General features: G+C 40.9%; 2 protein-coding genes across 4 annotated transcripts; both read left to right on the top strand.

The window, feature by feature from the left end:
- The first annotated feature begins 40,937 nt into the window (after positions 1–40,937).
- On the top strand, positions 40,938–106,026 carry LOC148022862 (polyamine oxidase 7-like). Of its 2 annotated transcripts, none has more exons than XM_087695783.1 (11): positions 40,938–41,720; positions 41,834–42,083; positions 42,489–42,635; positions 57,385–57,446; positions 57,529–57,710; positions 57,847–57,990; positions 58,084–58,233; positions 71,167–71,421; positions 71,753–71,834; positions 81,045–81,208; positions 97,074–97,305. In XM_087695783.1, the coding sequence occupies exons 1-11, from the start codon at positions 41,585–41,587 to the stop codon at positions 97,074–97,076; spliced, it is 1,575 nt and encodes a 524-aa protein (XP_087551909.1). In that variant the 5' UTR covers positions 40,938–41,584; the 3' UTR covers positions 97,077–97,305. The 2 variants fall into 2 exon arrangements, with proteins under 2 accessions (XP_087551909.1, XP_087551908.1); XM_087695782.1 differs by lacking the exon at positions 97,074–97,305 and adding an exon at positions 105,756–106,026 and having other exon boundaries at positions 40,943–41,720.
- On the top strand, positions 50,121–54,132 carry LOC148022863 (uncharacterized). 2 transcript variants are annotated; one of them, XM_087695784.1, is made up of 2 exons: positions 50,121–52,359; positions 53,389–54,127. In XM_087695784.1, exons 1-2 carry the CDS (start codon positions 52,210–52,212, stop codon positions 53,692–53,694), a joined length of 456 nt encoding a protein of 151 aa, XP_087551910.1. In that variant the 5' UTR covers positions 50,121–52,209; the 3' UTR covers positions 53,695–54,127. The 2 variants fall into 2 exon arrangements, 1 of the variants encoding a protein (XP_087551910.1); XR_015693553.1 differs by lacking the exon at positions 50,121–52,359 and adding an exon at positions 52,369–53,242 and having other exon boundaries at positions 53,389–54,132.
- Positions 106,027–140,780: the final 34,754 nt, after the last annotated feature.

Raw genomic sequence — 140,780 nt, 5'->3', positions numbered from 1 at the left:
TGTCACCTAGGGTCAAATTTCAATTCTATGCCCATCTTTGTAATCTACCAAGCCATACATATATGGGTGCACTTCACTATGGTCGGAATGTATGTCTCAATGCTTCTTGTGAGAACTCTTGCTGATGGCACTTATTTATGTTGCATGATTTTCCCTCCTCTTGTTTACTTCACGTATTATTCAACATACATTCACCACCTTCTATTTAGAGTTTCGATAGTCAGAATTACTCCAATGCTAGACATGTGTTGTGAAGAGATAGTATTCTTATTTGAGAACTAGATGAGCTATAACTCTATGTTTTTTGCAATTGGGTCAACATAAAGTATAATGGGAATGTCTTTCTACCTACCAATGGCCTTCGCTTCAAGTCCTCCCCAAGGTGTGAGGCCTCCAAACTCTACAATGCCACATCCTCCCATGCAAGTGGATCATTCCTCCCAACTTCTTGAAAGTGACTCCTTATATGTTGTCCCTCTATCTCAGGATCCTAATGAAGCATTTAGAGATTTTCAAAGGTCCATTCGTAACTTCCCAGCATATAGGTCTCCTATCCCATACTTCCACCCACCTCACCTCCACAACAAAGCAATGGTTTTGACCCCCCAATCACGCCACAAAGGCTTCCAAACTCGCATTCCACTAGTGCATTTGCTAATGTATCTCTATCTTCTGCTCCTTTTTTACGTCCCATATAGCCTTTGTTGATTCTATCCAATTTCCATCTTCGTCATTCCAACCACACCTCCAATCAGCATGTCACCCCTCATATCTATAGTCGATATGTCCCTTGGCACTTCCACTAACACCTTCATAGTGCCAAATATACCCATTGCCCTTTCATGAGGACCATCTCCATTGTCAACCACTCTTGAGTCCAGCACCACAAGTGCCATAGTACCATCTTTGGTCCTAGTTTTGAGGGCGCATGTGAGTAATACACCCGCTTTAGCATTACAAAAATCAAACAATGATAAGGACACACAATTAGGGGACATCAACTAGGATTTTAGATCCACTTGTTGCTTAATTTAATGCAAACATGCTTTTGACAATGCACGTGCACAAGGTGGTTTGAGACAAAAAGTCAAAACTCGAAATGAGCAGTGGGAGGAGGTGACACACATGTGCATGGAGAGAGGTCTCATGGTCAGCTGAACAAGCCTTGTTGAAATGGACCAAAGACATTGGCAAGCCTACCAACAAATTTCAGATTGGGAGTCTCACATACCCAATAAGAAAAATAACTACCAAATGATGACATCAGAGGAGTAGAAGAAGGAAAACTTCCACTATCTTAGTTTTGAGCATGAGCTATACATGATCATGGATCAAGAGTATGGATGGGAGAGGGTGGTTAATCCTTTAGTAGACATTATTGACTCCTATGATCCTCCAAGTTGACAAATGTTTTATAATGTACTTAACCTTTGCTACTTCCAATTCACAAACAATGTGCAGCCTCCTACAAGCCACTGAGGGACATTCACCCCAATGTGACAAGACCAGCTCCAAACACATCAACAAGCTAGGGTCCCAAACTACAGACACAAGAGGCTCCAAGAATTTGATGTGGGACTCAAATCCACGACTTCTCACATCATGTGTGGGATGGAGATGGTGAAGCAAGGATAGGATAGGTGAGTGGAGGTGTTGGAGTTGGGATCCACCAAGCGTCAAAAGGAGACTTTGAAGACCACATTGGAAGCTACCAATGCCATTGTTGGCTCTATTGTAAAGGTCGCCCAATCCGATATTGAAATTGACTCTATCATGTGAATGTTTCTTATTGTCATGAGAGATTGTCACCCAGCTTGTGATACCATGAGCTCTTTGGCCACCATTGGCTTGTATTTGTACATTACTCTTACATGGAAATTTATGTATTCTTTCATTTGGCAACACAAAATTTGAGCAATGTATACTAAACCAAATTTACACTGTTACAAGCATTTGTCATGTCAGGTTGTATTATTAAAAAAGTGAAGTTTGTTTCAAGATTCACAACATATATGTTTAACATTGGAATAAATTTTCTCATCTTCTAGTACTAAAAGATAAGGAACCATTTGTTTGCCATGGTAGGAACCATGGCATCGTCAAGTAGAAGCATCGACATCACATGCGAGGAATAATGTTTTTTTGATATGGTGAAGGAGAGAGCCCTTGATTTTGGGAAAAAGGCATTGAGGGCCAAACAAAACCGAAAGGAGGCTTTGGACCAAGCAAGGCGCAAGATGGATGCAGTTGTGGGTTTGTTGTCTCGAGTATTAGAGCATGGAGCTAAGTCAGATTTGGTGGACATGGAATTGAGATTGCCTATCACCATTCAATACATGCATGCGTATGAATACATATGCAACATTGATGAAAAAATGTTTCGTGATGCCATGTTGTTATGTGTTTTTTTGTGTAGGAGTAGCCATGTTGTTATGTGTTTGCCTTGCTTGCTTTTATGGGCATATTTGTACTACTTTGTATGCCACATGTGATGTTGGTTCTTTCCCATGATTATAGTACATAGATTTGTAGTAATAACAAGTTTGCAACATATCATGTTTTACATTTATCTATGAAAACCGAGTTTAAATGCAATGTCTTTGCAATTTATCATGCTATTCAAGATAGAAGTTCCTATAAATGAAGTAATGCATTTGTACACAATGCAATAACGCAAAATATGTCGAATGGTGTTTTAGATAATGGGTCATTAATAAATGCAAAAAATATATCTAGAAGTATTTGACCAAATCAAATAACTAAGCAATCTAAACATGAGAGAGAGACAAAGACAGAGACAGAGAAAGAGATAGAGAATGTGCACATGTGTGTGTGTGTGTGTGTGTGTGTGTGCGCGTGTGTGCGCGCATGTGTGTGTGCGCATATGTGTGTGTGTGTTAGTCCATGTGCTAATTGCCATGAATACCAAAGATTGGAAAAATGATGTGGCTTGCCACCGAACTAGTTCTTGTAATCGTAGGTGAGTATAATAAGGCTGACCATTACTCCGACAAAGCTTGTCACTTTTGTAATTTTCAAAGCACTTACAAATGGTAGTAAAATGGGGAGAAGGACAAAGTTGGATGCAATACTTTTGCTTGCCTTATTATAGAGATGGCCATTCAATTTTTGAACTTATGCCTTATTTTAAGTATTTTCAAAGTGTCATGCATAGCTTCCATTGTAAGGTTTGCATCATATCATTGGATAGAAATTGGTGTTATCTATAGAAAGAAACACCGTCAATGAATAGTTGTAGGAAATGAAAAATGTATGTTTTAGTCCAATCTCATTTTTCCATTTGGGATAAAACAAATCAAACTTATAAGTTTGTGAGTAGGTTTTGAAAGAAGCTAATAGGTGCATATGGATTGCATAAAAAATGTACTATAAACCAATGTAAACATGCTTCTTACCTTCATGACAATTATGAAACAAACAAAAAACTAAAGGAAGTGAGTCTTGAAGTGAAAGCATGGAGCGGAAGCAAGAGCTATGGTGGAAGGAGCAAGAGCAAGAGAGAGAAAGACACAAGATGTGGGAACTCTAACAATCAAAATGTGTGAGCAACCTTCATTTTATTCAAATGTCACTAAAAGAATAAAGAATGAAGTGAGAGTAATCGGTGCTCGATACCTGTAGTGTACAGGTATGCAGGCACCTAATACATGGTGCATATACTATTAGTGTAACTAATACATAGATGGCTAGACATATGCGCCTTTACCCCAAACAACCTCCCACTTAAAGGCGAATGTGCTCCTAGTGAGGACAGAACAAGAAGAAATCGATAAAGTACAAACATATGTAAGAACAACTGAATGAGGAAAGACATCTTCTCATCCAATGCCCATCAACTTCTTAAGGACGACAAAACGCTCTGCTAAGTGACTTTTGGTGAGTAGATCTGTAGGATTTTAGTAAGTTGAGATCTTGACAACTCAATGGACTTGTCCTCAACTACCTCTCTAATAAAGTGGTAACACATCTCAATGTGCTTCATCTTCGCATGTGTTAACCTCAGCATAAGAAAAAGCAAAAAAAGTGAAAAAGTGCAAGTCGTGAGGTGAAAGAGGCAGCCTAGAAGGAAATTAGACACAACAAAACAAGCAGGAAGGGAAATGGCCAAAAGCGCAAGGGCAACCTCAAAAGCTATGTCAAAGGCAAAAGCGCATTTTTAAATGCAAGGTGCCCTTGAAACTTTTGTAAAAGAGCGCTAGCCTCCCTCTTATGCAAATTGTAAGGGTAGATGGGCAATAGAAAGGAAGCTAAGAATATAGGAAGACAATAGGAAAGAGAGCCTATAGGCCATGACCGGCCATGTAAAAAATGAAATGATCGCCCAAAAGGGATTAGGGTTTTGTATATAAACTCAAAAAGTGAATGAGAAGCTCATTCTTTGGTGTGTGGCAAACGTGATCTCTTCTTCTTCTCTCCTTCCTTGCTTGTGTGTGCTTGAGAGAGGGAGTGTGAGAGTGTGAGGGAGTGAGTGTGTGAGGATGAGGGATTGAGGAGAAGAAGCTCTCAGTTGTCTCCTCTCTTTTTCTTCTCCCTTCTCTTCCCTTATCTCATGCACGGCTATGGATGATGGAGCTTGAAGGCGGAGGCTTGAGGTTGCTTGAGCTCGCATTTAGAATTGTGGAGCTACCGGGTTGATTGAGGGAGGAGGCTACTCGTTTGGGCATCAAGGTAGCTCACTACACCCCCGTAGGATCGAAGGCGTGTCGGCTAGGTGAGAGATAGCCATTTGTACTTGCTTGAAATGGTTGAAAGAATAAGCGGTCCGTGGATCTTGGTGGTTGAGCGTGAGCTTACCTTGATGCCCAAAGCTTTCCCAGGAGTTTTTCACTTGGATCAAGTATGTAGAAACCTTCCTATGTATCTACCCTTGGATTTTGGAGATCCTTGCCTATGGGGATGGTCGGAGGGGTTTTAGTCGAAAGGTCATATCCATCGGGCATCAGAGAGAGAAGGAAATAGAGAATAGGAGATGGAAGGGAAGAAAAAGAATAGACAAGAGGTACACATGATAAAGATAAAGTACAATGAATCAAATCATTATATATTGATAAAACCTAGGAAGATGAACAAAATCCTTGTCTAGGACTACTCAGAAGCAATCTCCAAGCATTAGATCTCCTAGAGTTCCCTTATAGACCAAAAATGTTCATCAAACACTAGCTTCTTCTTTGACCACAAATTTGATGGCTCTATTGGCTCTGAAAGGAGGGTGAAACCCAAGATGCAACACCTGGTCAGAATTCTTCCAAATCACTCCTCCTTCTTTTTCCAGTTTAGAGTGTTGTTTGCTACCTGTAAATTGCAATCGTGACCCATGATTTCGTTAGTCCTTTTTTTATGAAATCTCTCCAAATTGACTAAAAAAACATTTTTCTTTTTGCATGTCATCCTATTCTAGAAGTTTCCATAGCTTTTCAGGATATTTATAAGAAATAATATCAAAAATATTAAAAATGGATTAAACTTGTCCAAAAATCTAGTACTTTTGAGCCATATATATTGTGGACACTGACACTAATGACTAATATGGCATTCACTCTCTAGATCAATAAGAAAGTTGTATGATGATGCACTCTAGATTTTTTCACACTGTGTTCATGTAGTGGCACGACAGCGTGGCCAAAATCCTTGCCATGAATCGATTTTTTATTTTTGCAGTTTGTGTGCTGGTGGAATGGGACATGGTCCATAGGGGTCTGATTCCCAGAATCCAACATTTGGATGTCTGATTCCCAGAATTTGAACACTTCCAAATTTGAATGGCCACTTTGGGCCGAGCCCCAGAATCCGCCCTCGGTCATTTGGCCTAGTTACATTTGGACGCTTCACTTAGACATTCGGCCCAATTACATTTGGACGCTTCACTCAGACATTTGGCCCTGCCGATTCGATCCAACTATCATTCAGCCCACTCATCCCTAACCACTCAAACCACCATATTCAACCCGCTTGAATCGGACGATCGACCATTCGCCCCATCTTGCCACGTGGCATTCGGACGGTTCGGCCCTTGAACTCTTGACCCTCTAGTTCGACCCTAAGTCTTAGGCCACTCCTAGGACAAATCTAACACTCGGACCTTGCAATTCATACCAGCTAGGCTGAATCTAGAATTTGTCAGATTTGACGTCTGTAGACTCTGATTGACATGGATCATAGCCGTACAAACCCCCAAGAGCGATATAGACAAATAGAACACCTTTCTAGTGCAAGAAATAAGAGAACCAATGAATTGCAGATGTAGCAACAATGCTAGACAACTTGCTAGCTCTCCACCCCGCTCAGAGCTCTAAACTGAGCCATAGACCCTCAATTAGACCTAGATTGAGCGAAAAGATGCAGCACAAACCCTAGAGACCAGCTAGAGCGGCCAGCAATCGAGCTTAAAGCCCTATCAAACCGAGAACGTAGACGTGGGAGTGCTGAAGCGACATTTACAATCTACATTGCATCCCACATTGTTTTTCGATACTTGAAGTGCACCTAAAGAACAACTGAAAGCATGATTTTGCACAGTGCACGGAAAGAGTGCGCACACACACACACACACAGAGTGATGATTAATTGAGGACTATTTGTAAATAATAAGAAACTCACTCAGACCTAAGAAACTGAATGAACCCACCACTAGGAGAAAACTCTAAAACTTAGATGGGTAATTGAGGACCCTAAGTGAGAGTGCCCAAGAGGGATCCTATAGTGCCACTCTGCATGATGGCTGAAGGTTTTTATAGCCGACTGAAACCTATCACGTTCCTTGTCCCTAGCAATAGGCTAGAACTCCAAGAGGTCTTAAAATACATGACAGGCAAGTTAGCTGGCAACCTTTCCGCTAACCTGAAACCACTCAAGGATCTCGTGAATGAACCTAAGTGGGAGTGGCATAAGGTGCACAACCTAAACTTGATGTATAATTGGGCCCTAATCTCACTCACGATGAGAGCCTAAGAGATGATGAGTAGTCAGAGGGAAATAGTTCGGATGATGAGTACGAAGATTGTTGTTCTACCAGTGAAAAAAACCAAAAAGGAATTTGACACGATAAAATATGACACTGAGGGATATGTAATTGAGCAAATACTGTGGGTAGACTCCAAACCTCAAAAGAAGAATACTTTTAGAATCAAGAGAGGAGTCATGTGTAGGGATTGCCATTGCACATGGTTGGAGCACATATTTTAGAATCAAGAGAGGAGTCATGTGTAGGGATTGCCATTGCACATGGTTGGAGCACATAAGTGCAATTGACTATGAGTAAGTGGGCCTAATCCACTTGTCTCATTATTTAGAACAGAGGCACCATTTGAGCTCCAACCACCAAGAAAGACTCCCTCTTTTAGCAAAGATAGAGAGCTCAATTGCGAGTCGGAAGTAAACTCAGATAGTGATCTTGAGATACCTCAACCACCGAAGACCTGACGCACTAAGGGGGACCTACCAATCCACCTAATGTGCCGAAGGTTGAAGGAGGAACGAAGGGGACTGTTGAAGGAACCATAAGCTGAGGAGCAAAGAAGGCCGCAAGACCTGCCAAAATGATTCACGAAGTTTAAGAAAGGCGGTAGGGTAGTGATTTTGCTAGGAGCCAAATGACAAGGGTAGACAAGTGAACCAGTTGAAGGATCAGTCAAAGTCAAGGAGATTAATCTAGCTAAGGAAGGGGAGATGCGTTGACTTGCCTTTATAGCCAATGACTTGACCGAAGAGGAGGAAGCCATGTCTCATTACTCTCTTATGGGAGTACATAGACATCTTTGCTTGGTCCCTCGATGAGCTAAAAGGGGTAGATTCGAGTGTAGTGATTCACAATATACCCATGATTCGTGATGGAATGCCAATCAAGCAGCAATGACTGTATCTTATGAATCCCAAACATGCTCATGTTATCAAAGAAGAAATCAATAAATTGTTGAGAGCAAGATTCATTTATGAGATTGAGCACACGGATTGGGTCTCACCCATAGTGATTGTTCTGAAGAAAAATAGAAAGATTAGGGTGTGCGTCAACTACAAGAAAGTCAACGTGACTACCAAGAGAGATAATTACCCATTGCCATACACTTAGCATATGCTCTGAGCAAGTAGCTGGTAAAGAGGCCTATAGTTTTCTAGATGGCTTCTCAGGGTACAATCAAGTGCAAGTATATCTTGACAATAGGGACAATACTGCATTTACCATTGAGTTGGGGGTCTTTACCTACATAGTCATACCCTTTGGGTTGACAAATACACTAGCCACATTCCAAAGACTCATGTGTGCCATATTCAAAGACATGCTTAGCAAAGAGTTAGAAGTATTCATTGATGATATGTGTGTTCACTCTAATTGAAAGGAACACTTAGATAAACTCCGAGCGGTCTTTGAACGATGTCAATTATATCATCTCTCATTGAACCCCTTGAAGTGCTAGTTCTAGGGCAAAACATGGATGCACCATAGGGCATGTGGTGTCAAAGAACGGAATTGCCAAGGAAATTTTGAAAGTCAAGGTTATTTTGTCGATCTACCACCACCATTTGATTACGAGGGAGTTTATTGCTTCATGAGCCATACAGGGTATTATGGGAGATCTGTACTGAACTATGAATTGATTGCTAGACCTTTGTACAAGTTGCTGATAATATTCAATGGACCAAGGAATGCCAACGTTCATACAAGGAATTGAACAAGGCTTTAACTAGAGTACCAATCCTACGAGCCCCTAACTGGACCATAACCTTCCACATTCACATTGACACTTCAAAGTTTGTTGTGGGAGTTGTGTTGCGCCAACCTGGTGAACACAATCTAGACTATCCAGTGATCTTTACTCACAGGCAACTCACGTACATGGAAATGAACTACTCGATGAGAGAGAGAGAGAGAGAGAGAGAGAGAGAGAGAGAGAGAGAGAGAGAGAGAGAGAGAGAGAGAGAGAGAGAGAGAGAGAGAGAGAGAGAGAGAGAGAGGGGGGGGGGTTTGCCATGGTATTTGCTATAAAGAAATTTCGGCAATATCTATTGGCTGCTATGTATTTTTTCTTCTTTGTTGACCATCAAAGATTGCTTTATCTCGTGAATAAACTGTGCGCTACACAACGCATTGCTTGATGGTTACTAATGCTCTTAGAATTCGACTTCTCCGTGGTTGTACACAAGGGAAAGTAGCATTACATGACTGATCGTATGTCTCGCATACACATTGGAGAAGTTGCTTGATGGGGCATTACAAACAAGTTGCTAGTCGCACATCTGTTTAACTTGTCTAGCCAACGAGATTTGTTTAGAGCTGACTTGATGCCATATTGGGCAGATGACATAGTCCAAGTGCTTGAACACAGACTGCTGCCTGAAAGACCCATCGAAAAGGTCCGACTTTGGTGACTCATTTTTAAATTCCAACCCTATCTATTGATAGCAGGTCAACTCTATCGGCTAGGGCAAGACGGGTTGCTATGAAGATGCATCATGAAATGCATGATGTACTTGCAGAGGCACACGAGGGAATTCTAGGATTCATAAAGCACTGTAGTAAGTGCCAACAGACCAAGGTCCCTATTTGCAAGGACAAAATGGAGTTAAGCCCAATTATTGCAACACATCCATTCAAGAAGCGGGGGTTGACTTCATTGGGCCTATTAGTCCCATAGCACAATACTCGAAGGCTAAGTACATCATTTGTTGCCATTGACTATCTCATGAAATGGGCAGAAGCACGAGTTTTGAGAAAAAAGGACACTCGGACCATAGCTAAGTTCCTATGGGAGCAAGTCATCTCACGACTTGGCTATCCCTGTGGAACTGGTTAGTGATCAGGGCACACACTTCATCAATGAAGTGATTACTTACCTCTTGTCCAGCTTTCTGATCATCCACCGAAAATCCTCACCATACTACCCTCAAGCGAATGGCCAGGCTAAGTCCACAAACAAGATTCTAGTAATGCTTCGTGTAGTGATGACTGGGATAACAAACTAATGGGGTAGCCTTGTAGGCCTATCGGACAACCTATAAAATGCTTGTAAGACAGAGTCCCTTCAGGTTGACCTATGGAACAAAAGCAATTCTACCCGTAGAGTTCTTTATTCTGAGATTGAGAATAGCTCTTTAGGAGAGATGGGATGGAGGGGAGGCATGGACAGAGTGCCTAATCAAGCTAGAATGCTTATCGAAGTCTTGACTTCTAGCCACCCATACGTTGATATGTGAGAATACATGATGCAAGAGTTGGTTTGACAAGCACGTCAAAAACGGGATTTCGAAAAGGGAGACTTAGTACTATTGAACTCAATCAAAGGTCATAAACAGAAGATGAAGTTTAGAGGACTAGGACCTTTTAGAGTTTGCACAATCAACCGAACTGGTAATGTAGAACTCAAAACCCTAGAGGATGAGGGCATAGGCTTCTTCAATGACACCTGCATAAAGAAGTACTATCCTCCCACAATACACCCACTTCATGAGCCTCCATTCCTAGAATCCCCTATCAAGGTACGAGTGGCCACTATCACGGAAATTGAAGATGAAAATGAGGAAGCTGTAGCTCTATCGGCCTACCTACAAGTGATAGTCACTGCCCAACAAACACGTAGATTTGATACATTGATCGATGAGGGTGCTAATTTTAACATCTTAACTCACGATCATTGGATTTAAATTGATAGACCATAATTGCAGTCACTAACGCCAAACTCAGCCCATATGGGGGTTGATGATACACACTTTTGAAAAGTGCAAGATTGCTATCTCTATCGAGTTTGAAAGCCTGTCCATGATCTTTTATGTGTTGCCAAACACGAAAGATGCGGGTACAGAATCTCTATTAGAATGTAAATTTAAAAAATAGACACTATGCAATGTCAACTACCAGTCACAACGCATTCACCTAGCCATCGGCAACATGCAAATAATCATAGGTTTCAACAAGGGCGGTGTGGCTTCATTAAAGTTTGTAAAGCCACCAGTAGAGAAACCCACCACTGAGTCTAAGCAGGGGGGTTGTGTTGTGTCACAACCCGCCAAACCTCAATGCCAACAAACCACATAAACCATAGCTAAGACCCACGACCACAACTCAAATGGGTACCTAAACATCAAGGCCCACCTACTAAAAGCATGCACACAACATAACCTCGCAATGCTAAAAACTCACACCCAAGAGCTAGGAGGCTGCCAGAATAGGTGATGCAAGCGAAGACGAAAGGTCAAGCCATGATGGATTCCCAACACCTTGTTGCAAGTGTAGGGCTAGAAGGCTGATTTGGAGAGGGTTGATCCTCATCAATCTTTGACAAGAGAAGGGCAAACATACATGCCTTTGCATTGATCTCTCTCTTTATCTTCTTGGGGATGATCGCCTCTAGCTTCTTCTTCTCAATCCCTTGAAGAGTAACTTGCTGTCCATGCCATTGAAATTCCATTTGCAGCCTATTCAAATCCATGGTAAACTTGCCAATACTTTTCAGCTAATTGCAACCAAGTATAATATCAATGGGGCCCATCTCCAAGGCAATAAGACTCATCAAAGTGGTACAAGATGATGATAAAGTGATGGGAGCATTAGAACAAATTTGATTACTGCTCTCATAAGCTCCATTTGTCACTTGGATTCTTAGTGATGAAGGCATTTCTTGAGCGTACAACTTCAGCCCATCAAGAGACCGTGTGTTAATGAAGCTATGTGTACTCCCAGTGTCGATAAGAATATGAGAAATTCTTCCATTAATGTAGCCTTTAAGGCGTAATGTAGTGTCCCCTTTGGAACCATTCCATGCATCGCAAGAGATAGAATAAAGCTTCAATGAAGCCAAATTTATCGAAGGATCATCCATGTAGTAACCACCTAGGTCGAATGGAAAACCATACATAGGCTCATAAAATTCTTCATGGTAATCATCATCATGGTCATGCGTCTCCTCAAGAGTAGGTAAGCACTCAAGCTGAGGTAGATTGCTTTCATTTGCCTCAACATCCAATTCCTCTTTAAAGATCATGCTCACTTTGATATTCTTGGCTATGCATTTTGTCTTGTGGTCGGGAGGCCATTTCTCCCCACATTTGAAGCATAGACCTTTCGTGTACAAGTCCTTTAGCTTATCATTAGACACATGCTTTCCTTGCACCATAGGAGTTGAGTTTTTGCCACCTATTTCAGTCCTCTTACCATCTGATCTATTTTCACCAGTAAATCTGAAATTACTCCCGTGTTTTGATCCATAAACAAAAGGAATTTAGGAATCTTAATGTAGGTATTTGTTGGCTTTTCTCCTTGCTGAAATTCAATCTTTGTTTGCCCATAATTTGCAGCTGTTCTAGTAGACTGGTTTGGTTGAAAATGTTGCCATGTTCTTTGCTGAAAACTCTTTTATTTTTTACCATACCTTTCAGCCAATTGTATGGCAGCTTGTAAAGAGGACGGTTTCATGGCTCCCACTTCCAAAGATAGAGAATATTCAAGCCCAAATATATACTTATTCAGCTTGGCATTGTAGGATACTAAAAAACTCTAAACGGTAGGGAGAGAGGGAAATTTAAGCATTGAAATATAATATAAAATTTGATGTATTTTCTGCATTATTCATAGAGGATGACGTTAAGTTAAATAAAGGAAAGTACAGCACGAGTGTAAGGCTCGGTGCCTTCTCTCATCTTGCAGCAATTATGAGTTAGTGTATGGAAACATGAAAAGAATGGATTTGCACAATGCACAAGGCTGTTTTCCAATTGTTTGAGCACCTAATCATATACACATTTGCATCAAGCATCGTTAAATGGTATCAATTACAAGCTTCTGGATGCATAGCACTTGGTTTCTTTAGGACTTGACCCACATAGAGAGAGTGAGCAACCCGGCTATAGGTTTAGACGGTGGGTCAAAAGGGGATGGATAAGTGAGGATAAGTGCATTCCTGGAACGTTAAATATATTGGCACTAAGAGGGGAGCTTGTTTCAAATGTGTCTATGTGTGGAAGTAGCGCATCGAGGGGCCAATCCCCAAGATGTAGGAGAGCTGCAGTAGGGCCACGATTATCAGTCGGTGGGGTGTCCTTGTGTGTGAAATATGTGGCATTCATTGCCGATATATGTATAATCTCCCTCTGAGGAGACGGGAAAGGGAACATTCGTTGGACTACAGACTATAAACGTGTAGTGATTAGTGTTTAGGATAGTGTATCCCTCGATAGACGCTCCTGGCTCGCGAGGTCGTGTGGTGGGGTTGTGTGTTGAGAGCATGAGGTCCGGCTAGTGCCTTAGCCACTGCAAGCCCATTTTAGGTCCCATCAGTCGCTCTTCAAGAAAGATGAGCTCGAACACCTCTATCAGAAACTTGACTTCTAGCCGCCCACACATTGATATGTAAGAAGGCAAGACGCAAAAGCTTGTTTGACAAGCATGTCAAACAACGGGATTTTGAATATGGAGACTTAGTACTCTTATACTCAGTCAAGGGACATAAACAAAAGATGAAGTTTAGAGGGCTAGGCCTTTCAGAGTCTGCACCATTAGTAGAACCGGTCATGTGGAACTCGAAACCCTAGAGGGAGAGGGCACATGCTTCTTCAACGACAGTCACATCAAGAAGTACTACCCCCCCATGCACCCATTACATGAACCTCCAATGTTACAGTCTCCTATCAACATACGAGTGGTTACGATTACATATATTGAAGATAAGGATGAGGAAACAATAAAACCAGCTTACCTAAGCATAACTATCACTGTCGAGCACACAAGCATCCTCAATGCACTAATCAATGAGGGAGTTGACTTTAATGTCCTAACTCATGAGCATTGGACCCAAATTGGCAAACCGTAGTTACAACAGCCCACTAATGCCAAACTTAGCCCATTCGAGGGGCATTCATATGCACTCTTGTTGGGAAAGTGCAAAGTAGCAATCTCTATCGAGTTTGTGAGCATACCAATGATCTTTTTATGTCCTGCCAAACACTAACGATGTAGGTACAATATCGCTGTTAAGACACACATTTAAGAAGCAAACTCATTGCAATGTCGATTAAAGTCCCAACACATTCACCTCACCATAGGCAATACACATATAGTCACCTCTTTTAGCAAGGACTACGTGACTCCTTCAAAGTCTGCAAAGCCACTGGTAGAGAAACCCATCATCAAGTCTAAGAAGGGGGGTCAAAGCTCAAACCTTAAGACACGTAAATCACGGGCATGAAAGTTAAGGCCTACGAACCAAAGCTTCAATGGATCCCTAAACACCAAGGCCTGCCACCCAGGAGCAAGCTCCCACGACCCCGCAAGGCTGGGAACTCACACTTGAAACCTAAAAGACCAAGACAACACTACCAATCTCACAAAATGGTCAAGTCGTGATGGGTCTCCAAAACCTTATTGCAAGCTCAAGGCTATTACGAGGGTAATGCATGGATATAGGTACCTAAGGCCAATATGGCCAAGGAAACTACTCGAACATCGCTCTCTGACTTGACCACCCAAAGCACCAAGGCAAATGAGGCACACATGTCACATGAGACTCTGGCTGCGAAACCCATAGCACCTCAAAAGCCTAGGTAGCAGAGCCTAAGCCAAGCTATCGACAAAAACTACATCCTACTGCTCACAAGCCGCCTTAACCTAATCCCAATTGTACCCTTAAGGCCTCAGACGCAGCTAGTAGTGCAACACCTGCGGCTCCAACCAATCCTATTGAACAAGAGACCAAGCCACAATCTCAGGAGTAACCCAAGCTGCAACAATCACCTACTGAACTATCTAGTTCGGTCAACAAACCCCAACCACCAATTGGCCTTAGACGCTCTTATGAGTGGAGATCCATTTTTACCTTTGCCGTCGACTTGGCGGAGAATAGGAGGGATGACTTGGTTGCTTGCCTTAGATGCCTAGATGCTACCTTTATGACACTTGCTAAAAGCTACGACAAATTGGATTTAGGTCTTTTGGATGAGCCTATAGTGACAAAAGTGCATGCACTCCCTTATTCTTGGGAAGAATTAGAATTTGTATTCATTAAGACTTTTAAAGCAACAAAGGAGCTAATTGCCACTGATATCTCCAGAGAACACGCACAAAACCAACACCTCATCACAACGTCTTATCACAAGAGCACTGTCCTTGCCATGGATAGATAAATAGAGGAGTTAAAACAACTCGCTAGTACTAACTCCTCTTTCTTGAGAAAATGGTATGCTCTCCAACTTCAATGGCAACTAGAGGGCTACCAAATCATGACTAATGCTGAGAAATGATGTGCCATCAAAACCTCGGAGTATGACCCCACTTACGTAGCTCCAACCTCCTATAGGGTGTTGACCACCATCCGTAACCAACCCCTAGAAGAGCACCTCCTAACCCACCCGTATCTAGATCAAATTTTGACCGAGGAGTTACACATCACTAATGTCAAGTAAACTCTGGTTACTTCCTTATGGATGTTCTCACCTACATCACTCAAGTTGGTATCCGTTCTTTCAACATGGACCACTATGCTCAATTAGAATATAATCTGACTTTCTATACTTGGCTCATGCGGAAGTAAAACCCCAAACACAAGCACTAAAGGCCCTTGACCTCTCGACCTCTAAATCCTTGGAAGGATTCTTCTCCTTCCCAAGGGGGGAGGGGAAAAGGTGAAGTAAGGCGAAGTTGACACATGGAATGAAGAGGTGAAGTCAATCATGTAACATGGAATGAAACACGTAAGGAAAAAATAAAGTTTCAATCAATGCCCGAAATAGATGAAAATCAACTCATGATTAAGGACGAGTGTCGTAAAATTTTGGAAAATAAATAGAACTAGTTAAAGAAAAATGCTCTTTTTATGCTTAAGTACATCTTCTTTTCATAAAAGCAGGATCAACTCTTGTTTATCTTCTAGCAAGAAAGTGTCTTAAAAACGCTAATGGTGAACCATGGTTTTATGAAAGGAGCTGAAGATGGCAACACAATAGGATCATGCACATCGTCTTTCATTCATGAACAAGGAAAAAGCAAAGTATGACCTCTTTCTCAAAAACCGTGCTTACAACCAGCTAAAGTTCCGAAGCATCCATAACATCATAGGTGGTGGCTAAGGAGGAGGCTACAAAAAGGGTTATGGAGCAATGCAACGTAGCCAAGTACATCGAGAAGTTTGAACAGGAGGCAAACCACGCCAAGTGTGTGGACTTCTTGAGGACCTATAACCCTGACAAGGAATGTGGAATAGTGACTATGGGGAGGGGAGAAGGAGTGAAGCAAATTCAAATTCAACTCAGTAAGGCCTTGGTGGAGAAGGCATTGGGTCTAGAACCCTGTTAGAATGTAGGCATGGGAATCCACCCTAAGCAGGGGTCTATAAGGGTAGATGTATGTGAATGACCTTAAGGGGCAGGGGAAACCCTAACCCTAGCTTGGCAGAGGCTACATAAACAGCCTATGGGTCACTATCAATTGAGAGAGAGTGTACCCAAGTTGTACTCTAAGCAACTTAGCAAGCAAGATTTTGTTCTTGTACTTTGAGCTCTCTTCTCCCTCTTGTGCACATTCGTCTTGGTGCAAACTCTAATTTCCCACAAGTATCAGAGCCTTCTCTGATGCTTTTAGCTTCCTCTATCCTTAGCTTCACTAAGTGCACATGAGTATTCATCACCTTCATCTTTTTCTTCTTACCTCCATAGCCAAACCTTGATCCCCTGACCTTGGAGGGTTTGGAAAGAACAAAGGAGGAGGTTTCATCTCAAGAGTTCTTCTAAGGAACTCTTTCTCAGCTCAAGGTGACCTAGTGTGGCACATTAGAGGGCAATGTAAGGCATCATGGAGGGCAGCATTACACAAATCACGAAAACGGCATACATATGCAGGTGACATCTCCCAGAATTCGGCACAACCTATAGACGGAGCAATCCTCCTAGCCGCCATAGGGCTTTCAAAGCCCCCCCATTGGGCTATCTTCCTCTAAGAGGGTTTGAAAAAATTCTCCTTATATTGTCTGCTATGAACCAAACCCTAATTGTGGGTTTCTGGTAGCCATAGCCAGAAAGCTTTAAGCTTTTCCATTTTACAAATTTTCAATTGAAGGGGATGCAATGGCAGTGGAAAAGGAGAAGAGGAAGATGCAGGAGAGAAGAGCACACACAATGTAGGTGCTGTCCAACTGAACTAACAGCCTTATTGCACTATCATATTATATATGAATAAATAATGGATGGTCATAGTGTACACGGGCAGGCCCAAAGGCCTTTTACCCCAATAACCTCCCACTAAAAGGCCAATGTGGCTGGCGAGTGAAAACAAAGAAAAGGAAAAAAAAAGACAGGGTGAGGAATCACGACATCTCACCCAACACCCAATAAAAAAGCGAGCTGTGCAAGAAGTGTCGGGAACCTATGGAGAAGAAGAGTCAAGCATCCCTGAGTCCATGACATTCAGGAGATAAGCGATCTCGCAGCTCCATACAGTGGAGCAATCCAAGAATGCGTCTCATGAAGCAAGCACAACTCATTAGTGCGCGGCTGTAAAGCATCAAAATCGTGCATAGCATCACCATGGCGCATACAAGACAGTAGAGAGCAGCCAAACTCTCTAGAGTCAATGACTGAAAGAGAGCCAACATTCCAAAACGGGGTCTTAAGACTACATGTGGCCTCAGTGAAGCGGAAGACTGACATATGGCTGGTTGTCTAGTCTGCAAAACTACAAGAAAACGGCTCTCATGAGCCTGCAAGGGGTCTAGCAACTGACCACCAACATCTTGACCCTGACTGCTATGCCTAACTATGTCATTTGGGCCAATAAGTGCCTCATTTTCAACATAAACAGCTTGATGTAATGGCACTATAGCTACTATAAAATTAGCCATAAAGTGTACTCAATGCTCATCAAGAGGCCTAAGAGGTGTCTGCATCTCATAGAAGATAGCATGATGGTTATGTATGACCTGTTGGGCATCCAAATCCCATAACCTGTAGGCCTTAAAGTCACCATCTCCATAACTAAGGAGGATACATTTACGTGATATAGGCTCAGATGCCTGGCAGCCAAACATCCTCAAGTAATCATAGGAGGGTTGCATTTCACTCCATGCCTCATGGGGTGTAATACGATCCAAGGTCAAGTACGGTGTCCTGTTAACCAAATAGGCTGCCGTCATAAGGGCCTCAGTCCAAAAACCATAAGACAACCCAACTGTGGTAAGCATAGGAGCAACCTTTGCCAGTAAGGTCAAGCACATGCCATGAGCGATCCCATAATACAGTGGGCACAATAAATCAATGTCATACTACTGACAAGAGGTCTGAAAGATGGGAGAGAGAGCATGACTCTCATAATCCATCTGCAAGCACCTAGGCCTGCTACCAGCAGAATCCATAAACCTGTTAAGCATAACTGCAACATCCTCAATCTGCACCAAGGGAAAAGCCCAAACACAAAGTACGACACTCCACCAAGTGACTGGGAAGGCATAGGTCCATATACTGCACAATGGACAAGATCTAGAGGAGCATGCCTCGTACGATCACCATAAGCCAAGGGGGCTCTGCAAGGACCAAGAGTACAATCAAGGCAAGCATCAAGATCTGTAAGTGACATAGGAGGCAACGATGAGTCTGAACAAGACAAGATCTCCATCTCTTTGTGGTGCATATGGCCTAGGCGTTAATGCCATAACAATGCATGTGGTATTTGGATAACTGCAACCATAGAATCTCCTACATGAGAGACATGCACTGGGTAATGAGAACCAACTCGAGAACCTCTGGCCAAAACCAAGTAACCAATGACAGATCTTCCACGACCTATCCTGAAGAGAAACAGAGTAACCTGTATCATGCAATTGACTGTCAGAAATCAAGCTCTTACTGAGCATGGGAACATGTAAAACATCCCTAAGCATAAGAGAAGTCCTATTAGGCAAAGCTATGTATATGTCCCCTATACCAAGAATAGGATAAGTCTGCTCAAGGCTCAAATAAATGCATCCATCAAACTCCTTATAAGTAGAGAACCATGCTCTATGTGGAGTAACATGACAAGATGCCATTGAATCCAATAGCCAATCTGAGGCGTAGGCCATATCATTGAGCAAGAAAGTTGTAGGAAAACTAGATGACAGGAGTACATGCTCAACTGCATCATCATGGGTAACAACATGTACCTCACCACTAGTAACAGTGGTAATTCCCATTGCATCTCCTGTATCTCTGAATCTCTACTCATGTCAAGTCTGTCTATGTCTCTGCTGCTCTCTAATCCATTTGAAACATTTTCTTTTAACATGCCCAAGCTTTCCACAATGGAAGCATACATCTGTAGAAGAAGAACCTGTAGAAGACGACAAGGAATCCAAGTCATCATGAATAGGGCTATCCATAGCATCCATGGAGCTCAAGGAGTTGAGGGCTGTCCCAACATAGGGAACCTGCTCATCAAGGCAACTATCAATGTAGAAGCACAAGTGGTAGAAGCATGCTACTGCAAGTACTCTTCCATCCTCACTGGAGAGGGAAGCACAAAAGCATCAAGTAGGGATGCAGAAGCTCCCATATGAAAAAGACTCGTAGCTAAGTGCATGACATAACCGACCACAATAGTGTAAAGGCCAAGACATCTGTTAAAAGAGCATACGGTATTCAACCATGAAATCAGCCCATAACCATAATGGCAAACATGACTCTGTAGTACATCAGACCACATTGTAGTATCCAAGTCAATGCAAGATCGGTAAGTGGTATAAGATCCTGCAATGGTCAAGCTCCAGGAGAAGTCCAAGTATCTATACAACAACATTCAAATAAGTGGCTCTGTAAAGTACATGATAGTAGACAAAGTGCATAGCTGGGTAAGCATCAAGAGCAATTGCTCTTTGACTTGTATGGGCAAAAGCAACCCAACTAGCATAGAAACTAGGCAACACAAAAGCAACGAAGTCATAACTACTAAAACCAAGCACTATCAAGAAGTCCATTGATCAAGGAGTAACCCACAAAGAACCAAGCATCAATGAGCAATGAAAGCTCAATAACCAACTGCCAAGACAATGGAGCAAGCACTGCTCAAACATGTATTTGCATCCAAGTAAATCCAAGATCCATAATTGGGGCCTCTTGGTTATGCTAAGGATAAGGGGGCAAATGGGGGAATATAAGATGCCCAATGAAGCCAAGTAACACCTGCAAAGAGCCTATGAGGGCCGGGGAGAGGCGGAGATGAAATCTTACCTCGAGGGGAAGAAGCCATGGCTGACATTGAAGCTCCAAGCTCTAGGTCTTCAATCCGGGCTGAAGTAATGCTGGGCCAAGCTCCACGATCAAGCTCTGATCCAAAGCTCTAATACCAATTGAAGGGGATGCAATGGTTGTGGAGAAGGAGAAGAGGAAGATGCAGGAGAGAAGAGCACACACAATGTAGGTGCTGTCCAACTGAACTGATAGCCTTATTGCACTATCATATTATATATGAATAAAGAATGGGGGATCACAGTATACACGGGCAGGCCCAAAGGCCTTTTACCCCAACATCAATTTCTAAGCATTAATAGTGATTCTAATAACTGAAACATATGCTCTAAAGTGTATTCTTGGTCTGTAAGTAGCTCCAACACTCGGGGGACATCATAAGTTCACCGAGAAGCGCGACTTCAATACCAAAAATAACTCAAGTGTATCACCAAGCTTGACAAGGTAATACCTAACTGAAAAGGCATTTAATGACATAAGTACTATTGCCCTATGAATACTGATGTGATTGAAATCTCCTCAAACTCTTCATCAAGTATCGAGGTCATTAATCGACCTTACTCAACCAAATGCTCGTATTCTAAATTGCAAGGAGGGGAAGAGCCTGAAGTCAGTCAAAGCTCATCTCATTGAAACCTAGGAAAATAGTAAAGCTTAAATCAAGAGTTGTTTGAAGAACATGACCTCCTAAATCCTATCTTGAGATATTGCATATGTATGATTTCCAACTGTTTTCAACTCTACAACTTTAAAGTTGGCTATTAGTTCTACTATTCGGTTGTACTTGGCCACCTGTAAAGGACTAAACACTGCCATTGCCCAAGGCAATAGGTAAGACCTTCCTAAAATGGCCATGGTGGATGAAGAGAAGAGAAACCATACTGAAGGAACTTTAGCATTCACTTCTCGTGAGCAAGTGTTAGTTCATACTACTTCTATTAAGTGCTCCTTCTATCACAAAAAAGGGCATATTGTAAGCAATTGCTGGAAGAAATTCCCTAGCAAAATGAAGTGCAATAAATGCAAAAAGATCGAGCATATCACGAGTAAGTGTCCCAGTGTTCCTGAAGTAACTAAGGAATCAGAGGCCAACTTTGCCTCCCAATCCACAGATGATCCTGACTCTTTTGAGTCTTGTAACATCCTCTATCTATGAATATCCTTGTAGCTTGATTTATAAAGGCATCCCATTTAATTGGGGGGGAACTTTAACATGTCTTGTGATGCAATGCCACCTTCGCATTGAGGGGGGGAGGGGTGTTAGAATGTAGGCATGGGAATCCACCCTAAGCAAGGGCCTATAAGGGTAGATGCATGTGAATGGCCTTAAGGGGCAGGGAAAACCCTAACCCTAGCTTGGCAGAGGCTATATAAATAGCCTACGGGCCACTATCAATTGAGAGAGAGTGTACCCAAGATGTACTCTAAGCAACTTGGTAAGCAAGATTTTATTCTTGTACTTTGAGCTCTCTTCTCTCTCTTGTGCACATTCTTCTTGTTGCAAACTCTGATTTCCCACAAACCCAAGGTGGAAAGGAGACAGAAGCGGGATGTATACGCCATGCTGAACATGAGGAAGGAGTAAGTCCTGACAAATGACAACATAAGCATTTAGGACATCCCCGACCTAGAAATCAGAATGCAGGCAAAAGTCATCCATTCCCTCTCCTCCAGTCAACGGTACAACTCCCTCATGCACAAAATCAGTGTGCCCATGCTAGAGAGCTTGGCAGATCACGCATTAGATGAAATAGACTGGGATGGCTATGTGCAAAAAACCGTTGATCAATTTGCTAAGGCACTAGCCCTAGGAAGAAAGCTAGTTGGTGGGGAATCCCTGGCATCAAAGGGAGCTGAGAGGAAGAAACCATCACCCAAGCCTCGTTCATCAGATATGGGGGAATCTTGACTGCCCTCATCTAGGAAGCAGTAAAGGAGACACAGAATGCAGAGGAAGGAGCTGATAAAATACTTGGAAGGTCACCTCCCCATCAAGAATGAGAACAGTCAAGTGAAAGAACAGTTAGTGACGAGGAGGGAGCACTAGAAGGCCAGTCTAGCAAAAGAAAACAAAGAATGCCTAAGAAAAAGACAACACAAGACAAACATGAAGAGAGAACAAAAAAAAAGGATGAAGCAAGAGTTAATAAAAGCGCTAAGAAAGTCCAAGAAAGTCAAAGAAGAGAGAAGAAAAAAAGAGGAGGTTGAATTGCATAAAATAATAGAAGAATTGAAAAGGGCAGAGGAGGAAAGGCAAAGAAAGGTGAAAGAAGAAGACGAAGAGTTGAGAAAAAAAGAAAAAGAGGACTTTGCACAAGTGGTGCACATGTCCATTGAGCAGCAATGCAGGTATGAGGAGTTGGCACGATGAGCTCACCAAAGGCAGGACACAAGTCGGGTACTAATGACCAAGTACCAAAAGACCTGCCTTTCTAGAGGGAAAAGGCAAGGCCGTGCTCCACTCGATCCCACCCACCATCTTGCCGACCACCGCAACTATGGTTGACGCCAGCAACCTCATGGAGTGGATGCAATTCTTGGTCAATAAAGCACATGTCCCAATGCCCGACTCTAGTGTAGGGACTCCAATGATAGGAATGAAAAGACCGGTAGTTGCGGATGCCGAATCCTAATAGGGGCCCAAGCGACAAAGGGTTGAGGCCACTACGACCACAAGTTCGTAGCCCACTGATCAAGACAAGCATGTCAAGGAGCTTTATGCTCAATTGAAAAGAGCCAAGGAGGAGAAGAGAGCCACAGTGGCAAAGCTAGAAGCTGAAAGAGAAATGTCGGTTGCCTTCCAACTAGAAAAAATACGCCAAGTGACCATGCAACAAAAAGAAATCAAGGAGCTAAAAGCGGAACTAAGGGCCAAGGAAGATGAGGAGGAACAATTGGTGAAAAAGACTAGAAGAAGAGAACTAGAAGCTAGTTTGAATGCAAGGGGAGTACAAGCTCCTGGTTCTACAATAGGCGGAGCTCGAAACATAGATGAGAAAGTTCCAGGAGGACATGGAAGAGCTTGTCGCACTAAAGATAGAGAGAGCGCAAGAATAAGAAGAACGACAAAGAGAGAGGGAAGAAGCGGAGTATAGGGTGCAAAGGGAAAGAGAGGAACAAGGGAGACTGGAAAGAGAAATCGAGCGACTAACAAAGGAGAAAGAAGAAATTGCATAGAAATGGAAGGGACAGGAGCCAATGATAGTGGCCTTGTCACAAAGGAAAAGTGAGGGCTTGAAAGAGATGAAAAAGAAGGCAAAAGAATGGGAGGCTAAAAGCGAGAAGAAAGTGAAGGACCTAGCGAGTCATTTGGCCCCTGCGGAAGAAAGCTTAATACTAGCAGAAAGTAGGGTAGGCGCCGCTCAGGCCATTCCAGAGGCCCAATAACATGCCTTTCTCAGCACAATCTTGGACATCACACTTTTTGAAGAGGAGGAGACAGTTGATGCGCTTAAAGGAAAACTGGAAATAGCTCACAAGGGAATAAAACAAGGGTTGTGCTCCCAAATCCAAGACACAAGCCTCAATCTGACTTGGCAAGAGCAGCAAGAAACTCTGTTCAGAGTGGGCTTGATGCTGTAGGAGGTTGACGCGTTGGGAGGGCCAAGAAGAACAACAATAGGAAGTAGTAGCAGGATTAGGCCATGATGGGACACAATGAGATGATGAGTGGGTTCCACCACCTCCCTCACCACAACTAGGATCCTCTCAGAGCAAGACACCACAATAGAAAGGAAAGTAGAGGCTAAAAAGAAAAGGACTAGAATGCTTGACCAAGCACGCAAAATGGCAAAATCACAACCACCTACAGTCCTAGAGCCCCCCATCCCACCAAAGAAAGACTGCTCACCCATGAATTGGAACACAAAGTTATTAGTATGGGAGTAGTGGAAAAATCATCGCCAGCCCTTTGATTTCACCTTTCGATACCCAGCAGCCCTAAGCAAAGTGCTATCCACCGAAGCGGTAAAGGAAGTAATTGCCATGGAAAAAAGGCTTGGTGACCGATGGCTTGTTGAAAGAGAGAAGAATCCAACAGTTTGGGGGATGAAATCTCCAGATTATTGGGAAAACAAGATTGAGGAGGTACCCCACACGGTGAAAGGCTATGAATCCCAACCTAAATGGAGGAGAAGAGTTTGGAATGACAATGTGGATGCATGGATGTTGTTTTGTGGCTCCCTGCCCTTCAAGTGAAATGATCTAACCTATCTACCATATCCTTGAAGGGTAGGAGTAGATTTTGACCCTGATATCCATGGTCGATACGACTTCCCGAAGATCTACAACATCAATGCCACAAAGCCTGAGAAAGCACTCAGTTTCTCAGAACAAGATCTATAGGATCCATGGCTCACTTCTTGATGAAATTCTCCTCCTGCCAAGACTCCACCTTTGTAACAACATGTAACTATATTAGATTACTTAGGACACTCCTCAGGCAACCCCCCCGCACTAGCAGAGTACCATCTTTCGCCACTCTTTTTTGACATTAATACGAAAATAGATAGTTGCGCCATGACTCGACTGATGTTACATGGTGTTCTATTTCTGTCATTTTGCATGGCCCTCCTCGAGGACATGACTGACATCCACTTTACCAGCTGTACCCATCCATTTTTGTCCACCACTTCTCTCCATGTTAGGATAGGCCAAAAAGGGTACATGCTAAGTAAGAACTTCCTCAGTAAATCATTGAAGCCCCCTACCTCCCCGTCTCGCACTCAAGAGCTAGAGGAATATATCCTCTATTTTGTACTACCTCTTGTTGTGATCATGTAATTCAAAATAAAAAGCATCTCATAAGCATGTAGTTGGGCCACCCCACTTCACGAGCCACAAGCACTACATTAGGGGTTCTCAAGTTAGGCACATTCGATGGCTTCAGTCAGTCGGCTTCGTCCCCAACCCCCTAGCCCCTTTTGATTTCCTACACACTCGCTTAGGGCACATCAAGGGTAGGACACACCTAGGGAGATCACACTCACCTACAATTAGACTTATCTCCCTAAGCCGCACCCATGGCACCTCCCCCTATACAAACTGGGTCCTCAAGTGTGGGACAACACCGTGGGACAACACCCAAGCTTGTCAACCCAACTCCCAATTCCACTAGTACGAGTACAATGCACCACATAATAAGGTAGACATACCCCTAAGTAGTGCATCTTTTTTTCTCTTTAGACACAAACAAAAGCTGCAACCCATCAACTTCGAAGGCCCCATTATCTATGCAATACATTATTGGCCCCCACCATCTCAACCTGTTAATCAACCTCTCCCCAAAATAAGGTACTCTCAAGGATTCAGGAAAGCACTGGATATTCTAGTAAGGCTCTCTCAAGGATGAGGGAGAACTTCCAAAGGCTCTCACAAGGAAAGCGTGAGAAGCAATGTAATTCATTTTATGAGGAATACAAGTTTTCTCCTGTGCAAGTGGTAAACTCTAAACGGACATAGGTGATAAGGAAACTTGAAGGGAATAGGAAAAAACCATGTTCCGCTCGTGCTGTTGCAACCTCGTAGGGCAAGAGGAGGATTTGTTTAACATGATATTCAATTTCAAGGGACAGATCCACTCAAGGTCAGCATTAGGGAGGGACCTGCCCCAACTACATCTTCGATTTCAAGGGCCGGTCCATCCAACACCATCCCCAAGGACTTGTATACAAACTCAAAAAAAGCCATCTAGCTACACCCATCCCACCTTCCAACTACTCCCCATCAGTGCCATGGAATTGGCACTAAACTAGGAGGGGGGTAATGTTGACCTCAACATAAGAAGAAAGCAGAAAAAGTGAAAAAGCGCAAGTCAGAACCTAAAAGAGGTGGCCTAGGAGGAAATCAAACACAATGGAAAAAGCAAGAAGGGAAACATATGAAAGTACAAGGGCGGCCTCAAAAGCTAAGTCAAAGGCATAAGCACATTCTTAACTGCAAGGCGCCCCTAAAACTTTTTGTAAAAGAGTGCCAGGCTCCCTCCTGTGCAAATTGTAAAGGTAGATGGGCGGTAGAAAGGAAGCTAGGAAGATAGGAGAACAATGGGAAAGAGGGCCTAACCATGTAAAAAGGGGGTAAAGAGATGACCGCCCAAAAGGGATTTAGGGTTTTGTATATAAAGTTGAAAAAAATGAAGAGCTCATTCTTTGGTGTGTGAAAAAAGTGGACTCATCTTCTTCTCTTCTTCTCTTCTCTTTGCTTGCTCATATGTGCTTGAGGGAGAGAGTGTGAGGGAGTGAGTGTGTGAGAGTCAAGGATCTTGGAGGTGAAGCTCTCCATCATCTCCTCTCTTTTTCTTCTCTTCTCTTCTCTTCTCTCGTCTCATGCGTGGCTATGGAGGATGGAGCTTGGAGGTGGACACTTGAGCTTGCATCACGAATCGTGGAGCTACTGGAATGCTTAAGAGAAAAGGCAACTCATTTGGGCATCAAGGTAAGCTCACTACACCCCGGTAGAATCAAAGGCGTGTTGGCTAGGTGAGAGATAGCCATAGGAGCTCACTTGAAACGATTGAAGGAATAAGCGGTTCGTGGGTCTCGGCGATGAAAGCTACAAATTTAGGCACTCATCCATTCGATTCTCTATAGTCTTCTATTCTTTGTTCCACATAGAATACAACTGTTCTAGTTTGGATAGTAAACAATAAATTCTATCATGTATGTTTGATGCTTCAAGGATAATAATTCTATCATGTATGTTTGATACTTCAAGGATAATATTTTGGTATCTGGATGGTATGGTTATGCTTTTGGGATTTATTTGAGCTTGAAATAGCTCACATTTTACTATCATTTCTGTGCTATAATAATAGGGCAACAAACAGTCAGTAGTAAAAAGCTTATGTCTAATGCTCATTGATGCTTTATAGGATACTCAGTGGATATACTGCTAATTCTATTGTTATGTATACTTCTTAATATGCTATGGTATGCTTTTGAGTTGAGGTTTGAGCTCTATTACATTAATCTTGGCTATGGTTACATGCCTTGCTTAGTTCAGTGGCTTAGGAGTTACGAACTTGAAGAATCTATTGGATTTTATGCTCCATGTTTATGCTTTGCGTATCTTGGATACTTGGATGTCATATATATGATGTTTTAAGCTTGCATTGCCCAATTGGCATTCAATTTTATTCCAGTGGAAGTTACTTGCGCTACTTTGGATATTCTATAGAGATTTGGATCTATGTAGTTAAGCTTGAGCTTACTTTCACTAAGATCACAGGATACTTACTTCATATACATACTCTCTTTATATGTATTGGATGTAGTTACCCTACAATGGGCTAATTTGATCACTTACTTTGGTCTTGGCACTTATGTCTGTCAGTGTGTTGTTAGTTATATTTATATGCTTTTGGATTACATATTGAGCTTTTCTTAGTGGATTATGCATTTGGCAGTTCTCTTCTCTTTATCCTGAGGTCTCCTATGTGTATGATGTCTATGCCTACTACATGTTTAATTACTGATACACTGCAATTGTGACAGCTTTTAGTGGCAGTTTATGTTCTTTCTTTCTTGGTTTCTCAAAGTTGGTTGTTGGCATACTACTGAAGTTTATTATAGTAGCTTGTCATTTTAGTTTTTATGCATTCTATCTTAGGGCGATTGCTTGGATTTGACAGTTCCTTGATTATAGTTTGTAAATAGCTCACTATTTTGGTAGTTTCTCTTGCTTAGCCATTGATTTGACTATGATTTTTGGGCTATTTCGCTATCATTTATAGCAACCTATTTATCTTAGATTGTGCTTTCATCTCTTGCATTATAGCTGGTGGATCAAATGATAGTGCTATCTTTAACATTGAAAGGTTGGATGGCATAAATTATAGCTATTAGAAGGCACAAATCTAGGAGGTTCTAGTATAGAAATTACATATCGAGTCATTGAGACATAAATGTGTAAAGCCCAACCACTTTGATATAGAGGATTTTGGATGAGTTATGTAAATCTACAATTATTTTATTACTCTCTAAGAAGGTCTATTATAATGTTGTCTTTGATGGGTAGATTGATTGGCAATTATGGGATAAGATTCGTAATACCTATGATAAACAAAGCCCTACCTCTCAAATGTATTGGTTGAAGCAACTCATAAACCTTCGTATGAAGGATCAAACCTCCATGTTTGCCCCCTTAAATGTGTTTTATTCTATTTTTAGCCACTTATCTTCATAGGGGATTGAATTTAAGGAAAATCTTCCTCCCTTGTTCTTATTGGTTACATTGCTAGAGTCATGGAACGCATTCCATACTACTAACAAATATACTTGCCGATGGGCTGAAATTATAGGGTGTAGAGGGTGTACTCTTGAAAGAAGAGATTAAGGAAAATAATGTAGATGCTTCTCGCACCTCTCATGCTTTGACAGTTAGAGGTAATAATGGTAGGAGCAGTAATGACTTCCATGGAAGAGACTCTTAAAATTCTTGTTCTCAATCACATGGATAGTCTCGCAGTGAGTCTCATGGCCGTAAGTCTCTATTGACTTGTTACTATTATGGAAAGCAAGGTAATATTCGGTCACATTACCATAAAATGCATAATGACAAGCACGAAGAAAAGGAAAAGGATAAAGTGCAGGAAAAGAATAATGATTGCAACATTGTTCCTAGCAAGTCCAGTGTCAAGATTGACAAGATTAATGTTACGAAAATTGATTATAATGATGACTACATACTTGTAGCTTTTTCTCTTGATTTTTCACATTTGATTGATGCCTCATCTACCTATGCTTAGTGTTGGCTGCTTAATTCAGAGGCTTCATTTCATGTCACTCCTCATCAAGAGTGGTTCTACTCCTATTGCAACATGACACGATCTATTAGATTAGGCAATGACTTGGCATTGGATATCATTGGTATTGGAGATATCAAGTTGCTGTATTTTCCTTCAAGTGGTATATTTACTTTGTATGTATACCATGTTTTGGCTCTGACTAAAAGCTTACTTTCAATTGAAAAATTGGATGATACATGTTATGTTATCTCTTCTAGTAATTCCTCATGGAAGCTTACATGTGGAAATCTTGTCTTGGCACGAGGTACTAACATCTAGCACTCTTTATCTCTTACTTGCATCTGGATCTATCAACCATGTTTTGGCAGTGGTTGCAGTATCACATGTATTGTTATAGCATCACCACCTTGGGCAATATCATTAAAGGGAACAAAAATACTTACTCATTTATAGTATCTTTCACCCCTTGATTATAAGTGTCTTGATTCTTGTGATCATTGTCTTTATGGTGGGTAGACTCGTAATTCCTATAAGTCTAATACTATGCACATGGGTGAGCCTATGGCTCTTGTTTATTCTGATGTTTGTGGACCTATGCCTTGCAAGTGTTTAGGTAGCGTGAAATATTTCGTTACTTTCATTGATGATTACTTGAATAAGATCTGGGCGTACCCCATAAAGCACAAATTGAAAGTCTTAGCTACATTTCAACGTTGGCTTGCTTTTATTGAGAATTAGTTTAGATAGAGACTGAAATGCTTACCATTTGACAATGGGGGTGAGTATGTATCTAAGGCTCTGAGCAATTTTGTGACTAGAGGGATATTAAGTGTCATTTGATTGCCCCATACATCCCACCCCAAAATGGTATTGTTGAGCGCATGAATAGGATGATCCAGGAGCAAGTGTATAGTATTCTTAGCTAGTCAAGCTTATCACAACACTTTTGGACTGAGTTAGTTACTACTTGTGTACATTTGATTAATTGATCTCCATGCACTGCTTTTGGATATCATGGTGAAGAGAAGGTATGGTCTGGAAAACCTCCATCATATGCTCATTTGCATGTGAGGCTTTTTGCCATGTTTCCAAGGACAAGTGCAATAAGCTAGACCCTAAGTCAACAAAATGCTTCTTGGTTATGAGAATGTAGATGAAATGTATTATCACCTATGGGATCCATAGACTCGAAAGATCATCCATAGCTATGATATTTTCCATGAGAAGAAAATGCATAAGCAACTCAAGAGATACGCAAGGATATATTTCAGGAGGAGTCTCCTATTACTGTACAACCAGCTAGCCAACCTATAGCAATTAATGCTCTAATGGCCCTAGACTATGATGTTAGATATGATGATGTACAGGCCCCACAATATGTTTTGTGGCAGTCTACTAGAGATAGATGTGAGTTTAATCGGTTCGTGCTCTTTATGGATTATATTATGGTGATAGATACTGGTGAGTCTCTTACATATGATGAAGCCATGCACAAAGATGATAGCCACTCTTGGGAGAGGGCCATGCAGTGAGAGTATGCCTCACTATAGAAAAATCATATGTGGGATTTGATTCCTTTGCCTAGTGGAAAACATGCTTTGCCATGCAAGTGGATGTACAAGTTGAAGAGTACCATTGGATGCCCAAGCTAACCTATAAGGTCAAATTGGTTGCGAAGGGTTTTAAACAGGAGCATAGTGTTGACTTCAATGAAGTCTTTTCTTGTCATCCAAATGATTACCCTACGCTTGGTTTTGGCTTTGGTTGCACAACTTGATCTAGATCTCTATCATATGGATGTCAAGATAACTTGCTTACATAGGGACTAGCATGATGAAATTTATATGTAACAACCTAAGGGCTTTGAAGAAAAGGCAAGGAACACCTAGTATGCAAGTTGAGAAAGAGTCTTTATGACCTTAAGCAAGCACCTAAGAAATGGTACCATGAGTTTGACACTTTCATGCATTCACAGAGATATACCCATAGTGATATGGATCCGTGTTTATAAAAAAGAAGGCTTGTGATGGCAACCATATGATTTTGCTACTCTATGCAAATGATATGCTATTTTTTGGGAGTCCTCAAGATGAGCTAGATGCCTTGAAAGGTCAGCTCAAAAAGAGCTTTGAGATGAAAGATATGGAACATGCTTGGCTTATTCTTGGGATGTACATCATGCACGATCGGTGTGAGGGGCACCTTTACTTGTTGTAAGAGTACATCCAGAAGGTCCTCGAGATGTTTTATATTCAGAATGTTAAGCCTATTGGATACCCTTTACCTTCTCATGTGAAGGTTAAACATGCCGATTGCCCACAATCCGATGAGCAAAAGGCCAAGATGACCAAGCTTCCTTATGTATCCACAAGGCAGTTTGATATATGTCATGATAGCCAATCATATTAACACATCATTTGTAGTGGGAGTTGTGGTATGCTATATGGCTACACTTGGCATGCGGCATTGGGATGTTGTGAAGGATATCGTGAGATACCTTAAGGGCACTGGAGATATGTGCATATGCTATGGTAGCTAGGATACAAGAGTCATGGAATACACTGACTCTAATTATGCAGGACATGTAGACAATATGAAGTCCACCTCTAGCTATGTCTTCATCTTTACCGGGGGTGCTATTTCTTGGATGTCCAGGGTGCAAAAATACACGGCCTATCTATTACAAAGGTAAAGTGTATTGCAGCCACTAAGGCTTGTAAGGAGGCTCTTTGGTTAGACTGCAAGTCACAAACCTTGGTATTACTGATGTGGTCCCTACACTGCATTTGAATTCTATGAGTGCCATTTAGTTGGCCAAGAATCTAATCTTCTATATGAAGACAAAGCACATTGAGGTCTGCTATCACTTCACCAAGGAGATAATAGAGGATAAGTTTGTTGAGCTTGTCAAGATCTTGACTGAGAAGAATCCAATAGATTTGCTCACTAAAAATCTCTCAATGGAACATTTTGTTTTCCTTAAGAAAATTATGGCCATAGAATGAGGTGATATCAATATCTAATCCTATTGTACTTTATGTAAATTTATACTGTCACTTTTTTTCTTCTTCTCTCCTCATTAGGGGCGCATTCGCCTTTAAGTGGGAGGTTATTGGAAGTAAAGACACTTGTGCCTAACTGCCCATGTATTCATTACACTGACAATATTTACACACTTGTACACTATAGGTGGTGGGTGTCCATCACTGTCACTTTATTCAATATTCTTTTAGTGATATTTGAATAAGGGAAGGCCCGCACACATTGTGACTGTTGGAATTTCCATATATGGTGTGTCTCTCTCTTGCTCCATCCGCCATTGCTCTTGCTTTCGCTCATGTGCTTCCACTCGGACTCTACCTTTCACTAACTTGGAGCAACTAATCAATGGCTCCATTGTTCAGATCTAGGGCAACACATACAAGCTCTCCACAAAGAGAATACAAAGGATGCTTTGCTTGGCTACCCATGGTGAACAAGACCTACCATCCCTCCCCACTACCACCATGGAAGCCATCTTTGGCCCCATCATCAACAAGATGTACTAGCTGACTAACCTGGTTTTTTACAACCACAAGATCAAGCTTGATGCCCTCATATTCTTACTCAAGGCCCTCTACTTTAGACCAAGGTGTTCAGTGTCTCATTAAAGATAGTTGCTCTTTCCTTCTCCCCTCTTGATACTCCTATTGCTTGGGCACATGTACATTTGGATCACCTCTCCATTGGGGCAAAATGCCCCTCTCATAAGCACTCCACCATCAAAACCATCAAGGTGATGTGTGCCAACACTTCACCCTTCTCTTTACCCCACCCACCCTTGTTGACCCGACCTGCCAGCTTTTCTTAGCAACAAACAAACACCTCCCAATCTCATATTGAGATAGGAGCTGCGTGGTGTTGCAGCACCTCCAATCTTGCCGCGACACCACAGAGAGCACCAAGGTGCTTAAAAAGGAGGAGCAACCTACCCTGCAGAGTGGCAAAAACCAAGTCCTTACCTAGTCTCACTGCCAAGCAACCTGTTGATCAAGGTCTCACACCATAGGAGTCCCACTAGCCCTGGTCCCCTACAAAATCTAGCTCTACCACTAGCCTCTCCACCAATTCGCTCTCCTTAAATCGAAGAGGCAGAAATGCCTAAGGAAGAAGACCATAGATGATACGAAGTCCCCCACTACTACTTCTACCCTAACTAGTGGAGATGGCACCTCCCCTATGTCCACACCCCTCCCGACCAACTTGTCCCAATAGGTCATCATCATCCCACCCAATTTCAGTTGTGGGGAAGATGGTTGAACTTTATCAATGGGTTCTTGACCAAGCAGTAACATTAGCAACAGGACTTGGTGGTGCAAGTGGATCACTTCAAGCAGGCCAACATCACCCTCTTTGAGCAACTCTAACAAAAGGACGCCGCTCTTTGGGAGTGTCACCAAAGGCTAGAGACATGCCAACACCTATAGTTGGTTTTTGTTGACGATGTCAAGAATAGAGCACAACAATTGGATTAGAAGAATGTCTTCCTCCAGTCCCAAGTGTGGCAAGAGCACCTGGATAGCATTACCTTACTCGCCCTAGAGATCATTGAGGAACTCCAACATGACTATGAAGTAGAGTGGTTAGAGCGATGGGAAAAGATCCAATGCAAACTCCAAGCCATCATGATTGAACCCTAGTTTCAACTTCCATGAAAAACTAGATGAGTTGGACTTCGATGCCTAAATTGCTCCCCCTGCTCATCCACCAACCTCGACCCCTTCTCCCCATCCATCATAGAACGTTGACAGTACCCCTGTTGGCTCTACTCCTTCTCACTTCCACTCTATATCAGGCTCGGAGATCAAGTTTAAACTTGTTGCCCACCGGATTTTCCACACTTTGGATCCTTTTCGATCAGTTGCCCAGTGCAACCAAGAAAACAAGGCCAAACACCCCCTACCCATTGGCAAAAATAAATAGGTTGACATTAGAGAAGTTTGTCGGGCCCTTGAGCGAGGATGGCAGATTGCTACTAACCTCAGCTCTGGACTTCTTTGACTTCTCTATGGGCACCAATTCCATTGACCCCAAGTAGTAGCTCATAGTGGAACACTGAAAGACACTAGAGCAACATAATGTAGAGGTGGAGTAGTAGATCCATGTGCTTCAATAGGTGGTGCTAGATTTGAATCAAGACTAGAAGGCGAAATTTGACCTTCTTTGGAAATACATCTTAGAGGAAGAGTGGGCTAGAGTGCTAGGCCATGAAGAAGGCTGGTGTTTCTTGTTAATGATCAAGATTCAAGAACCTATGCCTTGTTCCGAAGCACCAACAAAGGGAGTACCTCTGGCCCAAGGTTGAAGCCAAATAAGAACCGTGCTAGAACCTAGAGGTCAAATCTCCCAACCTAGGTGACTCAGGGAGGTAATGATCCCAATCTTGATGATCCACTCTCTGAAAATACATTTACATATTCCTCTAACATCATAAAGTTGGATATTATCATCCAGCTCCAGTGTCTGACTCAGTCTGAGACCCTCTTTCTTGAGCATTTACACTGAATCCATGCCCTCTTAAGCACCGAGTCGTCTCAATATAAATTCGAACTAGAAGGAGTCTAGGCCCACCTCATCCAAATCACCTTCAAATGGGACCAACTACACTAGCAAATCCGGGCCGATGCTATTTACTTGGAGAAGCTCATGGCAAAGCTCATCTACCACAATATTCCACAGCCTTCTCTTTGGACTTGCGTAGACTTGTGGCTACACTAACATCGCCTCTAGTACAATTCCCTCTTGCCAATTTGCCATCCACCTTTTGTCGACTTTAGCCCTGCGACCCAATCCCAATTCATCTCACCATCTACTACCTCCTCTTCCATCATCAGCCCCTCACCCTACCTTTACCATCAGACAAATTCAAACAAGTTGATGATGTACTTGACACAAAGATCAATGAGTAACATTGTGGGTCCAAGTTCACCATACCGCATGCCAATATTAAAGACGATGGCAATGGGTTTTCAACAAAAGGAAGCCAATGTTGAGAGGTAGCCCAAGACTTTTGATTTTTGCTTTACAAGGTATGCCTAAACCTTATACAAGCAATTATCAATGAAAGTAATATAATACTTCGCACCACCTAACAATTTACAGGGCATAGGTCCATAAACATCAAAATAAACAAGAGCTAGAGGTCCACCTATGCACATAATGCCAGTCTTCATATATGAGTTATGAGTCTACTTGCTCTGAAGATAATGATAACAAGAAACAAAATACTTATAGTTAAGGGACGGAAGATATTAAAAATAGATGAGAATTTTTATTTCCTTTAATGATATGTACCCAAGGCAAGGATACCATAATGATCCATGTGGTATAACAACCACTACTAAAATATGATTGATAGACCTATATAGAAGGAATAAAGAGTGCTAGACTTAGCACCTCATGCAAATGCAAGATTCCCACAGGTAAGCTTCCTTGAGGAATCACTAAAATATGCAACATAATCTACATCATCCAACTAACCAAGGAAATTAAGGTTTTGGTCAAAATCGAAACATTGCATACATCATGCAAAGTAAACATACTACCTAAAGAAAACTGCGGCTAAACATCGCAAATACCAAAAATATCCGAGGTCAGATCGTTATCCAATTTAACAAATATTATTATGTTGTCATAAGAGTGAAACTACTTACAATGAGTGGTAATATGAAATGAAGTCTCTAAATCAAGTAGCCAACATTAAGCATAGGTAAATGAGACATCAATAAACTACAAAGCATCAAGAGAAAAAACTACAAATATATAATCATCATCATAATCAATATGCACAATATTAATCTCTTCAATCTTGACACTAGACTTGCTAGGGATAATGATGCGATCATCATTCTTTTCATGCACTATCATTTTTTTCACTTGTTATCACACATTTTATGACACTATGACCAAATAATAATTCTAATTTTCACAATAGTGACAAGTCAATGTAAATCTATAGCTATGAAACTTACTATGAGACTGTCCACATGACTGAGAACAAGACTTCTGAGTCTCTTCCAACCATAATGATCATTATTGCTTCTATATTATTACCTCTAATTATCAAAGCATGAGAGGTGTGATAAACATCAATATTCTTTCTGTTAACCTCTTTATTCAAGAGCGTACTTTTTATATCTTACAATTTCAACCCATGAATAAACATATTTATACACATAGTAGTATAAAATATGTTTCATGACTCAAGCAGTGTAATCAATAAAAACAAAAGAGAAAGATTATTCTTAAATTCAATTCTTTACAAAAGACAAGTGGTTGAAAATAAAACGAAACTCATTTAAGTGGACTGACATGAAAGCTATTTCCTTCATACAAAGGTTTATAAGTTACTTTAGCTAATATAATAGAGCCAAGGCTTTGCTTACTATAGACATCATGAATCTTATCTGCCCCTAACTACCACATGGTCTGCTCGTCAAGAGACAACATTATAGTAGACCTACTTAGAGAGTAACAAAATGATTATAGATTTACATAACTCATCTAGTTCAACCCAATCCTCTACATCAAAGCATTTGGGCTTTACAACCTCATGTCTCAATGGCTTAATCAATAAGTTTTACACTAGAACTTGTTAGATTTTTACATTTTAATAACTGTAATTTGTGTCATTCAACTTCTTAATGTTAAGGATAGCATTATCATTAGACACACCAGTAATAATATAAGAGATGAAAGCGCAATCCAAGATAAATAGATTGCTATAAATTACAGTAAAACAATCCCAAAATCACAGCAAAATCAAAGATTAAGCAAGAGAAACTGTCAAAAGAATGAGTTGTCAACTAATTATAATCAAATAAGTGTCAAAACCAAGTCACTATCCTCATATAAAATGTATAAAAACTAAAATAACAAGTTGTTATAATAAACTATAATAGTATGACAATAACCAACTGTGAACAACCAAGAAAGAAAGAACAAGAACAATCAATACTGAAAGTAGCCACAGCTATAATATGTCAGTAATTAGACATGTAATAGATATAGACATAATGTATATAAAAGATCTCGGAGTAAAGAGAAAAAAACTACCAAATGTATCACCCACTAAGTAAATCTCAATATACAACCCTGAAACATATAAATCACTGACAACACATTGACTGACATAAGTGTCAGGTCCAAAGTAAGTGATCAAATCAACCCATTAAAAGATAATGCATCCAATACATATAAAGAGAGCATGTATATACAGTAAGCATCATGCGATCTCTATAAAAGTAAACTCAAGTTTAACTACATAAATCCAAAGCTCTATGGAACATCCATAGTAGCGCAAGTAGCTTCCACTTGAATAAAATTAAATACCAAATAAGCAATACAAGCTCAAAACATTAAATACATAACATTTGAGTATCCAAGATACATGAAGCATAAGCAAGGAACATAAAATCTAATAAATTCTTCAAGCTTGTAACTCTATAAGCCACTAAAGTAACCAAGGCATATAACCATATCTAATATCAATGCAACAAAGCTTAAATCACAATCTAAAAGCATCCCACAATATATTGAATATTATATATAACAATTGAAATAGTAATACATTCACTGAGTATCTCGTAAAGCATTAATAAGCATTAGACATAAGCTTTACACTAATAAATACTTATTGTCTTATTATAAAATGATAGTGAAATTCGATTATTTTCAAATCAATCCAAAAGTATAATCATATCATCGAGAGACCAAAATAACATCTCCAAAGCATATTAATTGTTATTTAAACGAAAATATTTTATTTAATGTAAAATAAAAAATAAAAAACTACACAATATCAACTCTATGAGCATCTATATTTGTAGCTCTCAATACTCTTCATTTCTAGTTATAGAACACCTAAATCTAATATGACATGCAAAAGTTATAACCAAAATATGACAATGTTACTAAGCTACTATAGTTGTCCACGACTTCTACATTATACTTTATATCCACTCAAAATGAATAAAATGGCTACTCAACTCAATAAGTACTCAACAAGGCTCAGCTAAGCCTTGGAAACTACTCAACAAAGCATAAAGTAAATTAAACCAAGCAAAAAGCAAGAAAGATTCAATGTATATCTAAAGAGAAAGAAACAATAACTGCCATGAAACCTTGAGTTGAAGCTTTGAATCTTGGATGAAGTAAATGATGATAAAGCTTCTCAAATAGTTAGCTCTAATATCATTTGAAAGGTAAAGCTTAAGTGAAAGCACAAAAATAGAAGCAAGAGCAAATCAAAAGCTGTGGTGGATGGAGCAAGAGAGAGACACTATACGTAAAAACTCCAATAGTCACAATATGTGATTGACCTTCCCTTATTCAAATATCATTGAAATAATGAAAAATAAAGTGACAATGATGAACATCCACTACTTGCAATTTATAGATGTGTGAATATTATCAGTGTAATGAATACGTGGATGATTAAGCATACATATCTTTACTCTTAAGACTTTTTTTATATAGTTGAATTTATCTCTTTATAAGTTAGAATAGAGTTAAATTGTAATCAAAGAATATATCAAGCTATAAGCAATACGAAAACATGTGAGAGGAGTAGAAAAAACACCCATTAAGCACAAGAGAAACATCCAACTATTGACTCTTAACTTTGACAATGATTTAAAAAACTAATAATGACTAGCAATGAAACCTAACTACATATATAAATGTCTCTAAGGTTTTTGCCAAGAAAGATGAGGGAGACATAAAGAGACACTTTGTATGGATTTGAGACCATTACCATTTTTTTTTTTGTTAGAGAGAGAGAGAGAGAGAGAGAGAGAGAGAGAGAGAACTACCATGGTATATTTAGCAACATTAATATTATCCACAATAACCACTACACAATCCAACCACAACACGAACTCATCATCCTTATCAATATCTCCATATTTATTTAACAATCCTTGGCTCTCATTTACCAAACCACTCAACTAATCATATCAAGGTGTCTCCTTAGATCCAAACACATGCCAAATATATATATATTAGTAATTTAATATAATTCATTTATCCATTAATTTAATTAATATCATAAATATAGTTAATTAAATAACATATATACAATGTGCTTATTATTAAAATTAAAAATTATATTTAATAGTATTTAATAGATATTATAGTTACATCGTAATGACTAGTGTTGTAGTGGGAGTTCATAGTACACTATATAGCTACACCTAACATGCAACATTGAAATGTTGTGAAAGATATCATGAGATACCTTAAGGACACTACAAATATGTACATATGTTATGGTAACCAAGATACATATAATTATAAAGCTTCACTTTAGTAAAGACAATTGTAATCTTCGCATATACAATCTTTCACAAGAATAAAAGCTATATTTTATCACTTGCCATGATATACAATAAATGAAAGTAAAAAAAGCAAAAAGATGTGTATATCTTCAAGAAAGATGAGATGAGAGGATGACACATTTTCCTATAATCATAAAACAGTGAAGATACCTATGCTATCTGTTTGACACGCTACTAATTTGTGTGTGTGCGCGCGCGCATGTGTGGGTGTGTGTGTAGTTGCAACTATGCTTTTATGAAGTTATAGGTTTATTCTTAGCCAAAAAAAAAAAGTGAAATGTGAAAGCCAACATATCTCACACTTTAACAAAATAACTTTTTGCTTTTTGCTTTTGTGTTTTGCAATGTACTTTTTATCAACATGGCATCTTAAGTTGAACAATAAGTTTCTGGTGAGATTTGATAAGCTTCAAAAACTTGTGAATATTATTTACATAATACTACCCTCAAATACTAATTATCCTCAAATACTAAGTCGTTAGTTTATCTTTCTAATCTCCTTCAAATTATGCTTCCTCATAATACTACCCTCTACTTTCCAGTATACCCAATCTTGTAGTCCTCCTTGTACTTAATTTTTGGTGTTGCTTATTGTGTGTTACTTCTAGAAATAGATATGGAATTATTATTTATCTAATGTATAGTTTAAAAGCGATGTCTCATTTTGCGTTGATGTGGTTAAAAACACATTCACTTCAATAAGATTCATATCATACATTCAATACTCATACATAATACTACCCTCAAATACTAATTAAGCACATTGCGAACATGGCATTTTATGGCATGAGAGGATGCAAAGACTCGTTAAATCATATTATAATAGATATGGATAATGGATTCTTCATGAAGTAATTTTTTGATATTTTTGGTTTTACTATGGATCATATTTCTATGATTATGGGGAAAATGCAAAGTCTCTTAATGAATTTCAACCTATTTAATACGACGTTCCGAGAAAAAGATGTTGAAAGGATGACTGATTGAGCGGTTTTTGGGAGTTGGCAGATTCGTCAAAGATTTGTTACCTCGGTTCGCTGAGCGCTCCCCATTGAAATCTGAGAAACACGATGTGCCAGGGCCCGCGCGCACAGGAAAAAAGGAGAAAAAGAAAAAAAGAAAATTAAAAAGGGAAAAGGGAAACATGTGACGATTTCGCGAATATATTTATTATAATTAAGACACGCATTGTGCTTCTTTTTACCGAGATCCGAAACGGGAGCCAGCCAATTGCAAGGGGAAAAATATCCGATTGGTCACCAGAAATACTAATCAGATAAGCCCGCTGCCCCATCAGTCAAAATCCGACCTCTCTCTCTCTCTCTCTCTCTGTACTTACTACTCAACCTATGCATTCATGAATCATTCATTACCTAGAGAGATTCGTCGCCTAGACAGAGAAACTATGCAACCCATTATTCGTTACCTTGAAAGATTCGTCACCCATATTTCATATAAATGTATATATATATATATATATCACCGAGAGAGAGAGAGAGAGAGAGAGAGAGAGAATCTTTTACCACTGAGACACATTTTACTTTCCCCCTTCCGGAGTGACTTTGCCCTTCTCAACAGAGAATATGAGAGAGAGAGAATCTTTTACCACAGACCCACATTTTTACTTCCCCCTTCCGGAGTGACTTTGCCCTTCTCAACAGAGAATATGAGAGAGAGAGAATCTTTTACCACAGACCCACATTTTTACTTCCCCCTTCCGGAGTGACTTTGCCCTTCTCAAGCGTCTTTACCCCTTCACAAGAAGCGTTACCTTCAATAGAATCCCACAGCTTATAAAATATCATCACCCAGTAAAGCACTCCTTTGATTTCCAACTCTTACCTCTCGCCTTTTCATAGATTAAGGCATGGATTGCAATGAGTCGAGTCTCAGATAGGCGCGTTTCAGCTCTATTTAGACATTTTTCTATGCTTCTTGGCTCTCCCATCTCTCTTGCCTACCATCCTCAAGCTTGAAACAAAAACTTCTACTAGTAATATAGCTTCAATTCTGTGAGTCAATCTGAATGGATTCTGTCCTATGGCTATTTTGTAAGCCGTTTTGTATACCCATAAAGTTGCCATGAGCTTGTCGCAATCGCTACGTGACACAGATGCTACTTTTGTTAGAATCAATGGAAACATTTTACATCAGTTGCTACAGAAGCACTTCAACCCTTCCAATTGCCATGCAGCCCAAAATCCCCTGATTCATTTTTGAGTTGCAAGTCCGGCTAATCTGTTAGCAGGTGACAATGGCAAGGACTAACAATGCACCATACTTTCTTTTGTACCACTCGGCCTGGGTTATGATTCTATCTATGCCAGCAATTTATGCAACCTCTAAACATGATAATCCAACTGTCATTGTTATTGGGGCTGGGATATCAGGTAACACTTCCTTGAATGATATCTTACCCATTTATTCTTCAATGTACTGACAAAGGTTCTAGATTGACTGCAAGAGGTGATGAACACACACTAACTACAATGTCCTTCAATAGGAATCATGGCAGCAAAGACACTCTCTTTGCATGGAGTTGAAGACTTCGTGATCTTGGAAGCAACTGATAGAATCGGGGGCAGAATGCACCAAGAGAAATTTGCAGGCTATACTATAGAATTAGGTGCTAATTGGGTGGAAGGTGTGGGAGGAGAGGAGAAGAACCCTGCTTGGACATTGGCCCAACAATATGGATTACGCACATTTCTCTCAGACTTCAGCAACGTGAGCTACAACATATACAGTCAGGAGTATGTGCCGTGCCATCCAATTTGAAGTATCTTTCTCAATACTTAAAATTCCAGCTGCCTGATGTGTTATATACAACACCATGCCGACATACATATTGTAAACCATTTCATGGGTTACACCATGCAAACTGATTTGGAAATTTTGCAAGAGATATTAAATGTGAGGCAATCAAATTGTCCTCCTCTTCTTTTTTATATGCACCAACCAAGCAAGACTAATTTATCACCTGTTCTACCTGTGCGTTGATTCTGTCACTGGTTACATCCTTCATGCCAATCTAACTTTTTTTTCAGTAGTATTACACTTCAGAGAAGCTACCAGCAGTCAAATTGTCCTCTTTTTTTCCCCCCTTGTTAGTTATTCACTAAGCAATGATGGCTAACTTGTCAGTTACTGAATTGCAGAGGCGAATTACTTCCTCAGTCAGTTGTGGCACCTCGATTTGACCTGGCAACAGCTTCGACTAATTTCAGCAATGCTTTGAGCATTTCACTGACTGCACTAGGGGAAGAGGATATCTCTATATTAACTTCACAACGTTTATTTGGATTGTGAGTCTCTCTCTCTCTCTCTCTCTCTCTCTCTCTCTCTCTCTTTTTCGTGAAGATAATTGAATAAAGTAGTAAATATTTACATGAGACCATCACGTCAACATTCTCGCTGTATCTCTTACATGCTATTACATCAGACCATCAGATCTGCATACTCAATCTCTTTCACACTGTCACTGTAGAAATTTACAAGATGTGAGCAGGCTTCTCAGAACAACCTATTACATGACCCATTCAAATAAATCAAACAGAAAGAACAACTGGAGTAGAGCGAACAATCACCAGCCAAGGAGCAGCAATGTCCGGAAGGACGTCTGCTGACATCATAGAAGTGATTTGCCATAAGACCAATCCACGCACACAGGCCACATGCCCATGGATGCTCAATGCCGAATCAAAAATAAAGGCATTGCAAGTAGCCCATATGTGCCACAGGGCTGTCCATCTAAGAAAATGGAATAGGCAGGAACAATCTGAAGACAAGGAGGGCATAGAGGACATATTTCCCATAATCCACGAACAAACTAGTATGCGGTGTTGGGACACCGAGAACCACGCACGGGAAATGAAATTCCAGACCTGTTTCGCAACAGGGCAAGAGACAAAGAGGTGAAGCAATGTCTCATCGCATGTAGTACAGAAAACACAGCGGCCTGCAGAGATCTTTCGGGCACGGAGCACTTCTCCCGTTGGAAGACCCCCAATGAGCAGCCTCCACATGAACACTTTACCCTGAAACGGAACCTTAGACTCCAAAGCTGGATAAATCTGTCCCGTCACTTCTTTTTGCTATCCCTGAGATGCCAGAACTTATTAACCCTCCCCGTGACCCATCTTTTAGCTTCCACCATCTGATGATATATCTAATTCGCTGACCTTTTCTGAAAGTCATCAAGAAGCACAAACTTCCAATCCCGCCATGGATGCAATGGCTGTAACGCAGGCAAATGAGAGAACCTCTGAAGACAGTCTTGTATTGACAACCAAATGTCCCTATATCCACGAGGCACCCTAAAGTATTGACGGATACGCCTAAAAGAATAAAGGCGGGGCTGCCCTGGAATAACCCCATCATAGACTGTCTTCAACCCTAACCTAGCCATCCGATTAAACTTATCTTGCTGCAAATCTTTGTGTGGCCAATCCAACAACCTTGAGGAAGCCAGTATTTCTCCTTGCAGCGAAATTTTCCCCTTACGAATATCCGGAGAACGCCAAACGACAAAACGAAGCATCTCCTGCCATGAAGCAATTACATGAGAAAGGAGAAAAGACTGGGAGACCTTTCTGGGCCTCGTAAAATTAAGTGCATGCCACCAGGAAGCATGAATAACCGTGCTTCCATGAGAGATGATAGTCTTTTCTATGAAGAATTTGGCAATATCTGACCAAGGATGACACTGAATACATAGACTCTGCAAAAGGGACAGCCTCAAAGCCGCCATATGCAAATTCACATCCAACAAAGTTGCACCCCACATCCTTTTCGGAGTGGTCACATGCTGCCAGGAGATCCATACCTGCCCCAAACGATTGCCTTTCTTTTTCCACAACATGAATCTGATAGGCTAGACCAATTCCAAAAGGGACTTCTTAGTCCAAGGCAACAATGGCAGAAAGAACGAAATCATACTGATCATGATGCATTGGGCCACTTTTAGCCTAACATGAAGAGGCCAACTCTGAGATTTCCAGTACATGAACCTGTCATGGATTCGGGATGCCATCCAATCCAACAAAGCACGGGGAGCAACCTCCACACCAATAGGATATCCCAAGTGTCTAGTTATATTACCCCTTGGGATCACAATTCCATTCTATCCCAAGGCCTGCAGATCATTCTCCGTACAGGAGAGTAGAGTGGATTTCTGAGTATTAATGTGAAGACCCGATGCCAAAGCAAAAAGGTTCCAGGCCACCTTTGCCCGATTGACATTAATAGGATCCGCCTTGAGGAACATAAAAGAATCATCTGCCAAAGATTGGCCTACCAATTAATCACTGCCAAGAAGAGATAAGCCAACTATCTCACCTTGAGCTCCCAACTTATCCAATAATGAGAGCATCGGGTGGGTTACCAACGCGAACAGCAAGGGGCTAAGTGGACAGCCTTGCCGAAGAGACCGAGATAAGGCGATTTCCTCCGTAATCCCTCCATTAAGAGCAATATGGGCCACAACACCCTGACTGATGGTATCAACTAGAGAAATCATACAAGGGCCAAAACCCATTGTAGACATTAATTGCCGCAAAAATGACCAACTAACATGATCAAATGCCTTCTCAATATCCAGCTAGAGCATAACAACCTGCTGGCTAGACGCTTTGGCATAATCGATTCCCAGCTGGACATTCAAAATGTTGTGCATTATATTCCGACCTTTAATGAAGCCGTATTGACGTGGATGAATGAGGTGCGGAAATACTTTCTACAATCTGTTGGCAATGATCTTGGAGAAGATTTTATATAACGATTCCATAACTGAAATGGGTCTCCATTGTTTCAAAGAGGACGGAGAGGGAACTTTGTGCAGCAACCTGATGACTGCAATCTTCCAATCTGAAGGCATCATACCCGAGTTCCATACCTGCTGACACAATCGAGTTAATGGGTCTTTAAGCATTTGCACATTGGCTGAAAATAGCTCATTAGGAAGCCCATCCCAACCTGGACTTTTCCTTCGAGGCAAGTGAGATAGCATTTCTTCCACTTCCTCTTTAGAAATATCGGCCTCCATTAGCTTCACCCATTCTGGTGCGACCTAATTACTAACCAGGCCACAAATGTATGTTCGAGCAGAGAGAACAACATCTATAAGGATCTCTTGCGTACCCAACAGGGCCCTATAAAGGTCAACTGTCATCCGAATAATGGAGGTAGGATTAGTCACCATATCACCTTGCTCGTCCTCCATGCGCACAATATTTTCCGGGGCATATTTCTGATGGAGACGAGCAAAAAATTGATGAGTTTGATTGTTGTTATCATGTAAAGCTTCGGCTCTGGCTAACAATTTGTATTTTGCATACTCCTCTTCCTGAAGAGATTGGACCCTGCCTTTCAGCCATTCAATGCAAGCGAGCAGGTCATCATCGGAAACCCCAGTCTGACACAAAGCCAAGGAATGGACTAATAAAGCTTGAGCATGTTGCAATTCAGCTCGAAACAAGGAAGCATGCTGAATACCATAGTGTCGAGATAATGCTCATGCATTATCCCTTAAAACACCCCATGCTTCCATTCTTGTAGATAGAACCTTCAAGCTAAAAGAAGCTATCAGGTGCTGAACATCCACCAAAAACTGATTTTGCTGCAAAAAAGATTGATTAAACTGAAGAGGCAAATGGACAAGGAGAGCCTTGAATGCATGAACAGGTCTGTGGCTCATTTCCAGGACCAAAGGGTAATGATCTGAGAGAACATGCTGTCTTTCCACCCACATATCAATGACTACAGGAAGAAAGAAGTCACTTTGGCAAATGTAAATTCTATCTAGTCTGGCCCAAGTATTTGGATGCTGAAAAGAGTGATAAGTATATCCTGTTTGTGATGAATACAACCAGGACCACATGCCTTGTTTCAAAGATGCCGCTGCAAAAGCATCCCAAGCCTACCGCTCAGGACCATCCATAACCGAATGCGGAGAGGTCGTCTGATCTGCAGAAACATAGGCATTAAAGTCACCCATAACAAAGCCTTGACGAGCCAAGGCAATGCAGTGCAGGTCATCCCAAAGCTGACGACGATCCCTTGCATTAGAAGGAGCATACACGCCTACAATCCACAGAACCTCCCCCTCATAACATATTTCCTGGATCAGAAATCGGCCGCGGGTATCTTGAGAAACCAATGCTGGGTGCAGGGAGGATTTGACAACCAACATAACTCCCGATTTGTATGGAGCGCGACCACTATAAAAGACCACATAATCCTTATACACATAAGAAGATCCAGCCAAAGAATGCTGTTTGTGCTCCACAGCACAAAAAACATCCCAATTTCCAGCAAGCACAACTTTCCACAACCGATACTGCTTGCTACCCGAAGAAATACCTTTTACATTCCACAAAGCAAGTTTCATGATCAATTAGAAAATAAGAAAAACTACTGAACCATCGCTTTCCCTTTCCCTTTTACATCTATAACCTTGGCAGCCTAGAATCTCTCCATTTCAGTATGTATAACATCTACAAGATTTGTTCTACGGGCATCGAATCGCAAGGCTGAATCAGAAGTCCTTCTATCTTCCACTGCTGGGGTATGCAGAGATTTATGTTTCATATAAAAACCCCTACCTTTGCGTTGGAAGGTCTGAGTGATTGGGGGCGGCGAAGAGGATTCAATTGAGAATCTTGCCTAGCATTACGACGGACCACAATGACCTAAGAATCCTCCCGAGGAGACAAATTCCGCCCTACCACAGTCGAAGAACGCTCCCCACCCTCATGATGATCATTCTTCTTGCCTTCCTCACGACCTTGTTGGGGAAGGTGCTCTGGATCAAGTACTGTTTACTGAAACATGTGCTGAGGGTGGTGGTCATGCATTTCCATATCTTGATCCATAGGGCCTTGCACTATCTCTGTATTTTTTTCACATTCCGAAACAAAATGGCCCAATTGACCGCATGTGAAATAGTGTCATGCAAAAGTACCCCATTTCAACTCATATACCAGCGTTTGTAAGCCTGGAACTTCAAAACGAATTTTTGTTGGGTGAGGTTTGCCTATGTCCCACAGCATAGATGCCCGGTTTTTATTACGGGAAGCCAGCCAAGGTTCCACCAAAACCTCACCAAGGGTTCTCAGTACCATAGGAAGAAGTCTCCAAAGATGCGCAGGAAAATCCACCACCTCTACCCAAATTGGGTAGGGCCTGTCTCAGCATGTCCGGAAATTCAGCCATGGGCCTCCAAGGGACCACATGAACTAGCTGCCCATCCATAAACAAAGGAATGCGTTACATAACAAGAGCCCGTACTTCTGCAAAACGAAACAGAACCTCAAAGAACCCTTTCGGGCCATCATAAATCTCTTCAACAAGGGGAACCTGCATACGCCCTGAAGCATCATCTGGACACTGTTCAGAACTGACAAGCATAGCCTACAGCCAAGCACGAATTCTGGTGATCAAAGGAGTCCTTCCAGTAAAATAAAATATGGCTGCCCTCTCATGGAAAGCAGCTATCTGTTGTAGGACCAGGTCGGTTCCCATGGCTGCTACTACTTGATCCCCTTCCGGTAATGTGTTAGCTTTATCCTCATTACTGTGAACATAATCTGACATGAGATGATTGGCAATGGCCAACATGAACTATAAAGACCCATTAGATTGGGACACGAAACATGAACCTCAGGCTGAGGCAAATTCGGGCCGAAGACCGGTTCTTCCACCGACATCCTACGACGTTTGCCCATCTCTTCACTATCCAGCAACGGCCCGGGCTCATCTACCAACGAATCACTATCCGAGTCAGCTAAGTCTTTGTCATTCCCTTGCCTGATCTGCTGATCGAGAAAGGCCATATCGATACCATTAGATTCCTATAGGTTTGCCATAGCAGAAGCAAATTCCGATCCCAAAATTCTTCCTCTGTCTCTCTCTCACTCTATGCAACACCCTCAGAATGTGCTGCAGGCTCTCTTTTCTAAGATAAAATGACCAGAGCCAGGAGAACTGATGCAGAAAGGAATGTAAATGACAGGATTCTCAGGTTGGCAGGGCGTTGGCTTAATGTTGACGTCGGAGCAGAATAACCGCACGCAGGTAAGCAGATGTGCAAAAACAGGGATCCACAGTACCCTGTTTCGACTGCACAAGAAGAGTAGGCCGAGATGCAATGGCAGAAGCAAGAGGCGAGACGAAGAGCAGGTCGTTGTCGAGCGTGGGTTGCAGTGAACCAGAGATGGAACGGCTAGGCACACATCATGTAAGGCGCAAACGACGCACAGAGATTGGGCTTTAGCGTGGAACCCCAAGGCGAACTGCATGAACAGGCGACGAGAACAGAAGACAGGTCCACGCACAGGCGACAGACAGAAACCCTAAGTGGGATCCCGTTGCCTCCACACCATCACGCTCGCTCTTGCCATCGTTCTCTCTCTCTCTCTCTCTCTCTCTCTCTCTCTCTCTCTCTCTCTGTATTCAAGAAAATATATATAAAGGGCCATCTGGCCAACCAACTATAGCTAAAGATAGGCTAGAAAACGACCAAAAGAGACATACAACTGTTACTTGAACAAAGGCAAATCATGAAGGAGACAATTAGAGTGGAACAGGTAAATCTCCATCCACTAAGCAACTACATCTCTGAGAATGACACCAGCAAAAAACATAGAACACACTTGCCCCACATAGCAACAGGCCATGAACCCGATGAATACCATGATGGATACCTGTGGCCAAAAACCAGAAACAAAGGCATTTCCTGTCCTCCAAATATGCTAGAGACTGGTCCAACACAAAAAGTTAAAAAGATGCAAATGCTTTACCTGTAAGTTGGCTGTTGAAGGTGTCTTTTGCAAGACCCACTAGCGCTCTACCATGTAGCAAAAGTCCACACTCGGGAGGATAAACCCTTCAAGATTAATTGTTCAACAGGATCATTGGGTTCTATGATCAAGAACCAATTCAGGTGCATGTGTTATGTAACAAGCAATATCTTCCAATCGTTGACTTCCTCAATAGGGACAATCAGTTTCCCTTGCCCTAGTCATTCTTTCAAACAGCTCATTCAAACATTAAGTTAACTCGGATGTCCAAAGGCAAACCCAATTGGTAAGACAGGCTACTAATCTTGGTAATCTAGAAGGGAACACAATATCTCAAATATAACTTTAGCACTTAATAGCAGTTATGGAATCAGAGTCCTTTGCGACTTACATGTAAATCCAGATTCCACATGCCTCCTAGAGATCTCAAGGAGTATGGTTCTGATTAGCGCAAAATGTAGCACGATTCTCAATTGTTTTAATACTTTGTTTGCAAATCATTAACATTTATTGCATATTGTGCAAGGAGTTGACTATGGGCTGCATCTTCACTCCCTTGAGCTCAACAACGGTCAGTGGCTTCAGCTCATAACCACACAGTAGTATTAGTGAGCTATATCTAGTAGCCCATGCTTAGCAATATTTTAAGCAAACTCAATTTGTGGAAGATAACGCTCCCAATCAGATTGTCTAATCAAGAACTAATTCGAGTTAGGTGGAGTGTAATAAGCAACATCTTTCAACTATCAGACATTCCTCTTTTGGACAATCAATTCACCTTGCATTAGTGGTTCTTTCAAATGACTCTTGTGAAACATCAGGTTAACTCGAATGTTTGTAGGTAAATCCAATTGGTAAGACACACTATTAATCTTCTTGGTAATCTACAAGAGTCCACAATACCTCGAAGATAACTTACAGCACTTACTAGCAATCAATGAATCGGAGTCCTTTGGAATTCCAAGGTAAACCCACATGTCCTCTTGGAGCTCTCGAGGAGTACAATTCTGGCTAGCATAAAATGTAACACAATCTTGGGTTCTTTTCATGCTTTCCTTTGCAATCATTAATAATTTCCTACATATTGTGTGAGAAGTCAACTAAACTATATCTTGACTCCCATGAACTCAATGGTAATCAATGGTTTTGGCTCATAAAAATATATTAGCATAAACATGCTACGTGCTTAGCACTATTTTAAGCATAGTTGCCTTCGTACATCGTACGGACAAGTTTGTACCGCATTTTTTGCACCCCCTGTGGTTGAAATTTTAGTAGTAGAACTTGTGCAAGTGAAGAGAGAGACCTCCAATGTATAGATGTGAGACTTGGGTGTTCTAAAGTCAAACGAGGAGGCTACAAAAGACACATATTTACTGAAAATGCTAGTGTTAAGCAAAATGACAAGTGTAGAGATGCTTGTCACTTACAAATAACACGTCCTATTCTAAATTTCACATGTTAATTTAATAGAGAAAGACAAGTATTTGTTGAAAATGATAGTATTAAGCAAAATGACAAGTGTAGATATACTTGTCTAGCTGGCAGCCGTCTCTTTGACCATTGACCCCTCTTTGACTATTTGAACTTTGACCCTTCTCTCATTTTCAAAAGGTGCTCCTCTTCTCCATGCTTCCACACCAATTCAACAAGCCCTTGTGACTTACCATTCTCATCTTTCTCTCTTGGATCTTGATTCTTGAATGGACTTGTGATTTGTCATTCTCGAATCTCACTTCCCATCCCCTCTTTCCTACACCCTATCAAAGCATTTGCCATTCTCAAATCTAATCTCCCATTCCCTCTATCCCGCACCCTATCAAAGCATTTGCCATTCTCATCTCCCATCCCCTCTCTCTCATTCTTGCTCTTTCAACTTTATCCCAACCCTTGGGCCTCTCAAGTCCCCCTCTCAACTTTCAAGAGTCGAGACTCAAGCATCTCTCTCTCTCTCTCTCTCTCTCTCTCTCTCTCTCTCTCTCTCTCTCTTTGTGGCCTCTTTATCCATCATCAGCACCATGACTCATGAGAAGCACTAGGCCTTCAATTTGCATGCGATCCATGTGGAGAGGAACACAAAGAAATCCAACTCCCACCATCGGACATGCAAGTATTGTGGGAAGCACTATACAAGTGGTGCAACTCGTCTTCTCCAACATCTTTCCAAGACGGGGGTGCAAGTTGCTCCATGCAAGGAGATCCCTCAAAAGATTGCGGAGGAGATTCTCGCCAAGATGAGAGGGGGATCCACAAGAGGAGGAGGAAGTGGCTTATCGGCACCAACTCCTATGCCTACTAACGAGGAAGCATCCAATGTGGGCGTATCTTCAACCGATGCGAGAGAGGCCTCTACCATTGGCAATGGGGGCTCCACATCCACATCCGCATCCGGCTCCGGTAAAAGACAAAAGTGCAGGCTCATGCGGTGTCGGAGAGACAATCGTCCCTCTCTCAAGCTCCCGGTCATGTGCGTGGATCAGTTGCCTTTCTTAGAGAAAGGCAACGACTTGCGGACATTGAAATTGCACGCACGGTGATTGAGTGCAATCTTGCATTCAATGTCCTAAAGCAAGAGCTATGGAAGAAGATGGTAAAAGCCATCGCCAATGTGGGTCCATGTGAAGGATGGACCGGTGTCACATACAACAACATGAAGACGAGAAAGATCGATGAAGAGAAGGAGAGAATTGATAGAGCCCTTGATCCTATTCGGGCCGCATGGATAAAATATGGTTGCTCCATGTTCACCGACGGATAGAGTGATCGTAAGAAACAGGGCATCATTAACATACTCGTCTCATGTCCACTCGGCACTTACTTTTTGTGGGCCATAGATACTGGCAAGAGGGGGGAAAAAACGACGGGCGCATTCATCTACCGCCACATTTGAGAAGCCATCATTGAGATATACATTGAAATTTGCGTTTTAAATTTGTTTCACTTTCTTTCATTATGATAATATCATGATTCATAATTCAAATTTGATTTATACATAACTTGTAATTTATAAATTGTGGTTGTAGGTGGGCCCCTCAAATGTGGTGCAAGTTGTTATCGACAATGCATCGAATTGTGTCAGCACATGGGCCGTTTGCTTGAGGTCGAGTTCCTTACGATTGTGCGGACTCCATGTGCAAGTCATTGTTTGGACTTGCTCATGGAGGACATTGGGAAGCTCAAGTGGGTGAAGAGGGTGGTCCGCAAAGCTACATCAATTGTCACATTCTTCACGGTAAGGTAAAGGTGCTTGCGATGTATCGTGAGTATAGCACACTGGAGTTGAAGAAGCCTTCTTCAACTCGCTTTGCGTACATGTGGTTATTGCTGGAGCACCTTCATGAGGTGCGGTCCGCCTTGCGCCAGACATTGGTGTCCACTCTATGGAATTAGTGGGATGAGCATGAGACAGAGGAGGCCAAAGCCATGCAGCACTTGTGCCTTAATGAGCAGTTTTGGCAAAAAGTCCATGCCGTTGTCATTGTTGTGACTCCCTTTTATAGGGTGTTACATATGAGTGATTGCTAGGGGTCCACCACGGGCCTTCTTGTTCACTTCTTTAGAGCGGCATTGGCGGAGACACGTGATTGTACAGTGATCACAAAGACACAGCGTGCACATGTTTTAGAGATAGCAGAGAGGAGATGGGCGTGGATGCATTAGCCCATCCATGGTTTTGCTACATTGGTACATCCGGCCTACAAGTCACCAACAGTCATGGATGATAGAGAGTTCCGTTCAGACCAGCTTGCTTATTTGACTCGTGTGGTCCCTGTGGATGATAACAATGCAGTGCTAGAGGAGCTAGGATGCTATGCAAATCAGAGAGGGCATGTGGTTTTTCTTCTCCCACTTGTTGGAGAAGAGATACACTTGTGAAGCCTTTATTTTGGTGGCAAAACTTTGGATACGCACTGGAGACCCTTCAGCCCTTAGCCATGAGGGTCCTTGCCCAGGATTGCTCTTCGGGTGCATGTGATAGAAACTAGATTGGCTATTCTCTCATTCACACAAAGATTCGTAATCGACTTAGCACACAACAGTTAGAGCGGCTAGTCTATTGCCGCACTAACTTACGCATGATGAGGGCTATGATGAGCATGGGTAGTCCGAAGTAGGTAAAGTTTAAACACTTAACCATAACATTTAAAATTTGTTGTTTTAACTTTAAAACTTTGAACTTTGAAGTTTAAACTTTATACTTTACAATTTAGACTTTAGCATTTACAATGATCAATCTTACGTGTATCACTGCATTGTGTAGGTGAATGTTGATACATTCAAGTTGATGGGCGATACTCTTCCGAGTATACATAAGGAGGTGGGCGAGGAGGAGGAGATGATTTTTGCAGAGCTCTATAGAGAGCTTATAGCAATAGATACTCATGACACTTGCAGTCAGCATGCTCGTGGGCGAGGAGTTCGAGTAGGTGGTAGCAGTGGCATGGTCATTCGACGCCCTCCATTATCGAGGAGGGGTGGTTCGAGTGGCTTGCAGATATATGTAAGGCGGGGCTCTAGTAGCTCACATCCTGTGCCTCATGATGACATCCCCTCCTTACCTACATAGCCGCCACCTAGGGAGCCATCATTTGCTAATGATGGTAACCTCATCAGTGAGGATGAGTATGAGTGCGTCTCATCATCGAATGCCGAGGAGTCATCTTCAAACTCTCTTGATGAGCACTCAGATGGTTCTAATGATGATGATGATGATGATAGTGATGCCTCATCATAGATTCATATGTATAGGTCTCTCTTTTTTTTTTGTATCAGATATACTAGACTGTAGTTGTATCGCATGTTTTGCGTAGCCCATGTGACCATGATGATCACCCTCATGTATTCATCTTATTCTGTAATGAAATGGTTATTTCCACTTTAAACATGTATTCTATGATCTATCATTTAATGATTTATGATTTTTGTTATTTTAAAAATCATCTTAATTTGTTTCGCACTAATATCGTATCGTACCTTATAAAATCATAAGGTACCAATTAGTACCGTATTTTATCGTACCGTACTGTATCGTATCTTCCGTACCTGACAACTATGATTTTAAGCTAACTTAATCTGTGAAAAATAACGCTCCCAATCAGATTGTCTAATCAAGAATTAATTCGGATCCAAGCGGAATGTAACAAGCCAATTCTTCTAGTCATGAGACAACGTTGGGGTTAACTCGAATCTCCGAAGATAAATGCAACTAGTAAGGCACACCACTTATCCTCTTAATAATTTGGAAGGATCCATTATACCTTGAAGATAACTTATAGCATTTGCTAGTAGTTATAGAATTGGGTAAACCCACACAACTTCTTGGAGCTCTCAAGGAGTAGGATTCTAGTTAACAAAACATGTAGCAGGGCCTTGGGCTGTTTTAATGTTTCCCACTACAATCATTAATATTTCCTACATATCGTGCAAGAATTCAATGATGGATCTTCACTCCCTTGAGCTCAACCGCAATCAATGGTTTTGGCTCATAATTATACATCAACATAAAATGGGCTATATCCAATGGTCAAAATGTATCATACATTTCATGCTTCATCTTATGGATCCCATTGCCCATTTATTCTAAGGTATTGTATCTATCTCCTTGTCAATGTTTATACTTTGTTCTGTCCACGCTTCTGTTCATTTTTAACATTCTCACACATAGAAGAACTCGTGTTTGAAGAGGAAAAGCAAGTACATCTAAAGGGGCTTGAGCAATTTAAAACCATGAAGATGAGACAATGTCCAAAGCTGCCTCCTAGGTATTGTGATCCATCCATTATATTTAAGATGATGGAAATGACTTATAGACCCCAACTTCTTGTCACAAGTTTGTTCCATCCAATTATTCGTGAAAGTGAGATGAGAAAAAAGTTGGTGAAACTAATAATCTCCTCTCCAAAGATGAGATAATAGAACTCTTTTATAGCAATCTCTTCACGTGTGCCAAAAAGAATTTTAGAAGAAAAATAATAATGATTCTAAATAATAAAATAAAACTAAATATATATATATAACTATAACTAATTATTATTAATCTAAATAACTATCTGTAAAGTTAATAATCTGAATAACAACATAATAATAACAATAAACTAATCATATAACTTATTATTATATCATAATATTAATCAATATTATATATTTATCATTTTTTATTACTATAGTATATAATATAATAATATCTATCATGTTAATTATAATAATATAATATAAATTATTAATAGATTACTAATATATATATCATATTTAATTACTAATAATAATAAACTAGAAACTATCTATATCTATATTCTATATCTATATCTATAAAAACTAATTTGAATAATTTCAATAATATAATAAAATAATAATAATAGTAATTCTAACTAAACTAAGCTGAAGAAACATGAACAATAATAATAATAAAATTAAACTAACTAACTAACTAACTATATACATATATATATATATATATATATATATAAAACTAATTATTATTAATCTAAACAACAAAATAATAATTATTAACGTTAATAATCTAAATAACAAAATAATGATAACAATAAACTAATATCTATATCTAAATAAACTAATTTGAATATAATATAATAATAATAATAATAATAATAACAATAAAGTAATAATACTTACAAACATACAACTAATAATACAATATAACTTTAACAAATAACATAATAACTATAACTAATTATTATTAATCTAAATAGAAAATAATTATTATTATTAAAGATTAAAGATAAAGAAGTAGTATAGATAACAAAATAATAATAACAATTAATAAACTAACAATACATACAACTAATAATATCTAAATAAAATAAAATAATAATAAAGTATAACTAATAATAATAAACTAATAACACAACTCATAATACTAATAAACAACAACAACAATAATAATACAACTAATTAAAATCAATTAATTAATCTATCTTCTATCTATATTATATAATAATAGATGAACTTGGGATGCCATCTACCAAGACTGTTTGGTAAAGTAGAGGGATTGCTAAGAAGAGATTCAAAAGGTCTCCCACTTTGTAGTTGGACCTTCCTTGCTCTATTTTCAAGGGCAAAATAATTCTTAAGGGGGAGGTGGTGTCACATGAATTTAAGTGTTAATTAATCATGTGATATTTATATGTAAACACTTTAAGGAGTTGTGACCGTGTGTATGTTATAGAATATATACATATTGGGTTGAACGTGGCATGACTAACAACACACTTAAGTGATACATATGACCAAGGGCTTAGGCCATTTAAAACATAAGCTTGAACCGATATTAATGCCTATGCATAGGGGCTCGGGTTGAGTAAATGGGTTATGTGGTAAGCATGTACCACACTTTTCTATGGATCAATATCCGAGCTGCTATAATCTAGGTCTAGAGATCGATATCTATTGGGCTTCACCAATTTCTCTAGCCACCATTGAAGAGAAGTTAAGGAAACCTCTTCTCTTCAACCAAGATTGGGGGAGGTTCTCTTTGTAGATAGCTTTTGTAGTGGGGGAGTGGTTTATCTTTCTTGACCTACTAGCTTAGTTATAGAGATAGAGGCTTCGAGGCATTAGAGAAGCAAGAGACATGATGGAGAGTATTATGAAGGAGATATCCATAGTCGGGGACTTATACTAATACCTCTTAGACATGGATTGAGCTCTTTACTAAAGGATACTTCTTGCAACTATAATGACTACTCGCGCACGCGCGCGCGCGAGAGAGAGAGAGAGAGTTTACAGGCAAGATGATGATAGACTTAGAAGAAAGGATTTGGATCAGTCAAAGTTCATAGGATGCTCTTAGTAGAGGACATTCTAAATCTAAGTAGTGAAGGATCATGATAACCCTCCTAACAAACATCAACTACCCTCACCTAATAGTACATCCAAGAATGAATGGCCTCAAAGCATTCATGTTCAGCCTATGCGAACAAGAGTTATATCTTAGTCCTTTTGAACTCTTATTGGATATGGATACATGTTCGAGTAAACAGTACTCTTCTATCGATCATAAAAGTATAAACAAACAAGACTCATATATTTCTTCCACACTTTTACCAGATATAGATGCATGATCACCAAGTACTGCTCTTTTACTAGATATAGTACATGTTCAAAAAACAAAACAAGAAACTTCATCATGAATATTTTAACTACTTTAGTTGCACTTGTCTAGTACTGGATTGTTTTTAGTATAAGCTTTTGTCTTGGCTTAAGATGTTTAGCTAACATGGAATTTTGGAGTTGACAGAGTGCCGACAAGTCCTCTAGACATGGCAATAGACTACTTCAACTATGACTTTGAGATTGCAGGTCCACATCAAATCATCAAAATCTTGGATGGTATTTACCTCTGATGAAATCATTTTTTGAAATAAGAAAATGAAAATTGCAGAGCCTCCTCGTGTCACGAGCTTGAAGAATGTGCAGCCAAACCCAACCTTTGTCTACTATGGAGATGATGAATACTTTGTGGCTGATGATAGGGGTTATGCATACATCGTGGATGAATTGGCTAAAGGATTTTTAAAGAATGAAAATGGGATTATCACAGATCCACGACTGAAGCTGCAAAAGGTAAGAGGAAGGGCATAAGGAACAACATGACCTTCACTGTGCTGGGTTGGCCAGTCATATCATTTTTCTTGCACCTGAGATGAAGTTCTGTACTTTTCTCACTTACTTTTCATTTTTTGTTTCACTCTTTTCTTAGGTAGTGACTAATATTGAATACTCTAAGCATGGAGTAAAAATTACAACAGAAGACAAGGCAGTGTATAATGCAAAATACGCTATTCTGTCAGTAAGCTTAGGGGTTCTAAAGAGCCAGCTTATTACCTACAAGCCAGATTTGCCAGTAAGTATGACATTTGAGTATCACAAACACTACTTTTTTTTTCATACTTTATCAGTCCACTTTCATTTACACATCTTTCTTGAAACCTTGCAGTACTGGAAAATTAAAACTTTTTATCAATTTGACATGTCCATCTATACAAAAATATTTCTGAAGTTTCCTTACTCATTCTGGCCAACTGGACCCGGCACACAGTTCTTCATGTATGCAGATGGTAAAAGAGGGTATTATCCTTTTTGGCAGGTATGCTTAATATGCTCTACTCTGTCACACATTGCATTTAGTCTTTGGTTTGCACATGAACCCACCAAAGTGGGTGCATAAGTGTGTTTCTAATGTCTTCTTTTGATTTGGCTCACATTTAAAAAGTTTAAACACTGTAATCTAAACTCCACACTCTCTCTCTCTCTCTCTCTCTCTCTCTCTCTCTCTCTCTTCACAATGCATAATTGTATTAATTACTATGAACATAAAATACAAAAGTCACAAGAGGACTGCAGCATGGCAAGAAACCAAGTCATCCCTAGAAATGAGGCTTGCATATTGTATGGTGTTAAACTACCACTATTGGAGACCTCTCAGCAGCCAATATGATTGTGCACTTTGGAATAAAAAATGAATCCATTCTGGATAATCCAATTATGCCAGCAGCCGCAAAAAGTGGAAAACAATCATCACATGTGGCTGCACCAAGTCTATCAATTTGGGTACCAAAAACCCAATCTCATGGATGCATGGATGCCCTAACAACATAATGCTAAGCCTTAGACAAAAGATACCATGGTGACAAATCTCTTCATTTGTAGAACAAAAGAGACAAGAACCATTGAAACTGTTGTGTCATGAAAGAGCAATAGCAAGGAGGAGTTCACCCATCAAGATTCTCTAAACAAAAACTTTGCATTTGAAAGGGATTTCATTAAGCAAGCCCATTAAAACCGTAGATTTCCACCAAGCTCTCTAAAGAAATGCTAGTCTACAAGATACAACCACAATCATGCGACAAACACACAGACTGATAAAGAAACACAAAGACAATGAACATGCATGATAATGAAACTGAACAATAAATGAGTAAGTACAATGCCCAATGCAATAGACAAACTATGCAATGTGAAATTTGACACCTGAACTCTCATGCCTTGAGGACCTAGGCAGATAGTAAGAGTAGAAGAGTGTCACATACTCTAACAGATCCCAAAACGCAGCAAGCAGCCTTTGAATGTGCCTGGGAGTAGCAAACACAACCTATGATGGTCGGATCAGGTGACAAAACAGGGGCAGTCGGAGCAGATGGACAGCAAACACAGGATGTAGATGATGATGTGGCAGGTTGGGGGCTCCTAGGACAGCAAAACACAAATCAGGCTGGTCATACAATGCAGCAAACACAGCAAAACTGTCCATGTGGCAGTAGATGGCAGCTAGGTAAGGTGCAAACTGCAGATGCCTGGCTGGACAGCAAGCTAGAAGGCTGGAAAACAGTCCCAAACAGCAATACAAGGCTGGACAGCAGGCACCAAATGGTAGACAACAGTGATGGACAGCTCCGGCTGGGATATCCTCCATTGATGGGGTGTGGACAGGTAGAGATATGGCACCTACAAACTACAAAAACGTGATTGAGGCCGACGGTCAGTCTATTTACATATAGTTGGGTCCTCCCAAATTAGGGTTTGGCTTATGGGACATAGATACTCTCTAAGATTGCATTTCTTTTAATGAAAGTTTTGGTAATTTTATTCATTAAGCTTGTTTTGGGGCTGCCTTAAGTGGCTAATCAGCATGTAATGCACTTTTAGCTCAATATCCCCTCTTGGTCCCAAAATTGAAACTAGAAAGAAACTAAACTAGCCCAATCCCATATCTTTTTCGTTTCCCCAAGGGGTCCCACCGCAAAGCAGCTAGGGTATTGGGGAAAGGGTGCACATCAGCTCTCCAGTGACCTACCAAGAGTATAGAGACGATGGTATTAGTGATCACGCTGGAGAGGCCAAGGCATCAGACAAAGGGTGCTCATTGGTTGCCTAGTGGCCTATGAGGACCTATAAAGGTGATTGGAACCACAGTGGACTTTGCTCCTTTTTTTTTCTTTGGGAAGGGCTTTGTAACCTGAGTTTTGATTTGACATTAAGTGTAGATTTTCAATGAGTTTTCATCCTATTGAGTAATTTGCATCCCAAGGGAAGAGTAAAGGGATGGTTAGACACAACCCCCCACAAACTAACAAACTATCCCAGCTACTATTGGTCATCAGTGAGACGAAGAAATCTATGGGGGCCATGCGGAGAAGCAAAAAAGAAAAGTAAAAGCAAGGGAGACAGCCATGCGAGCTACCACGAATATGGTGGATCCAAAGTCGACCACTCTTTGACCGAAAAGGGATAAATGTACACAGATGCATGCTTAAAAGTACAAAATGCCAATGCATGGGGTTGTGCAAGAGGCAATGCAATCATCATGCTCATGCAAAATGCTATGCAACAACTGTAAGGTGGAGCAAATCCGTAAGAATTGTCTAAGTTCGGGTTTTTCTCTACAACATGCTAATTGGATAGTGCCCTTGCAGGCGAATTGTTCACTTGCCCAAGCTCCCTTTTACAATCATTGTCAACCAAAGGATGCGGATGATGATACAATGTACAAAGAATCTTTCTCTTGGACTTTATGGGCTTCTAGCATCCCTCATACTCAGAGTCCTCTTCCTCACTGCTACTCTCTTCCTCTAGGTCCGAATCCGATATTTAGTTACTAGATTCCTAATGACGGCTTTTGTCAATAGATTTACCCAATTTCTTTCCTTTTTCTAACTTCTCCTTAGCGAGAAACATTTCAATGCAAACAACGCATTGATAAAAATATTCCAAAGTATAACAATACAAATCTTCCAAAGCCAAAACTTTATGGATATCCCAGTTAAGTCCTTGCACATACAATAAATATAACATTTCACCAATAGGTTGTGTATTTGTAAAGATTCTTCCTTTCAAGACCTTAAATAGAGTTGTATAGCTCTGGACCATAGTATGTCGTTGGTTGAGATTTTGGAGTCTCCAACTTCTAGGCATCAATTTGGTTTGGCTGAAACTGCGAGCAAAATGTTACCTTGGTATCATCAAAAGTTGCCTAGTTATTTTCCGCCATGAGCCAAGTCATCATCTTCTTCTGCATCGATGACTCGAATATGGCCACCTTATAGGCGGGATCTACTTGGGCGAGAAAATTGACCATACATGCCACTTTGAATTGTCAAGCAAAGGCACCCAAGTCCTCGATTGATGGGCCCAAAAACTTAGGAAATGGAACTTGTGTCTGGGCAGCCATCTAGCTATGGATTGGAATACCACAAGGTGAAATGGATAAAACCACAACCAGTTTTGTTGATGCAAATAACCACCTTGCTAACTTCAAAGACATTACTCCCTAGTCAAATGATAGTGTACACCAACATGGCATGTCCATGGATTGATAACTAGGTTACCAGCTAGTGTAATGACACTCTGGTTGTTGGAGTAGAGGATAATTGATGAAACACATGGAAATTGGATAACTGCCAATAATCCCCTCAAGTAGACAGTCTCTATGGTGCTATCAAAGAAGGCTTGACACTCTATCTCAGCTGTGGAAGCATCCATTGTCTCCTTCATATGGCTTGACCAAGAAATGAAAGTCATGTCCAAAGAGAAGATGTAGCCTCTATGGAAACACTAGTTATCAGGATTTCTAGCCTAGTCTAAATCAATGTATCCCTACAAAAGTAAACCATAACCATACGTCAAACCATAAGAAAAACTAAATTGAACATATCTCAACACATGTACACAAGCTATTCAATGTAACATTTTAGGTGCATTGAAATATTGATTGAGTAAAGAGATAAAATGTGCAAGGTTTGGCCTAGTATGAACACACCAAAGAAGTTTCCCTACCACAAATCTGCAGTATGCTCATCAAAGGGCTGACCTAGGGAATCCTTAGAAAGATTCGCAGTGGGATCAATAAGCATGGTCACAAGCTAGGTTTAGCAATTCACACGGAGAGCATACTATCTCCCAAGCTTTAGTGTTTCTTGAAGCTTTCTTGTGTTTTCTCACTCAACACCTCACTCAATACTACGTTCTCTCGGCTCCATACTGTGTTCGCCCCTATGTCATCATATCGTTCTACTCGGTCTTGTGTGTTTCCTCTTTCCGCTGCATTTGCCCTGTGTTTGGTATCAGAGCAAGTTTTCATAATCCATCTTGAGAGAAGCAAGGTAGTAAGTGACGCCAAGAGGTCTAGCTCGTTTTAGGCAGCGAGGCTTTGTGTGCGCCATGTTTGCCGTTGTTGAGTGTTAAATCCTCTACAGTCCAGTAAAGTCCTAATGGCTTCCTCTAAGCAAGTTGGAAATGCTTTCTCCTTTGCTTTCAAGCAACTATCTGAACGCTACAAGTCTCTTGGAAATTCAACCATAATTGTGGACAAATCTCAACCAAGTTCAAAGTGGATATTGCATGAGTTGGTGCTTCACACATCTATAGAGAAAATGGTATTTTCAAATTCAAAGCTTCAACAATGTACATGGAGGATCAAGGAATTCTCACAGTAGGAAACTCTCTCTGAGGATCAGCATGTTAATCTGCTATCCCTTGTGTATCTCAAAATTCACAAATATCAAAACAAAAAAGGCTATCCTTATATTCATCTTGGCTACATAGCAATAGGAATTATTTCTCTGTTCCGTCACGGTCTAAATGCTTCTTGTATGGCAGCAATCTTAGATACCCGCCATCTAGATTTGCATGATATGATAGTAGGAGCAGCAGTATCACCTCTTTCAAATGGTCCTATTTTCCTCGAACTACACCCTAACTATGTTATTGCAATAGATAACCCCTACTTACTTGAACTATTGATGCTTCATATTAGGACAATGGGTTTACAGATGAAGGCATCCTCTGCTTATCATGGCTATTCAATACCGAATGGTTTTCCGATGCATGTCTCTAGCCATACCTAGAGTCGTAGAAGGAGTGAACTCTTCTAGTGACAAAGGCCAGACTATTATAATGAAGTTTGATGAACCTACACAGAGGTTTTTACCTGGCTGTGTAAATTGGTCAAAACTAGAACTGCCCAATGAATGGCAGTTAGACATTTCATCTATTAGAAAAAAGGAATTACTACCCCAAAGGTAATCAAAGTACAAAACATAAAAGGAAAAGCATTGCTACTTCCCCAAAAGCAAATTATAGATGCCCCTGTCCTAGAACAAGCTTTACAAAGAAATCTAGTGCAGCCACAGTTGAGAATATCTCCATCACAAAGGCTAACACTTTAAAGTTTCACACTCAACCATGCTCACATTATCAAATTGTTCAAGGTGTTTGCCAGCACTGCAAAAATCTCATAGAAAGAGCATCTTCATCTTTATCATCTTCCGTACTCAATGTGATTCAAGAGTTTGAATACGAGAGCAATCAATATAAGGCAGCTCCATATCTGCGTCCCCAGGATAATTCTTCTTGGACAGCAGAAATACAGGCAATGAATTGGACTCATCTTGCCCTGATAGGATTGATTGAGAAGATAGAATCACTTCAACAAATTTCAGATCAACTTCTTGTGCTTTGTCAGCAAATTCAGAAGTCTACAACCAGATCAACCCATGTTTTGTCTACCAATACTACAGCTTCGCTTGTTCCTGCTACAACCAACAGTACCACAGATTGGCATAGTTTTTCAAACAAAAGGCTCCAGAAGGGATGGACATCCCATTTCACTTCCCCCTCATCAGGCACATTAAATGTGCACCGGATTTCTTTTCCCTCCAAAGGAAAAGAAAAAGAAATTATTCTGATAGGAGAAGGAACCTCCAGAGATTCTGATAACTCAGAAACTTCTTCCTCAAAAAACAAAAAAACACAGAAACAAAATCAGGCAAGAATTCTTCTCTAATCCTCAAGATTTGCCTAAACCTGGTACTCTTGGACCACCAAAGACAAAGGAAAAAGCAAACATGTTTGTGCCTCATAAATTAGAAAACCTTCACCAACCAAGGACTGCAACATAGCTTCTCCAGTCATTTTCCTCAGTTATCTCGAGAACCCAACAAGCTTGTAATGAAATGACAAATGCTTTTTTACAAATGCAATAGGAACTTCACTCATTATGCAAGGTTTATAAAAGAATATTGGTAAGCGAGAAAGAAATAGCCCAAGGTACTACAGCAATCCTCCGAGAGCTCCATAATTCCTCTATGAATACTCCAGTAACCCCGGTCAACCAAGTAAGATTAACTCACTCCAGAGTTCATAAAGTCAATGCTCTTGACACAGGTGGACCTTTTCCCATGGTTTGTGTACAGGTAAAGAATATGCCGCAATTCTCGCTATTTGTTGATGCATTATTGGATACAAGCTCTAGCTTGACAATAGCTCCTTATGAGTTATTCCCCAAAAATTGTATAAAGGTGACTACTCCCATCATAGTAGAGCTCTCCAACAATAAAAAAATCACACTCATACATGTAACATAGGCATATTTACATCTTGGTAAAGTAAAGGTCCCTATAGAAATACAACTTATGTGCCAGATAAGGTATAACCTCTTGATTAGTACAGATATCTTACAGCACTTGGTGCCGAATACTTTTTGGTCCAACCACTTCACAGTTTCCTATAAAGGAAAAAAAGCGGACTTGCCCCTTCTACCATAGGTAAAACCTACTCTATCTCAGAATCCAACACTCAAACAAAAGGAGTTTCTAGAACTCAGTGGATTAAGGAAAAAATGCAAAAGGGGGAAAAAGAAATTTAGCAAATACAGGAACACTTGAAGACATTCATATATGAAGACCCTTTAGGTTTCAAGGAGAAAAGAGAAAAATATGCTATCTCATTGCCCATTCAACCGAATGCAATCCCGACTAAAGCTGTACATTCAGGAATGAAGGATGAGGATTTGCAACTATGTAGGAAGAGATACAGTCTCTTCTAGAAAAAGGATTGATTGAGCCGACAAACTCGCCATGGGCTTGTCATGCCTTTTATGTCAACAAACATTTAGAGCATAAGAGAGGTAAGAAAAGGATGGTGATCAACTACAAACCACAAATAAGTTTCTAAAAGGGTTGAGCCTCCATCACAGGGACACTGCCCAGATAGGGAGGAGGAGGTGTCCTAAAGGTTGTGCCTAAATGTGTGGAAACCCCAAAGATGCTGTGTGGTGGAACATGTGAGGCACTTAATGGAGGCTGAAAGGAAGGTGCAGCAAAATGTAAGGGTGCAATGGGTGGGAGCCCAAAAGGATTTGTGATGGGTATGGAAATAGAAAATAAAGTGGATTCCCTTTGTCCATTAAATGTATGAAATTGAAAAGATGATTGTGATGAGAATGTGGATGCAGCTACTTTAGGTTGATCATGAGTAAAAAAATCATTTGAAGGAAAGGAGGTGAAGGGATACTTATAGCTTCTGCTTTCAATTGAATACCTTCTTTTGAGTTCAAAAAGAAACATCTGGCTTCTTCATTGCTCATAAACCAAAAATTATTATGAATAGTCCCTTCATCAAGAGGATCTCCCGACACTTGAGAAAAAGAGGAATCAACATGAATAGATGTGTTCATACTTGACACTAGAGTAAAGATGAATGATGGAAGTGATGTATAGTCTCTGTAAGTTTCCACTTGTAGATGGCCAATCTGTGATGGAGATTTCATCTTTCCTACATGGTCATTTGTTCTATGCATCGAAACTAAAGAAGAAAACTTAGTCTTACCTTCAATCTATTGCTGAGCCCTATGCATGAGAATAAGATCATACTCTACAACTGAAATCTTGTATGGTTGGTAGACTCCATGGTAGTTTGAAGTCTCTCCAACCATGCCAAATCTATTAGAGGCAAGCTGAGAGGCCCACTCTTGATTGTTTCTTGACATGTTTAATTGTGGAGACTGAAGCAGTGTGGAAGTGTTTGAAGTCATCTGACCCTTGTGTAGTTCCTGCTTCTGCGGATGAGCTTTCCGATCAAAGTCTTAGGAATCTCAAACAGAACCTGGCTCTAATACCAAGTGAAGAAATGCTCTAAACTCAGAAAATATAAAGCCAATGGTATGACAAAGCACAAATTGATAGTACAAAACACGGTTAGGTTTAGGGTAACTAAGAGAGAGTGAACACAGTGAATAATGAAGTGAATGACCACTGAATATACAATGCTCATGTAGCAAACACACTATGTAGTTAATATTGAACCATCTCTGGGATCAAGGTAGTGGTTATAAGCTAAAGGGTGTGTCGTACTCCAAATGGAGTAAGGTAGCCTTTGTGTATCGAACAATAGCAAGTGCAACCAAAGAGTCTAGATCTGAAGGAGGCATTCAATGAGAGAGAGAGAGACTAAAAACGCAAGTACTTAAGGAGAGAGAAAAACTAAACGATAGCTGAAAACAATAGACGACCATGCAAGAAGTGTAGGCGACAACTGAAGGAGAGAAACTCAGCAAATGTAGATTTTGGATGATGGCCACAACTCCAAATGATAACATTAGCAGCAAACACATGACGCAGATTGCAGGTGTCAGCTCCAAGGTACCAGGCAACAGCTCCTAGATATAGGCGACAACTCGCATATGGAGTCAAAATTTGGAATCAAGAGATAGATGTTAGCAAACAACAATGGGAAGCTCTAACTGTGATGCCCTTCGTGAACGGGGAGTGGGCAGCAAAGATACGGCTCATGAAACCTCATAAAAAGGAGATTGAGGGAGAGTGATGGGCTGCATGACTATTTATAGAAAGTTTGGAGCACCCAAATTAGGGTTTTGCATATGGGACACAGTAACTCTTTAGGATCGTGTTTCTTTTTAAAATAAGAAGGTTTCCTCATTAATTAAGCGTGTTTTGGGGCTGTTTAAGTTAGGCTAATACATTTTTAGCTCAATACCCTCTCCAGGCCAAAAACTGAGCCATGAGAAATGAGCCCTTGTGTTTGGTTTTTTCATGAATTAAGTATGTTTTGGGGCTATTTAAATTAGCCTAATGCATTTTTAGCTCAACAACCCCTCCTAGGCCCAAAACTGAGCCATGAGAAATAAGCCCCTACTGATAGTGTAGATCAAATGAGATAATATAGGCCCAAAGCCCATCTTCTACATGCATTAGGCTAGAAAAGACCATTAATAATCAAAAGCTTTCTCTAAATGCAACTGAATCATTACTATTCCTGAATTGTGTATTGTGCATAATCCATTTCCATTTGCACATTCAAAATATTATGTAGAATATTCTTCCCTTCGAGAGAGGAAGGTGAGGGCACCATTGCTAGCAATTTAATAACACCCTCTTTCCAAGAAATAAGCATAATCATGATTGTCCAAACCTCTTGACACATGGTGATCAAGGGTGAGGCCAACAAATCTGCATAGTTTCATAGAATTCACGGGTGCAACCATCCCAACCAAGGCTCTTGTCCTTAACCAAGTGTATCAAAATGTCAATCACCAAAATGCCTGCATCCAGAATTGTAGCTATATTCTTGATCCTTGACCACATAAAACATAGACCAAGATATTGTAATGCTCTCTGAAATGTGCAACTGTGATCCAAGCAAATCCATATGTTATTCCCTACACATGCCCTTGATAGCTTGTGGATGAGTGAGCATTTGATGAAAAGATTTTTGCAGCCTTAACTACATTCTCTCTTGCAAAAGAGAAATGCAAGCTGCGATAAAATTGATGTATATTGCAATTGTTATCATGCAAGCCCTTTGTCGGTGCTATAATTTTAGTATGTTGATAAGGTTCCAGCTAGAAATCTTTAATGAGGTTTACGGAGTCCATAGATGCAGAAATCAAGAGAGAATCATTTGGGGTGTCAACTAAACCATGAATGTACCAATGCTCAAGCAAAGCATGTTGGATTCCATATTGTTTGGAAACTCTTTGGACATTGTGTACTAGCAGGTCAAAGGAAACCACCCCCTTAATTGGGAGATCAAGCAAAAACCAATACCCAAATCTGCCTCATATCTGCATGAAATATATCATCCCGAAGAAAAGAAAAGTTGAAATGCAATGACAACCTACCTAAGTAACATCGAAAAAGGTATATTAGATCCTTTAGCATTACAAACTCTAGTGGAAAGTGATCAGAAAGCGCATGCTGCTGACGAACTACAATCTTCAAAACCTCTACCAAGAAGGAATCGTCATGCATAACATATAGGTGATTCAATTGGTACAATTGGCTCCAATCGCCAAGTATCGGACAAAATGCAAAGTATAACCTTGTTCTAATGGATGTAACCATAGACCATAGATCCTATTTAAGAACCATTGATGCAACTACATTTCACCCATAGCTTTCAGGTGTGTCCATAAAACCATGTCTTGAACCACCATCGTATGTAATCTCAACAAAGGACTCTACTAAATATACCTTATTGAATCAAAACTAGTTGAAGTTTTCCCATACACAATCATTAACACACTTGAGTACTTTGCCAATGGGACCCCAACATTAAAAAATGTGAAACCGTGATAGTGGGCTATCCATCCTGCTCTTTTATGTCTTTTATGATCAATGACATATAGAACATTCCAAGCATTAGCATGAAAAAATCCTCCACATATCATGTTCTTTGCTACGAGAGCAAATGACATGAACCTTCCACACGACTACTTTCATGTTTCCCTATCTATGCTTGAGCATTTATTTACATGGTATCAGAGCTACAACATAACATTGGTACCTAAGTCTCAATCTGAAAGCTAGGGAAGAACGTCTCAGCCATTGTCACCAAAGTAATCCCCCTCGGAGCCCCTCCATGGAGACTCTAAGGAAATGGTACCAAACATCCTAAGCACAAGATTCTCCCAAAGACATGGAAGAAATTTCCCAAAGCTCGTTTCATCTACTACCAAAGAAGAACACGTTGAGGTATTGAGGAGGAGAATGGAGAGAGAATCTCAAGGAATGGGTACACCTTAACACACAAACCCATACTACCCCTATCCCTTTAACATACGATTTAGGTTGTATTGTGTATAGTACCTAGAGGAAGGTGCACATCACTCCAAGTATGACACCAATGAGGGTCCGTCACTCCTAGCACGAGAACATATCAACATGGAAACCTTGCCACATACAGTGTACCCATACCCATCACATTCGCTGAATGGTAAATAAATTTTTTATTTAGTAAGCCCTTACTTCTATTGATGTCTAGGCCAAGGATTTAAGGATTTAATTATTCATGATAACCTTGAACATACCAATATATGAACCTAAATAGAAGTGGCTCGCGAAGAAGAAGACAACAAAGTAACACCCCTTGCTCGTTCATTGATTTTGGAGATTCTGCTTTTGGTGCACCACAATATTTTCAATTCCTATCCACTTCACAAACACATTTAGGTACAAATTTACCTATTCATCCACCCATGCCACAATACACAACATTGGGGGCACAAAACCTTTGGGAACATATCCTATAGGACCTTATCCTTTTTCAAAACTAGGTGGTGGAGGTACACTGATGGTGGGAGACCTACACAAAAAGACTTCCCTCTGATGTGTATCAAGCCCCCAAGTGTTGCCCAAATGGCCACATTTGCAAACATGTAGATGCTTGGCAGACCATCCATCCTATATCAAGCAAACCTGCCTACTATTGGGCAAGGGCCACAAGTCACCATGCCAAGCCATTTGATGCCGCATGTAGCACTAGGCCCCATATCTGCCTTCCCACCGCATCCCGCTTGTGACACCTCATAGTCGATGCCATCCACTCCATCTGTCAAGTATTTGGCAAAATAAGACTCGTTTTAATGAGTCTAACTTTACTGCTTGGTCAAATCTAATGCTGCATGTGTTGGATACACAAGATATTTGGGACATTGTTCAAGGGCTTGAACCTTGACTAGAACACAAGAGGAGAAGAAAGGATGAATAATGAATTAATTAAATGATAGAGGCAAAATATAGCTAAGGGAGCTCAAGAAGCAAACGCTGTCCAACAACCATTGTCTCTCATAAGAGTGGGCTGAGGGGGAGTGTCAGAGAGTATCGTCCTTTGAGAATGGATCCTGATTGCAGCAAACCACCAATATTGGAGAAGAAGGCTGATACAAAGGGCTGAAGACTGCAAGGCAATAGGCTAGAGATCAAAATGCAGCATCTCCAGGGTTGAAAGACAAACGATCATTGCTAGCACTATTGCATGGTGAATTTGAGCAGCTATATCCAAAGAGTATCAATCTACTTCCACTTGAAAGGCCCTTTTACTAAAATGGACAAATATTATTCATATCCTTAAGAGGCATATGGGATAGACTCCAAGATGATCAAGATAGCATACATGGACACCTAGGACTATGCATCTTTCCACTCATATCCTTAAATGTTTTGGCAGTAGGCTCCTTTGGATAAGAGTTTCTCCCATTAACAAAGGCCAGCCTGGGAGATTCTCCTACACCTTTTCTGTTTCATTTTGTATATAAGCAATTGCTAAGTATAACCAAAAACTGAGAATAAGCTAAATGAACCCCACTTAGAGAAATGAGGCATATAATACTATCCAAAAGCTGTGAAAATCATAGACTGTATATCACAACGAGCAGTATATGCATGTCGTATACTGCAATAGTGCATACATCACAATATCTACTCCAATAAACAATTGCTGCATACAACAGCAACTAACAGCAAACCCACAACTAATAGCATACGCAAGTCGTATACTGCAATAGTACATGCATCACAATCTTTACTCCAATAAACAATTGTTGCATATAACAGCAACTAACAGCAAACCCCAAATTTGCAAATATTACAATCTGAAACCTCTGTAAAACATTTTGCAATCTAATACAGCTTGTATCCAGCAACTTGTAACCTGCTATCTTAACTCGGTAATCTGTATACAATATCTATACAGTGGACGTTGTAACCTCTGACCTGATTTACAGATTTTGAATAGTATGTGGTGTTTTTCATAGAATTTTCCAATGTTTCTTTGGATTCAGTTGTAATTTTATGAAAGCATCCTAGGGGGAAAGGCAAAGACCTGATATTGATGAAAGTATCCAAGATCTCTAAATTTTAACCAAGTTCTCTTAAGCATCATATTCTTTATGTTCGATATTCACAAAAAAAAGGTATTAATGCATCCTCTTTGGGTTGCTCTACAGCATCTAGAAAGAGAGCTCCCGGGATCACATATTCTCTTTGTAACAGTCACCGATGATGAATCACGAAGGATTGAACAACAATCTGACAACGTCACAAAAGCAGAAATTATGGAAGTTCTAAGAACTTTATTTGGTCAGGACATCCCTGAAATTGAACACATACTTGTTCCAAGATGGTGGAGTAATCGTTTCTTTGGAGGAAGCTACACAAACTGGCCCATTGGAGTATCAGCAGCAGATTTTGATCGTATGAAGGTGAATGTTTAGTTTTGAACCATTTATTTTGTTGAAATTCCACATTGTTTTGTCATATTTCCTGCTCAAGGCATTTTCTCAACACTTAAGTAGCCATTTTCCAAATCCAATAATTCCCTTTCAACACAATGATCCCTACTTAGGAGAAGATTTTGATCATATGAAGGTTAATGTTTACTTTTGAACCATTGGTTTTCTCAACACTTAAGTAGCCATTTTCCCAACTCCAATAATTCCCTGACAACAAAATGATCCCTACTTACCCTTCCTTTTCAACTTCAATTATCCTTGTTTAGCCTTCCCTTGCTTAAACTGAATAATGTGGTTGCAGGCTCCAATTGGCCCACTTTATTTTACAGGAGAACATACAAGTGAGAATTTCAACGGCTATGTGCATGGTGCCTATATGGCTGGTAAGCTGATATGTGCATGCCATCCAAAACAGACCTTGTATTTTGTTGCATTGTCCTGTTGGACTGATTTTCCTAGCACAGCAAATATATCTGTGCTAATGCATATCAAATTAAGTGTGTTCTGTAAGCTAATATCAGCTAGGTTAGCACCATATATAGTGTACAAGGAATGCATAAAATCGCACAGGTAAAAGGCCCACAATCTCAGGAACTAACTCAAATGCATTCGTTATCATGGACGGTAAACCATCCTATGCCTGTGTCAATTTCATTTTTTTGTTATCTAGCAATAACACTACCGCTACAATAGGTGTGAAATGGCCAGACCTGAAATGGGTAACCATGTGAGGTCTACTAAATTTTCAACATTCTATCAAAACATTTATGAGCACATAGAGAACAATTATAGTGACTATGCAAAATGCAGATGAGAAACCTGTGAAATCATATCTATCAAGCTAGCCCCAGATTTTGAAAAAAGAATTATTGTCAGATTTACTGACTCTGACTGACTTCTATTTTCAATCGATACCACACTAACCTATGCAACAACAAGATCATATTGTGGAAGCTCTTTTTCTGGCATACCTGGACTGATGGACTCTATGATTCATTCCCAAACGAATGTGGTGATCAATTCTTAATGAAAGTTTTGTTCAAGGCCCTGCAACCAATATATGTGTCCTGAACCATCCTTTTTTTGAACTAGAAGCATAGGTGAAAAAAAACAGTGATGAGTTAGACTGAATCAACCCCCTTTCAAAAACTTCATTGCCTAATTAATTCTCCATGCACCCTCTCCAAGCACTGAATTGGGAACAGCTCCTACCGACGCGCCGCACTGCTCCCTTGCCCCCGCCATTGAACCAGCACGCCCCCGCCCTATCCCGTGGCGTGCTGCTCTCCCGCTCAGCTCCCCCCTCCCCCATGGTGTGCCTGCCCCTGTCCAACCCGCCTGCTGTCCCCCCCCCCCCCCAAAAAAAAACTCCCCTGCCGCTGTTCCCCTGCCTGATCCCCTCGGCAGATAGCCCGTGAGCTAGTGGATAGCTCACCCTATGCTTCCACGAAGGGGACCATCTACATGGTTCCGTGATATAGTGGCTTCATAGTGGAGGCATTTGTGCTCCATAACAAGTTTCTTAGACATCCAGTTACCCTACTCTTCCTCGAACTGGTAATAGAGTATCGCCAGTTAGTGGAGGACTTTGGACGGCTCTTCAGCATTGTCTTTCCCACCTCCTTCGCAAACGCAATGATAGCCGCAGGAGTCCCAAAGTTACGTGTGGCAATGAAAGAGACAAAGTATACCACAGTTTCTAGAGATTGAGGCAAGTGGACACTCTTTCAGGTAGCAGATTATTGTGACTGGGTAGCCAGGGCAGTGCTTGCATTGCCATGACTTTGGGTATCAGGTAGCAGATTGCATGCACTTCGGAGCCAAGGCGGCTCCGCTAACAGGCCCACAGGTGGACGCTGACGATTTTACGCGGGTCCAGAGACCACAGAGAGGGAGACGGCAAGGGGGGCCACAGTTAGCCCCTCAAACACAGCTCTAGTAGCAAGGAGCAGGAAGACGAGCCTCGCCCCCCCAACAGAGCACCCTACAAACCCCCCCTCCTCATCCCACCCAACAGGACCACAGGCCTCCACATCCACCTCCCATGGAGGCGTCACAAGCTACCTCACCCGATTGGCCCACACCCTCCACATCCACCCCCCCTTCCTTCCCACGGTTCCCCCCCCCCCCCAAACCCTAGCCCACGACCTCCCCCCCTCCAAAGCCACTGGCCCCCCCTCACACCCACCTCATGCCTCCAACCACCCCACCATCCCTCGATCTTCCCCCTCCCCACCATCTCCCCTGCCGATCAATCCCCCCAATTCCCACCTAGTACAGGTATCCCCCCCCCTTAACCACAGGAGGTGAGGAGCCCTATACGCCGACATCCTCCACTCACCAACCGCCTAGTCCCCCCCCTCCCCACAAGCCACCAGCTCATCTGTCCCTGCCACCCGTCACACCTTCCCGAGACAAGCACAACTACTACCACGGGAGTTCTTTCGCAGTGGTCCATGGTCCTACCTGAGAGTTGCGGAGCGTAGAGAGTTCCCACTACCTCTGGAGGTGGGGATCTTCGTGGTACGCAAGTCAAGGAGCGATAAGGTCCATCTACTAGCACCACCAAATAGACCAAACTATGCTTTCTTCCTTTAGACCTCTCATATAGGAGACTAGACGATGACACAAATAGAGGAGGAGGTAAAGAGTCAGGTGGCAGACCACATCTCCCAGTGGATGGGAGAAGGAGGACTAGCACTCTTTTCCCAGCAAAGGCCAAGTTGCATGATGGACATTAATTGGTGGGCTCGTGCCGAGGTCCCACATCTGAGCATTATCTTGGCTAGGTTGCATGATGGACATTAATTAGTGGGCTCGTGCCGAGGTCCCACATTTGAGCATTATCTTTCGAGCCCCTCCGCAGTGGAGAGCACCGATGAATGTGATCGAGTAGCCCCTGGCACAAGCGGCCCGTTTCTACCAGCGTATAGAGTCACGCCTCTCAGCCTGATTGATAGATGCCCTGGTGGTACCAACAAGAGCATCTATCACCCCCATGGTCCACCCAAGGGCCAACATGGGGGAATGGAGTTCACCGTCCAGGCTGGCAGCAAAGCGTATCCGCATGCCCCATAACTATTCTTCTTCGTCAGCAGCTTCCACACCGAATAGATGCCTGTTCGGTCAATCACAAGTTTCCCTATGAGTTTACATCTTGCATCCTGGAATGTGAATAACCTCCACTACAGTGGGGCACGTGGTTCCAGGAAGTTGATTGTTCGGCAAGAGTTGCAGCAACCTACCCTTGCCAGACGGATCCACATCTTACTTCTGCAGAAGCACAAGCTCACTCCCGCTTGTAGAGGCGATCAACCGCCAAGACCCACGGGCCGCTTATTGCTTCAAGCGTTCCAAGCCAAGCACTAATAGCTACCTCTCACGTAGCCGACGTGCTATCCATCCCTACGAGTGTAGTGAGCTTATCTCCATGCTCGATCGAGTTACCTCCATGCCCAATCGAGTTACCTCCTCTCCCGAGCACTCCGGTAGCTCCACGATCTAAGTGCAAGCTTCAAGCAAGCTCCATCCTCAAGCTCCACGCTCCAAGCCCCATTGCCACGAGCAAAACAAAAGAAGAGACAAGAAGAGAAAAAGAGAGGAGAAGATGGAGAGCTTCTCCACCACGGTCCCTCACCCTCACACACTCACATTCTCACACTTCCTCTCTTAAGCACAAGCTCAAGCAAGTAAGAACAAGAAGAAGAAGAAGAAGAAGAAAAAGAGAGCTACTTTTGGCCACACACAAGAATGAGCTTCTCATTTACTTTTCAACTTTATATACAAAACCCTAAATCCCTTTTCGACGGTCATCCGCTTATCCCCTTTTTTACATGACCGGGCCCTTTTTTCCATTGTTCTCCTATCTTCCTAGCTTCCTTTCCACCGCCCATCTACCTTTACAATTTGCATGGGTGAAAGCCCGGCACTCTTAAAATAAATCCTGGTGCACCTTGCACTCTTTTATAAAAGTATTGACTTGTCTTTTTTCTTGTGCATCTTTCTCCTTGATTTGGGACAATTTTACACTTCTTGTGTTTCCGAATTCTTCTTTGGCATGCCTTCGTCTTCCATTTCACTTTTGCCTTAGCCTTGTCTTCTTCTTTAGATTTTTTGGATTTTCCACCTTGTTCGTTTGAGGGTTAACACCGCCCAAACCCATCAGGTAGGGAAGGTACTCCCAGGTAGTTTACACACTTACTGGGAGCACACCATCGGTGCCCACAACAGGAGTGGAGCTGTATGCACCTCTATTGGCCCGAGCCTCACCGCTTGTGTACGTGACCACGGGACGATTGTGGCAAGGAGGGTTCTATGGATCAGATTGGATATTGGGGACTCGTGCCTTGGAGTCCTCAATGTCTATATCCCTACTGAGGTTAGGGCATACAGTAGGTTCTGGGTGGAGATCGCAGCAAGACTCCTAGAGCTAGGCTCCTGGATTGTTGAAGGAGACTTCAACAACTTGGAGGCCTTAGAGAACCAGCAGGGCAGAGGGAGAAACTACCAGGGTATGGCTAGGGAGGAACAAGAGACATGGAAAGTCTTCCTCCTCGCAGTAGAAGCACGTGATGCTTGGAGAGGACCCACCTTTCCACAGGAGGGAAAGGTCGCTAGACTTCTCTTAGGGATACAGGCGGCTGGGCGGAGTTTTGCTGGAGCGGTTGGATAGGTTTTATGTGGGAGAGTGGGGATGCTCTCGTGGAGGCTAGGTAGGGCAGTTGGCTGGCACCACTTTGTCTGATCGCTACCCGGTTCTCCTGACACTTAATGCCCCAACCTCTGCCCCAAACACACAATCCTCTCGAATCCTCAACTCGATCTACAAGAGGGAGGAGGTGAAGAGACAAATTGAGCAACTCTAGACTAGGGAGTGGGACAGGAGGGACCGGATCGTAGAGGCGGTTGCAGAGGTCCTAGCCGAGTCGAGCAGTATTTCCCAGGAGGCAGCCCTACAGGCCAGGCAGCAGAGCTGGGAGGAGGAGAGAGCACTCTGGCGAGACCTAGCAGCCACGCAGAGACTACTCCAAGAGACACTAGGGAATTCCACTCTCCACGCATAGGAGGTGCATGCACAAGCACCCCTCGCCGGCCTAGAGGACAGGCGCTCGGAGTTTTCCTTCTGTACCTTAGCAACCTTTTGGGCACGAAAGGAAGACACGATTTGCAAGGAGTTTTTCCAAGTGCATCAACCCCGCACCTCAGGAGAGCAGATACGCAGCCTCCAGGATCAGTATGGGAGGATTCGCTCTAGCCCAGATGAGGTGATGGAGATTGCCACTGACTACTACAAACACATTTTTTAGTAGGAGACAGTCTCAACCAAAGGACAGCGATGTAGAGAGTATCTGGGACCACATCCCGTCCCTCGTCACAAAGGAGAAGGGATACTCCCTCCTAGACCCCTTTACAAAGAAGGAACTAGAGGAGGCTTTCCATGCACAGGACGGTCGGGCAAAAATACCAGGAGAGGACGGTCTTTCTAAGGCCTTCTTCACTACCTACTGGGAGGTGGTGAAGGACCTCCTATTGTTGGCATTTCAGGGGTTTTTCAACTCAAGATGGATACCAGGGAGTCTATCGGCAGGTCTTATCAATCTCCTCCCCAAAGGGGGAGACCGGTTGGAGCTATCCCAATGGAGACCGATCACCCTCCTGTTATCAGTGGTCTATAAAAGGCACTAGCCAAGATGATTGGTAGGCGGCTCCGCCCTATGCTTCCAGACATCATTCATGACACACATACAAGTTTTGTCCAAGATAGGAACATCCTAGACAATGTCTTCACCTTCTTTGAGGTGACAGAGTGGGCCTAGCACAGTGGTCAAGGATTGGCTGTACTAATCCTGGACTTCGAGAAAGCCTATGACAAGGTTGACTGGGACTTCTTAGAGGGCACCATGGTGAGGTTGGGGTTCCCCCAAACATGGATCCACAGGGTCTCTGCACTTTACAGATTGACTACCAACAGGGTTCTCATAGGTGGCAGGAGAGGAGAGAAGTTTCAGCTAGAGAGATCGGTCTGGCAAGGCTGTCCTCTGGCCCCATATGCGTTCCTACTCTTTGCAGAGGTGATGTTTCACTTTCTCAAGTCACATGTGAGCGGGTTATGTGGCCTCCGACTTCTGGTGAGAGAGGAGACGAAACTGTTAGACTCAGAGTATGCAGATGATACAGCACTCTACATAGAGGTTGATGAGCTGATGCTAAAAAGAGTGAGACTAGCTCTCGAGGTGTTTTACACTGCAGTGGGGGCAAAAATCAACCTGGAAAATGTCAGTTGGTTTTCTTGTGTTGGTGCTTTCCCTTGTCCTGTGTAGTTCCTTTTGTTGTACATCGCCTCGTGTTGGTGCTTTTCCTTGTCCTGTGTAGTTCAGCTTTGCCACCTAGTGCAGAATTTGCTCTGGACTGGGTCAAATGGTTCCAGGGACTCTCGGGCCAAGGTGGTGTGGACGACCATCATCCAGACATCAGTCAGAGGGAGGGCTTGGGATCATAGACCTAGAGTATCAAAGCCTGGCCCTTTTGGGCAAGCTAGTAGTCCACAGTCTTACACCAGGAGGGCAGACCTGGAAGGTCTTACTAGGGGAGGGTCTCCAAGAGTGTAGACCGAGGCTTGGCGGTGACTAGAGGCCATCCTTGAGATGGATCTTCACGACGGCCTAGATCACGCCCCCTAGATTCCCCTTTCCCTGCAGCCTACTTCGTGTGTGGCATGGCCTCCGTAAGACCCTAATTCAAAGCCCCCCAAGTTGCCGAGAGGAGATAGACTGCTAGCAGCCGGTGATCTGGAACCCCCAAGTCAAAGATCAGGATGGGATACAGATTGGCGAGCGTCCCCACATCCGATGGGCTAGTTGGGCAAGGTATGGGCTGCTATATTTTCACCAACAGGTATCCCCCTCCAGGTGGCAAGTAGAGTTGCGCAGCGCCCCATACAGGACTTTCCTCACCGTGCAAGAGGGGGGGGCATCTAGTCCTTGACAAAGGGCAGCAAGATGAGGAGATCGTTGACCTTCCGTGGAGGAGCATTCGTGTGGCTGGTGGCCTTCAGGGAAAGACCTGGTGTCTGGACCCTTATGTGTTTTGGGAGAAGTTCCGGGAGTGGCACCTCTGGATATGGAAGAGCAGGCCACTTGATGAGCTAGAGTGGGACCCTGGAGAGTGGCTATGGCCGGCTAGTGCAGACACCAAGAAGCCACCAAGGTTCTTGGAGTATACAACCAAGATTGGCAGACACGTACTGATGCAGGAGGACATGGACTAGGCACCTTTGCATAGCAGATACTGGGCGGAGCACAACATCATGGATGCCTTCCGTCGGACTTTCTGGTACCGCCTATGGGACAACTGGAGACCGAGGAGGATATCGTATTTCTTATGTCTTTTGGCACATGGAGGCTTGGTGGTGGGGAGTTGGCTAGCCTAAATGTAGAAGGATGGAGGGTGTAAACACTGCACACAACAGTTTTTGGAAACTCCAAAGCACTGCCTTTGGTCATGTGAGGCAGCGCAGCTCATGTGGAGAAGAGCATCCCGCATTCTCCGCCGTCTAGTACCCAGCCTTGGATGTATCTCGTGGGGAGCTTTCTGCTAGTAAGCAGTCAGCCAGGGTCGTCAGATTTTGTATGAGGCCAGGATGCAGGACACAATCTTCATCATTGAGGCTGGGTCGTGCACAGTGGTCGACTTGGAAGCTCTACCCATCTGCTAGGTACTGGAGCCCACAACAAACCACTCTAAGGTATGGGAGATCGTAGGGAGTCTTACTGGATGGCACATCCAGAAGGCGCGCTGCCATTAGGTTTTTAGCAGGGAGAGCCTTTCAGTTTAGGCGACTTTGGCTGAGTTCTGGACCTCCATCATCCACTCTCTCCGCGGTCGATGGGACCAGGTGCAAGGCGAGTCTCGAGCTCGTCAAGAGCTCCATTTTCACTTCATGCGCACCTAGGGCAGCCAAGACCTGTTCTTCATGATGGAGGCAGGGAGCCCCAGATGGCGATACATCCCCCCCCCCCCCCCCCAATGGCTTCTTGGCCCCATCCCCCCCAGACCCCCTTGAGAGGCTTGTACACATGATGTATTTATGACCTTGCACCAGCTCCAGCTAGTCTGTGGAGCATGAGCATTCCATTGTAATCAGTTTTTTTAAGTAATATAATCAGCCACATTTTACTTGCAAAAAAAAGCACTGAGTTGGGAAAACAAAAGATTGACTGAAGATATTTATTATCTTCTTGTCTAACTTTGGAAAATTAGGCAGCTATACCATCTTTTTCATCTTTCATAAAGACAAAGAAAGCAGCAACATTGTTTTTCATTAGTGAATAAATGACCAAAGCCAATACAACTGGGATAGATTCCCTTGGCATACCCAACAAGACATAAGTCAGAGCTTTTCAATTATGAGAGTAATTGGCTCTGCATGCCTAGGACAAGCCATATTGGCCACATACATAGGTCCCATCTCCCCTAGGTGAATCCTCAATCTAGTAGCCAAAACAGGAAAGAAGCTTTGCCCTAGCTCTTGCATCAAAGAACTTCACATCAAAGTGCTCTGATTTTACACTGTACCCCATGCTCTGCATAACTCTACAGCAGCATATGGTTTGTGTTATAGATAGCCTAATTAGCTTTTTCACACAGCCCTTGTATCAGCCTTGTTGCCTTTTAGTGTATCACTCTTGTCTAATACAAGGCTTGTCTTCTATACCTACATTCATATCGTTTTTAATTTCGCTGTTTATTAATAGAATTCTCTTTTCTTGGAACAAAGAAGAGAACAAGTACCAACCAAACAACATGCTTTGGCTTCGCTAGAGTCCTTGTTGGATTTTCCTTGAGGACAATAATAAAAGCCTATCATAGTATGGCATACAACTTAGTAACTTTTTTCAGAAAGCTCTCATGCACACATGTTGCAGCAAACACCACCTACAACAAGTATGCACAGTCGAAGTGCATTCACATGAGTCAACTGGGAAAAATGTTCTTCTATGCGCATGCTACAAGAAGTTAATATGAACACATCAGAAGCTGCATTAGTTTGTCCTGAGAAGATCCAGGGCAGAGAGAGTGGTTGGTGCTATTCTTGATACAGTTAACTCTACTTTGTTATTTGGAAAAAGCTACATATGTTGTTGCCTGATAACAGGCAGATATCTTTCCAAAGCAGCTGTGAAAAGACAAAGAATACGGATTGTTTGAGTGTACCTCAAACAAGACGTGAATGATGATAAACATCTCATAATTCAGTTGATTTGAACACAGATCATTCTGACTTTTGGGCACATGTCCACACACGAGAACCTTGTAATTAGGCATGCATCATAAATTTGCCACTAGTTAACAGTGATACAAAATATGCACTTAGAAAAATATTTGTGTTGCATGGTACTTGTTGCAATCACCTTGGTCCAAAAAACGTACACAGTTGACATAGGATTGACATCAACATTACTTGACCAGGATCAAACTCGATCATCCCTGCATAACTTCGCACTGAAGTACTCAATCTGTTTTATTTTCTTGCTCATAATTTCTTCTTGAAGGACCTCTAGTAATCTCTTGAGCTGATTCATTTTTATCTGCAGGTATTGCTACAGCTGATACATTACTAGACTGCATAAACCATGGAAAATGCAATGAGATAACTTCAGATGACTTACCCTGGCAACAAGGAAATGCTACTAAAGGGGAAAGCTTGGTAAACAGTACAAAAACATGCACAGGATCTTGTTGCCTTGAAGTTCAGCAGGTAACCTTCTTTTTAATAACAATTTCAGGGTCATCTCTCTCTCTTTTTTTTTCGTAAAAGGTAATGGTCATCTCTCTCTCTCTCTCTCTCTCTCTCTCTCTCTCTCTCTCTCTCTCTCTCTCTCTCTCTCTCCGTAAAAGGTAATTGTATTAATTACGAAAAAAAGGTACAAGTTTACATGATTACATGATTACAAAATACACGAGGGCCCTAGGCCAACGTGTATAAAATCCCAGTACTAAGCCACGAAAAAGTTACACAAATCATGGCAAAGACCCAGAGGAAATTGCCATATGCCAGGGAAGCAAATCCTCCCAAGGGAGCAAGTCCGCGTGCCGAACGAGATCTATCTGCCAATGCAAGAGACCTTTAAGCCGGGCAATGTGTCTCTGTACATTGGAGGCCAAATCAAAAAGAAAGGCATTCCGCGTGGTCCAAATGTGCCAGCATCCCCAGTATGTGAAAAAGTGGAATAAGATCTTCATATGCAACTGTGGCGATGTGGGGTAATTTGGGCGCACAAAAACCCAATCGAAAGGAGTTAGAGAGGACCCCACCACTGCGCGCCAAACTTATGACAAGAGTAACCAGATCTTCTTAGCAAGCGGGCAAGAAAGAAATCGATGTCGGGCCGATTCCACAGCAGTGGTACAAAAGAAACAATTGCCATTCGAGATTCTACGCTTGGAAAGGGCCGAGGCAAGAGGAAGACCACCAATCATTACCCGCCAAAGAAAGACCTTGCATTTGAAAGGTGTCTTATTCAACCAGCCCTCCATCACAGTTGCCTTCCACCATGACTGAGATTTCTGCAATCCCCATACAGTATTAGCTTTAAAACGCAGCCATCGATGATCTTTAATGAGAAGATGATACACCTGATTAGCAGAGGTGTTTTCCAGACTCAATCTGCCTGCAAGGTCCCAGTCCTACCAAGGACGATCCACAACTAGGGCCAGAAAGGGTTGCTTACCCCGAAGCACCGACAAAAGCTGTTCCCATAAACCACGGTATCCGCGCGGGATCCTGAAGAGTCTCCTGGCAGTACGAAACGATGCGAAGACATTGCGAGTGGCAAAGGTAGCATCTGCAACTGAAGTCACACCCATACGGGCCATGCGGTTAAATCTTGGTCTGAGCTCATGTTTGTCTTCCCATGAAAGTAATCTCGAGACTGCCAACAATTCCAGTTGAAAGGAGTTAGTATGCAAGCGGTCCCCCACTGGATGCCAACGTGCCTTTTGGAGCACCACCTTCCAGGAGCCGATCAAATGCAGTAACAGAGAGGAAGAGGGACTGGAAGCTCGAGAGTCTGCATTAAGGACATGCCACCAAGAGCCCCGAAGTCGTGTATTACCATGGCATAGCCCACTGTCCTCAAGAAAATAACGGGCTATAATGGTCCACCGGTGATGATCCACACACATGGCGCGAAAAAGAGACCAACGAAGAGCCAGCATATGAGTTTCAGCATCCAAAATAGCTCCACCACCCATGCGTTTAGGGGAACATGTATGTGACCATGAAATCCACGAAATACCTGCTTGCAATGAGTCCTTCTATAACATGAAACAAATGGGGCGAGTGAGAGCCTTCAAAGTAGTAGGAGTCCACGGCAGCAATGGCAAGAAATATGTGAGCATTGGGAGCATAATTGTCTGAGCCACTTTGAGGCAGACATGGAATGGCCACGATTGCGTCTTCCAATACATAAACTTCACTGCCAGTTTTTGTGAAATCCAGTCCAGTAGCTCCTTTGGCCGCACATCCACCCCCAATGGGTATCCAAGATGCCTGACAATGGATCCACGGAAAACAACCTGGCCCTGCCAACCCAATGACTGTAAATCAGTCTCCGTGCAACTGAGTATGGCTGATTTGAAGGCATTGATGCGAAGACTAGAAGCATGACCAAAGAGCGTCCAAAAATCTAATGCCTTGCAAATGTTGTCCTTGTCCGCCCGCAAAATCATAAAGCTATCATCAGCCAGAGATTGGCTAATGAAGTGGTGTCCCAAAGGAAGAGACAATCCGGCCAGCTGAGCAGAAGCTGCCATTGAAGACAACATTGAAAGCACCGGGTGAGTCGCCCAGGCAAAGAAGAGAGGACTCAAAGGGCAACCCTGTCTGACGGAGCGTGCAAGGACAAATGGCTCTGTAACCCCACCATTGAGCATAACTCGTGAAGAAGCCGCAGCACTAATGGTGTAGATCAATCGGGACATCTGAGTACCAAAACCCACAGCAGACATGAGTTCTGCAATGAAAGACCAGTCTAAATAGTCAAAAGCCTTTTCCAAATCCAGTTGAATCAATACCACTTCCTGACTGGAATGCCTCGCATAGTCAATAGCCATTTGCACATTTAAGATATTATGCAGAATGTTGCGGCCCTTAATGAAACCATATTGGAGAGGATGCACAATAGCTGGAAGATGCTTGTGAAGCCAATTCACCAGCACTTTGGAGAAGATTTTATACATCGAACCCATCAAAGAAATTGGTCTCCAGTGTTGCAGCATTGATGGCGAAGGAACCTTTGGAAGCAGTTTGATAAGGCCTTCTTTCCAATAGGAAGGCATGATCCCTGTTTCCCAAACCTGCTGAAACATAGCCGCTAATGGCTTCACCAGCTGGGTGGCCGAGTTCTCAAAGAATTCATTAGTGAGACCATCCCAACCAGGACTTTTATCCTTAGGCAGATGTAACAAAACATCCATAACCTCCTCCTCGCAAATATCTGCCTCCAAAGTAGCTTGCATATCAAGTGGAACCTGCTGTCAGACCAGATCATAGAAGACCGAGCGTGCATGCGTAACCTGGCTAGAAGGCGACGGAGAAGAACCAAGAATATCCACAAAATAATTTCTACACATATTGACAATGGTCTGCGGATCAGTGACCATGCAACCTTCTAAATCCTGGAGTCTAGTCATATTTTCTCAAGCAAGAGAAGCATGCAAGGCGCGAAAGAACTTATGAGTCTAACAAGGACTATCTTGCAATGTGTCAATCAAGTTATGCAGCTTGGCCTGCTGATAAGATTTCAACTGAAATACTTGACTAAGATGAGTCAAGCGCATTGCCAGTGACAGGAGAAATTCATCATCTGGGATGTCCACCAACAGCAAACTGACCAAAGCCAGTAAGTCCTCTGCTGCATGTCGACGCCGCCGACAAATAGAGGCATGATGGATCCCATATTGCCGAGCAACCCGCTGCACATTAGAGAGCAACCGTGCAAAGGAAGCCAAGCCCTCAGAGGCGAAGTCCACTAAGAACCTCTCAATCAATTGCTGCATATAGCCCTGAAAGATTGGATGCTTCAAATAAGACGAGTTGAAACGTAAAGGGAGTCTATCTAGGAACTGCATAAAAGGTGCAATAGGTTGTGCAAGCATCTCAAGCTGGAGGGGGAAATGGTCCGACAATGCATATTGCTGCAAGACTTTCATTTCCAGCATGTTAGGAAGGAAAATCATCCCCCTGCATGATATACATTCGGTCCAACCGCGACCAAGTAGTTGCATATTGTGCGGAATGAAAAGTGACCCGAAGAAGAAGGGTGGAGCCAAGACCAGAGATCTTGCTTAAGTACGTGAAGAGCGAAGGCATTCCACACCCGGCTTTCCGGAGCATCCATTACCGAATGCCCTGAAGTGGACTGAGAGGAGTCAATACACATATTGAAATCTCCCATCAAAAAACCCCTTCTGCCAAGTGACATGGAGCTATGCAAAGTCGTCCAAAGATCCCGTCGGGATGCGGGGTCATTCGGAGCATAGAGGCCCAGCAACCATAAAATCTCTCCTTCAAATAAGACTTCGATTACCAGCAAGCGGCCCTGTACATCATTTTTAATAAGAACAGGCTGGTATTTCTCATGGACAATCATAAGCACACCCGAATAGTGCCTAGCATGTGTCCCTGCATAAAATAGGCGGAATCCATGGCAATCCACCACTTTTCCTGCTTCACCGTGACTCTTGTGCTCAACCGCACACAAGACATCCCACTGGTTCTCATACAAGACAGTCCACATGGCATGTTGCTTATGAAGAGAGCAAATGCCTCGCACATTCCACGTGGCTATCTTCATATATCTTCAAAAGAAGAGAATCAAGAAGGAGGCACTTGTTGCCTCGATTTCACCTTTTCCGCGAGAGCGTCCAGGATACCCTCATCCAGAAAATCAGCTAACACTGCAAACGAATTCTGGCGGCCCGCTTTAGAGGTAGATGGAATATCCACTGCCTTGGGAGTGGAACGGGGATAACGACGATCCCAAGGTGTAATCACATTACCTCTAGTATCAAACGCCAGCTTAGCAGGTGGGCCCTTTGGACCATTTGTATAAACTTTCCTTGTAGACTGATTACGAGGGGCTGAAGGAGCCATAGTACGCGCAGCCTGCTGCGAAGAGAACATTTCTTTCCTGCGCATATACGTGCGCACGGAATCCTGTGAAGCATTAGGCCCAGAATCCGCCAGCAGGCCTGCATCCAACTTTTTACCCTTTTTTGGACGTGCCTCGAGCCAATCATTGCTACGGGGATCCAAATCCAAGACCTGTTGTTTACCTTTATCCCGAACATTAGGTGGTTGGGGAGCCTCCTGTGCCGGAGCATCAAGCACCATGTCATCCTTAGGCAGCACAACATGCGCATCATCTGAAGACGGTTGCCTCTCTGGGCATTCGGCCATAAAATGCCCCAATTTACCACATGAAAAGCAATGTCCGACAAAGTTGCCCCATTTCAAGCGAAAGTGCAAAGGATGCATGCCAGAGCAATTGAGGCGAAGCCACGCAGGCCTTTTCCTAGCTGTGTCCCATAACATGCATAAACGGTTTCTATTCATAGTCCTTAGGCTTGGGGGAACCAGCACCGTTCCCACAACTGCCATCGCCTCCTTTAACAATGGCCAATAGACTACCGGACAATTTTCCACTTCCACCCATACCGGGCATTCTCGTTGAAGCAGACGCTGAAAGTCTGCCATAGGGCGCCATGACACAGCATGGACCAAGCGGCAATCAAAGAATAATGGCAACTTGGACAGGAGCTCAGCCTGATGTGTCTCTGATTTCAGCAGCACCTCATAAAAGCCGCGAGGTCCAAGAAAGATCTCCTCAACACACTCCCCTTGTAATAAATGGTGTAGCCACTGACAAATATGGGTCCACCGTGGCTTCCAGCACTTCATTAGTTCCCGAGTCAGAAAAAGCTTCATGATTATGCTGGACATAATCGCCAAGCAGAGTATTAGCAAAGTCCAGCAAATGCTCCTAGTCAATTTCCTGCGAATCCACAGGATCTGAGGCAACCTGCGCATAGGAATGTTCCAAAGGGCCCATTGTCTCATCAGAAGTATGCTTGGGGCGTTTGCCCGCAGGCGGCAGGTCAGAACCAGAAAGCATCTCCTCCGCGCACGGCACCATATCCTCCGGCTCCTCTATATCCGAATCAGGACCAAGGGCTGCCACTGTCCGGTCGATGAAATCCATATCCAGGCCAGCCATATTACTGTCCTCTCTCTCTTTCAGGGCACGCAGCCAAGGGCAACGTCGCAGGTCCGCGGAGTAGGTCAGCTAGGTCACAGGTCAACCGACGTCTCAGGTTCTCTCTCTCTCTCTCTCTCTCTCTCTCTCTCTCTCTCTCTCTCTCTCTCTCTCTCTCTCTCTCTCTGTGGAAAGGCAAGCTTGCACTGTCTCCGTGTGCAGGTCGCAGAACCCAGAGGCGTAGGCTCAGGCACAAACAAAGGATGCTGCCTCTCGCTGAGGGGAAGAAAATATCAGTTCGCCCTGCGAGACGCTGCCACAAAGGAGGTGTTACATAGGGCGAGCACCACGGCGACTGACTGGCAAGGGCGGCGTCTAACAAGCGAGGGCGGCGTCAGAGAGGCGAGGGCGGACAGGTCTGGCAGGCTATGGCGTCTATCAGGCGACAGGCCAGGCGACGGGCGTGTCTGACGGCGAACAGAACCGACGCGCAGGCCTGATGGCGAGCAGGTCGGACGACGGATAGGACGGACAGGCACCGACGGCGAGCAGAACCCCGCTGGTCTGACAATCGACAACGGGCAGGAGCGATGGCGGGCAAGGTCGACAGTCAGCCGATCGACGGCAGGGCGGGACACGCAGGCGGCGTCATCACGACCTAACTCTCTCTCTCTCTCTCTCTCTCTCTCTCTCTCTCTCTCTCTCTCTCTCTCTCTCTCTCTCTCTCTCTCTCTCTGTGCACGCACGTGTATGTGTGTGTGTGTGTGTGTGTATGGAGATGACTTGAGACAGAGATTTACCAGCTATTCTTGGGACATGATAGTAAGAGGGGTTGGAGGATATTCCAAGAAAGGAGGCCTACCACCTTAATCACAGCAGCTGAGGCATGGCATGAGCATGCTAGAACTTTGTATAATATACCAGGACAGTTAAGATCTACCACATGCAGTGACACCAGGCCAGTGAGTAGTACCCTCTTTACAAGGAAGATAGTCGTAGATGCCATTCATAGGTTGCAAACAAGGAAAGCACAAGACCATGATGGGTTAGAGCTTAGCATTTTTTGTACACTCATGATACATTGGCTCTTATATTGGCAAATATGTTGATAGGGCCATTTGTGAGGGTTTTTACTAAAAGCAGGACTGATCATACTATTGTATCAGTCTTTAAAAGTGGAGATCCTCCACTCTCTAGTAACAACTGGACCATCTTGCTCAGCCATTGTTTGGAGAAATTATATGGCTCCATTCTTTTGAGCCATAGGGCAAAGAGACACTGGCACAGAGCTATGAGGCAAGCTGGTTCCTGGAAGGACACACTACTTTGGATCATGTGCTTACAACACTCACGGCTCCCGTAGAGGAGGGGCAGGCACATAAGAAGAGAATATACCACTACTTTGTGGATTTCCACAAAGCCTTTGACACTCTACCACAAGATAGGGTCATGAGGAGGTTGCAGGACATCAAAGTCCCAAAGGAGCTGCAATGGGGGTATGCTTTATACAAGTCAGCGACCAATAGAGTGCACACAACAAGAGGCTTGTCAGACAAAATGACCAGTACTATTGGGGTGAAACACAAGGGTGCTCACTGTCACCCATTCTGTTTGAAGTTGACATTGATGAGGTGGAGAACTCATAGATAGATTAGAAGGGCCTGGTGCATGTCTTGTTGTGGTTGTAATATCAATCCTACTGTATGTAGATGACTTTGTGTTGAGCTAAGAAATGCATTCCATGCTGATTAGCCACTTAAACTGTCCCAAAACAAGCTTAATTTCATGAAAACCCTAAAACGAGGAGCGGTTCGAGAAGAGTTCAGTGAAAACCTAATTTGGGAGAGTCCATCCTCATCTATAAATAGACAGGCTGCCCCCATTCAGTCTCAATCCCTTTTGTGTAGGTTTCTCACCTGTGAGTGCAGATTTCAACCATCAGTCCACACACGTGTAGCTGTCCAGCCCTAGCACGACTGCTGCCACACCTTCATTTGCATCTAGTGTTAAATTTATTTGATAATGTAACCAGCTTTCCTTCCGTGGATGGGTGCTAAATCCCTGGTTACAACTTAATTACAGCAGCAAACAATTAATGCAAAAATCTGAAAATACAAATTTTACCTACTGATTGATCTTGGACAATGCACACCCGATTGGCCCCAAAATTGGTGCCCCTTTCGATATTTCTTTAGCTTTATTGAAGAAAAAGTTGATTTACAATGGGATTCTCCCGACCCCCTTCGCAATCCAAACTCCCCTTGCTGTCCAAAGTGACCAACAAGTCTTCAATCTATTTTGCCCCTTGATTTGGGCACTTAATTGGCATTCACCCGCTTTGATGGAGATGGAAAATGCCCCAAATTCAATTATTTGCTGGTCCCTCCACTTGAATAGGCTAAAAAACAGCTTCAACCCTGTTGAATTCAAGTCTTGGAGCTTTTAATTTCTGGCACGATTCCCGAGGCTACTGCTAAACCCTAATTTCTGCTACAAATTAGGGTTTATATTAGAGAAGTCTGAAATTTCTTAAGTGATCTCAATGCTGCAATCTTTGGAGTAAGGTTGTAGAAAGGCTGGGAAATGAGAGAGAGGGCTGAGGAGAGAGAAAATTCAGACTTACTTCGTGAAAGAACCGAAGAAAATCTGTCATTTACTATTGTTGCCCTATCTCAACAACTTGTAGATGCAAATAACTGAAGAAAAATCAGTCATTTACTACTGCTGCCCTAACAGCTTGTAGATGCTATTACCTGATGTTGATTGGTCTTCTCATGCCCCCTAGCTGCCTCAGAAGGTCCTTCAATGGCTGCAAATCAGACCAGCAACATCTCCTCCCTCTCTGTTGCAGGCTGAATACACAAAAAATGTCTCTCCAGTCTCTAAAAACATTTTTCAGTCTTGCATGGGCATTTTTGACAAGTGGCAGCCTTCCCAAATGGTTTTTCCAGCATTAGTTATAATTAAATATTAATTTTCAGTCTTTAAATACTGAAAATTAATCTAAGAATTATTTCGGTGCCTTGAAAAATAATCTGACTGGCCAATAATTAAATTGGTTGGGCAACTTCCATTCCTGAGTGTCTCTGCGCCATCTTTGACCATTAGATTGGCGTTAGGTACCATTAAACGTCACTTCTCTAGTATCACCAACTGATACTTATAGCCAAATGAATGACCTAGGCCAACAACTGACACAAGATACCACCAAGTACCTGTGTAACGTAACTTATAATAACTTTTGCATTTGGCATCCTGTGATTTTCTTGGGTCTTGGACTCGTAAATTTACTCTAACCCCAGTTACACCTCACATTTGCAACATTTACTTAACCATGTTATTAAAAGTATATTAAACGCCATACAAGATTAGATAACTAGATCAAAGGCTCCAATTTACTGTTGGGAGAGATACCACTACGATAGTTAGATCATATGTGTATTTGAGAGTGACCTTCAAAGGGCCACAATTCACATAAGAGGCAACAAAGGCTATATAGACTAGCACACAGTTTTGCCATACTAGGGGAGCTTGAGAGAGAGTGCACATGTATAATTTCAAGAGCCATGCACCAAGCTTTGGCTCTTCAATACATTGGTTGCACCGAGACTATTATATGGAGCAAAGATATGAGAACCTAGCCTTTACCACACTAGGACATAATCACTGGCCCATTTGCAGGATTGGATAGACAGGGCAAAGAGTTCTACGATGGATGGCAACCCATGGAGAGACCATTAGTCATGACGATAGCATACATGACCAAGACCAAAGAGCAAAGTTGGGCACCACACCTATGGTCATAAGGGCTCTCGACCAAGCAAGACACCCACAACTAGTGCTTGCAAATGTACACGTGACTAAGATTGCATGAAATGAGGATAGATTCACCTCCACCCTTTGATTATAACCTTGATTGTTTTCACCTGAGACTCAATCCTTCATGAGGGAACTTAGGGATTATGATGGATAGTAAGAAATTCAAAATATAGAGAACATGGTTGAGTCCAATCAAATGATTGGGTACAAATATGACACAATATCAAACACATTTTATTACACTTTTGTTGGGATGGATTCATCATATGCTCAGTACACATGGACATAAATTTCAAATGATCTAGATGTACCATTGGTCAGATCGGCACTTCATCACACCAACTACAAATTGAGATTGGAGATATGAGGGTATTGCAACAAAAGGCCACATCTACCAACTATATGTAGTGAAGGCAAAGGCAAAGGCAAAGAACCATTGCACTACAATTGCACTACATACTATGAGATCAGAGAGGCAATACCATTGCCTCTTCCTGGAGGGTTTAGACTATTACATCAAATCAAAGTGAAACCAGCCTTTCCTTTCCAAAAGGATGGTGAATGTGTCAAAAGTGGGTGCATGAATGGAAGCATAAACAGATGTTATAATAAACTGCTTAACACAAGGACACAAAAGAAAAACACAAAAGAACACTGCAAAGAAAAGAACTTAGAAGAATGCTTGAGAAATGAAATCCATATACCAAACACAAATGATGCATACAACAGTGAGTCGTTGGTTTGTAGGCACTGGCACCGGCTCCCTCGCTTCTATAGGTGATGACATAAAAGTGTGGAGGGAACCCCAAAATAAATAAGACAAAAATATGCCATAAATGGTAGTAGTCAGACATCATTTAATGCTAGCTAGCCAACATAAAATGCCCAAATGTATATCATAATGACCATAGCAAAATACCTAAAATGCCTATAAATATCATGCATAAGCTAGACTCATACATGAACTGACCAAACTACTAATACCCTCTCTCAAATCATGGGTAATCTGATACAATACAATAATACAATGAAAAAGTCTCATCATAGTCTATACAACAAAGAATCACCATACTAGAACCATTGATACCCAAGCAAAGGGTGATCAAGCCACCACTAAGGTGCCTTGGAGAGAACTTGATATTGATGTCGATAGATAGAGAAGAGTCATAACATATCTCTATGTTTGACAACAATATCTTACAGTAGCATACAAGACCATGCAGTCAAAAATGCCACTAAATATACATAACCATGGATTCCCTAGCCTTTGGTCAGACTGCCAAAGTGCCCCCTCATGTGCGCTCGGACTAGAAGCCAATCTTGCTCTCTATCAAATATCAGCCCATCATAAACTTGGATGGCAATCGTAGCATCAAGATTTGAATCTGTCAAAGTTCAGTCATTGCATCAGGGACATCCCTCTTTGGAACCTCTGCACATGTATATTTATATAGATAAGGCTCAACAACCCTATCTCACCACCCTCCTCTCACACTCTCGCTTGGGCACTGGAGAAGCATAAGGAATTGACCACATCACCTATACTAGAAAGAAAAAGGAGAGGCAGCCAAGCCCTTTCCACGATTTGAAGATGATGATTCTATATGTGCCTTGCCCTTGGTCTTGATTGGAGGATCCGAGTTGAATTCTAAGGAGGAGGATGACTCAACAGAGGAGTCCAGATCTTGCTTCTTAGTCTCTTTCTTCCTCCTCGAAGCCGCTAACTCTTTGCAATCCTTGGATAAATGTTTGGTCTTACCACGACGATAACATTAGGCCTTCGATTTCTTCTTCCTGTCACCTCTCTCTAAAGCTATAAAGGCCTCACTAGAACCACTAGACTATGATGAAAGCCTCCCCTGTAATCGCAAAAACATCTCATGTTCAAATAGCATTGAGGACATCAATAAAAAACTAATATGTATCGATGAAGTCTAAGCCCGCAAAGCATTAGCCACTCCATCAAACTCTTGAGGAAGCTTGTAGAGCAAAGTCTGTACAAGATGAGCCTCTGGAAGAGCCTACTGCATGTGCCAAAGGTGGTCCTATACCTATGCAACACAAAGTACGAAAGATTGAATAATATCCTTAGACTTGAATTTCATTTGTTGGAGTTATCCATAAAGAATGATTGTATACATAAGAAAAGGAGCCTCATACAGCATCAAAAGCTTCATCCAAATCACAGGAGAAGTTCTACAAGCAGTGACTACTAAAATAACTTTGTTAAGGATGCAATGAAGAAGGGCAAAATATACACGGGCATCATTAGTATCCCATGTAAACACAGTGTCTTCATAGTTGTCCTCATCAAATCACATGAAAGAGGATTAAGATGTTGAGAACACTCATAAGCTCAAGATACAATGTACTATAACCACTTATATACAAACCAAGCTTTCATAACAGTACTTCATGTGAGATAATCAAGGCCACGTAATTTGTCATTGGTGAAACAACAAGTTAGAGCCATCTAGAGGGGATATGAATATAAAATAAAGGAAATAAGAAGAAGAGAGAGTACCACCAATCAACAACACAAATTGCACAAAATAGATTTCATATGCAATATCAAATCACAAAATTTGTAAGAAAACATAAAGAATCAACCAAAAGAAGACAAACAAACTCGTGTCTTAATGCTGGCCAATAGAAAAAATATACAAGCTTGCATACAATAACTATTCAAAAAACTGACCATCTCATATATACATTTCTTTTCTCAATTATCCTCCCCAACATATCTCTTAAACCATCTCATATATACATTTTTTTTCTCAAAATTACATCTCATATGTATGTTTCTTTTCTCAATTATCCTCCCCAATAGGGGATTAAAGGATATCTCTTAAACCATCATTTGTTGCACTCTTCATAATATTAGATCTAGTATATCTAGCCTATATACCTTTTTGCTAAATATAATGACTCTCTCTTTTCTCTCTCACCCCTTGCCTCACCTCCACTTCCAAAAAAAAGCAACGCTTGTTAAATATTGCTTGTACGAGGGTTAGGGAAAAGGGATTATATCAATAGGATAAATGGGGGAGGGAAGGAAGGATACATAAAGTATGACAAGGATCAAGGTCATTGGATGAGGATCATTTGTGGAGAGAGAGAGAGAGAGTTGTATTAACATCTATAAAAGACCAAATTAGCCTATGAGACAAAATTGAATAGAATTGAAGTTCAAGCATCTATCATGCTCTTCAAGTAGAATAAAAATCTGTAATCTAAAAGGAAACACCAAGATAGAAATTAAAGAAATATCTAGAAATATGAAAAATACTAGGAATCTAATATAATATGAAACTGATATGGATATCAATATCACCTCAAGATATCTCTCAAAACTTTATCCAGCATGGATTGGCTAAAGGATTGAGGTAGAGTTGCTCAATGATATACCTATATCGTCTATATCCTCCAATGGTACCTTGAGTGGAGACATGGACCAATGGTCCATACCATGGGAGGAGTGCTCTACATCTCTTGGTGGCTCTGTCTGAAGTGATTCCCTGTGGTAGAATCACCAACTCATTTGAGGTAACCTTTAAGGTATCAAGTGTAGTTGCAACTCTAAAGAAATAAATAAGGATACGCTCTTGTGAATCCCCAAGATACCTCCCTAAAAATTGTAAGAAGTGATGTCGATGTCCACACAACTCCAAAATTTAATGTTGGTTGCCAACATTAAATAGCTAGACGTGATCGCGAGTATCACAGTGTGAACACAAGCAGTCGACAACCTATTAATTGTATTGCACAGCCGAAAATAACAAGCTGCTAGTGTGAACATACACCTAAACAATCTAAATATGTAATGCAAGGATACCACATTCATCAAAACACATAACATAAATCGACAACAGACAAAATGTTAGAGCTTCTAATATCCTCATTTGACTCAAAATGAGGCTCACAGGCAAGGGATGATTGGGCATGATGCAAATTTCCACTAACACACCCCCCCAAATCAAATCCTAGATGTGGCATAAGGCCAAAGAAGATGGAATGGATCCAAGGGTAGCAAAAGTGCCAGAGTTCATCAATGTAGTCCATCCATGAAGAAAGCTCCTCGCAATCTTGGGAAGTCCCCCTAGAAGACACAAAGAACTAAGGACCTTAATCCACAGCCGCAACTGCGACATCATCCCCTTCTCAAAGGGATGGACATTACTAGCTTGAACTCTACATTAGCAGCTGCTTGAATTGTATCTACCTCCTGATCTGTAATGAAAGACTCAATTTCGTGCAAGAGTCTGGACAAAATATCATCATAAGGATAAAACCACAAGAGCAGAAAGAACAGAGCCTCTAGAATGGGAACAAAGGCGAAAGCCTTCTTCCTATTATAAGCTCTATGTCTGCCACGCTTTATGGAGAAGCCTGAGTAACAACTTCAATACACTGGAGCCACTTCCCCTTCTTTAATAAAGGAGTACAAGAAGGACATGTTAAGTCTGAAAGGAGGCAATCCGTCAAAGGAGTTCATACATGCGATCAACCCGAAGATACGATACACAAGGCAGTGATCTGATGCAGGACAGGGAGGTGATGCCCCCACATCCGGACGTTATCTGAGTTTGCAGTGAAGGACTAAGCACTGTGCACCGTTATCAGCATAGATTGTGTCTCACCAGGCTGCTCTCCAAGAGTCGCTTATGCCACTGCATATGAGGAGATTTCCCAAGATTGCGAGGAGCTTTCTGCATGGAATCTTGCAATGAGGTATAAACTTTCACGAGGTCGTTTCACCTCTCCTTGTTTGAAAAAGGAGTGAGGTTTTATACCCCAAGGATTTCGTATTAATGGAATGTTAGGGTTACATCGAGTCGTACACTTGAAAGGCGCCCAACAACCAACCCTTTTGAAGTTTTAGACCAATTAATAATTTTATATTAGGGCTTCCGGTGTAATAATGATTTTATATTAGGGCTTCCGGCGAAATATGTAATCGAGGGGCACCTAAACACTTCACTACTAACTCAACACACAGTCCCGCCACAATAACCATCTCGATGACCACCCAATTGGAGCCATAATCACTTTTTTTCATTGTCCAAAGTGCTTTCATTGTTTTTATAATGCAAATTTGTATTATTTAAGAAAAGAATGAAATACTATAGCATCACTCCTGCAATATGTTACTAAACCATACCACTCCTAAACTTCTTAAGGAAGAGCTTTGTAGACCCACTACTTAGACTTTAACTATTATGTCCATCTCCAATACAATGATAGTTTCATCTAGAGGGCACCTATGATTGTTGAGGAGGACCTTGTTCTTCCTGCAATTCCATTCTAACTTGAGCTTAGCAGTGGAAATGAGACTAACCAAGTGCCAATAAGAGTCCACAAAGAGAACTAATGAAGTCATCAGGCATTTAGCAATTGTGATCTTACCTATAAGAGAGAGCAGGATAGGTGACCACTTCCCTACTTTAGCAGAAAGTTTGATAAATAACCACTGAAACCTCTAATTGAGGGTGATGCCAACCCCTATGGGAACACCCAACTCTCTCTCTCTCTCTCTCTCTCCATCCTAAAACCATATTTCAATACCAATTGCTCCAGTACCTCCATGAGAGGCGAAATAGCTCTGATTCGATCTATTTCACCCTAGAGGAAGAGAACTCCAAAAACTCTCAACATAAGTCTCCAACAAGTTATCAAATGGACTTATTTTCAACTGATACAATGGAATCATTTTCATTTGCTAAGAATTGAGCCGCATACTAGGACCCATCCAACAAAGGTAGACATCTAATAGTTCCATCTTTCACCCTTTTGTCGAGTTTCCAGAGGAGGATCTAGGAGATGATTCCACTAAAGATTGGTTCGAACCTCATAGCAAAGAGAACCCCAAGGATGAATGCCTAATTGACACAGTCATAACCCTTGTCCCAATCCATGGTGACAATAATAAAATCATATTGGAGACTTAATGCTTGGTCCATTGAGAAGACGAGGTTCAAGACCGCATTATGGATGTGATGCCCATGAATATAAGCTGAATTGCATGTGATCAAGACTTAATTGCATGTGATGAATGATTGCATCATGGATCCCTAAACTAACACATGGAGGGTAGGTGCTTTTGTTGTTGCCTGTAAGAATGGAATTGTCGACTTTGGGTTTTAGTTGCGTATAGGGTATAAAGCAAACTATCCATTTACTCTTTACTAAAGAAAAGAAATGAAGGGATGCAAGCTGATGGTAGACTTTTGTCTTTTGAAAATAAAGCCCTTGGGCTCCAAGCTTTCCTTTAGGGTAAAGATTTTATCAACTCTACCATGGGTTGATAATAGAACACTCGTCATTTAATTCAAGAATGTTATGGAGGGGAATTAGTGTTATTAAACACACATGGCTCTCAATAATGTGAAAAATAGGGGTTCAAGCCTACTTTTTCAATTGGCCTATACATTTTTTAAAGCTTGGAATTGTGATGCATTACAAGGCTCGTTTTTGGCAGAAGGGAATTCATCAAGTAGAATATTTTGCTTTTTTTGGATCTTAACAATTTGAAATTAATTTTGCCAGTAGAGAGACTTGGTGCATGTGGTCGTAATCTCAAACCTCCAAACTTTATTTATATGGTGAATATCGATCTACAGACTCTTGGTTATTCAACTATAGGCCCCTTTACCCTACCCCCACTTTTTAAATTATGTTCATTAATCAAGCCTTTATTTTTAACAATAAACTATAACTCTCTTGTTTGAGAGTGATATATGTAGGTTGATTCATTTTCTTGCCACACAACCTCTTTCAAGATATAAAGGATCAATTTCTTCTATTTTTTATTGAGGTCACAATATAACACTTAAGTTTGCCTTTAAGTCATAGTATAACTATAACCACTTTTCCCACCTACACTTAGGGCTTCTTTGCCTTCATGTACAACATGAGTTATTTGAAACATGTATATTTGATAGGTTGCACCACACATTATATGCAACACCATTTTGCTTTCAAATCATATTATAAACATTTGACCCAACTTATTAATCTAGAGATTTAGGCCCCCTCAAGTTTCCATGTAGTAGGCATTCTCCACTCTAATTTTATTCATTATAGTGCATAAAATACACATAGTTATTCTTCATAGGTCACATAATTGCATACATATTATATATCTATACTTTCCAGACTAATTCTATCAATTATATGCATGTATAAAACACATTATATTTGTGCATACTTGCTACTACATACACATTAAAATGTATCTCAAAATACCAAATTTTATTCCTAAAAAATAAGAACATGAAATGCACATGGTGAACAAGTTGGGTTTCTTTCAAGACAAGTTATTCCTTCAAAACTATACTACTATGTGTCTATGTGTTGGGGGGGGGGGGGGGGGGGGGGGGCGGGGGGGGCGGGGGGGCGCTATTATTTTTTCTTCAAAAATTGAAACGTATAAGATTATTGAAAATTTAATAAATTATCTTAACTTCCATAACTAATCCAAAGCAACACAATTTAGATTTGTCAAATGAGTTTTCTAGTAAAAATATAATATAGTATAATACCAAACTAATATTAATCCATTGAATTTTGTATATTTTCCTTAAATCATCGAGTAAAAATGTAATTTATAATTTGATTATGTGAGTAAATCAAATTTACTTGGCATAAACAAAACAGGGGGGGAGTCAATTTTGTCAAAAGTAGTCCCTAGGAATAGTATATCCATGCTTTAGTAAGCAAAGGGTCAAGCTATTACCTACATCCATACAAAAGAAGGTGAGAACCTTGCCTTCTTCTAATGTGTATTGCAGGTATTGTCATGAGACCTAGTTGTTATCCCAATCACACCTACGAAGATGTTAGGAAAACTAAACTCTTAAGGATAATAATTAACTCAAATATATAATCATACTCTAAAAAGAATTCTTAACATACCATAACAATTTCAAAATGTTTAATATTACACCACTAGGCTTATGAAGTGTTAATATATTTTCCTCTAAGCCATTAACCATGATGAGTGTGTGTACTTTTCTCAAGAAAACACACACCTCCTTCTATGCAATTGACCAACGTGACCTAAAACACAAAAGCTAGTATTCCTCATGTGTGTAAGAATGAATTTGAGCTTCCAATAGCTCATTAAGAACTTCAACATGAGAGAAGTGTGCATGAAGGTGACTCATGCCATCATAATCAAACTCATGTCTTTGGCATTTTACTAATGTCTCTAGGTTAACATCATTAAGTCTAAGTAGAGCTCAGTTACCTGAAAGGGTTTATATACATGTGTAGTCTAAGGATATAAATTTTGGGGGAAAGACTTATAATTAGCTAAGTTTCTAAAAAATATAATGTTTTCTACTAGATTCACTTTAAATAGTTTTATTAATACAAGAAGAGATATGCATAGATGTTTAAGACACCACATGCTTGGCTATCATACTACCCTGCTAGCCATCCAAGGCATTTGATAAACATACGGGCTATGTTTTAGTATCACATCCATAGCAAAACAACCCCTCGCTCTAAAGAGCTTTGCCCTACAAAAGGTAAGCTGTGTTTGAGTGTACCACATCCATTGGCTAATCCACTCACTTTAAATGTGACTATTATCAACATTCTTCCCATTGTCTAGTTATCAATCGGCAATCCATTTTGCCTATGCTGGCAAGGATGCTTAGACTTGTGTATGACCTTCAAACAGACTGCACTTGTTTTCATGGACCATAAAAATCTATGAGGCATACAATACGAGAAGATAACAAGCCTGACAATTGCTTCTTGATGAAAGACTCACATAGAATCAATATTGCCTCCCTACAATCAAGCAAGATGATTGATATCTTAATTGACACTTTATGCTATGGCATTAAGATTTGACAATGCCAATAGTTAACTAGAATGTGTAAGGGAGATCTTGATAATACATCTAGATTACTTAGAATCACAATTTAAATTTGAACTTGATAATACTAAGGTGAAAGCATGTGGGACTACCATTTTCCATCCCATTTGGTACTACAAAACCCATATAAATTATGGACCATAGCATTAAAACGAATCAACATGCCACAGTTTAGTCATGTGTGTATTATCATGGGAACCACAATCAAGAGAGAAATGAGGGCACCTCTAATGAACTCATTTATTAAGTAATTCACCCATTTCTAACTCATGGTTGTGAGGGACCCATTCATGGTTTTGGCATTGAAATAAGCATAATATTTTTCATGAGCTTTTTACTAATTAGCTAAAAGATACAATATGCTGATCGAGTAATAATTTTAAGCGTAAGCTTAAATGTGGAGAAAATGCACAAAAAATGAATGGAATAGGTAGAAGTTGAATAAGGTTGGTGTGATTAATGAAATATAAACATTGTGCCCTTATCTAAATACTATTGGCTTACAAAATCATAATACTACCCAATCATTTTATGCAAACTCCATTTAACAAAGGACAAGGTGATGTAATCATAAGAACTTCCCAATGTATTGATAAGGTAGTATAATTTGGTATTATACTACCCCATTGATCTATGCAATCACTGTTCAACAAAGTATTGCATGGTTTTGCCAAGGTAATAGTAGAGACTATGTTTCAAGGCTAAATGAAAGTTAAAGAATTATATATAGTAATTCATTAAAGTTGTCTAAATGGTATGGAAAACATTTACTCCATTAGCAATGGTAATAGGCACTCTAGTCCATTTCAAGCAAATTAGGCATCATGTAATACAATATCTTAATATTTGGAAACATCTTGAAGAATGAAACTAAATTAATTCAAAAGATACTCTTGGCATAACCAATGCTTAACTTTTATTGTAATAGTTGAATTGTACAAGATATGAGTACCCTATAAATATGTTGCATTATATCTTAAGTATTTAGTTTGGAAAAGCTAAAAAGCTTATCCCACAAGGTGTGTGTGTGTGTGTGTGCACATGCAAGTGGTAGGTATATGCATGCATGCTTGTGACTATGTGTAATTACATTGTTACCATGGTATTAAGAAGTTACAAAAGTGTGTGTAGTGAATAAAAATGAGTAGATATAAAAGAGACATGATGTAGGTAGAGACATTATAAATGAGCTTTGAAGTCACAAACTTAAAAAAGTAGATGAGTGAGAGAGAGAGAGAGAGAGAGAGAGAGAGAGAGAGAGAGAGAGAGAGAGAGAGTGTGTGTGTGTGTGTGTGTGTGTGTGTGTGAGTGAGTGAGTGAGTGAGAGAGAGAGAGAGAGAGAGAGAGAGAGAGAGTGTGTGTGTGTGTGTGTGTGTGTGTGTGTGTGTGTGTGAGTGAGTGAGTGAGTGAGTGAGAGAGAGAGAGAGAGAGAGAGAGAGAGAGAGAGAGAGAGAGAGAGAGAGAGAGAGAGAGAGAGAGAGAGAGAGAGAGAGAGAGAGAGAGAGAGTGAGTGAGTGAGTGAGTGAGTGAGTGAGTGAGAGAGAGAGAGAGAGAGAGAGAGAGAGAGAGAGAGAGAGAGAGAGAGAGAGAGTGTGTGTGTGTGAGAGAGAGAGAGATGTATTCACTTTTATAAAAGGCCAAATTTGACCTATGAGACAATAATAAATACATATGAAGATCAATGAATTGTCATGTTTCCTAAATAGAATCAAGAAATCATAAGCTAAAAGGAAACATCTAACTAGAAAATGATAAATAACTAGAATATTAAGCAAAACACTAGAGATCTAATACAAATTTGGGCCTATATGGAGATCACTATCATCCCAATATATTTCTCATACATCTATCTAACATGGATAGGTCGGAGTGTCAATGTAGGGTTGATAGATGATGTGCCATTATCGTCTAGATCCCTCAACGGTGCCTCAAGTGGGCACGTGGACCAGTGGACCATGGGTGACATGCTCTGAATCTATCAATGGCTTTGTCTAGGGTGACTCCCTATATATGTTTTCAAGTATCAAGTAGTGTAGCTGTAGCTTTGAAGAAGTCAATAAGAGTGCCCTACTATGGATCCCAATATACCTCCCTCAAGAGTGTAAGAGGTAATCTCTATTATAATGATGCATCTACAAAAGGAAGAGTGCAAGGCAACTTTGATTTGGGAAGTCCATCACCCTAGATAGTGGTTCAAATCCCTCTTGAAATAGACAATGGAATTGTATTGTAGAGGTGGAAGGTGATCCATATGGAGCCTATGTAGTTGTAATAATGTGTTTATCAAAGCATATCAACACTTAATGTCACCTTGAATGCCATTTGTTTTTAGTCTAAGCATACCAAGACTTAGTCACCTTGCAATGCTAGTTGTTTAGATGACTTTAAAGCAAGTCTAGAGTATCTATCCATCAAGAGGCAACAAAGCTTGTGCATAAAAACCACTATCTAGAAAAGAACCTCATCCACAACAGGTGGTGCTCCTATCTTTGCTTTGGCTATCTCATGTGGCATTGAGGACTTACTCTAGATCCATCAAGAGAGTGTCATCATTAGAGGCCCCTTCATGTATTCCCATACATCATACACCTCCCCTCTACATGTAGTGACTGCTCTCTATAGTTGTCCTCCTATTGTAGAGACTTGATTCCTAAACAGGAGCTTCAAGAAATTCTAGTGTAATCAATGTGTCCAAGAGTTAGAGCTTTATCCCAGACTTCTAGAAGTGTAAATGCACATATTGGTTCTCCATGGCTCCTAATGCTACATAGCCTCGAGCTAGTATGTTCTAGTTATGGTCTCATCATAGTAAATCTTAGACCTTGTGAAAGTAATCCCTTGATAGACGTATCTTTGTACCAACTCCACTATCTCCCCATCATATGTAAATTGAGATATTGGTAATCTAATCCATTGGGTGGAGGTGTTACAAACCATGACTTTGGTCTTCTCAAGGTTCATTATTGTTAGTATCTCTCATGGAAAAAGGTATATAGTGTATATATCTAAGATAAGCACAATATCATTTGTATATAGTAGTAGAAGTATTAGGACTTCCCTAAGGCTAGGTCTTGTTGGGATAAAGGCCTCATAAATGCCAAAGGCCAAAGGCCAACTGGACACTTCTTATGTGCGTACACACTATACAATAATATATAAGTGAAAATAACAAAGAATAAGGTCATTCGTTCATTTTAAATCAAGAAAATCCTCTTATTTTCTCTCTTTAGCTCTCTCATCCTCTTTCACTCTTCCATTGCTCACACTCCGTATTCCTCTATTATAATCCTCTCAACTAGTATTAGAGATAAAGTCATGGAGGCTAGTGGTTGAAGTGAGGAGCGTAAGAAACAAATATTTGTCATGAAAATCAAATACTCGAGCTTCTTCTTTGACATTTATAAATTTTTCCTACATCTTCATAGAGGTACTATTCTCTTTACCAAGCTCTATATAGGTACATCAAATTGGAAAACCATTGAGGCTCAATTTGGGAGCTAGATTAGCCCATTTTGGGCATTGTTTGGGCATTTGGCAATTGTTGTTTTCAACCCAAATAGCTTTATTTTAGATACTTAGAGACATTGAGTAGCATTGAAGCTTTCCAAGAGAAGAGGAATCTTCATTGTCTTTCATTTTCCTCCTCTCAAATGTACATGCAGTAGAGGAGAAAGTGAAAAATAAATTTTATAAATTCACTTTGGAAGCAATTCTATCTATTTTCACTGAATACAAATCATATTGTAGAAGTTGTAAAAACTATGATATTTTTACAACACTTAAGTATTTTGGACATAACTTTTGCATCCACTATCCAATTGAGGTAATTTATAGCTCAAAATGAAAAGTGCAACAAGAGCTATAGATGTATGCGATCATGCAGTTGATTTTATATAGGTTCTAGTTATTTGTTTCACATAAAACATAATTGTTTTTGTTTGGACGATTTTGGATAGCACCTTGAAATTTGCTTGTTGTTGTAGATGGATTATCTAACCATTTGAGATAAATATGAATTTTAAAAAACTTATTTAGCAAGGAATCAGTAAATAAACTATTATTTCATCCTTAGTATCAAAGTTGAACAATTTATGAATGCATAATCAAATGATATCATTGGCAAATTGTACGCCATGTGCATGGAATGCATGCTCTTAGCTCTTCTTGAGCAAGAAAATTAGAAATGGTGATGTTTTGGATGTTATGTATGTGCAACAATAAAACAAGTGAAGTTTGATGCACTTTTTAGTTGCTTGGTGTGCATTTGTCTTTGTTTAGCTTTGCGAAGCACTTAGATTGTAATCAATTTGTCTCTTTTAACTTGAGGCTAAGCATACTTTGGATATTTTGGTATATATGATATATTATAGCCATTATGGATTCTTCATCCATTGTTAAAAATTCATAATTTAATATTGAAAATTTAGATGGCACCAAATTTTCTTATTGGAAAAAACACATGTATGATGTATTGGTTTAGAAAAAGTTGATAAAGTCAATCAAATGTAATGGGTTCAAGCCCATGGGCAAGAATGTTTTTGTACAAGAAAAAATGGATGAGTTGTCCTATTCTAATATTATGAAGATGCTTTCAAAGTATGTTTATTTTATTCTAAAATAGACGATAGATATCTACGGTGTATAAGAAAGAAAGTGTTGTTTTGTAGATTTATTGGATTAAAAAGCTCATTGATCTCCACAAGGAGGAGGAAACTTCCTTATCTAAGCATCTTAATGAGTTAAATATTATTTTCAGCCATTTTACATCTCAAAAGATCATATTTCACGACTCAATTAAGATTATGCTCTTGTTGATCACCTTGTCAGAGAGGGGTCAGAGAGTTGGGATATTTTCAACACAACCATTAGTACATCTACACTTGAAAGTGGTCTTACACATGCTAATGTTGAGAGCAATTGAGAAGGTGAATAAAAAGAACAATGCATGGTCAAGGAGCTTCAATGCACTCCTTATAAGGAAGGTCAAATGCCAAGGGGAAATCTCATAACAGAGGCAAAATATTAAGTCAGTCTCATACCAAAGGATATGAAATGCTTTTTTTGCAATAAGGAGAGGCATATAAAGAAGATTTGCTATAAAGCTTAGGTGAGAGGATATCAATAAGGTCATCAAGATGAATATTATTCAACTACATACAATTAAAACCTAGTGGTGCCTACCTAGGACTTAGGGACAAATGGCTTTCTATTGAAAGCGGCTTCTATATTCTACCCCCATTGGTTTTGTGTTTCCGGTTGAGATACACACTTGTCCTTGGGTACAATGTACCACTGGTCAACTTTGCACATCCTTACCAGTTATGGACAAAGAGAGGTTGCTATGGAGCAAATCCCATTCTCTAAAAGAGCCAAATTTTGGTACACGAGATGGCATGGGGCATGGAAGAAATGATGGCAAGGGGATTGACCCCCATGGTCAAAAGTTGATGGGGAGAGAGAGAGAGAGAGAGAGAGAGAGAGAGAGAGAGAGAGAGAGAGAGAGAGAGAGAGAGAGAGAGAGAGAGAGAGAGAGAGAGAGAGAGAGAAATGAAATTTTGCGTGTAGGAACAATCTCAAAATGCCTTAAGTCAGATCCCATATCCTAGTTTTGCACCCTTATGGGCTAAAGCTTGAAAATTTGGAAATGATTGCACTATTCATTATACCACCATAAAAGCAATAAACTAGTTGGTGCAATGTATTCTTTATTTTAGACCACCTCCTAGGTTCTTCTCTTTTATTTGTCCTTTGTGGAGGTAGTTCCATGCACACACAATACCAATTATAGAAGAATGAAGAGCAAGAGAGATAACGGTGAGAGTTTTAGCACAATAGGAACAATCTCAAAATGCCAATTTTGAAATTCTATGTTTTGAACCCTTCAAGAAATGTGTTGGAGAGAGAGAGAGAGAGAGAGAGAGAGAGAGAGAGAGAGAGAGAGAGAGAGAGAGAGAGAACAATCATTGCTTTAAAAAAGAAAAAGAGCTCTACGTAATGAAAATCGGACAAGTCTATACACTTAAAGCATTCCTCTTTGGGTAGGCCCAAAAGCTACTACTTGAAATAATTCTCTTACATTAATGAAACTAAAATAAGAGTTGATTTCAAGGGCCAAATTGTGTTTCTCAAAGTCACTAAAAATATTTGCATGGGTTTTCTTTGTGTTTTGCATGATTGGTGAGGAAAAAGAGCCAAGTTTTAAATTAAAATATCGTCTTAAATCCAAGTTGTGTCCTTTTGTTTTAGATTTTATGAATGTAACAATTGGTATAATTTTTCTAAATTGGTATCTAACTTAGCCTTATACATGTCCTTAATTATCTCTTCATTTTCTTTTCTAGGAGCGTGAAAATATTAGACAACCTTATGTCATGGCTATCAATGCCTTGGAGAATGATCTTGCAAAGTATTGCCATCCTTGAAGGGAAACCATGGAGATAGTTAATGAAGTTCTCTATTCTATATACTATTATACTAAGCATTTTATTTATGTTCAAGCTTGAGAAACAACTTGAGTTTGTTTGATAGCTCAAGGACCTACGGCAATAAAAATTGCTTTGGAACATGTTGCCATTTTTATTTAATAATAGATCATGGAACTTGGTTAACAAATCAAGTCATGCTACCATTTACCTTTGACAATACTCTCCCTTCGAATAATTAGTGATGCTAGGATTAAAAAAAGTTAGTATACCTCCAAGGCAACCAATCTAAAACATTCCTAACCTTGGATGCACCAACTCTAGGTTTGTGCTAAAAAAAAGGAATTTTCTTGAGACTTCTATATTCTGGTTAAATGGTTTCTAAATGTTTCACTCAAATATCTTGAGCTAATTTTTTGGGAGATAGTTCTTCTAGATTGCCCCATGATACATATACTTATGTCCTGCTTCTTTTTTTTGGGGAGGATTACCATAGAGTCCTTTTGAGGAATCATATATTTATTGATGAGCCCATAGAACTAGAGCATGTATAAGTGCTAGTAAGGGTAAGTTAGGGCTTTACTTATAGCCGCGATGATCCTTTTTCTAGGCTCTAATACCAATCAACACAAAGTCTTATACTTGTTGGGCTTGTGATACAAAATAACTTGATTGGAGACCTTGTGATGGTTTCAATTTCTCAAGGGACTTGTCACATTAGCAAAATATTTGGATTGTGATATTGACATTAATATCACCTCATTGATCACTAAATAGCCACTTCTTTCCTAGAGTAATGGTGGAAACTTGGTTCTTTTGTTTTTCTTAAATGCGAAAAGTATATTAGATAAGGTATTTACATCATACAAAAGGGAGACAAGGCAAATTGAGATGAGGCAAACTTGGTTCTTTTGTTGACCGAATGGTATTTTGCTTCATTTTGTGCCATACATATCTTACATTGCCTAGGTGATGCCTACTCATTAGGGACTTCCTTTGGCCAAGGAAATACTACATCTAACAAAGGCAAAGGGCGCCTCAAATGACATCATTCAATCTAAATTGAAAGCATGGCTTGGGGAAGTGTTTGATTAGGAGTATTAAACTAGAGTCTTGCTATCTTGATTATCAAATGTCTTCATCATACTAGTAAGAATTGTTGTAAGAGATTATTGCATTGGATATTGGTAGATGCCATAATATACTTGGAAACTTGTATAACCCTTGGAAGTTGAGGATATGTTGGATTTTTAATCAAAACAGGGCAAAACATTTGGGGGTAAACTTTGAGATCATATACTTACCAATTGTTATTTAAGATTGAGATGATTTCTACTATTCTTTATGAAAGACCTATGGGTTCAATTGAAGGGAGGAAGACATTGTTTCTTCTCTTTAACGAAAAGGCACACTTTAGGTAAGAGGATTTATCTTCTTTGTAGGAGATGTTGTTTAGAGGTAATGAAAAAAGTTGGTGAACAATGGTCCTTTATGGATCTCCCATTGAATTATCAGAGATTGAACTATAGTGACTTGGGGTAGACAAATGATAATATGAAGGATTTTGTAAAGAGAGTTGGAGGATAGTCATAAACTCATTAGGTTACATGGACTTGTTCTTTATTTTGTTGTGGTTGTAGCCTCCTACAAAGAGAGATCTTTCACCTTTTTCCAATTAAAAAAAATGGAAAACTTTTGATATAGGAGAATGATGTGCAAGAGTGTTCAAAATTTATTTCTCTTGGGGTAAAAAAAAAAAAGTAAGTATTGGAAAGAAATGCCATCACTCCTATAAAAAAGGCAATGAACTATTTGACATAGTAATGCCATCACTCCTATAAAGAAGGCAATGAACTATTTGACATACTTTAAGATTCCTATAAATGGGAATGTCTTTAACCTAGGAAATATGGGGAACAACTCTTAAAATGAACTTTACAAGCAAAAGAAATACAAAATTGTATGATAGCGTGTAACTTAACTTTCACTATTTATAGGTACAAGAAACATAGATGCCAACAATTTTGGTGATATTTTATCTTAGGAGAAATGGTAGGGATCTTTTTAAACATTCCCTTAAAAATTAGCCATTTTTCAATAATCTTTTAAAGGCCATAAATTTTTGCATCCATGTTTGATTGCATCCATTTCTCTTGAAATGTAGCCTAATTTGAGACAAACTTAAAAACTTTAAGAGAAGCATACCATTGTTATTCATGATATGGAACTTGGTAATTTCTATGACACTCTATGTATGCATGGCATGAAGTTGTGATTGTTTTATCTAATTGGAAAACTATTGTAATTTATACCATTAAAGGTTAATTTAAAAGAAGATGGATTTTCATCTTGGGAAGATGTTTCTTCCTCTTCCTCTTATGTCATACCATTTGCTACTAACTTCTATCCATTCACTAGTTGAACAAAATGATGCATCCTCCTCTTTGCTATAAACAATAGCATTGCTTCCGTATAAGAGCAAGCATTGGTTTCACCAGTCCTTAGCTTTAAACTTTTCATAAGTTTGCCATTAGCATCATCTTTCTACAACTAGGAATTTTCCTTTGGAATTGTGAAGGTTGGCTTTCTAAAATGTTGGAACTTTGTAAGTAACAATCCTACACTAAAATGACCACCTCACCAGGTATCAACGTGCTCATTTATCAACTTAGCTTTGCTTTGCTTTCTTTTGGTTTTGTTATTTCTTATTGAGTTCATGGCTAGTAAATAATTACCTACACGTACATCCTTATGCTCTTTTAAATACTAATGTACCTCTATAGATCAAATCCTTCGTGAAGTTTCATCCTTCTTAACTTACAAGAATTTGGCTATCTATAATGGATGAACCATCTATGAGATGCCCCCTCCTTGGTCCTAAAGGGATCCTTGAGTAGTCAACCAAAACTTATACTTTTAAGACTAGCACCATCCAATCCCTATTCTAGAAATAGTGGACTTCATTGGTTTAGGGAGTTTTGAGTCTACTTCAAAGAAAATATCGAGAGAATCATAGCAATAATAGTTTAAGGCCCATCTAAGGTGGCCACTTAGCAAGCAATTAGAGATGGAGTAACTAACATTAGAGAGAATCATAGTGATCATAGTCTTAGCAAGCAATTAGAGATGAAGTAACCAACATTATCCTCGCTTTTAAGAGAGTGCAAAATGAGGGAAGTGAGATTGACCCCTCTATTGTAGCATGGTTACACCTTTGGTTCCCTAACCTATTGACGATGGTTTAATGGTAATGGCTCTTCCTATTTTTTCTAGTATGGAAAGCTACCCAACTTATTAGGTCCACATGTCCATTGAATTCAATCATCAATATAGAATTCTCCCACTTTCAGTACATTCATCCAAATGTTTTATAGTTTTTGAGAAGCTTATGCTACCATGTTGTGAGACATATCAACGCAAATTCCTTTCATAACTTGTTAAACAAGGTTTCTTTACACATCTTTAGCACATAACAAACAATTCACAAGACATTGTATTTATTTGAAGTATATGCATTTACACACTTCCATAAGAGTAAAAAAACTATCCAACAAAACCTATCATCCTAGGATGGGCCCTTTCAACTTTGTAAGGGCATTTATAGCTACAAGGGGATTTACTTGTTGAGAGTCCCATTAAGCTTCATACACCTCTAGAAGCATCCCACATCATGCGTGTCACTAAATTGATTGCTTATTACGCATTCTCTATTTAATAAATTCATGTCAATAAATTAATGACTCACTTTTCTTTAAGTGTTGTTGATGATCTAGCATGGCCATGAGACCATTTAGAGACCAGCATTCCTAGTGCATCACTTAATGGGGTGATCAGAGCACTGTGACAAGGATATCTGGTACAGGCAGTACAAGTTATGAAGGGGGAAAGAAGTGCATGCCAAGTGTAAGAGTGTACACAAGAACCAAGGAGTTACACATAAATGAAGATGGATTGAGTTCTAAGAAGAGGAAGTGCAGTAGCATTGAATTATGTATTTATGTGTGCATCTAGGGACGCCTAGGAATGTTTTACTTGTGTGTAATGAGCATTGCATTCGTTTGGGGTCATCCTCTCCCTTACAAGTCAAGGTTTAAGGTATTTTCTTTCATTAAGAAAGACGAGAGAGGGAATTCTCTCACTAAGAACGACGAGAGAACGTGATCCTCTAGAAGTGAGGAGAGAAGTGATTTTCTCTTTCTAAGGTCTAAAATGACGCAAGTTTTTGTGTGGAATTCAATCTTAAGGTTGTGGCCCAAGGAAATCTAATGAACTCTCCTTATCTATGACTCAAAGTAGTTGCATGGACCACAAGTTAAGAGTACAGTTTAAAAAGCTGTCTTTTTTTTTGGAAAATCCATTTTTAAAATATATTGCAATAGAAAAACGATCTCTAAAAACGGGCTGCAAGGGTTATCGAAAACAGCGAGATCTACAACTTTCGTGTTTGACGTTTTTTCATCCAAACAATGCACAAAGAGATATCTCGAAATTAGTGCTATAGAGTGGAACAACCACATCTTGCATGAAGAACAACTCAACTCTCTCTCCAAGAAGAGAAGCTATTGAAACCCTATGAAAGAGGAGGCTCTCTTTGGGTGTAAGGGAGGGGTGAAGGAAGCATCACTTTGCATGTATCCAAGAGGGAAGAGAAGGTGCAAGTGCTGCGGAAGCCCTGCTGAAATCAAGTACTACGGAAGCTCTGCTGAAATCAAGTTCCAAGAGGAGAAGAGAAGGTGCAAGTGCTGCGGAAGCCTTGCTGAAATCAAGTGCTGCGAAAGCTCTGCTGAAATCGAGTTCCAAGAGGAGAAGAGAAGGTGCAAGTGCTGCGGAAGCTCTGTTGAAATCAAGCGCCAAGAGGATAGCCCTACACATATTGTGTAGGAGAGGAGGAGACTCAAGAAGGATCAAAAGTTGCCAACTTCCAAGTTGTGCAAGTGTTAGCCGGTTGTATACCGTGCAAGGAATCGTGATCTTGTTTCCAAGATCTACAAGTAAGAACTGGCTTATGTGTAACAGAAGAGCTTGCTCCTTGTCAATAATATAACTCCACAAGGGGGGGGACTGGCCCATCTTTTAGTCCCTAGTGTGTTGCCAATTTCTCTACCTCTCTCTCTACATCTTTCTTTTCTCTCATCTATTCTCCCTCTGTGCCAACATAATATTCGCCATATATATATTTTTAAGTATATTAGAAAGTCGAGCATGTATATCGAATTTTATAATAATGGGGGCACTATTGCTTGGTCCTTAGCCGTACAAGTTACTCAAGTAGCCTCTTTATTACCTCACCTTGTAAGGTGGAGCAACCTCTAGAGCCATCCCACATCATGGGGGCACTACTACTCGGCCCTTTGCCATACAAGTTACTCAAGTAGCCTCTTTATTACCTCACCTTTCAAGGTGGAGTAGCTTATCCTAAATGTATCCCTTAAGATGATCAAGACTCATTAGCTAGGGCATTCAAACAACCACTTGATTTGCACCTATCTATAGCTACATTGATCATAGTAAGGCTTATATTGTGCATCTCAAGGACATTCTTACTGGCATATTTGCTTTGGAGAGAATAGGATTAACAAAATAGTCAAAAAAGAAAGGTAAGTTTGCTTTGGAAAGCACAAATGCATGCAGTCCTTTCTCTGCACGTAGGGGAAAAGGGTAGGAGAGGAGAAATAGGATTTTTCAAGTGCATAGCCCAAGGCTCAAAGAACCAATGATGGGAGAGAATTGGAAGTAGATACACATGCATCATAGGAAAAGAAGAAGAGGGTCAATGTCAAGATTGTGTCTAAAGCTCTCTTTTTAGACATGTAGAAGATCAATAATACAAAGAAACAAGCTATTGTGGAAGCAAGTAAGAAGGTCCATAAGGTAAGACCTTACTTGTGGAGTCCATTTCTACTAGGTATATTATGATCTCTCCATTGCAAGTATTTTCTTATACTTCATGGGAAAAGTCCCATATGATGAAGAGTTCAATTTTATTGGGGGTTAAAGGTTGCTTGTGCCTAGCCACCTATATTTATATTGTACTCAGTACCTACACACTTGCACATTGCAAATGGTGATCGCCCATCAGTATCATCTTTATTATTTATTATTTACTATGGAATAATAACGGGAAGGCATGTCACACATTGTTATTCTTGGAGTTTCCACACATTGGTCTTGCTCTCTTGAGTTCAAATCCATAGCCATAGCTTTGGCTTTCGCTTGTGCTCTTCTCACTCTCACTCTTGCTCATCCATTCAATTGGTATCAAAGAAAGCATTGAAGGAGCTTCAATGGTTTTGCTTTAGCCAAGGATAGAAAGCTTCAACTGAGCTTCTATGGTAGCAACAATTTCTTCATCCATTTGAGGTATGCATTAGCTCCCCCATCTTTCCAACTTTCTTCTTAGCTTCTAGGAGACCTTTGATTAGTGCTAGAGCATGCAAATGTATCAACTATAGTAAGAAAATAGCCAAAAGCAACCCTTGCAATTTTTGGCACATTTTTAGGGTACTTCCTTACTAATCCTGCATTTAATAGTTGCTCCAGCCTCCTTTTCTAGTTGTTTGCCTAGCTGTTGGCATTCTTTTTGGCATACTAGACTTCATCTTGGGCATTATTCAGCATCATTCATTGATTGACATTTGTGGATAGGTTGGCTATTTAGTTTGGAATCGCAAACATTTGAATATTAATGCTTCTTTGATGCTTATTCATTGAAGGTTTAATGCTAGGATGATGTATTAATGCTTGGGGATGCTCTACATATTGATTAGAGCTCATTTTGCTTAGCCATTGGAAAGGTTTGTTGCTATCATAAACAATGGATATCAAGCATATGTCTTGAATATCAATAAAGTCTATGCTTTTATGCTACTCATGAATGCTCTTGGATCACATTTTTGCTTACAATTACTGGTTATGTTGGATATGCTCGTCTTTAAGCTTCGAGTCTTCATTTTAAGCTCCTTTATATTCATATTTGGAAGATGTTACATTGATCAATGATATTCTATTTATGGGCTTTGATGTTCATGTCATTTAGATGCTCTCGGATATATTACTTGGTATCATTGGGCTTTCAAATGTTATGAAGGACATGCATTGAGCTTGTTTCTCTTTAATACTCTTTCATGTCTGTGCCATTTAGATGCTCTCGGATATATTACTTGTTATAATTGGGCTTTCAGATGTTATGAAGTACATGTATTGAGCTTGTTTTCCTCTTTGATACTCTACTTTGCTTCTAATGGGAGTACTTTTAGATTTTCATTGCAGAGCTTGGCTTTTAGAGATTGTGGCATCTCCCTATATCCTCCTTGGTTTATGTAGAGATTATCCTTGCATTCAATTATCAATGTGGGGGCTGATCTTTATGTGATATTTGTATACCTAGTAGTTCCTCCTATTAGACATGTTGTTAGTCATGGGCATGCTTTAGTATGTATTGAGCTTCACTATTCATGAGCAACGAATTGGTTGTTGCAACTTGGTAGATCTCAGCATTGCTTGGGCATCTCTTATGTATAGTTAGCTCTTGTATTTGGTTATCCCCTTTGTTTGGGATGCATCTATTGTATATGACACTTTTAGATTCTCTAAGAGTATTTGGTACTTGGAGTTGCATGCTCTTTCATGGACATTGATATTTACATTGCAAGTCCTATTGCTATCCAAACTTCCCTGACAATGGGAGCATTTTATCTTAGACATTTTCTTATGGTCGCTTGATTATGTAATGCGGTTTTATGGAAGCATTATTGTAATTTAGTTTTGAGCTACTCTCATGTGTTGTCACACAGACACTTGTCTTAGGCACTTTAGTGCTTTTACTTTGTGGATAGTCGTACATTGCATTGTAGTTCTCTTATTGCATTCATTTTTGGCTTAGTTTTGGGACTATTTCACTAAAATTATAGTATCGTGTACTCTCTTTATTTTGCAATGATAATGGGGCTAACATTAAATATTGGCTTGCTATACTAGGAGCTCTTGGTTTCTTTGCCAAGTGGTGGTGATCACATGCCAATATCTCTTTCCCAAATAAATCTGAATATTATGTCTGCTTATTGCTAACATTTCATGAACTCACATATAGGTGGACCGTAGAGCATCAGCCCTAGAGAGAGGGGATGTAGGTTCGAATCCTACAAAGATATGGAGATTCATTTTGTACCATGAGGGTGCTCTTTTTCTTTGATTGAAGGCAACTGAATGCCATGTTAGGAGTGGGCCATGCAACCTCATAATGGTAGGTGCTTCTAATGCTTCTAGGGATAATGCCATATTTAACATTGATAAGTTGGATGGCAACAATTTTAAATATTGGAAGATCTAGATTTGGCAAGTCTTAGTGCAAAAGAAGTAGATTAAGCCATTGAAATGCGAAGGCATAAAACCAAAAGATATGGATGCTAACATTTGGGATGACCTTGATGAGCTATTCTTCTTGTTAACTTCCTTAGTGAGTAAATCTCCTCTACATCTGAGCATTTGAAACCATTCTCAGGAGCACTAGTACTAATGGTACTGCAAAATGTATCCCATGACTCAAAAAGAGTGACAAGCAAAAACATAGACTTAATGTTATCATTAAAGATTATTATTGGCATCCGAGATGTACATTTGCAACTTCCACTCGTGCTTCTTTTGTTATGCATGTTGTATTTCATGTCCCAACTTTGACCAAAAGCCTTATCTTTGCTAGACAAAAGGGTACTGATAGGTATCATGTTTCTTTTGGTGATTATGTACGGAAAATCACTTGTGGCAATCTCATTTTTGATAGAGGTGCCAAAGTTGGTAATATTTATCCTTTGCTTGTTTTTGGATCCATTGATCATGTATTGGCTATTAATGATCTTCCTCAAATATCTATATGGCATCATCACCTTGGGCACATGCCACTCAAAGGAATGTAAGTTTTAGCTCATTTCTAGTATCTCCCACCACCCCTAGACTATTTTAGTTTTAATTCCTATGATCATTGTTTATATAGCAAGCAGATATGGAATACTCATAAGAAGTATGGCTCTACACACATGGGTGAGTCCTTGGCTCTTATTCATTCGGATGTTTGTGGTCCTATGTCCTATTAGTCTTTGGGTGGTGCTAAGAATTTTTTCATGTTTGTTGATGAATTTTCACATGAAATTTGTACCTATCCTATGAAGCACAAAACAAAGGTTTTAGCCATCTTTTAGTACTTTAGTGCTTTGATTGAGAATATGCTTAAGACCTAATAATGAGGGTGAGTATGTCCCACATGCTTTTGAGTAGTTTTGTGATGATTGGGGCATTAAACATTAGTTGATCACCCCTTGCACCTCACCCTAGAATGGTATTGTAGAGCACATGAATATGACCATTCAAAAGAGGGTTCGTAGTATGCCGAGTCATGCAAGCTTATCTCATACATTTTAGGCTAAGGCAATTACTACTATATTTGACTTGATTAATAGATCCCCACGCACTAATCTTTATGGTAGAGTTGTAGAAGATGTATAGTTCAGTAAACCTCCATCATATGTATACTTATGAGTCTTTGGATGTGAGGCATTCTACCATATTCCCAAAGACAAGTGTAACCACTTAGATCCAAAGTCTATTAAATGAACATTTCTTGGATATGGTGATGTAGGTGAGATGGGCTATCATCTTTGGGATCAATACACTAAGAAAGTTATATGTAGACATGATGTTGTGTTTCATGAGGATAAGATGCATAATAAACGTGAGCAAGTGATTGAGGTACACAGAGTTATCTTTCATGAGAATCCTCATACTATCATACAATCAATCCTAGTTAAACATCCCACAATTGGTGTTGATGCTCTAGTGGCCCAAGATCTGCATGTTATGCAAGATCATGTTGATGTGGACAGAGAGGATATGATGTATTTGTTCCACATCCTATTTTGTGATGCTCTACTAGAGCCTCATATCTTCTTGATCATCATGAGCCCACTACATTCTCATGATGATAGACTCTGATGAGCCCCTTCCTTATGAGAAGGCTATGTGTAAATGTGACACTTCATCTTAGGAGAGGGCTATGAAACTTGAGTTTGACTAATTGCAGATGAACCACACTCGGGATTTGGTTTCCTTGCCTAATAGAAAACATGCATTACCATGCATGTGGGTGTGTAAGTTGAAGAGTACCCCTAGTCACCCCAAGCCAACATATAAGGCATGTTTGGTTGTAAAGAGTTTTAAACAGGAGAAAGGAGTTAAATTTGATGAGATTTTCTCCCTTGAGGTCAAAATGACAACCTTTCACTTGGTTTTATCCTTGGTTGCATAATTAGATTTGGACTTGTAGTAGATGGATATTAAGATAACTTTTCTCCATGGGGACTTACATGATGATATTTATATACATCATCCTAAGGGCTTTGTGCAAAAGGTGTTGGGGGTTAAAGGCCATGTGTACCTAGCCACCTACTTTACTTATATATAGACCCATATAATTATACAATGCAAGTAGTGGTTGCAAGTAGTGGGCACGAATCATTGCCACTTTATTCTTTATTCTTTTAGTGACAGATAGAATAAGGGAGGGTAGGTCACACATTGTGACTATTGGAGTTCCCGCACACTAGTCTCTCTCTTCTTGCTTGAACCTCCATATCTCTTGCTCTCTTCTTTCTTCTGATCACGCTTCCACCTTTTGCTCACCTTTCAACTAGTATCAGAGCGGGCGTTCAAGGAGCTTCATCCATCATTTGCTTCAACCCATGAAGAAGCTTTAGTTCAAGCTTTCATGGTAGCCACACCCTGAGGTATGCATCAATCCCATTGATTCTCAGTTCACTCTAGGACCATTGGGCTTTGTAGAGTGCTCTATTTTGCCGTAGTTGACTAATAGTAGTAATAGAAGGATCATCCATATCAACATGAATTACACTTATTTTTCAGGCCACTGTATTTGACTTGCAAGCTACTCTCTCTTGTTGATTGGCTCCTACTTTAGTTCTTGGATATTGGACATTGCAATTGGCATCTTTGTCTCCCGTTTGGCAGTCATTTATTGTGTTTCCATCTCAATTATTAGGTGGAATATATAGCAGACCTGTTGTTACTAGGTCTAAAATAGTGGAGCTCACTATTGCCTCGATACTCTTAAACTTATATATTTAATGTTGGATCATTGGATGATGTATTGAAGTGCTTCTTGAGATGTTTTGAGCTTGCTTGGCTCAAATTTAATAATGGTTTTTTCACTATTACAATAGTGTGGACAACAAGCTATTTCACAAGAAAACTTTATGCCTATTGTGTCTTGGTACTATTTTGGGTATGACACATATACGTATTGATGCTTAACATTAATGTTTGAGCCCAGATCTAGTTATGACATGCTTTGGAACTTGGATTTGAGCTTTGGACAGTTGCTTCAATGGTTACTCACTTATTACAGGGTGAAGGCTTATTGAATGTGTTGCTTTGGGATGTATCTTTGATGTGCTTGGCTTCCTCGATGACTTGATGTATATGTAGTGAGCTTGGTTTGCTCACCTATCATTCTAGACTTGCTTTTAGTGGAAGTTGCTTGTATTTACTTGGCAGAGCTTGGTTCTTTGAGAGATAGTGGGACTCTCTTGACTTATGTCCATGATGCAATTACTTTCACTATGGGCCAATCTAATCCTATATGCTTTAGACACTGACACTTACCTTTGTTAGTAGTTTGTCAATGATGCACACATGCACATTGGTTATGCAACAAGTGTCATTGTTATTTGCTAAGTCAATTGTGTATTTGGCAAATCTTTGTAGTTGCTCTTGAGATCTTTCACATGTATGATTAAGAGATGTATTTGGCAGATATTTGCAATTTCTCTTGAGGTCTTTTATATGCATATGGGATATGTTCTCTACTAAGACTTTGAGTTTATGACAATCTTTAATATTAGTGGTCCATGCCTATTCAATATTAGTTGCATTATTTATATCCTAATTGCTATTTGTATATCCCTAGCAGTGGAATTTTTCTATCTTGTCTATTTGCCCATAGTTGGATTAACATACACTATTGTATTTATTATAGTAATGTTGCAATTATTGTTTTGAGCATTCTTTTAGAGAGCAAATAGTTTGCTTTGGCACTCTATCGATTGTAGTTTGTGGACAACTATACCCCTTTTTTCTTGAACTTTAGCTTGCCCTTTTATATCAATTTTGGGGCTGTTTTGCTATAATTATAATAGCCCATACTCTTATCATTTGTAGTATTTGCAGTCATTATGGCACGTACTTCTCATGTATTAGTCAATAGTTCTACTTTCAATGTTGAGAAGCTTGATGGCAATAACTTTCAATATTGGAAGATGCAAATATGGTAGGTCTTGGTGAAGAATCCATGTAGAAGAAGTAAGTTAGACTATTGAAGAAAAAGGGTATAAAGCCAGAAGGTCGGGATAGAGAAGATTGGAATGAGCTTGATGAGTTATGCAAGTCCACTATCATATTGTCTTTGTCTAAGTAGGTGTAGTGCAATGTTATCTCTATTGAGGGTGTGCATATGAGTTATAGAAGAAGATCCTTGATCTTTATGACAAGTAAAGTCCTGCATCTCAGTTATATTGGTTGAAGAAGGTTGTGGACCTTCATATGGAGGAGGGTACTCCTATATTTACTCATTTGAATGAGTTTCACTCTATTTTCTAGTAGCTTATCTTGCAAGACATCAAGTTTGAGGATAACATAAAGTCTTTGTTCTTACTTGTCACATTGCTTGAATCATGGAATACATTTCATATTGTTATGAGTGCTTAATATCCTTGAGGGTAAGGTGGTTTTAAATGCAATGATGTAGAGAGTGCTCTACTAATAGAAGAAGTAAATAAGAAGAATATTAATGCAACCTGCACTTCTTATGTAGTGATTTTTAGAGGAAAAAATGGTAGAAATGGTAATAATAGGTGTGGTAGAGAGTCACAACTCAATAGGGGAAAGTCTCAATCTTGTGAAAAATCTTATGGTAAGTCCTATGGTCATAAGTCCTCTTTGATATATTACATTAGGCTATAGTGCCATAAAATGCGCAATGACATGCACAATGAGAAAGGCAAGGGAAAAGTACAAGAAAATGCAAAGTCTACCTAGATTGTGCCTAAGTCTAGTGTGAAGATTGAGGAGGTAAATAAATTAGAGTTCATTTTTAATGATTATATTCTTGCAACTTCATTTCTTGATGCCACGCAGTTGACCAATGCACCATCCGCTTACTCTCAATGTTGGCTTCTTGATTCAAGGGGTTTCTTTTATATTATTCCACATCACCATTGGTTTCATAGCTCTCATACTTTATGGGTTAAATTAGACCAGAAGATGACACTGGATTGGATATCATTGATTATGTGATGTTAGACTGTAGTTTGATACTAGTGCTCCATGTGTGCTTCATGATATATTACATGTCCTGGCTTTGACAAAAAGTCTTATTTCAATTAGACAGTTGAACGATGATAGGTATTATGTATCCTTTGGTGACTCTTCATGAAACATCATCCATGGCAGTCTTATTTTTGCCAGAGCCACTAAGGTTGGTAGCCTCTACTCTTTGCTTGTTTCTAGGTTTGCTGACCATGTATTGGTTGTGACCAATCTTTCACATGTATCTTTATGGCATCATTGCCTTGGGCACATGTCTTTGAAAGGAACAAAAGTATTGACCCATTTGTAGTATCTCCCACCCTTGGATTACTCTTGTTTTGATTCACGTAATCATTGTCTTTATGGTAGGTAGACTCATAATTTGCATAAGAAGTTTGGTCCTATGTGTGGGTGAGCCTTTGGGTCTTGTGCTTTTAGATATTTTTGGCCCTATGCCTTGTCTGTCCTCTAGTGGTGGGGAGTATTTTGTTATGTTTATAGATCATTTTTTGCATAATATTTGGGCCTATCCCATTAAGAAAAAGTAGGATGTTTTGCCTATCTTTCAGTGTTTTCTTGTTATAGTTAAGAACCAGTCTAAAACCTTTCAAAAGGTTAGGGAACACATAGTATGCAAGTTGAGAAAGAATCTATATGAACATAAGTAGGTACCTAGGGAATGGTATCATAAGTTTGATGCATTTATGCATTCACAATCCTATTCCCATAGTGCTATAAACTCATTTCTTTACATGAAGAAGGCCTGTGATGGTAGCCTTATCATTTTGGTACTCTATATTGATTATATATTGATTCGTTGAGAGTGCTCATGATGATGAGCTAGATGCTTTGAAGACTCAACCCAATAGGAGCTTTGAAAGGAAGGACATGAGGTATGCTTCTCATATTGTCAGATACAAATTACATGTAATCACTTTAAGAGACTCCTCTATTGATACTTGAGTAGTTTAGGATCCAAGCCAATCGACCTCCTTTATTGGCCCATATAAAGTGAAAGGGAGCGACGGATCAAAGGTTGGACTCGAGAGCTATGGCGGAAGAGCAAGAGCAAGAAAGGGAGAGACTAGAAATGGAAACTCCAACAGTCACAATGTGTGACCGGGCCTTCCTTTATTCAAACTGTCACTAAAAGAATAAAGAATAAAGTGATGGCGCCCGCCACCTGCAGTGTGCAGTGGCGGTGACTGTTAGTGTAGTAATACACGGGCGGCTAGGTAGAGGTATCTTTACCCCCAACAACCTTCCACTTAAAGGCGAATCTGCCATAGTGAGGAGTGAAAAGAAAAAGAAAAAGACAGTACAACATGTACACATGTACAACAGGATGAGAAAAGACGTCATCTCATCCCACACCCATCAACCTCCAGCGCTCTGTAGAGAGGCTTTTCGTGAGCAGATCTACAGGATTCTGGTCAGTCGAGATCTTGACAAGATCAACAGACTTGTCCTCAACGACCCCACGTATGAAGTGATACCTCACCTCAATGTGTTTTGCCTTCGCATGGAAGACCAAATACTTGGCTAACTGAATAGCGCTCATAGAATTGGAATGCAGTGTAGGGATAGCATCAATACCAAGGTCAATAACTAAACAACCCAACCAAATGGCCTCCTTGCAAGCCTCAGTGGCTCAACATACTCGGCCTCTGTAGTAGAAAGGGCCGTGCATTTCTGCACCCTGGACATCCAAGAAACAGTGCCTCCAGCATAGCTGAATACATAGCCGAAAGTGGACTTCCTACTATCTGCATGTCTTGCATAATCAAAGTCAATGTAACCCAAGACTCCTGTATCCTGGCTGCCATAGCATATGCACATATCTGCAATGCCCTTCAGGTACCTCATGATACCCTTCACAACATCCCAATGCTTCTTGCCAGGTGTAGTCATATAGCGTGCCACAACACCAACTGCAAAGGCAATATCTGGACGAGTGGCTATCATGGCATACATAAGACTGCCCACTGCGGATGCATAGGGAATCTTGGCCATCTCGGCCTTCTACTCATCTGTCTGTGGACAATCAGCCTGTGATACCTTCACACAAGAAGGCAATGGACATCCAATAGGCTTTATGTCCTGCACGCAGAAGCGCTCAAGGACTTTCTGAATGTACTCCCTCTGTGACAAGTAATGTGAGAACCGCTAGGTGCAGTGAGTGTGGCCTATGTGGAGTGAACTGTTGTTTGTTGTGATTTCTTCTCTTTTCCTCTTTGTTTTCTTCTTTCTTTCTTTCTTTCTTTTCTTTTGTTTTCTTCTCTCTCTCCTTTTTCTTTTGCCTTTTTTTCTTTTTGATTACATAGGTAGGACGAGAGCTAAGCTTCGTCATCCGAGTAGGGTGGAGAAGGGGGCCTGAGAGATTTGTTCAACTTTGCAAGTGCCCTTTGAGGTTTAGGCAGACTTGCAGAGTGGTAGTAGAGAGGAATGGATGATTGCCATGCATAAAGCGACTATCATTCATATCTTCTAGAAGGGATAAACAAAATGAAGGGAGAAGAGTACCACACATATTCAGCTGTCTATAGCATTGGGATCAAAATAGAGGGATGGAGGTTGCATTCTTGTGGGAGTGGGATTTTACCTAAGTAGTATTCTAACTAGTCTAAGGTAATTACACGTACTAATAAATGCAGGGTCAGGGCATGAGGAGAATTCATCCACAAAATGGACTGGAGTCATATAGATTTTTGAGGGTGAAGATAAGGGCCTCTTCCAGCTTAGTACAATTTGCATGGTAGATTATAGGGGGGGGGGGGGGAGTCCTACCAGCTATGGACATTGGGGTCAAAATCCACTCCCATCCTTCACGAGTATGGCATGAATGTCGGGTTGTTGCGCTTGAATAGGAGGGTGTTGCAGAAAGTCACCCAAGTGTCCATATTTACGTCACATATATGCCTTCTCCATGTAGGCTGGAACTCATAGCCCGGCATTGATCTTGGGGCCTCAAAAACCTTATTTTGCACAAATTCCACATCCTCTATGCCCTAGAGGGTGGGGGTTCGTTCTCTCTTACCCAACCTTTTTTCCCCCAGCTTGCTTCCAATATTGATCACTTCTTCCACCACCTTGATCGAAAGAACTCTGCACAAATTGGCGAGAAATTGGAAGTTCAGATCGAAGGGGTTTCTAGAAGTTTCTTGTTGTTCCTAGATTACCAAATCAGCATGGAAGCTCAATGGGAAATTATCCTAGCTCGGTGGAATAGGCATGGGTGGCACTCTACATGTCTAGCATTCAATCTTCTTGATTCCTCCACCATTTTTTTTCTTTTTTCCTTAAGTGTAACCCTTGTTTCTTCGGATGTGTCTACTTGTTGCTGGTCTTTTGGCTGCGGTGGGGAAGGAGGCTATGGGGCTAGCTCTTCTTCATGGGGCCCCATCTCGAAGCTTGGGCTAGCCTCATCTCTTTGCTAGGTTTCCTGTTGTACCCCTTCCATGAACCCTATTGCATTTATTTCCTGTGAGGTCAAGCCTACCAATAGTACATATCTTCATTGCTCTTCAAGGGTCAAGCTGACTCCATAGGTTGTGGTGGCATCTGTAGGTTGCTCTCAAGGCCCTGCATGCAATCTGTAGCTTCTTCTTGATGGTTTCAATGACCTCCCTTTCCTCTGTTTGGGTGACATCAAGCAATGTATTGAGGACGGCACGTTGTTGGGTTTCAAAGCCCACTTGGATGGCCTCCTCTACTCGGCTTTTAGCTAGTACCTTATCTTTTTCAACCTGAGCTTGATGGTGTGCCAAGGCTTTGACTCTTCTTTCATTACGAGCTGCCCTTTCATATGCTCTTTTTGTCATCTCCTTGAGGCTTCCCCCAATCTCTGAGCTAGTATTGTTAGCCTCTGTTCTTGATCTTCCATTTCTCTTTTCAGTCTCTAACACTCTTCATGTTCTGAGGCTGCTTCTTTTTTCAATTTCTCCACTTCTTTTTCATATTTGTGTACTCTTTCCTCCCTCAGTGCCTCTAGTTCCTCTGTGGCTTTACTGATCTTCTCCATCTCTGCTTGCAAGTCTTCATAAAGACCTACGATCTTTTCGTTGTGTCTTCGCATGTGCACTATGGATTTAGTATCTTCGTCCAATCTTGCATGCCATTCAGCTTCTGCTTCTTCTTTAGCCTATAGCTATTCTTTTAACTCGCTGATCTCCCTTTGGATCATGGCTATTTGGTGGGTTTTCTCCACCTGAAATGCAGCCATGGCCTCTTTTTTTTCTTTTGGGTCTGCCACTGCTATCTTTTTCCCTTCCTTGGCTTTCTCTAATTGGGAGAGAAGCTCCTTCACATATTCATCGTACTCGATAGGTGGCATCTTTGTTGCAGGGATGGAGGTTGTAGAGGTTTCCACCTTCTATTTCTTTGGGTATTGTCTAGACTCGGCATCTGTCCGCTGTCAATCTTTTGGTTCGTGCCATAAGGGTCCCTTCTCCTGCTCCTTGACTCATTTCCTTATTCACGAAGTATTATACCTAGGCCATTAGGTTGTTGGCATCCACCTGGGTTATAGAGCTAGGTGTGGATATGTTGGTGGTAGTGGTGGGCACTAAGAGGGTAGGAATGGGGGTGATTGGGGCCTTGCTCTTGCCTTCTTGTACTACAGGTGGTATGATTTTTGGCACATGGGCACTCAAACGAGGCCCTTCATCTTTAAGTGGGCTCATGGGCTCCATCTCATCCCTCCTGGATTGTTTCTCAATGGATCTATGCGTTGCAAGAGCTATATCTTCATCCTCCTTGCTTTTAAACTCCTCCTCTTCATTCGCCTTTCTCATTCTCTTCTCCTCGGCCTTCTTAAAATCTTTGCGAGCCTCTTGTAAGTGTGATTTTTCTTTTTTCCTTCTCTCCTCTTCTTGTTTTTCCTATGCAATATTCTTCTATCTTCTTAGCCTCTCCACAGCTAGGCTGCTCTTCCTATTCTCTGTCCTCTTCAACCTTACTCATCGTCCTTTCACTGGATTGTGCCTCTTGTTCATGGTGAGATGGTGACCTGCTCGATGTTTCATCAAGTCCTTCTCCTTCTCTCTTCCCTTGCCCCAAGGCTTCTCTAATGATGGTGGTAAGGTCCCCATCGAATCCAATGGTTGAGGCCTTTGAAGATGAAGCTTTTCTGTTAGCCTTGGTGGCAGAGGACTCTCCTCCTATAGGGTATCCTCTTGTTCCCAGGGGCTTTGCTGAGGACTTAATGGTCTTTCTCACAAAGCCATTGATGTTCACCTCATCCAATGATCGTGACACAATGCTCTCTAGCAAGGGGACATTAATGCGGCTCATGATTGTGCTATACCTTTGATTAGAGAACAATGCGTGCAGCATCTTAACCTAGATTTCATTCGTGTAGATCTTCACCTTGTCCATCCCTAGCATGGCGTATACATCTCTCTTTCTCTCCACTTTGTTTGCCACGCCCAATGCTCTTTCTACCAACTCTAGGGTCAATTCAATCTCCACATGATGAGTTTATTATTCCTCTCACATGATCACGGTGTCACGATTCGTGTGAAAATTTTATAAGAACTTTGCACAATGGATGTATCTACCCCTTGGCCCACTGCTTCTGTAATATTTCCGCACGATATATCAGTAACCCTAGACCTGCACATCCCACGCAAGAGGAATTTGGAGTGGTCCCTGCACAGAAGAACCTTGGGCTAAATGCACCACCCTCGGGCGTTAATAAACTCCAGTCGCGTTGTGCAAAAGAGGCTGAGGCTAAAAACTCGTAAGCCGCACGGGAACACCTCTTTAAGGGGAAAAAAGGGGATAATGGTTAAAATTGTGGCAATTTTTTTAATTAATAACCCCCTCCCCCTTAGCCGATGCATGGCGGGAGAGGCGTGTGGGAAGAGCATGAGTTATGTGGAGAAGAGAAGAGCATGGGGAGGGGAACATGCCACTAGCCACGTGTGTGGCTATCTCCCCCCCCCCCTCTACTTATAAGACCTCCCCCCTCTCAAGCTTGAGGAGGGGAGAGAGAGGAGAATCGTGGAGCCATGCTGCTGCAAGAGGGAGAAGAAGATGTTGTGCTACCCCAAGCCGCCACCATCCACCTTCACACCGCCCGCGCTGCTGCCGCCTAGCACGCTGCCGCCTCACCACCCCCATCATCAACAACATCATCATCACCATCCTTGTCATTGTCCTCTCCCAATCATCCTCATCTTCTCTCTCCACGTTGTTTTCTGTCTCAGAAGCTTAGAAGCTTTTTTTTTTTAAGCTTCCATTAAAGGCCTCCTTAAGCCTTGTTCTCACGTGTTTCTCCCGGTTTTCTTAAAACCGCATCTGCAAGGGCCATGTCCTACATAGAGGAGAAGAACTCGATTAGAGAGGATTCGTAACGCGTAAGAGACCCAAGAGGAAGTTGCTGAACTAGGATTCGATTCGTCGATGGCTCCCAAGAAAATGGCGAGAGGTGCACACGCAGGAGCTTCCACCCTGATACACGTGTGGACAACATCCCGAACCTCAGTGCCCAGGTTCTTAAAAATTAATTTCGCATGAAAGGATGCATTAGGCATGTTTAATTTTCGTAGCAAAGTTATAAATGTAATTATTCATTTGACTTACAAAGTTTAGTGCATGTCGAATATTTGAAATTGTTTGCACTTCCATGGTCAAGTTGCAATCGTCTTGAACATATAATGCATAACTTAGAAGATGATATCGTGCTAAGAAGGATAGAGCTTATGTCACATGATGCACTTATGAATTAAATTCATGGTCATGGTCTATATAGAGGATAATCTTAGACGCACATTGAATGTTGTCCAAATCGTCGCAATGCATGGACAGGAATAATGAACTTGCAAATTGCGTGCAAGGATGGTTACATTTTAGGTCAATTAACTGCTAAAGGATGGGTTAAATCATTAATGGTCTCATGGCATTCGCTCATGCATGGAGTTCTTTTATCGAAGTATTTAGGAAAGGATGCATTTTATATTAAAGCTTGAATTTGATGCATTAAACGAAGGGTTTATAGGCATAGTTCTTGATGTAAGTCAACGTAGGGTTTATACGAGTTAACTCTAAATTGTCAATCATTCCTTTTCTCAACAGAATTGACAGCAATGTAACAGTGACCTAGAATCTAAGAAGCTAGAGTCCCAATTTATGCTGTTTTAGGGGAACGAAATGGGACTATGTCTTATGGGTAGAGAGGTCGAGCTTCGGATCCCTCTCATTTTCCATTCTCCTTGAATCAAATGCAGTATAAATCTGCTTCGACCCTGATGTTTTCTGCATAAAGTAGTTCGTCTGGGGCTCGACGCTAGTTACCTCCGAGGAACTTGACCATTAGGAAAATCTTGATTCAGGTCGATCCTAAGTGGGAATGGCCGGAATGCTTTCGCTTTGTGGCAAACTCGGAAAGACCTAGATCGCAAACCCCGTGACATTCTGTGAAAGTGCTGCGTGGCGCTTTCTGGATTCTCTTCCCGATGGGCTGCTAAAATGTGTCCTACAAGTGGACAGGTGGGCACGTTACAGTTGGTATCAGAGTGAACCAACGAGGATCTAATATTCACAAGAAAACTTAAAAAGGGAAAGTAGAGCAAATGTTGCTGTTAAGAACATTTCCTTACTTACTTATCGATGCTGGCTTGCAGAGTCATGAAGCATGGAACAAATTCTTGGTGTTCCAGGTTATGTTTATGACTGCGATGCGTGCTTCGGATTATCCTCGAAGGCTAGATATGATGAATATCCTAGACCGTATCTACAATCCTTCACCCTTGTACGTGGAATGGAGATGGATAGGTGATTCAAGAATTTATTACATAGCTGCCCACCGACTTGCGTACCTTCGGACCAACTTGAAGAGAATCAAGTGGATGGAGGACTTAAAGATCGTGAAGCTATTCATCTTTGTTGAGGCTCACGCAAACGCAACCCTACATGTCGGCGGTCGAAAGGTCAAGCAGAACAAGTATGTGTACGAGGAAGTGACTCGAATATCTGGGATTCATTGTATCAGCAGAAGGAATTTCAGTAGACCCGGCCAAGGTTAGAGATGTTGTGGAATGGCCAACTCCAACAACTGTCAAAGAAATATGTAGTTTTCTTGGATTGACAGGATGGTAGAGGGTCTTTATAAAAAACTATGCCTTGATTGCAGCACCTCTAACCGATCTACTGAAGAAGCAAGTATCAAAACTATATGGTCACCTACTGAATAGTCCAGTTTTGATAAACTAAAGCAAAGCTTGGTATCAACACCCATCCTGAAACTTTTGAACCTTAGTAAGGAGTTTGAAGTGATAACTAATGCTAGCACACTTGCCTTAGGATGTGTGCTTATGCAAGAAGGTCATCTTGTAGTATACTCTTTAAGGAAACTAAAGAGCCATGAGAGGAATTATGCTACCCACGATCTGGAGCTGTTAGCTGTCATCCATGCTCTCAAGCTTTGGAGACACTATGGGTAACAAGTTTACCCTAGTGACAGATCATAAAAGTCTTAAATGGATTTTTACCCAGAATGAGCTCGATATGAGGCAACGTCGATGGATTGAAGTGCTGAAGGAATATGATTTTGAAATCAAATACTAGCCTGGAAAGGAGAATATAGTTGCCGATGCACTCAGTCCCAAGGCATTTCTGAATTCTCTAATCTTGCAAAATCCATCAACAGCCAGATCTCTAGCCACAAAGGTATCCATGCCAAACAACCCAATTCTTGAGCTAGCTAAAGAAGAGGCATGTCATGACCCAACCTATCAAAAATTGCTAAGGGAGATCCCCATCAAGGATCAAGACCCAAAGCTACAAACAAAGTATCAAGATTCTCTATCAATAGTAGACTTGTTTACTATAGAACGAGATTATGTATACCGGCAAGTCAATCACTCAAGAAGAAGATACTTTGGGAAGCCCATGACTCCCCTTTTTCAGGACATCCTGGCTATGCCAAGACCCTCAATGCGGTTAGAAATAGCTATTATTGGGATAGGCTTAAAGGTGATGTTCTTAAATATGTCATTGAATGTTTGTCTTGTCAACATATTAAGGCCAAACATGTCAAAATGCCAGGGAAATTGCAACCACTTGACATTCCCCAAATGAAATGGGAATTTATTAGTATGGATTTTGTTCTTGGACTGCCCCAAGTTCAAGGAGGATACAACTCCATTATGATCGTGGTGGATATGCTACCAAGGTTGCACATTTTATCCCTGTTAAGACAAACTATAAAGCCTCAGACATTGCAAGGTTATTCATCAAGGAAGTATTCAAACTGCATGGGTTACCCAGAAGAATCATTAGTGATCGTGACTCTCTCTTCACCTCACACTTCTGGAGGGCCATCTTCGAGGCCATTGAGACTCAACTCTATTTCAGTACAGCTTACCATCCCCAAACCGATGGTCAAACAGAACGAGTCAACTGAGTCATTGAAGATATGCTAAGGGCACATTGTTGTCGTGAACCCAAAAAGTGGATTCAATATTTGCCACTGGTCGAGTTTGCCTATAATGCTTCTTACCAGCAAAGCATTCAGATGACTCCTTTTCAAGCATTGTATGGACATGACTGTCGTAGTCCTTAAAAAATTTCGGATCCAACTTTGAGGGTTGAAGCCTAAAAGCAGATGCTAGAAGACATGGACGACCAAATCAAGTCAATAAGACAGAACATCCAAGCCGCCAAGGACAGACAGAAGGCTTACATGGACTTGAAATGCCAAGAAAGTTCCTTCATTGAAGGTGATATGGTCTTCATTCGCGTACGTCCAAAGAAGAGTTCCCTATCCTTGGGGGAATGTAAAAAGCTAAGTCCAAAGTATTGTGGACCCTACAAGATCCTCAAGTGCCTAGGGTCTAATGCTTATAGACTTCAACTCCCTAAGAACCTAAAAGTTCATAATGTATTCCATATCAGCCTACTGAAAAAGTATGTGCCTAACCCTAGTCACGTGCTTGATGATCAACAAGTTGTAATGCCTAGCCGAGGAGTCTTTGAGCTACGGCCTGATAGGATCTTAGATGTTAGGGAGAGGCATTTGAGATCCAGGAACTTGAGAGAATACCTCGTCCAGTGGAAAGATTATCCCGAAGAGGATGCCACTTGGATGGATGAAAGTACTCTCAACCAACAATATCCCCAGCTCTTCTCGAGATGAGGACATCTCGATTCCTCTAAGGGGGAGAGAATGTAATATTTCTGCACGATATATCAATAACCCTAGACCCGCACATCCCATGAAGAGGAATTTTGAGTGGTCCCTGCACAAAAGAACCTTCGGCTAAATGCACAACCCTCACGCATTAATAAACTCCAGCCGCATTGTGCAAAAGAGGCTGAGGCTAAAAACCCGTAAGCCGCATGGGAACACCTCTTCAAGGGAAAAAAAGGGGATAATGGTTAATTGTGGCAATTTTTTTTATTAATAACCCCCTCCCCCTCAGCCGATGCATGGCGGGGAGAGGGAGTGTGGGAAGAGCATGAGTTATGTAGAGAAGAGAGGAGCATGGGGAGGGGAACATGCCACTAGCCACGTGTGTGGCTATCCCCCCCCCCCCCCCCCCCTCCACCTATAAGACCTCCCCCCTCTCAAGCTTGAGGAGGGGAGAGAGAGGAGAATCGTGGAGCCGTGCTGCTGCAGGAGGGAGAAGAAGTTGTCGTGCTGCCCCAGGCTACTGCCATCCACCTTCATACCACCCGTTGCCGCCGCCTGGCCCGCTGCCGCCTCACCACCCCCATCATCATCACCATCCTCGTCATCATCCTCTCCCAATCATCCTCATCTTCTCTCTCCATGTTGTTTTCTGTCTTAGAAGCTTAGAAGCTTTTTTTTTTGGAAGCTTCCATTAAAGGCCTCCTTAAGCCATGTTCTCACATGTTTCTCCTGGTTTTCTTAAAATCGCATCTGCAAGGGCCGTGTCCTGCACAGAGGAGAAGAACTCGGTCGAAGAGGATTCGTAACGCGTAAGAGACCCAAGAGGAAGTTGCTGAATCGGGATTCGATTCATCAATGGCTCCCAAGAAAATGGCGAGAGGCGCACACACGGGAGCTTCCACCCCGAGTACACGTGTGGACAACACCCCGAACCTCAGTGCTGCCCAGGTTCTTAAAAATTAATTTCGCATGAAAGGATGCATTAGGCATGTTTAATTTTCGTAGGGAAGTTATAAATGCAATTATTCATTCGACTTACAAAGTTTAGTGCATGTCGAATATTTGAAATTGTTTGCACTTCCATGGTCAAGTTGCAATCGTCTAATGCATAACTTAGAAGATGATATCGTGCTAAGAAGGATAGAGCTTATGTCGCATGATGCACTTATGAATTAAATTCATGGTCATGGTCCATATAGAGGATAATCTTAGATGCCCATTGAATGTTGTCCAAATCGTCGCAATGCATGGAAAGGAATTATGAACTTGCGAATTGCATGTGAGGATGGTTACATTTTAGGTCGGTTAACTGCTAAAGGACGGGTTAAATCATTAATGGTCTCATGGCATTCGCTCATGCATGGAGTTATTTTATCGAAGTTTGTATTTAGGAAAGGATGCATTTTCATATTAAAGCTTGAATTCGATGCATTAAACGAAGGGTTTATAGGCATAGTTATTGATGTAAGTCAACGTAGGGTTTATACGAGTTAGCTCTAAATTGTCAATCATTATAGTTTAGGCAAGGAAAAGTAACGATCATTGTAGAACTTATAGCTGCATAGAAGGAAAAAGGCTATGAATCGCATATTTGCATGGAATGTTATATCTTGAAATTATTTACATCTCTTAGGAAAAGTATTTGTATCTCTAAGGAAAGGTCACCTCTTGTCTCGCAAGACAATTAGATCAATTAGGTAAATCGCTTGTAATGATGTAACTCAAATGATGATCACCTCAATGCGCTAGGTAGAGCTAAGCTGCGTTAAAATTCTGCCTAGTATCACACTCGGGAAACCGACTTAATATTTCCGACCTCAAAGGTCCTACCTACATTCACAGAATGTTAGGATTAGCTGAACGCCTATACAAGAACAATCTAGGGTCCTCACCCTAAGGATCAATTGGCCAAATACTAGACTTTCGTTTGAATTTGGAAACCCTAGGGCCAAACATTGTCGGCCTAGTAGGGTTAGGATTGGGTTGCATCAAGAGGACTCCTAAACCCTACATCTTGACCAAAGTATTATTGACTCGGGAATACCGTGTGATGGGAAAAATAATCACACAAGTTAGACACGACACTTGTCTCGTGCAACAAGTTGCAACGTCGCATGTTTTTGTGACTAAATCACAAAATAGTATTGCCACTCCTTAGAACAAGGTTGGCGAGTTCTAAGTACAAGTCTAATTTTCTAGAGGATGAGTAGACATCCTGCTACATCACCCTTCTTTGAGGCTGATTTGCCAAGTTAGGGAAAACTATGAATTGCCTAGCAGCAATTGACCAAATCAAGTGAGGACAATGGGGTTGTCCAGGATTTATTATTTATCATTTAAGGAAACCTAAGGTGGAAACAATGTGGGTCAACAGGATATATATCCTAACCAAGGAAAAAGGGTAAACAAGCAACACAGCTTATGAAACCCTTAGGATCTTGCCAAGTCACAATTGATCCCGAATCGAATGCTGGATGCATTTGGAGGGAAGGATTCACACCTTAGCAGTTAGCTGTATAAACGACCACTAGAATGCTTGTGTTTGTACACTTAGGAGCACTGTTTGTATTTCTTTGCTCGAGGAATTAATGCTGGAAAATAACTAATGCTTCAGGTTGAAAGCTTGGAGGGAGAGGCAGCATCAGTTACCCCCGACTGTCTGCCTAACCCTATCCATGGGGGTTGTTAGCCGTGCCAGGTACGTGGACCGAACCCCCCGCGAGAGGTCTCTCTGTGGGTGCTACTTGGGGTAGGAGGATACTTGGGTGCAAGGGGGCTCTGGCTATAAATCCCTTGCCTCCGGACCCTGCACAAGAGGCCGACGTGACTCGAGATTGGATCTCGAGGCCCGCATACTAGTCTACGAGCGGAAACTTGGAATAGGGATCCCTGAGGATTGCTGGAATTGCATTTGGGCGGATTATGGAATAGCTTTCGGGCTGGATTATATGATGTATTCCAAAGACTAATAAATAAAGAGCAAATGTTGAAAAGGAACTTGTTCGACATTGTTTTTTTATGTTAGTGCCTAAGTTACGTGAAGGAACCAGTGAATAATTGGCTAATTAAGGAACCTGTTTTTGCTTGTCAAACTAAATGTGGTAGGTAATTAGATAACTAAGGCAACCTGAGGAAAGTGCGATGGATGTGACCATGGATCCGTCCTACGGAAGGGTGGTCCCGGTTGGCCGAGAACTTTTCTCAACGGAATTGACAGCAATGTAACAGTGACCTAGAATCTAGGAAGCTAGAGTGCAGTATAAATCGGGACTAAGTGCAGTATAAATCCGCTTTAACCCTGATGTTTTCTACGTAAAATAGTTCATCTAGGGCTCGACACTAGTTACCTCCGAGGAACTTGACCATTAGGAAAACCTGATTCATGTCTATCCTAAGTGGGAACGGCCGAAATGCTTCTGCTTCATGGCAAACTCGGGATGACCTAGATCGCAAACCCCCTGACATTCTGTGGGAGTGCTAGGCGGCGCTTTCTGGACTCTTTTCCTGATGGGCTGCTAAAACATGTCCTATAACTGGACAAGTGGACACATTACAGCTTCCATGTAATTTTCTAGATTGCACTGCTCAATAATCTACCTCACTGTTCTTTCTTTGATGGCTACATCTTCTAGGTTGACGACATGCCAAAAATTAAACTGGTTGAAGGCCCTTGTCTCGACCGAGAGGCCATATTTTGCATGTTCTTCTTCTAAGAAATGTAACTTGCCATTAGTCTTTTCTTGGCCTGCCATGATGGGTGCCCGTCATGAAGCCATATTCACCATTAGTGCTTTTTAAAAGAATTACTCACACAAAAGGAAAGACTGCATGCTTGCTAACTTGAGATGCTTAAGCACATTAGTAGGCTTTTCCTTCAAGTAGTCCCTTTGAAATGAAGGTGGGTGGCTATGGAGGTATGTGAGAGATCCATGGGAAAGTGGAGGGAGCCAAATATTCAAACTATAATAACATGATTTACCTAACTAGTGGCCCGAATGGCTCATTAGGATTGAGACCTGCTCTGTGATACCATGCTAAAATATTGAGGATGCATGCAAATGTGGATCTCTGATGAGCAAGTAGGTAATCATAATGAGACATAAGTAATGACAAAAGAGAACAATTGATATTATTCAAGCATAATGCAAGTACAATTGAATGAGAATGATAGATAGAATGAGCATGGGGATGACTTCCTTTTGGTAGGTGAAAAAAAGGTGCAAAGGGACCATGGTATTCACCAACCATGGTTTTAATAAACCATGCATACATGACCTAGTCTAAGGCTTTATTTGCAATGTGATCCTTTGCCTTGCTCTTCATTACAAAGGGACAATAGAGTGGGTGTGATTGCACATTTCTCAGAACAATCCTCTATGTCTTGTAATTGCAGCCCATCAGCAAATATATTTGCACACATAACAGTATGGAATGTGAACCATGACTTAGGCAATAGAATTGGCAAGAACAAAGGAGGAAGATTTTCCCTAAATTCAATCTTCTACGAAGAGAAGTGGCTAAAAATAGAATGAAACTCATTTAAATGAGTGGACATGGAGATCCCCTCCTTCATACGAAGGTCCATGAGTTGCTTCAACTAATACATCTAAGAGGTAGGACTCTAGTTATCATAGACATTACAAATCTTGTCCCATAATTGCCACGCGATCTACCCATCAAAGACAACATTATAATAGACATGCTTAGAGAGTGATGAAATGATTGTAGATTTACATAACTTGTCCAATTCAATCCAATCCTGTGGATCAAAGTGTTTGGGCTTTACACCCTCATGTCTCAATGACTTGATCTATAATTTCTACACTAGAACATGCAAGATTTGTGTCTTTCAATAAATGTAATTTGTGCCATCCAAATTCTCAATGTTAAAGATAGCACTATCATTCATCCACCACCATAATGTAAGAGATTAAAGTACAATCCAAGACAAATAGGATGCTATAAATGATAGCAAACTAGCCCCAAAATCACAGCCATATCAAGGCCTAAGTAAGAGAAACTGCTAAAATAGTGAGCTATCCACAAACTGTAATCAAGTAACAAATCCAAGTGATTTCCCTTAGATAGAACACATAAAATTGAAATTACAATATGTTGTAATAAACTATAGTAGTATACCAACAATCAACTGTGAGCAACCAAGAAAGAAAGAATAGGGAACAACATGCACTAAAAGCTGTCACAATTATAGTGTGTCAATAACCAGACATGCAGCAGGTATAGACATCATGCACACAAGAAAGAAAGAATAGGGAACAACATGCACTAAAAGTTGTCACAGTTATAGTGTGTCAGTAACCAGACATGCAGTAGGTATAGACATCATGCACGCATGAGATCTTAGGGTAAAGAGAAGAGAACTACCAAATGCATAACCTACTGAGCAACAATGCATAATCTAGAAGCATATTAATATCACAAATAATACACTGACAGACATAAGTGCCATGTCCAAAGTAAGTGATCAAATCAGCCCATTGGAGGATAACTACATCCAATACATATAAAGAGAGCATGTTCATGAAGTAAGTGTCCCATGGTCCAAGTGAAAGTAAGCTCAAGCCTAATTGCATAAATCTAAAGCTCTATGAAACATCCAAAGTAGTGCAAGTCACTCCCATTGGAACAAAGTCGAATGCCAAATGAGTAATGCAAGCTCAAAACATCAAGTACATGACATCTGAGTATCCAAGATACATGAAGCATAAGCCATGAGTATAAAACCCAATAGATTCTTCAAACCCATTACTGCATAAGCTACTGAAGTAACGAGGCATGTAACCACATCCAATACCAATGTAATGGAACCCAAATCCCAACTCAAAAAGTATACATAACGATTGAAATAGCGGTACATCCAGCGAGTATCTCGTAATGAGTATACGCATCAGCTTTTCACTGAGATAAATTCTTGCTAACATGTTATAAATGATAGTGAAATCTGAGCTATTTCAAGCTTAAATCAATTCCAAAAGCATAACCATGCCATTCGGGCACCGAAATAGCATCCTCGAAGCATCAAATATGCATGATGGAATTTACTGTTTGTTATCTAAATTGGAACTGTTATATCTTGCATGAAACAAAGAGTAGAAAACTACACAGAATCCACTCTATGATGTAGTAAAATATCATTAAAATACTGGATAAAAAACATATAGCACTGAATAATTCATTGTTTGAAAAATGCTTGTAAGGTATTTTTTATTTTTGCTATTTAGACTTGCATCTCTCATCGTACTCTTCGTTTCCAGCTATAGAACGTCTAAATCAAATACCATATGCAAAAGTTATGGCCAAAATATGATGGTGATGTCAAGTTGCCATAGCTGTCCATGACTTCTACATCGTGCTCTATGTCCACTCAAAATGGATAAAATGGCTACTCTTAGCTCAAAAAGCACTCAACAAGGCTCAACTAAGCCTTAGGAAGCTCATTAAAAGGGACAAAGGAAGTTGGAACAAGGTGGAAGAAGGAAAGACTCAATGAATACCTCGAGAGAAAGAAATAATGGCTACCATGAAACTTCGAGAGAAATAATGGCTACCATGAAACCTTGAGTTGAAGCTTTGAATCCAAGCTAAAGCAAATGATGAAGGATCTCCTTGAATGGTTGACTTTTATACTAGTTGAAAGGTAGAGTCTGAGTGAAATCACACAAGTGGAAGCAAGAGTAAAGCAAGAGTTGTGGCGCATAGAGCAAGAGAGCAAGAGTGAGACACACTATATGTGGGAACTCCAACAATCACAATGTATGACCGGCCTTCCCTTATTCAAATGTCACTAAAAGGATAATGAATAAAGTAACATTAATGGGGGCGTGCCACTTGCAATGTACATGTGTGCAGGTATGGTGCACAAATTGGATGATGTATGCGTACGTAGTGAGCGTTCGAAGGTCCCCAAGAACAAAAGAACTCTACTTTTGCACAAAAAAGAAGAGAGAAGACTTGCACAACATGAAGCAAAAGACTAATTGGGTATAATCTCCCCCCATGCCTTGCGTGAGCGCTCCATCAAAGCATGTACTTGATATATTATTCATCTCTAAGCTTAAAAAAATAGCCCAATTTACAATTTGTCAAGATTGTGGGAGAGAAGGAAGGAGTCTCACTTGTAGCTTTCTTGCTTGCACAATGGGGGAATACACACAAGGGTGGAGGCTGAAAACAGTTTTCCTCTTCTTAGTTGTGTAAGCCAAAAGAACTCTCATACAAAGAAATAGACAAACCCTATATATGGGTCTCAAACCAAAGACAACTAACTAAGGTGGCATACTAACTGAGCCACGAACTAGAGTAGATAAGGATAGCTGTCATCTAGCTATTATTCATGGGTGGTGTACCAACCGCATCTGCAACTGACAAGTCGGTGACATAAATGCACAACGGTCACCCTGGGATATCACGAGTGGAGCTCGATATCTCAACACTCCCCCTCGAGCTCAATCCCAATTCCTGCACACCAAGCAGGTCTCTGAACTTGTGCAGCTTCTCTGCGCCCAATGCCTTCGTAAATATGTCAGCTACCTGATCCTCTGTGCTGACATAAACTAGATCAATAAGACCTAGTAAAACCCTCTCCCGCACATAGTGATAATGCACCTCAATGTGCTTTGTTCTAGCATGATAGACTGGGTTCTTTGCCAAGTGTATACTACTCATGTTGACACAATAAATGACAACTGGCCCATCTGTAGGCTGATGCATATCATAAAGTAGCTTGTGCAACCAAGCTACCTCACATGCAGCCATTGCTGCACCCCTGTACTCAGCCTTTGTGCTGGACAAGGCAACTGTAGGCTGTTTCTTACTGCTCCAAGTGACTGCAGCACTCCCAAAAGAGAACACATATCCACTGGTAGATCGTCTTTCAGAAATACTACCAGCACAATCAGCATCAGTATATCCATGCAACTGTATCTGAACCCCAGTCTCATAAAATAGTCCATACTGCAATGTGGACTTCACATACTTGAGTATGCGTCTAGCCGCATCCAAATGCAGTTTCCTTGGAGCCTGCATAAACTGACTTACCAATCCAACAGCATAGCTCAAATCTGGCCTGGTAATAGTCATATAAATCAAACTTCCTACTATGCGTCTGTACATAGTAGGGTCTTCCAGAAGCTCACCTGCATCTGTGCTCAGCTTCACATTATGCTCCAAAGGAACTGAAATAGTCTTACAGCCTGTCATCCCATATTTGGACAGCATGTCCAATCCATACTGCCTCTGCAAGAGCTGTATCCCACTTGGTGATCTAATCACCTCAATGCCCAAGAAATAACGCAGCTCTCCCAAATCCTTCATCTCAAACTTTTGCTTCAATAGCATTTTCACATGAAGGATATCTTCATCACTGTCACCTGTCATAATCAAATCATCAACATAAATGACAAGTAGCATAATACATTTCTCTGTTTTTTCTCACATAAAGTGAGAAATCTACCTTGGAAATCTGAAAGCCAATAGTGACGAGATACTGTCCTATCTTGTCAGACCATGCTCTAGGTGCTTGCTTCAAGCCATACAATGCTTTCTTCAACCTGCAAACAAACTCAGGATGAACAGCATGCACATAACCTGGTGGCTGCTCCATATATACCTCTTCTTACAAATCACCATGCAAGAAGGCATTCTTTACATCCATCTGATGTAAAGATCATTCCTTTGATACAGCCATAGCAATGACTGCTCTTACGGTTGCCATCCTTGCAACCGGACTGAATGTTTCTTCATAGTCAATGCCATATGTTTGCGCATACCCCTTGACTACTAATCCTACCTTGTATCTGTTCACAGAACCATCTACATTGTGCTTCACCTTATAAACCCACTTACAGGCAATTGCATTCTTACCTTTAGGCAAAGGTACCAATTCCCATGTAGCATTTACTTCCAAGGCATCCATTTCTTCATCCATGGCTTTCTCCCATTTTTCTTTTCCCATGGCTTGCTCAAAAGAAGTGGGTTCTGGTTCCTGTATCACTTTGACCATATATGCATAGTGAATGGCTGTAAATCCATCATATTTCAGCCTATCCACAGGATACCTAGCTCTCGTAGACCTGCGCAAAATAGGTTCACTCCCAGGTACTCTCAAAACATCCCTGGTTTTCCTTACTCCAGGTGTAACAATAGAAGGAATACCCAACTCATCATCAATGCTCTGTTCGGAGCCACTGGATTCACCATCCACATAAGAGTGACCTACATTCACATCAAACATGGGCTGATCAACCTTCTCTTTTCCTTTTCGTGATACCTGTATACCACTATCTGCATTGCTTTGAGGAGATTCTCCTAATCTCAATCTACGTGTCCATGGCGAAGAATGTGAACCACTACTAGAGGACGCTCCAGGTCCACTAATATTTTGTGACTGCTGCTGTGAATTCTGTGCAGCATTACCATTTTGTGCATCTACATCATCAATCACATTTACTGGTTTATACCAGCTACTCATCTCATCAAAAACATCTCTGCTCACTGTAAACTTACGAGTAGAAGGGTTATAGCATCTATACCCTTTTTGCTGCAGAGAGTAACCAATAAAGATGCACTTCTCAGCTTTTGGATTCAACTTGGATCTCAAATCATCTGGCACATGTACATAGGCAATGCAACAAAAAAATTTCAAATGAGAAATATCTGGTTTCCTACCAGTATACCTCTCCTCTGGAGTCATCCCATGTATTGCTGCAGTGGGAGTCCTGTTCATTATATAGACTGCTGTAGCAACTGCTTCAGCCCAGTAAAAATTTGGCAAGTCTTTTTCATTGAGCATGGCACGAGATACCTCTCCAATATGCCTGTTTTTTCTTTCTGTAATTCCATTTTGTTGTGGGGTATGACTCCATGAATATTTATGCTTTATGCCATGCTCCTGCAAGAACCTTGCAAACTCATTTGAGAGGTACTCTCCTCCTCCATTTGACCTTAGGCATTTTATTTGCAGGCCTATTTCTTTTTCGACCATAGCTTTAAGAGTTTTGAAATGCCCAAAAACTTCACATTTCTTTTTCATAAAATACGCCCAATTTTTTTTGCTATAGTCATCAATAAAAGTGACAAAATAATGACAACCTCCAAGAGATGCAGCTTTAGTAGTCCACACATCAGAGTGGATTAATTCCAATGGCTTCTCACTCTCTTGAACATGTCTAGGAAATGATTTCATTGCCTGTTTTCCAAATTGACAGGCTTCACATACCTTATGCATTTCTGCAACCTTGAATTTTGGTAATCCTGCAACAATATTTTGGGCATGCATTGATTTAAGTCGTTGTACATTAACATGACCAATGCGTTTATGCCAGATATCAATATCTGCAACTACACCGGTCCCATGTGCAAACATTGCTGCACTCAATTCAGGCATGTCTGCATCCAATGTAAACATTCTGCCCTTCTTCTTTCCTTTTGCTATCAAGCGACCTTTATTTTTCATATCCTCAACAAAGCATCCATGAGGATTAAATCTGACCTGCAAGCCCTGCTCAACCATTTGACCAACAGAAACCAGATTCTTGGTGATATTCGGGACATGAAACACATCCGAAGATATTTCTTTTTTCCATCTTGCACAGACAAATGAATTTTTCCAATCTGCACAATAGGATGTACAGTATCATCAACAGTCTCCACAAATCCTGGTTTTTCCATTTTCCTTGCATCCTCCATCCATTCTGCATGACCTGTCATGTGGTTTGATGCACCTGAGTCAACATACCACACATCATTGCTTTCTTCTGCACTTGTCACAGAATTGTTCATGTGCTGCACCATAAATAAATTCTCATGTCTGTCATCACCCTGTCTACTAGAAGATGCATAATTCCCTTGTTGCAATTTCCCATTCATGATGTTATTCTGCTTTTTATAGCAATCTTTAGCCATATGACCCATTTTACCACAGTAGTAGCATTCAACATTACTGTTTGCATTTTGGTCTCTTTGCCATCCACCACAATCTCTTTGGCTCCCCCTGCCTCTAGAGTTACCACTTCCTCCTCCATAGGACTGGTTTTCTTGAGTTTGTTGCATATTCTGATTTCTACCACGGCCTCCAAATCGGCCTCCTCTACCTCTGCCTCTACCTCTTCCAGCATTTGAGTAGAAGACAGTTTCTTTTGAAGTTCCTCCTGAAGAAGATGCACCACCATTTCTATGCTCCTCAGAAATTAGAAGAGCAATCAACTCCTCAAAATCAGGAAATCTTTCACGAACTGAAATGGATGTCCGAAACTGTGCATAATCCTTTCCTAGACCATTCAAGGTCACAGAAACTAAATCATCATCTTCCACTGGCGACCCAATGGAAGCAAGTGCATCTGCAATCTTCTTCACCTTCATCTGGTAGTCATTAATGCTCATACTTTCTCTTTGCACATTATGCAACTCTTGCTTGAGCT

Source organism: Lygodium microphyllum, chromosome 16 (assembly GCF_053477565.2).
Source record: "Lygodium microphyllum isolate KBCC chromosome 16, Lygodium_microphyllum_v1.1.10, whole genome shotgun sequence".
Classification (NCBI taxonomy): domain Eukaryota; kingdom Viridiplantae; phylum Streptophyta; class Polypodiopsida; order Schizaeales; family Lygodiaceae; genus Lygodium; species Lygodium microphyllum.
The sequence above is the reverse complement of the archived record's forward strand: the minus strand, read 5'-3'. Positions and strand labels throughout refer to the sequence as shown.

Coding starts and splice junctions, on each gene's coding strand:
- LOC148022862 (XM_087695782.1), top strand. CDS start 41,585: ATGGCAAGGACTAACAATGCACCATACTTTCTTTTGTACCACTCGGCC. Junction 58,234..71,166: donor GGTATTATCCTTTTTGGCAG/GTATGCTTAATA, acceptor GTTGCTCTACAG/CATCTAGAAAGAGAGCTCCC. Junction 71,422..71,752: donor CAGATTTTGATCGTATGAAG/GTGAATGTTTAG, acceptor ATGTGGTTGCAG/GCTCCAATTGGCCCACTTTA.
- LOC148022863 (XM_087695784.1), top strand. CDS start 52,210: ATGGGCCGTTTGCTTGAGGTCGAGTTCCTTACGATTGTGCGGACTCCA. Junction 52,360..53,388: donor CAATTGTCACATTCTTCACG/GTAAGGTAAAGG, acceptor TGCATTGTGTAG/GTGAATGTTGATACATTCAA.